Here is a 118,158-nt window from a genome sequence, read left to right on the forward strand (position 1 = left end):
TAATTTGGAATGCTCGTCGAAGTTGTTGTAAAAAAGATATTTTGAAACATGTTATGATAAAATAAATGGAAAAAAAAATGGTTAATTGTCCTTTAATTTTAGGGTCTATTTGGTTGGATGAGTGAAAAAATAGGAGGATAAAAAATTAGTGGGATGATAGAAAAGTAAGATGATAGAAAAATTTTAGTTTTCCTACATGTGGGTTCTAGTTAGCTTAACTGGTAAAGTTTCTGATTGTTGAATAAGAGATCTGGAGTTCAATCCCCGCCTACACCAAAAACTGATTGGTGTCTTGGTCTGATGATAAAGAGCTATCATCAAGAGCGGACGCCATAGATTGAAACTCTCTCTCTACAAAAAATTATATATATATATATATATATATATATATATATATATATAGTTTTCCCACATGTATGTTTGGTTGAAGGGGTGGAAAAGTGAGACTACTGTAAAAGGGTAGAAAATTTTTTTGTTTGGTTACAGAGAAAAGTGGAAGGATAAATGTAGTTTATATAAATTGACTTTTATGTCATTGTTACATAATATATAAGTTGGAGGGGTAAAAAAGTGATTGTAGAAAATTTTTTTTGTTTGGTTGAAGAGAAAAGTAGGAAAATAAATATACTTTATATAAATTGACTTTTATTTCATTGTTACATAATATATAAGAAATTCATTAAATAATATAAAAATTAACACATCATACATATAAATTTATATATTTTTCTTTGTTATTATACATGATATATTGCTGGGAGGATAAATAAATAAAAAACTGGGCAACAAAACACTGTTCAACTAGATTTTAACTAAATGACAGATATGTTAAATCTTGATGATGATCCTTGCTTTAGAATTTTTTTTTTTTTTAAATTCTCATCAATTACCATTTATATTATATTATATTTTGTATGACGATTAATTAATTAGAGTTTTTATTAGTTAATATTTTTTTTCAAATTAACTTTGCTGTCAACGTCATCTTCTAATCTTTCATGTCTTCAAATTCAATGATGAAGGCTATGGCCTTATCTAGTTATCATGTTCTCTCGTGTGGATTCCACACATGACTCATGAAAAAGATAGGGATCAAATTGGTGGTGGTGACATATATTGGTCTAGTTAAATTACAAGAGAGGATGTTTTGATTTTGATTGCCCACCAAATTAAATAGACGCCCTGGCAGCTAGCATATATGCCATACATAAATTTTTGTTACTTTATACCCAAATATGAAATAAGTCCATTGTCTTGTAGTTTTTGACTTTGATTGGCCATCCTTAACTTCATCTTTTCTCTTTTAAGACAAATAAAGATAGAGAAAGCGTAAATTGCTACAACTTTTTGAAATAGAGGACTGCAAGTAGAAGAAGAAAAAAAAAAAAAAAAAAAGTACATTCATCATTCATGTGAAAGTAGGTGGCAAATTGTACATTACTAGTTAATCACTTCAATAAATTGTAAAAAAAGTTATGTCCGTAGAAAAAATGATAAAGATTCCCTGTTTTATAGTTAAGATTTAGATTTCTACTACTTTAAAAATATATATGAGTCTATGCCATTCAAAATAAGTTATCTTGGTAATGAAATTTTAGAAGATGTGGCAGCATGAAATTTTGGTATAGTTTATTGCTTCACGACTCTCACATTCCATACAAAATCCTATGAGATGGATAGCAACACTAACCTGACACGATTTCACCATAAATTCCTAGAGAAAGAGAACAGAAGAGGGGGTGAAAATGAAAAAGAATGTAAACCTTTTCCATTATAGATTATCAATTTGGATAATTAAATTGCATTTTAGAATTTGCAGTCTATCACTCAATATCACAAAAGCACACATGGAGGCTTGCAAGTCAGATCATTGCTCAGCCTTTTGTTGTTAATAAAAATTGCGATTTATCAAAATAAATAAATAAATAAGTAAAGCACACATGTCACGACAAGTACTACACGATGCTTTTGTGTATAACACTTTCCAACTTGATATATAGCAGAATATAGAGCACAATTATTAGTGCTTTATTTTATTTTATTTTTTATACAATTACGTATTTGTAGGAATAAAATTTTAGGTCTAAAATTTTGATTTTTTTTTTCTTGCATGGATAATTTTACACTTGGAAAGGAAATATTTCAACTTTGAACATTTTCGTTGAAAACACTAAAAGATGACAGTTGAGTTACAAAACTTTTTACTAAGATATATGCATAACTTCCACTTAGAACTTCAGATACAATTGATTGGCAGGATTTGTGGCTAGATACTGAAATAACATTTTGCCATAAAATTAATGTACCAACTTTAACAGTTTTTATTAGCTGATACAGGTAAAAAATAACCTAAACGAGAAGGAAAAGGTGAAAGAGTAAAGCTATGATTTTGATTGGACTCATCGACATTGTCTAGTGTTGGCTCATTGTCTTCTTCCTCATCTTTTGTGATGGGAAGAGCATAAGGACATTTGCTTATTACCCTGCAAAACACAAACCATGTAATGAGTAGAGATTAATTAAGTACTTTATGTTAACAAGATCTAGTTGAGTGCTTTCGCTGTGCAAAATGTGTGGTAGTCGGTCTAGCTAAATGCAAACCCTAAAATTCATAGGGGTTGTTTTATAAATTTTCAACCTATTCTTTTTGTAAGTACAAACTCTTAGGCTCCGCTTGGGAGTTCATAAAGGAATGAAATGGAATGGAATGAGATGGTCATAAGGGAATGGAAATGAATGGAATGGAATGAAATGTATATAAGTAAGGGAAAGGAATGGAAAAGAATGGAATGGAATGGAATTAAGTAACATTAATTGGATGTTTTAAAATAAAGGAATGGAAAGGAATGAAAATGAATGGAATATAAGTAATCCTGTTTAGGAGCAACATGGAGAGAATAGAATGGAATCATTTTACGACAATATTACTATTATACCCCTATTTTAAAATAAAGGGTTGAATATATAGGGGTATTTTGGGAGTTTTAGGAAAAAAATCATTAAATCTAATTTCATTCCCTCCCATTCCTCCCAATTTCGGGGGGAATGAAAATTTGAGGTTTTAAGGGAATAGAGAGGAATGAGTGTTCCCTCCTACCCATTCCATTTCCTCTCACTTAAACTCCCAAACAAGGGAATGAATTTTCATTTCCTCCATTAAAACTCCCAAACAAGAGAATGGAAGAATATTTTAAAATTATTCTTTTTATTCATTTTCATTCTATTCCATTCCCTCCTCCCAAGCGGAACCTAAATATATAAGATAACAAAATTCTAATTTTATTGGAAAAGCTCAGAAACATTAAAAAAAAATAAAAATTGTAAATCTTAGAATTTTTGGGCTGGCTATGAACCTTCAGCAAATTAGTTAGAGTCAATCATACGTATTTTTTTTCTATCATTCTATTATATTTTAGGTTTAATTACCTCCTCAATACAAGAACAACATAAAAATATTAAAAATTTATGCTATATTTTTTCCAAAATCATAACAACTAATGATACCCATGCGTGGCAATTTGTGAAGCCATACACATTCCATTTTGTTAATTTCAATATTTAGTAGAAAGAGCTACGTTTAGTTGACAAAGATAGAATAATGGCGAATTTGATAATGGTTGATTCTCTTCTAGGCCTGTACCTCGAATTCTAATTAATATGTATTTTTAATATGATACAGGGAAAATTAAATTATGAGTAATATTAGGATACTATAAATTCTACTTTAGAAATCTTATACTATATGTTAACTCTTAAATACAAAACAAAAAGTATTTAAAAAAAAATTATTTCATATATTGTTGATTTGTTACTAATCACATTCATTACCACCTCAATTTTTAAGCATTTTTTCCCCTTTTTTGCTGTTACCTTTCTCTGCGCTTTTCAAGAAAACATTGGATGGAAAACCTTCTTGCCATTGGAATTCCTGAAAATGGCAATGAAATTTAGGCTTTGTTAGATATATTCTAAGCTGTGACATTGAAATAAAAAATATAAAACGTGTTTTGAATGTAATTTAATGATGCATCCATACACAAAGTACAAGATTAGAAGAAAACTATGTCATTTACATGTGGTTTAATGTCAATAATAATTTTCAAAATCTGCAAATGAAATCGTGAACTATTAAAAAAGCAATAACTTGAAAGTTCAAGCACAACAGTTAAATAAAATATATGCTATTAGCACTGTAGGGAAATAGTTTGGGATTGGTTCATTCTCTTGAGAAATATGTATGGTATGTTCTCTATAAAATTTTTAAGTTTTTAACACAAACTATATGGTTGAACATTTCTTGCATGCTCTAACTTGATCATGTCACTAATTTTTTACTAAACATGACCTAATTAATCATTAATGATTGTGCTACAAATTATGATACCTTTTTCTAACTTGCTATTAATTGATGGTAAGTTGGATGGATGAGATGGTGTTCTCACTTCTGTTTTTGGCATTTCTGTGACAACAGGTTTTGACAAACAGCTTTGATTACCAGCAAGGAGCATAATTGCTTGGGCCTGCAATGAAAATGTGTGAGTAAATAATTTGTGTATAAAGAGAAAAATACTTGTCTTCAAATCAGTGCGTTTGGATTAGTTTTTTACTTATTTATTTTTTTGAAAATAGAAAATATGCACTTGTAAATTAAAAAGAAAAATTTTAATGGGTACCTTTGTGCACTCGTTAAGGATGTTTTAAAAACCAATAAACAAATACTATTTAAATTAAAAGTGACTCGACTTCTTATGGAAAGCTAATTAATTATAATAAAATAAAAAATCAAATATAAAATATGATACTTTAAAAAGAAAACATAAACAAACAAGTTAAATGAACTCCCCAAATTAAAAAGCTAAAACAAACACTTTGATCTAGTGAAATTTTTTTGAAGGACTTGAAAAGTATATATAAGTTGCATACCTTGGCAACAGAAACATTGTCATAGACATTAATAGCTCCATTGTAGAATATAGTGAGTTGTGATGTTGAAGACCTCCCATCCAGAGAATTTGATTGTAATGAATCAGTCCTATAAACATAAGAAGTAACTAAAGAGATCTTTTTTTTTTTTTTTGACAAATGAAATTGTTATACAAATAATTTAACAAATGAAAAAAAAAATGTACCTAAGTACAGGAAGTAATGCTTGTTCTAGTAAAGAAGCAGGTCTATTCAAATTAGAACCAAATTTAGGTGGCAATAAAGGGCGTGAAGTTCTCCTCTTGAAGACTTCTGACTCTTCCATGTTTGATTTTCGTTTGTTCTGTTGAAATCTGGTGAGATATTTTTTAAACAAGCAAATAGTTTGAGACATGTCATATGATGTATCTGGGTTGGTCCTATTTTTTTCAGTGATGAATTCAACATCTGAGTTTGAATCTTCTATTCTCATGAAATCCTTTGTTCTAGGAGTGCTGTAGACATTTTGTCCACCCAAAACAGGGAGAATCCTTTAGTCCTGTTCAGGAATTGAAAAAGATGATTTTCAGTGATGAATTCAACATCTGAGTTTGAATCTTCAATTCTCATGAAATCCTTTGTTCTAGGAGTGCTGCAAGACATTTTGTCCACCCAAAACAAGGAGAATCCTTTAGTCCTGTTCAGGAATTGAAAAAGATGATTTAAAAAATAAATATATATATATATATATATATTTATATACATATATATTTTTATAGTAATCTCTCCAGTTTCTAGATTTTGAAATGTAATATATCTTTTTCCCTCATATGTGCTATCACAGACTAAGGAGATTGTAAGGTTGAATTTATTCAACCATCTAATTGGCTTTATTCCGTGCCAAATTTGCTTGTAATTTAGCATTTAGTAACCCTGTATTTAGGTGGGTTTGATGTAAGGGTAGTGAGTGAGATAGAGTGAAGATTGCTCAAGAGTGTGCAAGAAAACAGAGACTCGCGGCTGGGACTCGCGGGTGACTCGCGGCTGCAAGCCGCCAGACGCAGCACACGTGCCAAGCATGCTGGAAGATGAACAGTCATGCTAGCTAGAGCACTACAGCACAACTGGCCATACGGTTATCTTGCGACTGGATCTCGCGACTTAGTCAAGCCGCGAGCCACCCCTGTTTTGTAAAACCTGACGTTTCACATTCCTCTCCCACTCCAGTATAAATACCCCTTTTACCCACGATTGTAAGAGAGCTTCCAGAGAGAATTTTGAGAGAGAAACTCTAAAGAAAAACCAGATTGATTCACCCACAATCTATACATTAGAGTCTCTTCAAATTCCTTTACTCTCTTCCTCTCCATTGTCAAATCCTTGAGAAGCATTATACCAAACCTGGTTCTCACCATCATCATCACTGTGAGACAGCTGTTTGGATTTCTGGGAAGCAGTTAGGAAGGAACCAATCTTCATTGGTTGATGCTGCGGTCTAGTAACGGAATCCGGGAAGCTAGAAAAGAAAAAGGTTCGGCGCAACCTCGTTGGAGCAAGAAGCTTGGAGGGCTTAGGTGCACTGGGTAGATTAGGCTTGGAGGGTCTATTGCTGTCCATGTATCCCAACTGTATTTTCTAGTGGATTGTTTACCGCTTGGAGGGCGGCGGAGAGGTTTTACGCCGAGGACTTCGGTTTCCTCTTCGATAACACATCGTGTGTTGTCTTTGTGTTTGCATCTTCCTTCCTCTCTATCTTTGCCTTTTTATTATCTGCTGTGGATTATATTTTGTTTTGGCTTAGATAGTTTTTACCAATTCCATATTATAGCATATGTTAAGTTTCCACACACTAGTTGTTTGACATATTGCTTGAATTGGTTAAGTTGTATTTTGGGGGTCTAAACGTTCAAAGGTGTTTATACACGTTTTTGAACTTTCAATTGGTATCAAAGCGGGTACATTTGTTGTGGTTTTATTACCTAAGTGTGATCCTAGACCCCTGTGTTGTGATTGTTGTTATGAAAAATACCATACTGAATTGTAGCTTAAGTATTTGTGAAAATGACTCTATGCATATGTCTGAAAGGTGTTTTACTAATGATCTCGTAGAGTTGTTAAAAACTAAGAAACATGCTAGAGTATTTGTTCACATGCTGGAATATCTTGAAAATCAGAATCATGTCTTACACAGTAGCATATCTGAATCTAAATCATTGATTAAGAAATATAAAAGAAAGTATAGAATGTTGTGTGAGATGATTGAGAATCTGAAAATGAAAAATCAATCTGAAAGAAGCATGAAAACTGATGATGAGTTTGTGTTTGAAGGTCAGGAATGTTTGTCACATGTGAACCTATTTGTGCATACCTCATTGAAGGTGTTTAATGCGTGTTTGTGGTATCTTGACAGTGGGTGTTCTCGCCATATGACAGGGGATAAGTCACTGTTTAAGACACTCAAAGAAAAGGTTGGTGACTATGTGACCTTTGGTGATGGAAGTCATGCTCAAGTCCTAGGCAAAGGAACCATTGAGATACCTGGTCTGCCGCTGTTGAAAGATGTGCTGTACATAAAAGGGCTGAAGGCGAATTTGCTGAGCATCACTCAAATTTGTGATGATGATTTCCTGGTACAATTCTCTAAGAAGGGATGCTTGATCATCAATGAAGAGGGGATTCAGGTTTTGGAGGGAAATCGGACTACAGATAACTGTTATGGAATAGTTCCCACGGCACCAATATCATGTAGAAGTGCTCGTGTGGATATGTTGGAGCTGTGGCATCACAGATTTGGCCATGCCAACTTCAAACAAGTAGCAAAAGTCTCCAAACTTGAAGCAGTCGAGGGACTTCCTAAGTTTGGAAAAGTGAAGAAGACCGTTTGTGGTGCGTGTCAATTGGGGAAGCAAACTAAGGCAAGTCATCACAAGGTGAATGTGATTGCCACTTCTCGATGCTTGGAGTTACTTCATGTTGATCTAATGGGGCCTACCAGAACTGAAAGCCTAGGGGGGAAGAGATACATTATGGTCATTGTGGACGACTACTCAAGATACACTTGGGTTGAATTCCTTAAAGAAAAATCAGAAGCTTGTGAGAGGTTGGAGATTCTGTGCAAGAAACTACAAAACGAAAAAGGGATTCCGATTGCCAAAATTAGAAGTGATCATGGGAGGGAATTTGAGAACGCAAGATTCGAGTCCTTCTGTGAGAAGAGTGGAATTAAAAGAGAATTTTCAGCTCCCAAAACTCCACAACAAAATGGAGTGGTAGAGAGAAAAAATCGTGTGATTCAGGAGATGGCAAGAGTCATGTTGCTTAACAAGCAAATACCTCAAAAATTTTGGGGAGAAGCTGACAACACCTCGTGTCACATTGGCAATAGGATTTTCTTTCGAGTTGGTACAAAGAAGACTGCCTATGAGATATGGAATGGGAAGAAGCCTAAAGTGAAGTATTTCCGGGTGTTTGGAAGTAAATGCTATATCCTAAATGATCGGGAGAATCTTTGGAAGTTTGATGCGCGAAGTGATGAGGGTATTTTTCTTGGGTACTCTACTACAAGTCAAGCGTATAGAGTGTTTAACAAGAGAACAAAGACTGTGATGGAGTCCATAAATGTCAAGATTGATGATGCCTTATCTAAGGTGGAAACGATTGATGATGTAGAAGGGCCGAGCACCAAAGAGCCCGATGTTGAGGTAGAAGCTTTGGATATAGAAGGTGAAGAACCTATACCAGAAGTAGAATCGACTCCCATCAACCCAAGAATGGAAACGAGATCGATGTCTAGAACATCAAGCCCTCTTACTCCTCCGGAAGTTCATCCTCCTATCTCTCGTAGTGATGAAGTTTCCATTTCAAAAAGGCCATCTTCAAGAGTTATCAAGAATCATCCGGAAAGTAACATCATAGGATCTCTTGATGACGATCTTCGCCTCAGGAAAGGAAACATTCTGCTAGCTAATCATGTAACATATCACTGCTATCTTGCACAGTTTGAACCAAAAAGGGTTGAAGAGGCTCTTCAAGATGAGAATTGGGTTGAGTCAATGCATGAAGAGCTGAATCAGTTTGTGAGGAATGATGTGTGGGAACTTGCTCCAAGGCCTGAGAACGTTCATGTTATAGGCACAAAATGGATTTTTAAAAACAAAACTGATGAAGATGGAGAGATAATTCGAAACAAATCTCGATTAGTAGCTCAAGGATACACTCAAGTAGAAGGAGTAGATTTTGATGAATCTTTCGCTCCGGTGGCAAGACTCGAATCCATTCGAATCCTCATGTCCATTGCGTGCACTTTGAATTTCAAACTTTATCAAATGGATGTAAAGTGCGCATTTCTGAATGGATATCTAAATGAAGAAGTATTTGTTGAGCAACCAAAAGGATTTGAGGATCCTCATTTTCCAGATCATGTATTAAGATTGAAGAAAGCCCTTTATGGCTTAAAACAAGTGCCTAGAGCATGGTACGATCGTCTTACACATTATCTTCTAGATAGAGGTTTCAAAAGAGGATATGCCGACAGAACTCTGTTTGTCAAAAATGATGAAGATTATCTCCTTGTGGCACAAGTCTATGTTGATGATATAGTGTTTGGGGCAACCATCGAAGATCGTGCTACTGAATTTTCTGAGGAGATGAAGAAGGAGTTTGAGATGAGTATGGTGGGGGAACTCACATTTTTCTTGGGTCTTCAAGTCAAACAACAGAAGGAGGACATATTTGTATCTCAAGAGAAGTATGCCAGAAACATTGTCAAGAAGTTTGGACTAGACTCCAAAAAACATGCCTCCACTCCCATGAGCTCATCCACTAAACTGAATGTTGATTCATCTGGAGTCGAAGTAAGTCCTACATTGTATAGGAGCATCATAGGGAGTTTGCTCTACCTTACAACTAGTAGACCGGACATTACTTTCAGTGTGGGCGTTTGTGCCAGGTACCAAGCTAATCCGAAGGAATCTCATCTGACTGCTGCTAAGCGAATCATTCGATATGTGAATGGTACTGCAAACTATGGTCTGTGGTATTCAAAAGATTCAAATGCTTGTCTTGCTGGGTATTCAGATGCTGACTGGGCTGGCAGTGTAGACGATCGGAAAAGCACTTCAGGCGGCTGTTTCTATCTTGGTAACAATCTTGTCTCGTGGATGAGCAAGAAGCAAAATTCAGTGTCTCTATCTACTGCAGAAGCAGAATACATCGCTGCTGGAAGTTGCTGCACTCAGCTTCTTTGGATGAAGAAATTACTTCATGACTATGGAATTCTTCAAGAAACGATGTGTGTCTTCTGTGACAACACCAGTGCCATCAATCTTTCCAAGAATCCTGTCCAGCATTCAAAATCTAAACACATAGAGATACGTTACCATTTCATTCGGGATTTGGTAGAGGAAAGAGTTGTGTGTCTTGAGTTCATACACACCGACAATCAAAAGGCGGACATCTTCACCAAGCCTCTCGATGGTCCACGGTTTGAATCACTCCGTAAGACCATTGGTGTTGGTACAATTCCTTGACTCTCTTGTGTGTTGTGTGCTTCACATATTTATAATATGATAAGTTTGTTTGTGTTGGGGCACACACTTCTTTGTTAGCTCTTTGTGCAACATGTTTATTGTTTGTTTGTCCATTTGTGAATTCTCTTGGTTCTTTCTTTGTTTGTTCAAACATTTTCTTCTTATATGTCAAAAATCCAAAAATCACATAAAAAATTAGAAAATCAAAAAGCTTGATTGACATTGTTGAGTTTTTGTCTCAAAACTTGTTTTGCCTTGTACCTTTGTGCTAATGGCTTTGTGCATTTTCGAGCATTGCTTGTTTTCATGCACTCATATCTATGTGGGAGAAATCTTGAAATCTTTGTGATTGTTGTAAATAGATCTTCAAACTTGTCATGAATGATTAGTGAATGGTTTTGTTGATCTAGAGACATGCATAGACTTGTGTCTATATATCTTCCCACTCTTTATTTTTGTTTTGCTAAAAGAGCTCACCAAATGTAAATCTCCAAATGAAAAGAGATATTGAGCTGCAAAAGCCTGTCACACATTCTAGTATTTGACTAGGAAAAAGGGTAAGCGACCTTATATTAAAGTGAATGTTTATTCAAAAAGCCAAAGCCTTGTTCTTTAAAGTGAATTGTCATATATCACTCTCACAATGAGCAATGATTACCTCAAAAGATCAAAAAGATCAAATGTTTTGATTGAAAGTGGAGTCAAATGTTAAGCTCCAAGTTATGTTATCAAGTTGTGTGGGAGGTCATATATACATATTTCTATAATTGAGATGGGTCACGTGATCTAGTACTAATTGTGTATGCCTTGATTGAATTGATCATTGAAGCTTCACATTAGACGATGGACTATCTCATTGTTGATATCCACACACAACACACAAGTTTATGTTCAATAAATGTCATATTCATTTGTGTGATTGTACTTGATGAAATGTGTTTTCACATGCTCAATCTTTGTTAATTCAAGCACAAAAAGATTTTTGAGTGTTTTAGGTGTTTTTGGAAAGTATTTTGTTTGAAAAATCTGAAAATTTCAAAAATCCTGTTTTGCCCTGTTTTGGCGGCTCAGTCGCGGGTATGTCAAGTCGCGTGCCTCAATCGCGTCTTCGCGGGTCATTTTTGGCGGCTTGTTCGCGAGTGGAAGGTCCAGTCGTGCGGTTTACTCAGAGATTTTCGCGGCTCAGCTCGCGACTCACTCGCGGGTAGACCTTCCAGTCGCGAAAAATACTTAGAAAAATTTTTCAAATTTTTGTCCTTGAGTGTTTTGGCGGCTTGATCTGGCGACTTTTTGGCGACTCGTTTCAGTCGCGAAAATCGCGTGTTTTGGAAATACAGGGGCAGTTTTTTTTTAAATTTTTTGTTTTTCCCTCGATCTTTTTGTGACTGTTCATTGTCTTTCTCATCTGCTCTTACCCATTCACACCGTGCCTCCATTTTCGATCTCCATTGTTTGTCTCTTTTCAGCTCAAAATCATCGAGTAACAGGTATAGTTTTCTGCTTTGAAGTCTATTCTACTTGTTGTTATGGTTTTCCCTCTAGATTATTCGCATTTGATTGTGATTTTGAAATGGGTTTTTAGCTCAGCTACTAATCTTTGTCCATGCTTAGCTTATGGAAACTTTTGTTTCTGTTTTGAGCTATTTTATATTGCTGATTTTGTTCTTCATCATGTGCTTAGCTAGGGTTAGCGATTTTTGTCTGATCTGCTGTTGATGTGGTGTTTCGAAATGATCCTGTGTGGTATCCTGCTGATGTGTTGTTGAATGTGGGTTCTTTTTCAGCTGATTGTGTGGTTTCATTTTGTCTACCTCTACTGTGTAGTTCAATTTGGGCCATTTGTGTCCCTTATTGCTATTTTCGGGCTATTTTCATCTAGCTATTAGGGTTTCTTCATTGTCCCTAAATTTCCACTAACCCACTGCTAATAAAGTAAGTTGGATTGTGTTCTGCCATTTCTCTTGTTCATAATACAGACTAGTCATGTCACCATTCAAGAAAGCTGCTGTGAAAGGAGGTAGTTCCAAAGGGAAGGAACCAGTAATTGATGTTGATGATTACCCACCTCAAACAAAAGGGACTCGCTCCTCATCAAAGAGTTTCGATCCCAACAAGTTCAGATCATATGTAGCCTATCAGTCTTATGAGAATTTCTTTCTACATGCCAAACCATTACTAGAAAGAGTTTTGGATCAGTCCTCACTTCATGACACTGACATTCCGAAATGGTTTGCTCACAAGGATTGGAATTACCTTCTCTCTGATCCGGATGATGCGTATGAAGAGTTGGTAAAAGAATTTTATGCTAACGCAATTGTGGAAGGAGATGAACTTAAGTGCTGGGTTCGGAAAAAGAACTTTTCTGTCTCTCCTACATATCTGGCAGAAATTCTTCACATCAACAGACCAATTTTCCGACATTCACCGGTTTATGATGATCTCTGTCCTGATGAGGAGCTTCTCAAAGAAAGTCTTGGTCAAGACTTGGAGTTCTCACCCAATGGAAAATCCATCAGTGTTTCCTCTCTTTCTCCAAAACTGAGAGTGCTTACAATTGTGATGTTTCACAATTTGTACCCTTTATCAAGCACTGGGTATATGAACCTCGGACGTGCTTTGTTTCTTCATGATCTAATCTCTGATGTGGAAATAGACATCTGTGCTCACATCTTTCATGTTCTGCGCAAAACGGTTCTTCGAACTGAGTCTCGGATATGCGTTCCTTTCTGCAGTCTCATTTCACGGATCTTGAAGCTCAAGGGAATTTATCCAACGGCAGACGAATCTCCTATCTCCAAACCAAGTCCAATCAACATGCGTACATTCAATGCAAGCATTGGACATAGTCGGAAGAGAGCCAAACCAGAAACTTCTGCATCTCACAGTGGATCTCAGTTCAGCACTCTCTCCCTAGATGAGAAACTTGATCGCATTGTATCCTCTGTCCACGAGTTGAATACAAAGATGTCTGGACTCACAGCTTCTCTACACCATCAAAGCACTCGATGGGATATGAAGTTTACTTCTCTTCAAACTCAATTGGATCAAATTCAGAGAAAGCTGGAAGAGGATGAATAGCCTATTCCATGACAAAAAGGGGGAGTGATAAGCATGATCAGAGGGGGAGGATATTACCTAAGGGGGAGTGTCTTTACATTCTTCTTCAGTTTAAGTTTTCACTTTAAGTTGATATATTGTGTTTTGTAAACTGTTATTCAGGATGTTTTTGTGTTTTGTACCCATGTGCTTTTGTAAGCTTTTAGGGTTAATGTTTTATGCATAGTTTGTAGGCTTTATGGTATGTACCTTGCTTAATGCAGCCTTTATGCTATGTTGAAATCAGTACTTTAATCTAAATGTTCTGCATTTTGGTTTATGTACTGTCACTCTTGTGCCCTTGTAGGATTGTTCCTAGATGCATATACCTTGTGTGTTATGCATTGGTTGAGTGTTGAGCATACAAGTGACTTGCCTTGTGCTTGTTAACTTGTATGTCCGTGTGTTCATTCCAAGTGTGAATGAGCACTGTGATCACTACCTTGTGGTGTTCACTTGGTTGATCAAGCCATGGTTTGTTTCTTAACTCCATCTTTGCTTGATCACATATTACCTGTTTCATATGCATTTATAATTTTCTGCTTACAATGATCATGGTGTATTGTTGTGTTTCAGGAGTATTTTGTTCATATGATTCAAGTGCTTCACAGCTTCTAGAGTTAGGTGTGAGTGAGTTTTGTTCAACTGTTCCCAACTCACATGTTAAGTCTAGAGTCTGTTTTAGGGTTTTGTCACGGAATAGCCAAAGGGGGAGATTGTAAGGTTGAATTTATTCAACCATCTAATTGGCTTTATTCCGTGCCAAATTTGCTTGTAATTCAGCATTTAGTAACCCTGTATTTAGGTGGGTTTGATGTAAGGGTAGTGAGTGAGATAGAGTGAAGATTGCTCAAGAGTGTGCAAGAAAACAGAGACTCGCGGCTGGGACTTGCGGGTGACTCGCGGCTGCAAGCCGCCAGACGCAGCACACGTGCCAAGCATGCTGGAAGATGAACAGTCATGCTAGCTGGAGCACTACAGGACAAAACAGGACAACTGGCCATACGGTTATCTCGCGACTGGATCTCGCGACTTAGTCAAGCCGCGAGGTCAAGCCGCGAGCCACCCCTGTTTTGTAAAACCTGACGTTTCACATTCCTCTCCCACTTTAGTATAAATACCCCTTTTACCCACGATTGTAAGAGAGCTTCCAGAGAGAATTTTGAGAGAGAAACCCTAAAGAAAAACCAGATTGATTCACCCACAATCTATACATTAGAGTCTTCAAATTCCTCTACTCTCTTCCTCTCCATTGTCAAATCCATGAGAGGCATTATACCAAACCTGGTTCTCACCATCATCATCACTGTGAGACAGCTGTTTGGATTTCTGGGAAGCAGTTAGGAAGGAACCAATCTTCATTGGTTGATGCTACGGTCTAGTAGCGGAATCCGGGAAGCTAGAAAAGAAAAAGGTTCGGCGCAACCTCGTTGGAGCAAGAAGCTTGGAGAGCTTAGGTGCACTGGGTAGATTAGGCTTGGAGGGTCTATTGCTGTCCATGTATCCCAACTGTATTTTCTAGTGGATTGTTTACCGCTTGGAGGGCGGCGGAGAGGTTTTACGCCGAGGACTTTGGTTTCCTCTTCGATAACACATCGCGTGTTGTCTTTGTGTTTGCATCTTCCTTCCTCTCTATCTTTGCCTTTTTATTATCTGCTGTGGATTATATTTTGTTTTGGCTTAGATAGTTTTTACCAATTCCATATTATAGCATATGTTAAGTTTCCGCACACTAGTTGTTTGACATATTGCTTGAATTGGTTAAGTTGTATTTTGGGGGTCTAAACGTTCAAAGGTGTTTATACACGTTTTTGAACTTTCAGAGATCACTTGGGATTAAATTGTAATACCATAGTTCAGCAAGAGAGAGATGTGATGGCTCAAAAATATATGCCAGAGAGAAGTTCTATTATCAAAGACATCTATAAATTGCAGTAAGAGTGAAGAAGACTAGACTTGGTATCATATGCAGTATGCTTAAATTCCTTCACCCCCTTACATAATTGCGTGTATGTAGACAGCTTCTAGTACAACCATTACATCCAACGGATAATTTGAAGACTCAATAAAAGTAATTTTTCTAAAATATTTGAAAGAAAAATTAAGAAAATATATATCTAATTAGATTTGGACTCAAGAGTTACACCACTCCCACCCCACCTCTAAATTAATATTATTTTTTGAAATTCCTTTATTATAAGAAAAATATATAAGACTTATTAGACATATCTCTCTCTCTCTCTCTCTCTCTCTCTCTAAAAAGTTATTAGGTATAACAAAATGAAGTATTATAGAAGCCTACTTCAATTATTATAACATTATTATAAAATATATGCATCTTTCTTGTAAATCTCATAACTGTGTGAGATGTGGGATGGGCCTATAAACATCTCTTCTCTTCCTGATTGGGTCTCTTCTTTGGGCTCTAAAGATGGTTTTGAATCCTCTCTTTTTTTCTTTTTCTTTTTTCTTTTTTTCTTTTTTTCTCTTAGTTAATATAATCCTTATTTATCCAACCAAAAAAAAAAACAAGGTCTATAGTTTTAGAAAAATGGGTTGGGTTAACTAGCCGAAAATACAAAAATCTTGAGGCCTATTGACCAAGCTCATGAGCAGCTAAATTTGCCACCATACATTTTAACATATGTTTGAAACGGAGGAAGATGAGAAAGATCATCCAGCCCCCCTATCCCTTTCCTCTTCTCTCCTTCCATTATCTCCCATCATCCAAACATAAGGTTAGAGAAGTCATAGGAAGCAAAATCCTTCCTAAGCTCCTTGACATTAATGATTGAAAGAATATTCAGCTTTACCAAAAGGCAGTGCAATACAAATTGGACCACATGTTATATAACATTTTCCCTATTGATGCCTACATGTTCCTTTTGCCATGGTTCTCATCGAGCCAGTAAGTATGCAATGGTTCTTATGAAAGGAAATGATAGAGAGTTAGGAGAGACAGAGAGAAATGCACCTGAACAAGTTGGAGGACAAGTTGTCCCAGTGCTAAGAATTCTTGCTCAACTGGAAGAGGATCATGTGAGTGTGTGTCTGTATATTAATACGTGTATGTTGAGGAAGAGAGTAAGCTTAATTGGGAATTCCGTCCAGGAAAAATCAATAATATAGGTTGAGAATGCTTTCGATGTCTTCTAATCAAATTTAACCCATATAGATGTATCAATGTGGAAACTTGGCGTAGTCACTAGTCACCTCTGAGTCCACCCTTTTCCATGTAATTTAAAGGGTAGACAACAAAACAGAAGGGTATATTTACCATAACAATAAGTCTAGTACATGAGGAATGAGCACAAAAAATCTTTTAAAATTAATAAGGTGAGATGTTGTGACTGGTATACATTACAATAAAATTAATTTTTAATATATAAGTTGATGTTTACTCTAAATTGATAATTACGTTTTATCATCAAGTTAAGATAATAATTGGTTTTTGGTGTAAGCAAAATTCCAACCATGGTCATTTATTCAATGATAAGAGACTTTATAATTTTTTTTATAAATATGATAGATTTTTTTACAAACTTTACTAATTGAGTCAATTAAAATCAAATTAAAATGATGTTAGTAGTAGATCATGTAAATGTGATATTGCATCACTAATAATTTACCTCTTCAGGAAAAATTATCTTATGAGACGGTCTTACAAGACATCTCTCTCACAATATATGTAAATTCCACAAATTGTGAGAGATATCTTATTAGACTGTGTAGATCTCACACATATTGTGAAAAAGATGTTTCATAAAACAGTCTAATGAGATATCTTCTCTGCCAATAGGTTGTGAAAAATATTTGTAAATGTTCGCCTTTTTGACATTTCTCTATGTCATTGAAAGCTCCAAAGCACACTAGAAGGTCCAATGCATTTCCTAGTGAGAAAAACAAATTCCTTGTCATGTTTTGCAGCAATTCTAGCTTTTGGGAGGTAATTGTGAGAGAATTTAATATCCATGAACCGTTTTGATTTTGAGGGTATTGAAAAGAACGCGCACGTGAAATTCAAATGTGTTTTTCATGTCCCCATAATCATAGGGCCAACGAGAAAGACACCTCCTAAAATCTATAATAACTTAGTTTGTATAAATTGGCGTATTTTATTGGCTTCATCTATATGAAGACAGCTTCCCAAAAAAATCTATATGAAAAATGACAATGCACAAGGAATTCATGTCGGGCAATTCAAGAATGCCCCTGATATATATAAATTTTAAAATGGAATGAACTTTAAAAATATAATTGTACTTTTACACAATAACTAAATAAGCTGTTATAAACTGATAAAAACAAACCCATTCAAGAGCACACAAGATAACCAAAGTGACAAATGATACCTAGTTAATTCCCTTTTTTTTTTTCTTTTTTGATAGGGCCTAGTTAATTCCATTGAAAATTAAGATTGTTACAATGGCAATTACAGAAATTCTACCTATAGTTGGAATGCCTATTGCATATATTACACTTGCCCAAAAAAATATGGCCTATCATTTTCAATCACCATAAGCAAAAGGTTGAAAATTGACCCAGTGTCTTGAAGGATCACAAGCCAACTTAGCTTGGTCTAAATCAAGCTGAAGAGGGAAAAAAAAAACCATTAACAAATAAATAGTAAATAAATAAATAAATAAAAACTGGTAAGATCATCTAATCATTATGTTCTGTAGCCCACTCTATAACAATACACAATCAGCTAGGAAATTAAGATGCCTCATGAAAGTTTCGTTCCAGTCATGAAAAGGGCATGTGATAGTAGAGATTTAAAAATAAATCCCTACAATCCTATACAAATATGTGGACCATTCATCAAGTTGCTTTCAGGCTGACCTCCCAACTTGAACTTGGATAAATGCTTAGCCAAGAATATGGACTTCAGAAGATCACCTCAAAAAGACGGAATTTTACCAGATGTTTGGATGGAGATAGAGAAAAAGAGCATAGAATGAAAGGAAACCGATATATAGTAATGTTAGTACATTAGTCACTTTTCCCCCGACTCTCCTATCGTCTCCCTCCGCTCTATTCCAAACACACCCTTACGAATTAATCACTTGTTTTTCCTCTGATGAATGGGGAATTAATCCCTTAACCAAGGAATGAGACATTTTGGGTATTTATGAGCTCTCATTGTTTAGCCCTTATGAGAAAAATGGGCTTAGCAATTAGCATTCACTAAGAGGCTCCCAGTATCATCCATGTTTTTATCCAGGCCACAGCCTAGTTTCATAATAAGCCGCTGAAATTTTAAGGAGCACTTCCTACTTTGAGTTGTGGGAGGATTAAGGTAAAATTTTGGAAAAAACTTAGATATAACTCCTTAAGATTGTATGTTAAGTTTCCTAATTAAATTTAACCATGTGTTTTGCTAACAAGCTATGTGGTTAATTGTCCTTGGCAAAAATAACACTATTTGTGTGGCATAAAAGTCAATACAACCACACAGTTAAACTTAATTGGAAACATCTAAGGAATTGTATCAAAGTTTTGCCATCTTGTATACACACTTTTAATTGATGAGTAAACTTAAGCTTTTAACAATTCCAATGGAGTACACTCAAAAGGAGTCTCATAGTCACTTATCATCAATTTTAGGACTACTTTCAGAATCTGAGGGGTTCTTGTATCTCCAAAGGAAACCCAAACTGCTACCCATCACATTCATTATCACAGCAGACACAGCTGGAGGTACCACAACCATTGGCGAGGAAAAATGGGAGGTTGCTAAAACCACACCTAAGGAAGAATTTTGCATGCCAACCTGCAAGGAAGTGTCAATCAATGAAAATTATTGATTGGTATTACCATAAGCTATTGCCATTACAGATACACTGGAGGCATTGCTTAATTACAATTTTTTTCATTAGACTTAGACATTCCATTCTGATCTTTAAAAAAAAAAACTGAAGACTTGAAATGAAGTTTAAAAAATTGTTCCATAAAAGAACACAAGGAAAATATTGTGACATTTAAAATTATAAATCTTGAGCAGGGAACAAAAGCAAGAATTTTAAATGCAACCGGTTTGATATTCTATTGCATATACCTCAATTGATATTGATTGCCGTTGGGGTTCTTTAAACCCACAAATAGCTGCCGATATATACCTGCAGTTAAAAGCCCCATCAATTGTATGCTATCACCATTGAAGCAACCAAAGGTGGTTAACACTAACACAAATTTTACATGATAAATAATAATTTTAAGTTATCTATATTAGCCGAATTTATGAACCTCTATGGTAGTCAAAAACACCATCTATATCTTGCATCATATATTTAATGGCAAATAAGAAATGCACATATGAAGAAAAGGATAGAGATATAACATGAATCTAATTAAACTTTGCATTTTATTGCAATGATGTTGCACTTCACAGGGATATATCGCAAGTCTAGACTATTTGGTTTTAGTAAATTGGAGTACTCAAATTCATTAAATAGTGGGTTTTTTCCTGAGACATTTTTGTACTCAATGAAACTATAGTTAACATGAACATGAAGCAAACCATATGTTATGCCAAGAAAACACACACACACAAAGCTCAAAAAAACTAATCAGACCTGCACTTGTTACTGACTGAAACAAATATATGCATCACTATCATATTGACGAACGAAGTGTACATTAACAGATTAAAGTCACCAAATGAAGGGTAACACTTACCCCACAAAGAAACCAACATAATGTAATAATGCCACAGCAAGCATTACAACCCCCAGTTCACCAGATAATATTGCTTGAGCTTGGCGTAGTGGAGAGAGATCAGATGTCAATGATGCACCAACCATTGAATTGAGCAGAACAATATTTTCTGAAAATACACTGCCCCCCGAAAAAGCATGGTTACATGCATCAGAGGGATCACATCTAAAACGAAGTATTTTCAAGACAACTGGTTAAGTGTAAAAAACCAAAACCTGCATGCGAGTAATGATGAAGCCAAAACAGCAAAAAGTGGGGCGAAAGGTGTCACAATTTTCACAACCGCAGGAAATGCACTCTGTATATAAGCACCTAACAGAATAGGTGCAACCACCACCTAGACAGGATGAATAAAGACCACTATGTCATCCATACATGATTTTATATAATTGAAGCTTATTTAGATTTCAGTTCACCTGCAGGGTGCTGATGGAAAGTTTAATAGCATCTACAGGAACTAAAGTTTCTGATAGTATCTTTGTCAAGAAGGAGTCAGAAGCACTGCTCCAAGAGTAGTGCACGCTGTCACGATAATAGACAATGGAACATCCCCTCGAGCAATCAAGGTCACCTGAAACAATACACAAACAGAAGTAAATTGGAATCTCATAAAAGTGAAGACCTTGCGTTCTAGACGTAATTTATTTAACTTTCCATATCAATTAGAAATAAAATCCCCATCCATTTAACTGAATTACCAAATTATAATGGATTCTCAATTCATTTGGCTTCAACAACACTACAATCAGTTTGTCAAGCTTCTAAGTATCTAGATCTTGAAAGCCGGGGGGGGGGGGGGGGGGGGGGGGGGGCTACTACTAAAATAAAATCAAGTAATGTAGTGGATTTAAGTCTTTTAAAATGAACTTGTATCAATTATAACCATCCCAATGATTGCAAGCTATCAAAGCATCAAACTGAGCTCACCACTCTACTTGTTCGAGAAAATTGTCAGATCTTGCTCTCTAAAAGAAAGAGGTTAATTGTTCAACATAATTCCAATTTAAATTGGGATTCGGACAAATAAGTATGGCAACTCTACCTAAGTTTCCTGCCTGGACCAGATGTTACCTATCAAATATAGACTTTAAGAAATCTATATTTGATACCAGCAAGGAGTGATATGTTTCAGATCGACATCATACTCAAAATATAGGAAGTTCAGAAACAATATAAACTAACTGTGGGAAAGGATATCATATTCCACTACATAACATATGCTCAAGATTGAGCAAAAGGGGGAAAAAGTATTTTAGTTGTTTAGATATAAAAGCCACTTGAAAATACATCTTTAGTTTCCACTCTGCTTCTATTTGTAAGATACCTAGCTAAACATGCACTCCCAAGAAGAATTGACAGAGACGTGTATCCATCAAGTCAGATACATGTAAGCCCACTATAATTTGAGATCCATAATAGAAGCTTTGCTACCCTATGTTTAGAACTGTGAAGAAAAGTATTCATAAATTCAAAAAATTTTAAGATTAATATCAGTTCTATCACAGGAATGCTTTGCCGCTTTATGACATTAATACTCGGTAAACAAATGGGATAACGATAAACATCAATTTTCCTTGTGATGCATGTGTTTGTCACAATATATAGTATTATTTCCCCACCATCCATTGAACTTAACATTGGAAACCTACAGGAAATTAAGGACATAGAAAGGACTAGACGATCCCAAACATTTGGAACAAGCATTAGTTGGGCTAAAAGTTGAAATTGTGGTCCATACCTTAAAAGCATGGGTACAAACATCAGTAAACTTCTTCAAATGGCAAATGTTATTCCCAACGATAAAGTTTACAATCTTGTAGAACTCTAACAGCTTGATTTTATACTCATAATTATACAGATATCTGTATACTTCTATAGTAGCTGAAGGTGACCCTAACACAATGCCTGATGCTATGGTTTAAATTTTATTAAAAGCCCATTTGTAAAAGAATATATCTACTTGAAAATGAGCCATGAAAAATAACAAAAAACAGGTTGGTACTCTTAATATAGATGCAGAAGACTCTTGTTGAATAAGATTATGAGGTGGGGTTAATATAGTAATCATGGAAGTTTGTGATTCTTGTATGAGTTGGAGCATGATCAAGCCTCAGGAGCTTTTGTTAAATGATAGGGAGAGCTTAAAGCCCATAATATGCATGGACAAGGGCTCTTTTGTGCCGAATCGTTTGCTAATACTACTCTCAACCATTTGATTGGGCTATTGGCTAACAATTCACCTCCTGAAGACCTAAATTTTATTATATCTGGTGAGTGTTCTAGAGTTGTGAGACCCAGGCTTTCATTGTAGGGCCCAATGCTCTTTAAAGTACTCCATAAAGAAAATACAGGAAACAGACAACCAGCAGGTACTCAGCCTAACAGTAAATACGTTTTTTATAGTGGAAAATTGCTAATTCCACAACCATGGCAGGCCCTTTTAAAAAAAAAAAAAAAATCAATATAAAAAGACTGGCCAATATCTTTTCATCTCATGACCATTTGCCCTCTATATCTCTATCTGAACGACCAGTCTTGGAGATGTAAAGGATTTGCATTGACTTTCTTAATGAATCTATGGTTAGCTACATAACATTCCTAACTGGGAAGTAAGTCCCATAAGGGCTATCAAGTTTCTCCTGCCTCAAATTCTACCTCTTGGAATGTGCTAGAATCTAAAGAGAATGATCATTAGAAAGTAGTTAAAACACATCTTCCTAATTAGGGCATAAATGACTCTGTAAAACAGCTTTGCATACAAATTTCAGTATATAAGTTGAGAAAAAGAACAATGTAATGGAAATAAAGGTAATCATACCACGTTGGAGGCGGTACCTCCAGGGCAACAACCAAGCAATATTAAACCAACTGAAAGAGAAGGTGAAAGCCCCAAGATTTTACTAATAGCAAATGCAGAGGCTGGCATAATTGTATACTGAGCAACACAACCGAACAATATCTGAACAAAAGGTCAAAGCAACAAACTCAGAAACTGGAAAATCATATTCAAGAACAGACATCAAGCTAGTGCTTCATTAAAATCTTGACACTCCTTAAGAAATCAATGAAAGCCATCAATAAGAATATATGAGCACTTAAAAAAAATTTAATCTGATTATGCAATGATCTAAGGTTTCATTTAGATGGAGGCATTTGAAGTGATCGATTTGCATTTTGATTTTTAGTTTAAATGACAAATTTTTCTGTTGATGAAATTCACGGATGGATTTAAGCTTTACTAATATATGGATTTGAAATTTTTTGGTATAAGATTTTATTCCAAATCTATAACATCACAAGTGTTTTTGTCAGAGCAAATCCTCATAGCTCAAACACATCATATACTGTTAAAATTCATATCAAGCAATTTATACTAGTAACTATTCTTCAAGTCCTTTTTAACTTTTTTAAATGAGTAAATCCTGGGGACAAATATTTTTACAACTTGTTAAGGTGGCAAGTTGGGATTGGTGTGACACCAGTTTCACATGACTCTCCACCACTAATATCACTGTTATTAAGCAACAATCATAACATGTCAGCAGTAGTGGAAAATTTTGTATCACTAGACATATTTCCTTAAATGCAAATGCAGCCTTAAGGAAAACAAGCAAAAGAGTTTAGGCATTAGTATTTATGGAACTATATGCAGAAAATATGTTGGCTGACTTATCTCCCAATTAAATATTCAATTCAATAACGTATTCCCATTTAATTAATTTCCTGAAACTGTTCAGATTAACAAAGGCTTATAGTAACAATTACAATATTCCAAAGAACGGACAGAAGTCCATGCAATGTAATGCAAAATGATACTGCGTACTATGAAATGTTGTAATTAGTTGATAATAAAATGGATTTGGTTAATGTTTACTCCTTACCCTGTTAGAGTATATATTAGTCATTAATTTTATGAATTTATTTATAAAAGATTAAAAAAATTGTTAAAAATTTTAGTTTATTTTTTTTATTTTTTTCATAAAAAGTTTTTAAAAATATTTTATTAATGAATGTTCTAAAATATACGTTAATAAAACCCTAATAAAAATTATATAAATAAGACAAAATGATGATGTGATGTTGCTTAAATCATAATTTATGACTTAATAAATTTTGAAATTTTTTTTTTTAAAAACATTATTTATTTCAAAATTTGAGTTAAAATATTTTGACGAAATGGAGGGGAGAAAGAAAAAAAAAAAAAATTGAAAGAAACGTAGAGTTTAATTTGATTGGTAAAATATAGGGGAAGAGAAAGTAAATGAATGAAAGAGAAGAGAAGATGATGGGAAAATAAGATGTCATGTTTCATAATATTTACTTACAACAAAAAAGGTGGGAGTAAATAATTTCTCTGGTGAATTTATTTTTACGAAAAATAAATTGGAAATTTGAACAATTAATCAAAAACAAATTAAGCACAAAGACCCATAAGCCCACGTGTAAAACTCAACTTATATATGTTATATAAATTACACTTCTTTGGGGGTGGGGTGAGAAGCATGACTCCATGATCAAACCCACGACAAAGGAGAGAAAAAGAAGAGAGGGTGCCATCGGATTGTAACTCCATTGGCTTCATAAATTTAACATTTGGATCTTGAAAAAGAATTGATATATGTATGAGTGTCTATGGGTTGAGTTTGGGCAGGTCTTTGTTCCACTTGTCACTCAATGAAATCAACTCTGACGCCTTGAGTTGGGCCGAGTACAACTATCGGATTGGTACACTTTTGATAACTATGCTATATATATCAATTTGATAAGGGGCTTAATAGGTACAATATGTTCAAACCATTTTAATTGAAATGGACTAAATTTTTTTTAAAAAAAAAATGTTATGATTATAACATTTTTACAACAAATTCTATATGATAAATTGTTATTTGTTATTATTAGTAGGCAAAAAAATAATTCTAATAGCAGATTTAAATTAAAAACCTGTAATAATCTGTTAATTAAAATTTGTTGTAAAAATATTATGAAAATGTTGTGAAATATATTCTCTAAAATTAATAATTTTGATAAGATAAAATAGTCATTCTATGATACTTGTAGGGTCAATTTTTGGGGCCCAGGCCCAGCAGGTCGGTGATTCTGGCCTAAAGAGCCCTAGACAATGAATTTGTAGAGAGCGGGTTATAGAACTAGGCCCTAACGAAGTGAGTGTTAGTTAATTTTGGGCCATGCAACGATTAAACGTAAGAATATCTCCTTCATGTCCACTGGATGCTCGGTCCGAGGAGACGTGTGGGTGCACTTCTGTTCCTGATCAAAGGCTATAGTCTTTCTCTCTCTCTTCTGTTCTTTCTTCCTCTTTTTTTGTCGATCCCTTCTTCATGGGGATTCCCTTCTCTTATATAGCCTCTTTGAGGTCATCAGAACTTTACACTTGTTGATCATCTAGACCTTCACTTGAGTGTCCGTCCCATCGGACATCTCCTCTACCTTTCTGTGAGTTGTAGTGGCCAAGGTAACACTGTTCGCCTGTCCTCTCCACATTAATGTGGCCAGAAAAGTAGCTTCCCTGCATTTAATGCGGCAGCTGTAATCTCTCCCTTGACATCCTATACTCTCTTCCTTTTCCCGGGCTTGTGAGGCTCGTCCTTGCTACCAATATTCGTTGGAGTGATTCCTTATTGCTAGTAGGATGCATCTTTGGTCCATATTTGGCACGTCCGAGGAGACATTCCTCTTGGCACCACCTTTTAAATAAGTTTGGGCTCATAAGAGGTGGGCTGGAAGTCTTTTTGGCGCCCCACTTTCTCCTCGGACGGGGCTGGACTCTGTATGGGGCCCAAGACCCATTGTTTGATTTGGGAACTTTACCCCTACAAGACAGATACACACTTATTTTTAATGTAAAATGACATATGAATATCTTTTTTTTTTTTTTTTTTATAACAATGATATATGAATATCTACCTCATTTTAGTTGGTTACCTATTATATTTACACTTATTTTTAATGTATCATATATATTTTATCTATTATTAAAAAATATATATATATATATAATAAAGTTTTTTATATATATATAATAAAAATTCTACTTTAGAATAATTTTAAAAAAAAAAAATATATATATATATATATATATATATATAACTCATTTTTAAAAACTTCAACCTCGAATTTTGTTCCCCACAATTCACAAGACGTGCGGTGGTTATGTTATATAAAACAAAGTCAATAGAGAAGGACAGAGCATGCCTTAGGCGGGCCCATAGCAAGACAAGTTACACTGAATTTTTTCTCTCTCTTCTTTTGTTTTGTTTTTGTTTTTTTTAATCAATATTTTTTTTCAACCACAAATGGACAATTCGGAGACTATGACTATGGACAATACAGAGGCAGATTTCATAAAATAAAAATAAAATGACTGAAATTTCTTCTAATTTATTATGCTCCCAATTCAAACTTACAATCTTTCAATCCAAAAAAGAAAAAGAAAAAAAAGTTAAAGCAAAATAACAAAGGGAAGGGAGATCATGAAAAATAATGACACCCATGACCCATCAAACAAAAAAAGCAAGCAACAAATGATCAATTTATTTGCCCGGTGTGACGGGGTACCCAATGCCATGCCTTCTAGTTGGGAAAACCACAAACAACATGCTGCAAATTAGGCCAACACCAACAGGCACAATGTCCAAAACCTCCTGAGCCTCATGTCCTGGCGTTGGATAAAAGCACCTCACAACATTCCTATCTCTCAGAGCCACAGCACCAAACACAAGCACAGTTAACGCAGCATGAGCCACATCAATGAACTTTATACTGTACTTACTCAGATCAGGCAAGCCTTGAGTTTCAGTGCCGGGATAGTCAAACAGCCAAAGCCCTTTGAAAGTGGCAAGGCCATGGTAGACTTGTCCATCTGAGGCCTTGATTGTGTCTGTGAAACAAGCAAGAGAGAGCTAGGATGACTAAGAGGACGAGTGTCATGGGGCATGTGGCTGAGTCACATGTGCCGTTTTGTGTGAACACTGGTATGAGGAGTTAGAAAGCCATGAGGGTTCCTGTGGGTAAAAGGTTGGCTAAGGTGGCTGTGGTTGATAAGGTTTGGGAGATTGCTCTTTGTGAGAGAGATTGTTGGCGTTGGAGTTGGGGCTTTGGGGTGTCATCAGGATCTGTATTGGTGGTTGTGTTGGGGGTTTTGGGTGTGGACGGTGGCTTTGTGGTGGGTGTGGATCTTGGCCTAAGATTAGACATTTTTTGGGTTTTGGAAAAAATGGGCGAGGCTGAATGATAAAGTGGGTATTTAAGATTGAAGGTTGGATCTTGATGCGATAACAAGTGTTTTCCGCCAAGAGGAGTTTGCCACGAATGAAGATTGATCCTTACAAAAGTTAAAGCTTTGTGTACTAAATTTTTGGAAAATTTGACTAGAGGTGGTGATTTTTGTGGTGGTGGCAAGGTGGATTGTAGAAGTGAAATGAGAGTTTTTGGTGAATGATGAAGGTGGAGGAAGAGAAATGTGAGATGTGATGAAATGAGAAAGGCTATTTGGCGTTAAGGAATTAGAAGAGTGGTTACTTTCGTGACTTGAAAGGTGGCTTTTTGTGATAAGTAATGTCAGCGTGACGTTTTGTGATAAGTAATATGATAATGATGTACATGTATATAAATTTTGCTTTTTATTTATTTATTTACAAAATTCCTTTTACATTTGAAAAAGGGAATATCCATCCTCTAATATCCCACCAGGTGTATAACCTAAATTTTCAAAAAACCCATGAATTCACAGTTAAATTCACAAGAGGGAGTTGCTGGTTTCAAGCTGATCGAGAATAAAATCACAGAGTCCAATGCGTCATTGTTTTAAAAAATATATACATTCAAGAAAATTTTGGAATCAAACAAAAATTCTAGTTATGAATTTGGATACATCATTTATGAAAGCGTCCATGTATCGTAAGGTTTAGAGATTCGAGATTCTAGAGCTATAGCAAGTCACTAGAGTTTGGGCATAAATGATTTACTAGATTGTAAACTTCTTTCCATATAGTGGATTTCTTTAGTTTAAGTTGTAGTGGTCATTCTTTTGGATATGTGTTTTTTTATTGGTTTTTAACTTTGTTTATTTCCTTCCTTACATGCTTTATAGCTTTGGTGACTTACTAGTTTCATTGCTCCATTGTTTTTAATTGAGATCACATGATTGAATTAATTGGTGAATTGATCCACTGCATAACTGTTTTGGAGTCTAAACCGATTCTTTCAATTGGTATCAAAGTTAAATTCACTTAGTTAAGATTAAAATTCTTGAGTGAGATCCTTGACCTCATTGTTGATGAATCGTGGCCAATCTCAATCCGTTCCGCTGCATTTTGATAGAAATAATTATGTTTATTGGCAGGTATGCATAAGAGCATTCCTAAATCTTTTATGATAGGATATCTATAGCATATAAATTTGACTTTTTTTTCTTTTTCTATACAAAATTCCTTTTACATTTGAGAAAAGGGATACCATCTAATAATATCAGACAAGGTGCGTTAGAATTTAGATGGTGAATTACTATCAAATGAGTCTATTATAACAGGTCACTGTTCAAGATCATTTATACAAGTAGCTCAAGAGAAGCAGTTTATGTCATTCAATCAATATTTGCAAGATCTTCCAATATTTGTTATATGCCTATAGCTGTTCTTAAAGAAATCAAATCCTACCACTTGTGAATGCATTAAATTTAAAAGGCACACCATTATGTTCTACAACTTTAGTATGCACCCTAACATTGTGCCTAATTGAAAATTTGAATTGTTGCAAGAAAGCAACCATTCAAATTTCAAGGCCTAGGGATCTGTATTAAAAAAAATAAAAAATAAAAACTCATTTGTAGGCTAAATAATATTCCCCGTGCTTAATGGCTTGCACATTAAACTCTAGGTCATAGGTCCAATATTCGAGCCATAAGACCATTCAACTTCTCATAGAAATAGGCTAGAGATATACTATCCTGACCTAACATTAACAGTCACCTTATGCCAACTCCACTTGCATCACAGTCAAACTCACAGACCTTTTCAAAACGTGGAACAACCAATATGGGAGCTATAGTCAAGGCTTGTTTTAGGTCCTTGAAACTCTTGCTAGCTACATCAGTCCATTCAGAATAATCTCTTTTAAAACAATCAATCAGGGTTGATGTTATAGTACTAAGCCTTTGATAAATCTTCCATAGAAAATAGCTAAACCATGAAAGCTCCTTACTTCCTGCACACTATGTGGTTTAAGCCATTTAAGGATAGTTTTGGCCTTATCCATATGAATCCATAAATCATAGATCACATAGCCCATGAAGCCTACCCTATTGGTTGCAAGTATACACTTCTACAAATTAGCATAGAATATTTGTTTTCTCAGCACTTCAAAGTTCAAACTAACATTTTTGTCAAATGCAGTATGCAAATGTTCTCTCAGGCTTTACTGTAGATGAGGATATCATCAAAGGATACAACCACACAAACCCCTAGGTGTGGCTGCAACAATTAAGTCATGACCTTCATGAAGGTACTAAGGCTGGGCATTAGTGAGCCAAAAGGCATCACTAACCAGACGCTATGTGCCACGTTGTTGTTTGAATCATCAGTACCACTAGAGCTTGTACTATCGGTTTCTACATCACTAGGATTGTATTGGGAATCAGTAGTACTGCCAAAGCTTGTGCCTTGAGATTCTTTGTCACTAGATTCTGTTGCCATTGAAGCTACAGAAACTGCTTCTTCATGTGGGGTTGGATAAGAATGACCCCTTTCTTGCACTGCTTGATAATGCATCCCTCTTATTAGTCTTCAGCTTCTTCCAATGATTCAAACAAAAATATTTCAAGAAGTTTTGAGGACATCAATTTTATTTTCTTCACGCTTACTGATATAGTCTGATGTAATTGGTGCATAATAAAAGTGATGTCAGAAGTGAATTCAAATGAAAGTGCTGTTACTCCAATCACAAAAAAACTATTTTAATGCTATATCTTTAAACATTGTTAATTGTAGCAAGAAATGCATTAAGAAAGATTTCACTAGTAAAAAATTAACAAGTGGCTCATTAAATAATAAATTGAACCGGCTAGTGGGAACTAATTAATTTATCATTTTAAAAAATGGAAATGTGTGTTGTAGACAACATTTGACCCGATTAATTTGGAGGTGTATCATCTCATTATTTTGATTGATAATTTCCTTGTGGAACAGTTGGCTGATTTTTTATTTGTTACAGGCAAAATGCAATTTAATGATTTCTTTTCCCCCACGTTCCTAGTTGACCATAAACAAAGTAACTCAAAGTCAGCCAAACTTATGAATGACAAATATATATAAAACAAGGACAAGAATACAAAATTCAATTAGTTGAACTAATAATTATTGTTGTTAATGAAACAAAGTAATCGTATCTCTTACACTTTCTTCCAACTAAAGCAAGTATACAAAATTAAAATGGTCAAGAAAATAAAAATAATTATAGAAAAAAAATGAAGAATTATTTGCCAGGTGTAACAGGGTAACCAATGCCATGCCTTGTGGTGGGAATTACTGTAAACAACAAGCTGCAAATGATCCCAATACCAATTGGAACAATGTTTAGAACCTCTTGAGTCTCCTTCCCAGGCGTTGGGTAAAAGCATTGCACAACATTCTTATCTCTCAAAGCCACAGCACCAAACACCAATACAGATAAACAGCATGAAGCCAATCACGAAACTCTCTTTTCTTATTTACATCAGCTGCTGCCGAGGCTTTAAAAGTAAGGCTGGACAATCAAACAGCCACAACCCTTTGGAGGTGGCAAGGCCATAGTAGACTTGTCCATCCGAGGCCTTGACACTGTCAGTGAAGGAAGCGAGGAAGCATGAGAGGGCGAGGAGGGCGAGGAGGACGAGCGTCATGGCGCGTGTGGCGGAGTCACATGATCCATTTTGTGTGAAAACTGGCATGAGAAGTTGAAATGCTAGAAGGGTCCCCGTGGGGAGTAGGTTGGCTACCGTGCTTGTTAGGCTTTGTGTTGCTCGTTGTTGTTTAGATGGTTGGCGTTGTAGTGGGGGGTTTAGGGCGTCTTGGTCAACATTGGGGGTGGCGGCCGCGGTGGCCTTTATTGATGGTTCCTTGGTGGGCACGGTAGTTCTTGATCTAATTGTAGGTGTAGCCATTTTGGGTTTCAAAATAGATAATGGTTATTTTGGTGGCAATGATGATATGAGATTTTCAATTTGATGAGATTGTCACAATTGTTACAAACCTTTTTTTTCCTTATAGCTGATGATGGTGTGGTGGTGGTGCTGATGATGTGACTTCTTGATCAATATCGATCTAGATGTAGTTTGGTGTGTGATGAGAGAAGGTGAATTAAGGAATTTTTTTTGAGAGTTTTGGAGAAGGGGAGTAGCTAGAAATGGTTGTGGGGTTCTTGGGGACACAAATATAGATAGATTTTGAGTTTGATGGATTTGGTAGGGAAGGGTTGGAAACTTGGAATATTCACGTTATCAAGAATGAGTGGCGATGGTTTATTTAAGGTATTCATAAATATGCAGTCATTAATTATTAATTCAATCTCATTTTCCACATCTAAAAAGAGGGATTTTTTTTTTTTTTTTGTTCGGATAATATGATAATTTGAGAAAATCTCTTATTCTTTTTGAGAAAAATATCTATTTAATAAAAGAAATAAAAGTAGAAAGAGAAAATATATGACAAGCTAGAAGATAATTGTTAATCATGACTAGCCTCTGAAAAATTATTTCACCACACATAATACTCTCATTACGCTCTTAGATTTTTTTCGTGATTGGAAAATGTGCTCAAAGGCTAGTATATATGTGTGTGTGAGAGAGGAGTTGCAACATAATTGGTTTGGATATTCTCTTTTTCAACCCATACAATTAATAAAGGTGTAATGTATTCTCCGTCAAAAAAAGGTGTAGGGTGTGTTTGTTTTGGGTGAAAATCACTTCCGGAAATACTTTTCCGGAAATGCGGGTGTTTGGTTGGTCCGGAAAATAGAATTTTCCAGAAATTGATTTCTGTTGATAAAAAAAAAAAAGGCTTTGATTATGGAAATGAATTTTCGTTCCTTTTTCACTTCAAATGAATTCTAGAGAGAGAGAGAGAGAGAGAGAGCGAGCACGCGAGAGGAAGGCGAGCTCCAGTCCAGTCCGACGATCGCCAGCGAACCCCGAGCTCCAGTCCGCGCCAATCGCACGCACCAGTCGATCTCGCGAGCTCCAGTTCGACGACCGCGCCGTCGATCACGATCCGAGATCGCGATCTCGAGAAGCACCGCGCCGATCGTGATCTCGCGAAACGTCGATCGACGCGGTGCTTCGCGAGATCGCGCCATCGATTGCGATCTCGCCTTCACGCCGATCGCGAAGCACCGCGCCGTCGAACCCAGTCGATCGCGATCTCGCCCCTCGTCGAACTAGCCAGTAGAGCATCAATCGTTGATGATTTTTTTTTTTTCTGGGTTTTGTCATTGTTTTTCTAGGTTTGTCTTTTCCTTCTTCTTTTCCAAACACCAGAAAATATTTTTCGGAAAATTTTTTGAAATGCAACCAAACATATGAAAACATTTTCCTTTCCGGAAAATAGCATTTCCAGAAAATGGAATATTTTCCGAAAATGCTTTTACACGAACCAAACACAACCGTAGTGTATACACAAATCACAACTAATACAAAACTTTGGGGAAGCCCAGAATTCTTTTTCGAAGTGATAATTTTTTATTCATCAACATGTCAGAATAATATAATCGGGCTTTCACTTTTTTTTTTCTTTTTCTTTTTTTTTAAAAAAAATTGGTAAACGATTCCAAAGTTGCAGGCTCCATTATATTCGTATGGATATATAAAATTTGTTTTTTCTTGGGGCTGGAGGAATAAAGTAATATACTATACGGTTTAAAAAAAAAGGTATTATACTATACGAAAGATTATCACTTCTCTCAAGTTAAGTCATTCTTAAATCTAGATGAGCTTGAAAAGTTTTAGTTTGTGGTACTAGGATTCGGGTATTCTTAATTAAAGCTGGATGGCACTGGCATGTATATACTATATACAGTTTCGTAATTATATTTTATTTTTTGGCTCAATGCTTACTTGAAGTATCTAAACAACACAAAATCTTTAAATATTGCTGATATATAACAGGTGTATGTATTAATGTATGATACATAAACCTTCTTCCCCTGCCAAATCCAACCCGGTAAGCCAAATATTAGTGTTTCCCTCAGTTTTGTTAATCATAATTCCATATAAAACGAGATTAAACTGTACGTTTAAGATTTCATTTGATCTCTATTTAATGCTTGGATAGGACTCTAATTTGGTTTGTCGGTGTCACTACCCCTTTTACACTCTCTACCTAAAATAATATATTTTTTCTTCGAATAGACAAGAAAATCGAGAAAAATCAAATTTGAGTCGGAAAAACAACTGGTTATAATAGTCAAATTAAGCCAAATCTAGAAGTTTTATAGCAAAATGCAATATCTAGCCAAGTTTGACCCATAAATTCGATGGTCCTATCAAAGTGAATGTTGGTCTGAGTGTAGATATTTCAATTTCCTTTAAAAAGAGTGTTCATTCGTGAATATCAAATGTAAATCGCCAGAGAGATATCACAAAAAAATTACGAAAATTTTCACAACTTGCAACTCGCTTTTTTACACAAGTGTTGGAGAGTTTAACCAAATTGGTTAGATAATATTTTAACGGGAGGGGAAGTTCAAATTATAAATATCTCCATTAATTAGAAACATCAAAATGTTTTTTTTTTTTTTTTTTTTTTTTGGTTTGAGAAGAAGATACTTGCATTTAAAGAAAAAACTTAAAATTGGACAAAATCAGCTACTAAAGATTATTATTATTATTTTTTTTTTTAGAAATCAGTCTGTGAGACAGACCGATGCTTTTATTAAAACATAAGAAAACTATGAACATCAAATAGAACAAGGGGGATAATGTCCCCAGGTAAGTCTTCAACCCAAACCTGAAGTTCTAGCCCAACCCAAGATTTCTTTACCAAAGCATTGGCAACCTTATTACAATTTCGTTTCGCATGGCAGTAGTGATCCAGGCAATCAATGGTGGACTATCGAGCCCTTTAGTGTAAAGATTAATTTGTCAAATATATAAGAATCGAAACTCAAACAAAACAATAATTGCATAAACCCACAAAGTTTAGAGAAATAATATAAACCCAAATCAGCGTTAATCATATGTAAAGAGAGAACCTGAAGATAGTGGATGGTTCCGCTGATTTAGAATGGCAGAAAAGAAGCGCCGTTGAGTCGTACGGGAAGAGTTGAAGCGCCGCCGAGTTGGATTGGATATAAGTGCACTGCCAATTTGAGGATGGATTGGAAGAGACGAAATTAGAGAGCAATGTCAACGAGTTGGATTGGATGAGAAGAAGCGCCGCTGGTTTGAGGTTGTGGGTGTGCGGTTGTTTTGTTCTTGTATGGTTTTAGCTGTGATTTGAGGGTTTTGTTTAGAAAGGCAAACTGAAACAAAGCAAAGGTAGAGAAGCAAACGTGAGAGGAGAAAAGTTTGATAAATGTTTTAATTTTTGGTTTATATATAAAACTTGTTTAGCCGGTAACCAAAACGCATTGAAATTACATCAACGATCAAGATTAAAATAATACTAAATGAAGGGTTCAAATTTAGGGGATACCATACCCCCTCTTTTTTTGAGGGGATACGGTAGAATGACCACTAAACAAAACCCAATACTCACAGACCTTTCAAAAAAAGCTTCCCGCCTTCTCAAAAAAAAAAAAAAAAAAAAAAGAAAGAAAGAAAGAAGAAAGAAGAAGCTCTCAACCTCACGTCAGCGTCTAAACAAAGCTCAATACCCACAAACCTAAATTGAAAAAAACTCTAAATTGAAAAAAACTCTCGCTCTCGATCCATTTCCCTTCTCCATCTCCACTCCACCGGCCACCACCGACCCATTCAAACACACAATCACAAACCCAACCCCAACCCCACTATACCCACTTCTCTCCGTGTCTCTCTTCCTAGCCGCAACTCACCACAACCCCTGCCCTCACTGTCTCGGCAATTTCAGGTTTGTTTCTCTCAACTTCAGGTTTTTGTATTGGTTTTATTTGATTTTTTTATTTGTGGGTTTGTTTCGGTTTCATTTGATTTGTTTGTGGGTTTTGTTTGATTTGTTTGTGCATCTTTTTTCATGGTACTTTCAATGATTTGTTTTGGGTTTTTTCATGGCATTGCAAATCATCCGCCATTCCATTGATTCTCAAACTTTTCTTCCCTTCAACAATTATTCCACTCTTCTAGTGTAGAGAAATTGCCTTCAAGAATTAACAACATTTGGTGGTCTATCCAGAGGGAAGCTCCTTAATCCATTTGACTTCAGCCATTCTTCAGGTAGGTATATATATTTAGTAAACAGTAATACTTATTAGAGTACACACAAAAATAGTAATGCATGCATTCACATCTTTTATTTCTTCTATAGTCTCTCTTCTTACAGATTTTGTTGGACGAAAGTATGTACGGTTTTGTAATTGTAGCATTATTTCAGAAAATTGAACCCTATACTGTTGAGCCCTATACGGTTTTGTAATTGTATCAATAGATTCAATACTGTTGATAAAGGGATGGGACCGAATTAAAATTTTGGGGGCCAAAACTAGGAAAAAGATTAACCACTTAAAAATAAGAAATATATTTCTATCGTTTTGTCAAAAAAAAAAAAAAAAAAAAAAAAAAAAATTAAGCATGTAGAGATTAGACTGCAAAAGATCTTAATTAGCCTTTCACATACGATTAGTAATATTTTTGCTTAGTGTTCATATTTTCTATTTGAATTCTAGTGTTTGTTGCTATAGGGTGTTTGGATTTGTGTTTATAAGATCTCTTATTCATCAAAAGAGTACAGAGGACAGCTACTGTGCAAGTTGCCGCATTTTTGTACTCAATAAGCACCAAAAGGCAAAAATGCTGTTAAAAGATATGGAACGAGCGGTACAGGATATTGTTGAAGAAACCATTATTGATGGGCTGTCAAGTCCATCCAGTCAAGAAGGAACCATTATTGAAGGGCTGTCAATTGCATCCAGTCAAGAAGGAAGTGAAAGTATAACTGAAGCAAGTGTGCAAGATAGCGAAGGAGAAACTCCTACTAATGCAGTGGCCAAAGAGCCTCTTAAATGTTTAATATTCAAGGTTCCTGCACATGTTCGTGAAGTTGACGAAAGAGCTTACAACCCCAAGGTTGTTTCCATTGGTCCATTTCATCATGATGAACCAGGGTTGAGATTCATGGAAGCTCAAAAGTTGCGGTTTTACAATCGCCTCTTACAGAAAATAAGAGGGCTTACTGGTGAACAAAGTCTTGAAAATGCCATGAAAGAATTGGAGGGAAAAACCAGAGAATGCTATTTGGAGGATTTTGAGAATATAAATAGTCATGATTTTGTCAAGATGATGACCCTCGACGGCTGCTTCATTGTAGAGCTCTTGCAGAGTTACCAGGTAATTTTAGGAATGCAGCATCAAGCTATGTTTAGATTTTTTTTTATTCTTTATTTTGATAATCAGCTATGTTTAGATATGGTTTGTCTGTTTTATTATCTTTTAGAACTCAATAGACCCATGCGAAGTTATACTATATGAATTGATTTTTTTTCTTCTCTCTTTTAAGGGAAAAGATATGGAGGAGCCCATTTTTGAAACGCGTTGGATGTTGCCAACAATTGCTCATGATTTGCTTATGCTTGAGAACCAGCTTCCTATGTTCGTGCTGCAGAAAATATTTGAGCTTACTATCATCGAGCGAGAAGCTACTCTGAACATGCTTGCTCTCCAATTTTTTGAACCGTTGAGACCTGGGAAGGACAAATTGAAAACAGATATACTTGAAACAAAAGGCAAGTATCCACATCTTTTGGCTTTGTTTCATTCTACTTTCATTTCTAGGGATCACAAAAAACAACCCTCACCAGTAAAAGGGGTTAAAGAATGGAAAAAATATGATAAACTTCCTGGCAAGGGTTGGGTACATAATGCCACATCACTAAAACATGCTGGTGTTCGTTTCCGCAAAAAATCTGGTAACCCTCTTGGTATGGAGTTTAAAAGTGGAAAGTTGAAGATTCCCACTCTATTCATCGATGATAGTACTGGCCCTTTGTTGAGGAACTTGATAGCTTATGAACAGAGCGACAGATATCCAGCTCCATGTTTTTCCTGTCTTGCAATTCTCTTGGATAGCTTAGTGGACACGATAGAAGATATCGATATTCTTCGTGAGGCTGGGATTATCAAACAAGTGAAGGGTGGCAATGAGGAAGTGGTGAATCTTCTTAATAGTCTCAGTAAACACCTTGAGTTTGACATAGATGACTGCTGCATAACTGAGAAAATTGAAGCTGTCAATCGTTTTTATCGGTCAAAGTGGTTCAGAGTTCTGTTTATCCTTGTTCTCAGCAACATTGGCTACTTAGGTTGGATGATATTAAGCGTTGCCATCATCCAGTTTCTCCGTCAGTTTATCCCTCGTCCAGATTGTAGATAAAGCAGATTTCACAGCTCATAAATCCTCTTCCTCTCCCACCCCATGTCCCTGTACCTCTTGCTGTCCCTCTCTCGCTCCTGCTCCCGCTCCTGCTCCCCTTTAATTAGTGGAAGCAAAAACATCTTTATAATGATTTGAAAGTTTGGTATAGCCATTTTGTATAGCCATTTGATGATTTGCTTTATAATGATCTGAAAATGTGTTCTAGACTTCTAGTTCAATTTGTGACACTGTGAGGAATGAATCAATCTATACATTCTGAAATGTGGCCTCTCATGCCTGTAAATCTGTACCGATTTGCTGATTGTTGACTCAATGATGGGTAGTGTATAGGGACATTATTTTTTTTTAAAGCTTCATACTTTCTTGCATTTTTGCTCAGGTATTCTTAGTGGTTTGATGTATCAATTTCATGAAAGATGTCTAACTGTCTAACATTGTTTATGTTTTGAAGCAATTAAAGATGTGACTTGGTCGTCTACTAACCTGTTTCATTATACATTAGCTTAGCTTTGCTAGTTATTCACATGTGCGGTTATGCCACTAACCAAAATCTTAACTGTACAGATCTTAATTCAGTTTCTTTTACATTCTCATTCTGTTTGCAGGATGAACAGAGTGGCAGTGATGGTTGAAACCAATGGAGCCATTTAGCAGGAACTGTCCTATTGAATTGATTGGAACTTACTGGATTTTGTTGATAATAATGCTTGAGTTGTAAACAAGTTTCATGAATATGGTTTTCTTTTAAGATTATGATCAGAATGTAATGAATAAGGTCTCCATATAAACTTCATAACTGCCAATGCTGCACAGATAATTCATTCGAAATTTTATATATAGTAGCTTTTAATTTTATTCAAGTCTCCTTTGAAATGATATCTTTTTCTCAGATTTTTACAACCGTCATGACAGTATTTATTTATTTTTTTTTCGATTTGCCTTTTTTTTTTTTTAATAACAAAATATTTTTAATCAGACAACTATTTTTAGCAATTCCAACCCTTGTTGAAAAATATTTAAGCAACATCATGTCTAAATAGTTTTACTAAAATATATGAAAATTTAAGAAGCACGATATTATTTGGGAAAAAATAAAAAATATAAAGGGGTGTACATTTTTTTAGTTTCTTTTTCCTATGTTTTTTCTTTTTTCTTAAGTTTTTTATGCTTACTAAGACACGACCACTCTCCAATTTCAACACAAAATTCTATTCCTAATGTTATTAGCAACATTAATTCTTCAAATAATCTAAGAAGAAACATTATCTTAGGTATTCTTCAACAGCCTTTCCCCAACTTTGTGATTAGTTATTGGTTTTTGGGCTTGATGCATCTTAGTTCATGTGTATGGGGTTTATTAATTATGCGTGCAGGCCAAATATTGATTTTTTTTTAGTATGGAATAAGTTTATATCCCTTTATGAGTTAGGGTTTAATGTAAATGTCATAAACATAGGGTTTTTTTTTTTTTTTTTTTTTTTTTTTTTTTTCTCTTCTTTTTTGATAATTGGATAGTTATAAGAGGAGCGGAGGTTTAAACGCCAGATGTTTACATTTGAAACACTAGAAAGTGTCAATTAGTTGAGTTATAAAACTCAACTAATTGACACTTAGTTCATGTGTATGGAGTTTATTAATTATGCGTGCAGGCCAAATATTAATTTTTTGGTATGGAATGAGTTTATATATTTTTAGAGAATTGGCAAAATCAAGCTAAAATATTCCAAAAGAGGTTAAGAAGGATTGAGAATGAAAATGCCATTCTACTTGATAAATGGGTTGAAACAAATCTTTTGGTGGATGAAACAAATCTTTTGGTGGATAGATATAAAGAGGAAAGCATGTCAAGCAAGCACTGTGATCGATGTCACTTCAAAAAATAATTAAATAAATATATGAATTACCTTTTAATGACTAGTAACACGTCATCGGTTTGTAAGTTTAATATAGTAAAAATTTTAGTATCTCTACCATCACTCATATAAATTAAGTAGAATTGAGAGTCTAGCAATGTACCATTTGGCATATTTGGAGCTTCCCGTACTTGACATTGACAAGTAGCAAAATTTTTCAAGAGTGATGCTAATATGATAATATATATACTTTGCCACTTGCCGTATTTGGAGGTTCCAGTGCTTGACAAGTAGCTGCTACTTGTCAAGCATTCGAACCTCCAACTCCAAATATGCAAATCACAAATGGCAACGCCTCAACATTTATTTCTACTTGTATCTGTGTGTATATATAAATATTAGATTTGTCTGTTTCTAAAAAAAAAATATTAAATTTGTCTAATTAGGTAAAATTTATATGAATTACTTATATGATGACATACATTATTAGTTATTACTGCCTTATAAATAGCAAGATTGTTGACCACTGGGCCTTGTAGCCTAGTGATACCCAGTTCCACTTGTAACCGTTAGTGTGGGGTTCTATCCCCCGCAATAAACAATTACCCAAAAAAAAAAAAAAAAAGTAGCAAGATTGCTGAGGTTGATAGTCAGTAAAATACTGAGGTGCATTTTTCTTATTTAAGATGAAGTGTTTTTTTACTTCCCCTTTGCTTATGTTGTTGGTCTTAGTTTTTTAAGTGGAAATTCGTTTCTCACTCATTTTGGTAAGTCAAGTTACTTATGTTTTTGGAGTTTTGGGTGTTAATATATTATAGTCCATATATGATTTTGGATGACTCCATTTTAGAAATAGACCTTCCATTTAACAAACAAGAACCAAAATGCTTATAAAAATAATTAAAAAAAAGAACCAAAATGTTTGGAGTGTAAATATGTTATGGTTCTATATGTTTTTTTTTTTCAAGGCTTTCCATTAGCCTTCTTCTTGCTTATTGGGCATTTTTGTGGAAAGTAGAATCTTAACCTTTGAGCTTAATTTAGTAGTAAAGCTTTTTTGAAATGAAGCTATAACAGAAAAGATATTTGTTTTCCGCATTTAGCAAATTATAATGAATAGTGAATTAAAGTTTGGAATTTATAAATCATGAATAGTGAATCATAAAGTTTCATCCTAAAATCTCTAAATTTCAACTTTAACCTTAGAAGAATTTTCAGCTTTAAGGATCCTCTTAAATCTTCTTAGCGAAATTGTCAAATATTTTTGTAAGCTCAATTAAAAGAGTTTTAACTTTAACCCCACCCTTTTCTTTCTCTCTCGAGTAATTTTTAGGTACTTTCGGAGCATGGAGAATGGCTCTCTCTCTCTCCAAAAGCAAAACCAAATGGGCATTTAAAGTGTTTTTAACACCTTTTTTTTGGGGGGGTCAAACCCATAAAGTTGTGGGATCTCATATAATATAATTCAGAGATTGCAATAAAAAAGAAAGGGGGATTGTTTAAAACAACAAAAACTAAGAAAGTAAATCTTATATTGCACGTACAATGTAAACTAAGAATTTTCCTATCGATTAAGTGTTTGGCAACGGATAGTTAATAGTGCAACAAAGTTTTGGATCTATAAATCATGAACGATAGAAAAACTCATAAAATGCATAATAATAAAAATAAAATATAAATAGTATTTCAAAGCTTAGTTCTAATTTCTTCAATTTTCAACTATAATCTTAAGATTGTTTTCAACTTTTAAAGACCCCCTAAAGCACTTTAGTAAAATTTCCAAACATGTGGTAATTTCAATAAATAAATAAAAAGGCTTTAACCCCCCTTTAAACACTTCATAAGATTAAGACTTTAATTTCCTTTTTCATCTTTAGATTTGTCTACTTTGTCAGTAGATTAGATAAGATTTGTCAACTTTACATATATCATGTTAGATTTAGATTAGATTTGCCTTACCTAATTTGGCAAAATTCATAAGTATTACTTATTTGGCTTAAATTAGCATTGGCTTATAAATAACGAGACTGTTGGTGTTGAAACTTGAAAGTCTGCATAATACCAAGGTGCATTTCTTGCTTAAGATGAAGTGTTTTTCGCCTTTCGCTCTGTTCATGGGTAGTTTTTTAAAGTGGTAAGTCGATTCTTACTCCTCTCGTTTTAACCAACGAAGTTCCTTCTAATTTTGAAGTTTGGGGTGTTAAATATATTTAATCTATATATAATCATTGATAACTCAATTTAAAAAAAAAAAAAAATACCTCCTATTTAAATAGTTAATAATGTTCTAACTGTATACACGTCCTAGTTTTTCTTTTTCTTCAAAGCTATCCAATATTTTTCATTGTGCTTATTTGTCAGTGTGGTAGAAAGTATAATTTGTCATTTGGATACTTGAATTTAGATTTGAATTTTAAAATGAAGGATTTGAAATACCTTAATTCCAAATTATAAATATTCAAGTATGTCATATGGATTTCTAAAATTCTATAGGTTTAGAAGTTGTTTCAAATTCAAGAATTTTAAAATTTAAAATTCTTGGAGGATTTGTCAAATCCAAATCCTCAACCCTTTTTAAATTATGCAAACAAAGTATTTGAATTTTAGTCATCCAAATCCTGCCATTCAAATACACCATAATGGTATAGTACATAGACTGCATAAATTTTCATTGCTATATATTTTTCTGGAATTCTGACCAAATCAACCAAATCTTGCCATTCAAACACACCATAATGGTATAGTACATAGACTACATAAACAGATCCTACGTTTGGAGAGGTCTACTCTCAACAGTGCTTTGGAAAAGTCACTGTTGCTCCTCCCTGTACAACGGATAACTGTATCACAGCCAGCAAAAAAGCACATCAACATATTTTATATCCTAATTGCATTTCCAACACCGCTTGCTGTTGCGGCTATATAAGGAACAAATGAAACTAAGTAGACTTGGAAATGCTACCTTATGAGTTATGTAGTCATGTTGAAATGAATTTCAAGGAATAAAAAACAATTTCAAAAGAAAATTCATATTGAATGAAATGAGGCTCATTTATTCATTAAATTGCTCCCATTTATTTAGGTGTTATTTAATTAATGAGGTTCATTTATTAGGAAATCACATTGATGCATTAAAAGCAAAAAAAAAAAAAAAAAAAAACATATATATATATATATATATATTATATAAGATAGAAATTTTACTCTAGGCTAATCTAAGGGTATGTTTGGTACATTGAACGAGGATTACAACAGGAATTGTAGTAATTTTTATTATTAAGAATATAATGTATTGTAATGTAATAACTAAATCTATTCATAAGTTTTTTTTTTTTTTTTAGAGGAAAATCTATTCATAAATTTGGTTCTGAGTTATAAGATTAAAATAAAATTTAAGATTTATTTTAGGAACTATCTTACTCATACAATTATATTTCCATAAATGGTTATTTTTTAAAATTTGAGACAAATATGTGTTTTTTTTATAATTGTTACATAAATATAGAATTTTTTTTTTTGAAAATATATTAATTTTAGAAATTATTGCACCTACTAAGAAATAACTAATATAACCATTTTAGAGATGACTAGTTTTTTCTCATTTTGAAGAATAGCTATTGATATAGAATGATTATTCCTTATAATAAAAACACTACCAAATTAAAGAATAGCTAAATCTTAAAAATAACTAATACATTACTGTGCCTATTACAAAATTATGATGAGATTATTCGGTGTACTCAATGTACTACTTATTTTTTCTTTTGCATAAAGGTGAATTTTATATGTACGTATCATGTATAAGATTAACATTTGCGTGAAAGGAAGATATAATATACTAGCTAGTATACATAATAATTTAAGTAAATGAGGACAGGAGACCAACCCATTGTCATTAAAAATAATAACAGTACTTAATTTATAGATTTTATTATCATCATCATCATTATTATTATAGAAAAGAAGTCAAAAATGATGGGGTAGAGAGAATCATGACATTTGAAGTGCTTATCTCGTTGAGCCCACACCAATGTTCCAAGTTCCAACTAGTTGAAAAATTACAGTTATGCAAAGGCCACGCAAAGAAAGAAGAAGAATAAAATCGTGGGTCTGAAGGATGAGTGATGACATGGGGCATTGGCACCGATAATGGTAGCGGAAAGAATGTTAGGTTGAGAATGATCAAATTCTAAGGCCCATATTTTCCATGAAGTTGTATTTTTTGAGCAAATAGAAGAGAGAATTGACACATACGTAGTTGCAACTTGCATCAACTATTCTTTATGAAAAAAACATTTGCAACAACTATTTTGAAACAATACCAAAAGGGTAGGAAGTAAATTAACACGTTAGGTAAACATTAAGAATCAAATTTTCCAAGGACATGTTAAACCAACTAATCCACTTGGCTTGAGCCGACCCACTAGGATTCTAGTGGTTTCAATGGCAAGGCAAGTAGCAAGCGATGACAGTTCGAATGTTTCAAAACCCCACTCAAACGAGTCGAGTGTCGGTTTCCCCACTCAGAAACAAGGATGTCAATACCGTACCGGAGGCCGTACCGGTTTGGCCACCGGTACGATATATTTCGGATACCGGTCAATACCGGTGTACCGTTTCGGGTTTACCGCTATTTTTTATATTTATAAATAAATAAATATATATATATATATATATGTATGTATGTGTTTGTGTGTATATATATATATATATATATATATATTATAATAAATATAAAAGTTTACCATAAAACATTTCCTCAATTCAGAACTAATTATTCATGGTTTTAAACTTTAGTATCAATTAAAAGGGAAAAAAAATAAAAAAAATAAAATTGAAAGCTTAAAAGTTACCATTGCATACTAAGAAAACAAATAATACTAATAAGTTAATGCAAATAAGTTACCATTCTTTCCTAACAAAAATTCAAAAATTACAAAACTTAAAAAAAAAAAAAAAAAAAAAAAAAAAAAAAAACTTTTTTCTGTACCGGCCGGTACGCCCAATACCGGCCGATATTGCCCGAAATTGGTCGGTATGAGGCCGGTACGGCCGTTATTTTTTCCGGTACGAAACAGGGGGGTTTAGCGTACCGGATTACTGACCGGTACGGTATATTCCGGCCGTACCGGCCGGTACAGTACAGAATTGACAACATTGCTTAGAAATCTAACAAAATCAAGTCATCCAAACCTAGTTGTGTTTTTCACTATTTCTCTACCCATATATAGCAGAGATATGGTGTTCTCCAACTAGATCTAGCAAAGAATTTAAAATCTCCAACCAAATCTTGTGGAAACCAATCCCTGTCTCTTCCCGTTGCTTCTACTCTTTATTTCCATCATTAATCGGTTTTGACCAAATCTAACTACCATACAAGAAGAATTGCAGGGTCAAGATGTTGTTTCTAATTAATTAATAGTAAGTTTTGTTCCCTTTCACTTGATATGATCAAATTAAACCTACTTTTAATTATTACTATTATTATTATATTTTGGGAGGTTTTATTATTATTATTATTATTTCTCAATTTTGTATTTAAAACGTCACTATAAGTGATTTTTTGTCTCCCGTTCGTGTAAAGTGAAAACTCTCTCTCTAACTCCCGCTCCAAAACATTTATATATAAAAAAAACACTTTTGAAAACACAAACAACGTCGTTTTTTTTTTGGTAAACACAAACAACGTTGTTGCTCAGATTTATCAGAGGTACTCTTACTCTTTTCTCTCTCTCTCTCTCTCTCAATATTGTGTAAATTTTTGTTATATGATAATTGATTAACAAACGCCTGCCATTCTCGTTTTCTGACAGACCAATCGGGTTTTTCAATAACATCTAAGAAAGACTTAAATTTTAGATTTTCTTCACCATTAATAAAAACCCAAATCCCATATTAGTTATGAATCTTATGATAATCATTCTAAATCTAATTCTTTTTTTTTTTTTTTAAATGTTTCAGACTCGTTTTTAGGGTTTCTCTGCTTTCTATTCCGTGTTTGTTCTGACGGAAAATAGTTTCTTGGGAAAAAAAATTTCCACTTCAAGGGTTTATACTTTATAGAAGTTATAATTTTATTGATTTATGAAGTGGGTTCAGCGAAAGTTTATCTCTTTTTAAATTTTCCTTCTTTAAATGAAAAAATTTACACATTGGGTTTTTTTTTTTTTTTTTTTTGGGGGGGGGGGTTGGGGGGGGTTGGGGTTGGGGTTTTGGGGGTTTAAGAATTTGTTCTATATTCTAAATTTGTGGTGTGAAAAGTTTCTTTATTAAATTTTAACTTCTCTTGAAAAAAGAAAAAAGAATCCTGTCAAATATATATATTTTCTTGGAAATTGTTATTTTTTAGAATCTGGGTTTAGTTTTCTTCTGAAGAATCAGTTTTTTGTTCAAATGAATTAAAAGGAGAAGGTTTTTCAATTCAACTCCTTGTTTGGTTGCTTGTAATTTAGAAGATTTTCTTTTCTGTTTCCTTTTTGGGTTATGAAATTGGAGCTGGGGGTTAAATGGTAAATATGCACAATATTTGATTGCAGGTATAATGAATATGTAATCTTTGAGCTTATTTCTTTTTAGAATCTGGGTTTAATTTACTTCAAGAGAATTGGTTTTTGCTCAACTAATCAATAGGACAACTGTAATAATGATGCTCAATGTTTGGTGGCATGTAAGATATAGAAGAAAATAATTTTTCTTTTCCTTTTTTGGGTTATGAAATTGGAGCTAGGAATCCAATGGTAAAATATGCATACTACTTTGATTGCAGGTATAATGAATGTGTATCTTTGGACTTCTTTATATATATAGAATCTGGTTATGCCCTGTTGTAATGTGACATGGAATGCTAGTATTTTTGTAGTGAAACTTATTGTTGGATGATGTTAGTGTAGGAAACAATAAATTACTTTTGGGGTTAGAATATGAAGCGTAAGCGAGGGGCACAAGAAAGGAAAACCAAAAGGGGCTCCTGTGGTGAGTAAGAATGAGGTATCCATAAATTTGGTGAGTGCAAATACAGAAGATAATTCGGGTTTGGATGGTTTTGGGAATGATAACAAATATGAATCTGGAATGGAGGTTGATACACCTTCTTCAACGGGGACTGACCAGCCGTACAATGTTGCAAGTATTAATCCCGATGGTTCCATTGATAAGGCAATGGGAAAGTCAGTTGGGCGTGTGAAAGTGAAACTGAGGACAAGTAAGATGTTGGAATCTCAACATACTTCTTCCGATGCACCCACGCACAGTGACACTGATAAGAGTAGCCAGCAAATGGGTTTTGAAAGGCAAGGTGTAGGTCTGGAGAGAATGGAAGATAGTGCAAACTCATTGCCTATTGGTGTTTCAGGAAATCCAGCTAAGAAAGCTGGGAGTATCAAGATTAAATCGTCGATGATCTTGGGTAATCCAAGTGTTTATCAAAGTGGTGGTAGTGCTGCTGTTGCTCAGGGTGAGAGTCCACACCAGAAAGAGCTAAAGATACCTCATCAGGATGCTCAATTTAGTAAGCAAGAACTTGATGATTGCTTGACGGTATGTTGGATTGTTTAAGATGAATCTTTGTTTAAACTTCTGATTATGCAAACTTTTTAACATCTTGTTGCTATTTTCTTTTTTAAATATCTGCATATGAGCATATTCTTGTCTTCATTTATCCTTCCACAGGTGATAAAGAAGGTAATGAAAATGGATGCAGCAGAACCCTTCAATGTCCCTGTGGATCCTGTAGCTCTGGGAATTCCTGTAAGTATGAATATGCACAAATACGGTATTTAGTTAGGGTCAAACACTAAAATTATTTATAGTCCACAATGGATGGTAATTTCTTAGGTTATACCATCATGTTGTCGTACCCTATCTCTTTTATTTGACTAATAAAATTCTTCCCTTGGGGTGGGTGGTGTTTGTTTGGAACCAGGATTACTTTGATGTCATAGATACACCAATGGATTTTGGAACGATATGTGGCAATCTTGAAAATGGTGTGAAGTATATGAACTCGGAGGATGTTTATAAGGATGTACAGTACATTTGGGAGAACTGCAATAAGTATAACAATAAAGGTGACTATATTTTGGACCTTATGAAGCGGGTGAAGAAGAATTTTATGAAGTATTGGACAGCTGCTGGGTTATACAGTGAACAACAATGGGGAACTAAGGGTGAGACTTCTGTGATTATGCTCTCTTCCGGTTAATTCCTTTCAATTTTCTTCATCAAGCTGAATTTGGTTTGTGCATTTCTTATTCTGTGAGTCTAGTGAATATAGATAAAAATTTGACGAGCAATGCAATTGATGAGTTTTCCTTATCATGTGTGTTATGATTGTGGTCATTGGCAAAAATTCTGCCTTTTTTTTTTTATAAATATCTTTGCCTTCTCTTGGGTATTCAGGAACTAATTACCTTGAAATATGTGTTGAATTATGTGCATCCAAATTTCTTGCATGGTCTATTCCTTAATAGTGATCTTAATGTTGTTGTTCTTAGACTTTTTGGATAAATAGGAGCTTTATTACAAAAAGGGCACACTTAAGTACACAGGAAGCATACTGTTTAAAAATTGTAGTTTAATATTCACACAGTCTAGAAAATCAAGTGAGGAAGAAGAAAAACTGTTGGTGATTAAGGCAAAGTGTTTATGACTAGGTTTGCACACACAGCTGATAGGTACTTTTTTCTTGCAGTAAGCCTCTGCTGATTTTTTTATGCATATATGTTCTTGCTGATGCATATGGTATCCGTTTTTTATACTATGTTGTGATGTAGTTACTTGCTTGCCAAGTTAATATGAACTTTAGAGTTATGTATAATGGTGGGTTCCAATTAGCTCAAATGGTAAAGTCTCTTGTCATTAAATAAGAAATCTGCGGTTTGAACTTTGTCTACTGGTGTTTTGGTGTGATGATAATGAGCAATTATTATAAAGCAGATATCATAGATTGAAATTCTATCTATCAAAAAAAAAGTTATGTATATTGAATAACGGCCCACTATGCAATCATCTTGTCTTATTGCTGGTATAAAGATGCCAGCTCTCATTTTCCTGACAGCAGTCTGAGCATTATTTATTTCCATTGTGATAGGGGCTGAAAGCATTCAAGTGGAGGATGTTTCTGTGTCCAGTGAAAAGTGCATGTAAAAGGCAGTCAACCAAAGCAGAAGACAGGAAAACGTCATGGGTATTTTTATGCCTATAACTTCTTGCATTTAGTTGCTATTATATTCATATGGGAATGCTCCCCAGATACTCCCCCGTCCAAGGGTAAATTTCCATATGGAGTAACTAGTAAAATAGCAGCATAGAAACATCGTAAATGGAAAAATGCAATAAATAATATTTGGGTCTTTTTGACAATTTTGGTTGTAGGGCCTGTCTACAGCCAAATCATCAGCATGGGTATCATATGGTTTATTGAGCGAAAAGCAGAGTTAATGTTAGGATGCACATTTGATAAAGGCTATCATTTCTGGTAGTTTTTAGGTTGTATTTGTGCAAAAGCAAATGAACAGGAATTTCAGATAAGTGATGGAAATTTGAAGGAGTGGAGCACTTTATAATAATTTACAGTCAGCCTAGGTCAAATTGAAAATCAATTGATAACTCATAGCTTTCTACCAAATCATCAACTAACTTAGATACTGAATAACCCAAATAAGACTAAGGAAAATACTCGAATCAGTAAAATTATCAAATGTGCCCCTTATCTTCAGATTTTAATGTTTTTTAGACTGTTAGTACTTTGTTAATTTATAAAAAACCAGAGGAAATTTATTATTGTGTGACGTCTACAATAGGACCCATGGGTTGCCAGCAGGCCCCATATAGGACCTCTTTTTTATGCTTAATGTGGTTTGCACTAGAAGCTTGCCACTTCTTGACAATGGATAGTGTGAGGACAGGAATTTAGTTTTTTTTTTTTTTTTTTTTTTTTTTTTTTTTTTTTGTATTTTCCCTGTAATTACTTTTTCCTAAAAATTACTTGTGTGTGTATATATTTATGTAATTAAAAATGATAATTCAGTAAGGGAACTGGGGATTTACTTCTCTGGATTTTGAGAGTGATTACTTTCATTGTCAAAATACCAAGAAATCCCAATGAGATAACCCCAAAAAGAAGTAAAGGTTTGTGACAAGCACTGTGAAGCATAGCAGGTATCATTGTCATCATTTTTTACAATTGCTTTAAGATGCTTGACAGTGATATCAGGTGCATCTGGATGCTTTCATTTGCTTTTTATAGTGAGTTTATAAAGGAGTGGTTTGAAACTTAAGTAGGAGGTGTGTGTGTGTGTGTCATTGGAATTCTGTGTGGGTGCCTGTGCGCATCATTAGAGTGCTGTGTGTGCTCACATGCACATTGGAGAGTTTTGGCTTATTATTCTAACAAAAATGGTTCAAAATTTTTTCTTATATTGTGAAGTTCTCATTTGCAGAAGGCGCCATAAAAATGATTGTTTATGTGCAATATGTGTTCTAAAGCGTCGTAGGAGGGAGCGTGAGGAGAATGCTCGTCTTGTAAAAGGCCATATAGGAGCTACTGATACTAATTATACTGAGGAGACCCAGCAAGAGGTACAATGAATGAGTTTGACTAATGACTTAATCCAACTTTTTCTTGACTGTGATTGGATTTTCACTTTGTAGTCTTGCAAATGTTATTTGTAGGTGTAGAGAAGTTTTTACTTATTACACATACACGCAGTATAGGTATACATATTTTGAAAGGGATCCCAGGAAATAGCAACTTTTGGGCTATCAAATATTTTTGACAGATCTGATATGCTCTTTTATGACTACTAGGTTTCTGATTTTTGAAAAATTTAACAGAGACGACATATATGAAAGTTTTATGTTTTTCTTTTTCTTTTTTTCAATAGATGTATTATTATTATTATTATTATTTTAGTTATTGTATAACATTATGAACTTTTTTTTGCATTGGCTGTTAAAGGAAGGTCAACATGTGGAAAGTCCTAGTGCTGAAGATCCATCATCAAATGATGAATCACTAGACCCAGATGCAGATGCTGAGATACAACAGAAAGTAGATGAGGTGAAATTGGATGTTCCTGAGGAGCAGCATGGTCCTTCGGAGGAGAAGCAAGGGGAGGAGGAAGAGGAGGAAGAAGACGAAGAAGAAGAGGAGGAGGAGGAAGAGAATGAGTTGGAGACTCAAAAGAAACACGAGAATGAAACTCCAGAGCAGCCACAGTTTGGTGATAGATCAGAGGAGGAGCATGAGAGACAGCCTAAGCTAAGAATTGTGGAGAAGTCAGGAGTTGGAGTCCGAGTTGATACTCAGAAAGAGGATATATTAATGAGGCAGGAAGCCAAAACTGCTGCAGCTCAACAACAGAAACATAAGGTATTTTGAAAAATCGTTTTGGCATCAATTGTGTGATCTTTAATTTAAATATACATAACAACTTGTTCTGCAAATTCATGATGGAGAATGGCATAGCTTTCCTTCATTTTACCACCAATTTACCTTGCCACTAACCTGTTATTTCAAAAGTACAGAATTAAACTATAAGAGGTATCATCATTAAATCATTTCAATGTTGGTGCATATATATCAGAATGTGCCTTATAATTATTGGGTAATCTTCGAGCTTATCAGGCATGCTTAAAAAATAAGGATGTATTTGCTATTAGCCAAATGTACCTTACATTAATGCTAGATCACCCAAATTTCTGTTGTGGGGGGAATCCTTCCTTAGTTATGAAAACAGATATCTTAATGCAGGCATATCTATAAAATATCCTTGTCAAGTGGGCATGTCTGTAAAATATCAATAATCTTACTTTGAATTGGAATTTAAGATTCTATGCATGCAATTTAGCAGGCTCAAAAGTTTTTTTTTCAAAATTAATTGACTTTGACCTAGTAGTGAAAGGAAATATTAAAATATTTGCTTTATATGGGAGGTGTTGTTAAAACACAAAAATTTCACGTAGGATGCAATGGAACTTTCTTCAAGCTATAAACAGACTTGAGCTCAAGATAGACCCAAAGATTTGAATTTTATTTAATTATGTATTTGTTTCATTAACTTACACTGGACTAGAACTTCATAATTAGATGCTGAACCTTTTAAATGCTGGACACTTTTATATGCAAGTTTTACTTACAGTTTGATTTTGTCACAGGAATTACAAGAAAAGCACAAAAAATCTAAAGTGTGTAAGAACCTTGAGCTAGAAAATCCCATGCTTTTGGACTTATGCGGAATTCTCTTCCCTGACAACCATAAGTCTGTCTGGAGTGGACCCCATTCACTGAATCAGCATCATCGTTCTGCTCGTACTAGTTCCATCCATGCAGCTATTGCAACTTTCATGAAATAGGTGCTTGTTCTGATGCATGTACACTGGTTGCATAGATCTGAGGTGTTGTTTTGTTTTCCATTTTACACTCCTAAAAATTTTATTGTATAGTTATTACCTAGTACAGGATCAAAGCAAAATTGAAAAACTGCTGAATGACATGGATGCCCTTTTTGCAGTGTTTGATGCTGAAGTGTACTTCTCCTTGCACTTACTATAGGATGCATGTTGTGTCAAAGGAGAATGAGCATGCACAGCTGGACGCTTGTTTTAGAATTACTTCTCTCACAAAAGCTGCTGCCAAATGATTTCAAAAGTAGTTTCGAGTCATCAATGCAATGGTTTTCAGGAGTTACTTGGAGGAGGGATATAATATTACATGTGAGATTGTACATGATCTAGCAAGATTCAAGAATTTGGTTCTTCACCGTGTATCTGCAAATGACAATTCTAACTTGCAAAAGCACATTTTCAGTTTATGTTTTATGATGAGTTAGATTGCGAATGGTTTATGGCAATGCTTGGATCCTGCGCTTTTTCCATAGTCTGTACTTGACAACCAGGCTAACTAATGTCGCTTTTAGAATAGTGTTGTAGTGAAACAGGAGTCATGCAAACAGCTTGTACCTTAGATCAAGGCAAAACGTATGTCAGCCAATACCTCTATTTAGATGTATGATCTCCCCATGCAAAGAGTTTGTAAGCAGAAGCTCTTTGTGCGTGCTAATTCTTCTAACAGTGTCATGTTCACTTTTCATTATAATCCATTCGGCCCGTATAAAGTAAACTAGCTTGCAATATAGATTTTTATTATATAATCATTTTATAAACTTAGTTTTAAGTGTATTCTTTTTTATTTTTTTAGTTTAACAAAAATAAATAAATAATACAATGCAGAGGTCTACGACCAAAGAAGATTACTTTTCAATCAATGTCATTCATTTTCAAGATCCAACCTTCTATAACAAAAAATGGGCACATCGCAGTTAAAAATTCCAGACAATTACATTGCAGTAAAGTTGCTCTCCTCATGCCTCAGTGACCACCAATCTGTCATAGCATAAGTGCAAATAAATGATTATACATCTGTAAGCTGTCTTCATCCCATGTCAACCACCAATATTGGCAACGTTGCTGATGGAAAATTTGCTGTACTGTATATTCTGGTGACACAGAAGTTCATGGCATGTTTTGATGAAACCAAAAATCCATTATACTATCAGGGCAGATCATATTTCACATGACCAAGGTAGAGACCGCATGCAGGTGCCATGGGACTTGCAGCAGTCACAGTCTTTGCATTTAGGATTCTCTCAACTGAAATTATTCGGTACAAGAAAGAAAAAAAATTCAGTCCAAATGAAGAAAGCAAACAGTTTTCAATCTGTATTAAAATAAACAAAATAAAGAGAGCTATAGAAAGGTAGATCACCATCTGCAATTGTCAACTCTCTAGTTCCAATTCCTCAGGAACGTGCCATGCTCGGTCTCTCTCAAAGGTTGACAAAGATGCTGGCCCAGAGAGCAAACGGTAAAAGTACCTAAACAAGATGTTTAGAAATATTCCAAATAGTTAGTTCAAGTTTTAAAAATAATCAAACACCAAAATATAAAAACATTTATTTAAACAAAGTGAAACCACAGGTGCACTTCTGACAGTACTCCAGAGTTGAATATTAGTATATAAAAAATCCTAATCACAATCAAATAACTGGAACATATACAGCCGAAAAATTCCAACCTAAGCAAGCCCTCTCTGGTTGATACCATTGTCATGTTCAAAATGGCATATAGATGCACTATTCACGGGACCCACAAGTACTTTATTCAGAAAAAAAGACATTAAAAATGAGTTTCACAGCACTATTCACACATTTAAAAATTATTTTGTTATAATATTTTCAGTTTTCAGTTAAATAAGCGGTATCCAAACAGACGTTGAAATTTCAAATGATTGTTCAGACTCACTAAAAGTAAGGAAAATGGTACAATTGCTAAAATGTAAATACTAAAAAGTAAGTCCAAATTCAGCATTGCTATGGAGAGGCAAATAAATGCGCCGATGCTCTAGCTAGACGGGGGTCTTGCTTTCCCAAGATTTTGTTGTTTTCTTAGACCCTCCAGTAGAAGTCTCCTTGTTGCTTAGTCTAGATTATGCTGGGATTTGTTATGATCGTTGTATAGTTTTTAATGATATTTTCCTTCTTACCAAAAAAAAAAAAACTAAAAAGAACCAATTAAGGTACCGCTTGACCAGTTGACTGTGCTCGTCACTCCTAGTCACGTAGTAAAAAATCAAAACAAAAAACCTTAAAGGGTTGAATTGAAATTTGGACAAACTTAGATGGTATGATTTGTAATTTAGTCAAATTTTGACTAGACCAAAATGAAGCTAATCTTAAAGCTAGAGAGCAAAAATATATTTAAGTGCAATTTTTATTATATACTTTATTATTCAATTTAAAATATTTTATTAGTTTGCATTTTTTTTTTTGTGAAACAAACATACACACAAGAGAGAGAAAGAGGTTATAATACAAAGGCACACAACAAACTCCATTTATAAGCTATGGTAAGTTTTAAAAGAATGTATTGCGTGTAGCATATGTTTTGAATGTTGGATTTTATTTAAATTTAGCACTGTGTGTATTAACATAATCGGCAATAACTTTTTTTTTTTGGAGAAGAAGTATCAAAACATACGGCATTCCATAAAAATAAAAATAAAAAATAAAAACCATTTACGGCATACTTCCACCGTGGTAGACTTCTAGACTATGACTAAATTTACATTGTTAACATAAATTTGCTCTAAGTGAAATTCTATAACCAATGTTTCAAGACATCTATCTTTTTTATATATAGAAAAATTAGGGGAAAAAAAAGTATTCGTAGTGTAGGCTACTCCATCAATAATTAAAAACTCAAAACATAGCACACAACATGGTTTCAGTTGAACTAATTTTATTTTTTCATATTCATTTCAACATAACAACATGAGGTAGGATTTTCATCTCATCTTAATAGTTTCATATCCTCTATATATGGTAATGGCAACAACAAGTGTTTTTATCGATGCAATAACCAGAAAAACTTTCACCAATTAGTGCAATGCAGCTAGTGATGCATGCGTCCTCTGACCTTAAACAGTTCACAATCTTGACAATAATATCGGAAGGGCATTCCTGGCTCAGCACCTCTCTCATAGGACCTGTTTTCAAAACCAAGATAAAAGGAAAGCCCATTAAATTGGTACACCCATGTTTTCAAAATCCAGATATATATATATATATATATATATATATATATATATATATATATATATATATATATTTGTTTCTTTGATAGGCCAAATAAAATTTAAGAAAATGAAGTTTTATGTAGGCTTTGTACTAAACCATTAGGTAATTTAACAATCAGCCAAACAGTAGCATATTCTAAGAAAAGAAAAATTAATACTATACATTATAGGTTTGACTTGATGGTAATTTATAAGTTTGAACGGAATCCCATAATTTTATTGTTTAACTCAAAAAGGTGTTCAATTCTATATGGTTTTGTTTTTTAAAGGGAAGCTCTCTTAACTAAAAAAATTTCTCTCAAAAAAAAAAACTTTTATTTAAAATTATCAAATGCAAATTCTTAAAGCTGAATTAATTATTAATGCTTTATAAATCTAAGCCTATAATGCAGTTTTACTATAATTTGTCAAATACTCAAAACTAGGGCTGTCCAAGCAAACTAGTCACCTGACAAAACAGAAAAACTGCCAATAGCCTGATCCGATACATTCGTTGGTCGGCTACGGGTCCAGTCTCTTAAAAACCGACTCTTGCAAGTCAAGTGGCGAGTGTCCTCCACCAAAACTCGAGCTACCCAACCTGACCAAAAAACGAACCCTCATAACTACCGAATTCTACCTAGATCCAGCAACTTTTAAACCTTCACCTTTCAAATCTGACCACGTTTGTCCTTTCTCCGCTTAGATCCACTCAAATTCGGCGATGTTTGCTTAGATATGCTTAGATTTGGCAATGTTTGGCTTAGATCCAGTGAGGTTTAGCTCAAATCCACTTAAAATCTAGCCGAATCTTTCTCTCCTCTACTCAGATCCAGTGAAGATCTACCACCACCATAGCTCCATTGGTTCAACCGAACCAACCGATCATCTACTAGAGCCCGATCCAACTCGACCTGTGGTGGTTGCGAGTCGTCACTTCTTCCACTCGATCTAAGCGGGTCAAGAGGCGGTATGATCTCAAACCTAATCCACCTGACCCATGGATAGTCCTACTCAAAACACTAAATAACTTTTTACATAAAACTCTGTTTCTCAAAAGCTTTATAATAAAATCTCTACTTTTTTACAGAAAAATGTCAAATGGACACGATGAAGACAATGGATTGCCTAGAAAAAAAAAATTATAACATCTTTAACACTCCAAACATTTTCTTTCTTATTATTAAATGTTATACCTGTTTTCTAAATTTTGACCTGTCCACAATCATATATAGACTATAAAATATTACCGCCCAACACTTCAAAAATAGAAAGAACTTCCTTTGCCAAAATGAGAGACTGAGAAATGAATTACCATTTGAACAAAATAAGAAAAACGCCATAAGAAGAGAGAAAACTGAAAACCACTCCATCTTGAAAATTATTATTTTTTTTCAAATGCACCTCAGTGTTTTGCAAGCTTTCAACTTCAACAATCTCATTATTTATAAGTCAATGCTAATTAATTTCATATATGTGGTATTTTTCAATTATGGCATCTTGTTTTAATAAATAAGATATAGAGTAATGCTAGAAATACAAACTTTTTTACAAATTTTTTTATATATTGTTGATGTAGTGAGTGATTATTTATAAATGATAAAGTGATATTTAGGTGTTGGCCTAAATGAAAACCAATAAGAAGTTGGCCATAATAGCATTTTGTAAAAATGCTGTAAAATGGTTTGTAATTAAAAGTGCTACATCCATAACATTTTTACAACAAATCATAGGTGGTTCATTGTTATTGGTTCTAATTTGAACTTGTCATTGAAATTACTATTTTGCCTCACCACTAATAACATGTAACAACCTGTCACTTAGGATTTATTGTGAAAATGTTGCGGTAGGCTTTGTACAAGACCATTTGTTAGTTTAACAATAAGTAGCACATATTCGGAGAAAAACTAATACAATAACTGCATTATAGATTTTACCTGACTTGAGAGAATAATTTAAAACTCTGAAGCCAATCCGCTTTTGGTTTAGTCAATAGTGTGTTAATGTGATTACAGTGCCACTTTTGTATCTCTTATTTTGTATGGGACCTTATGGCATGGGTAGTCTAAACTCTAAGGAACTCCCAGTGGACACTACTATATGTATTTATAAATAAATTAATCTCTTTTTTAATTAATACATATAAAAAAACTATCTCCCTTTCAAGAAAAAAAAATCACCTTCATTAAAAAAAAAAAAAAAAATTGGGGGACGGAAAAAATTCACCAAACCTGACAAATTGTAATCCATTTATATATAAAACTGATCAAAAGTATCAGATAGAATCAAACCTGAATTTTATTTTCTAAATTGAAAAACCAAATTGAAATATTTTTTCTTTGAGAAGAAAACCAAATTGAAATATGTTCAATACATTCCATAGCGTAAATATTTCTCTTTATCCAGGGGCGAAAATTCTTGTGGCATTGGAGGTAACATATGGGCTTTAGCTTTCAAACAACACTCTGTGCATTTATATTTGGACGAGTTTGGCCCATTACATGAGCAACAAATTTCTTTTTTTGATGCTTGCTTTCCCTGTTGTGCTGCCTTCTCTCCTTCCTGCCTTTTTTTGTCCTTGGCTTTGGGCTCAAATTCTTCTTTCTTTTGTTTTGATGAATTGAATGAAGGCTCAAATGATTTTGATGGTTTACCATCATCATGTTTGTTTCTCCAAAATAAAAATAAAAACCAAGAGTCAGACTGACCGCTATTATCGTTCTCGTTGTTGCTGTTGACACTATTCTGCACAAAACCAACAGTAGCATATGGTTAACCAATCAAACAAAGGACATTGGTGGTAGAAAAGAGATTAGATTAACATGGTTGGAGAGGCATTACTTGATCGAGCTCCATGCAAAATTGATTAAAAACTCTTTAAGTTGATATTGTCAATTTCAATAATAAAAAAATTTAGGCCTTTAAATTGAAAACTTTTTTAAGGTTAAAGTTGAAATTTTGGAGCTTTAAAGAAAAGCGATAAGTAATTTATTGTTCGAGTTTTATAAATCCAAATTAAATCTTTAAAACATTATTCACTATAATTTGTTTTTGAAGGGCTCAGAAAGTACTTTAAGGGTTAACTCTCTTGTACTTCAAGGGCTCTTTTGACAATTTTGCTAAAGAGCTTTAAGGAGTTCTTTAAGATTGAAATCAATTTTTAAGTTTAAAGGAAAATTTTGAAACTTTTAAGAAAGTTTCTACAATTTATTGTTCATGTTTTATAAATCCAGAATTTTAATATGCTATATTTACACTATTTTGCCAAATCACTAAAGAACTCCTCAAATTTAAGCTCAATTTAAAAAAAAAAAAAGAAAAAACTCAAACTATAGTGATTTCACATGTGTGTTTTGTTTTCAAAAATAAGGTTAGTGATCAATGTAAATTATGTATACAAATAATAAACATAAACACAAATACTTACCGAGTTTTCGCCACAACAATTCCCTTGATCACCACAAAAACAACAACAACAAGAATCACATGAGCCACCGTCACAACTACAATCACAATTACTAGTACAGTCATCATCACAATTACTAAACTCATCACTCATCTTGAAAGGACCTAGTTAAAGCTTCAAGAAAAATTCACACATAGGAGAGAGACTGAGAGATCAGGGTCTTGAATCTTATATAAATCAACACAACAATGGCTATTTAAGGTTTCTCTTTACGAGTTCTATTTGGAATTGGATTACTTGTTCTATTTCTATGTGGACTACGGCATCTTAAGGTATTTGGTTTTCCTAAATATTAGCACTACGTCGGTGATATTTGAGTTTAACTTCTGTGCGGAGGTGGCGAAAAAGAAGTGATTTACCTCACCCAATTAATGAAAGCCACGTCATCATTTTATAGACAAATCAATACACCCAGCACACACAATCATAGCACCGGAGCTAAACCCCAAATCTTCTCTCCTCCTCTCTTCTTAGCACCGGATCTCTACGCCGCCACATACACCGCCGCACGCGTCGCTTCCTGCGTCTGAAAATTATGTCGGAGCCTTCGCAAGTGTGGTGTCACTACCTCAAGGTGTGTTCTTTGAAGATTTGTTATTTCCCCAAATTTTGGATTTCGAAATATTGATGGGTTTGAGGTATTTTTTGGATATCAATCACTTGATTTGGTATGGGTTTTCCTGGTTTTTGTATTTTCATGGGTTTTGATCGGATTATTAAGTTATAGGTTCAAAGCCTAAAAAAAATCTGATTGGGGTTCTTCATTTTTTTTTTTCCAGCTAGCTTGGGTTCTTACTTATTATGTTTCAGCTCCAAATCATGATTCTTGTGGGCTTCCTTTTTAATTTATGAAAATTTTTTGAGGTTTTCTGTGTATTTGGATCCCCTGTATTGCTTTGTTATTGTTCTTTTGAAAGGATTCATTTAGTTAGTTGAATCGTTCTTTATGTTAATAGTTAATACATACCATTCATGTTCTTATAATATATACCGTGGGAATTTGCTGAGGGAATGTGAGTTAGTGAGATTGATTAAATGCAATGAAGTAAAACCAAGGTAGCACCAGCTTTGGTCTAATTTTGTTTCAGCTCTATAACCACGTTTAAATCGTTGGAGAAAAAGAACAATGAAACAAAATTAGACCACAGGGCAACGAAGGGTATCGAGATTGGTAGAATGCAAATAATGCAGTATATTTAAGGTTGGGTAACTTGCCTGTATTATTGAGCATAACAATCACATTTGATATCTGTCTTGCTAACACAAAATAGTCTTGCATTGAACATACTTTCATAAAAAGGATGTCTTTATCACTTCATTTTAGTTTCTACAAATGCAATTCTAGATTTGTACATAAAGATTTATGAAGGCTAACTTTTGAGTGTGTTAGCTTATCAACGTCCATGAATGATAAATTATAGATTGAACTGCCAAATGGGTGCTATCATATGGCTTTGTATCGGCTAAGTTCACGAGTTAGCCAACAAAGTTTTTGTTGATGGTTACGAGTGTTCTCAAGATGTATATGACTTCTTGTTCTTTTTTTTTTTTTTTTTTTTAAATGACTTCTCAAGATTCAAGTGGGTTTTTAAGTGTTTATATTGTCTAATTTCTTTTGTTAATGTTAGCTGCAACTTATTATGTTTTTCTTTTTTCTGAACTATGATGCAGACAGGTGGTTTTGAATATTTTAAGGAAAATTGCCCTACTATCTTGATTGAAATCTTGGAGTATGAGGCTAGAGTTAGTGAACACTCTGTCATCCAATGCTAGCATGGAAATGAAGCCTAAAAATCATGTATTTTGGAGAACAATTGAATCAGCAAAAGTCACTTCCTAGATTTGGTTTTCTATTTAAATAACTGTGGAGGGGATAAAGCCCTGAAATGAGGAAATTTTATATTTGAACTTTCTCTACTTCTTGCTCTTTTCACAGCAAAACCTTGTATTTTTGAGAACAATTGAATTTATAAATCATGCAATTGGCATATTGCAAGTGGTAATTGACTTATTACAGAAGTTGTGTAAATAGTACCTTTGGCATCGCGATGTAATCTTTTAGAGATCTATCTAGTGGCAAATGGCAATTGTTTCTCTATTAAATCTTTCGACATCACTAAAATAGACTTCCACCAATTATTTCTCCATATTAAATTGTTGAAGGAATCGGCTAGTTTACAAGAAGGTGAATAAAACTTTAAATTTTTATCAACACATCTCAAAAACTTTTAATCATTTCTTTCCAGTAATATAAAACCTGTCACAATTTAATATTTAAAGGATCATGAGATTGATAAGTACTCCATACAATTGTTGAAAAGTTTTTAATTTTATTGTTTAATCTAAAGTATAACCTATCACATAGTTTGAGAATATATTTGAAAATAAAACCTGTCATAATTCTATTTAACTGTCTCTAATTCAAAATACATTCATTTGAAACAAATAAAACATGTCATGATATATTGTACGAAAAGAAGATCACAAGATTGGAAATACATTTGAAATGAAAGCTGTCGTGATATATTGTACAAAAAGAGGATCACAGGATTGCAAATACATTTGCAATAAAACCTGTCGCGGTTTCAGTATACAAAAGAGGATCATACGATTGGAAATATATTTAAATAGAACCTATCACAATTCTTTCTAAAAGTTTCTAATTCACAATACATTAATATGAAAGTTTCAGAAAGTTTTGATGATTCAATTGCTCTCCAAAAAACAGGATTTTTAGGATTCATTTCCATGCCGCCGTTGGATGACAGATTGTGCACTAATCTTAGCCACATACTCCAAGAATTCATTCAAGACAGTAGGGCAGTTTTCCTTTGAAGTATTCAAAACCATCTATCTGCATCACAGCTGGGAAAAAAAATTGAGAATAAGCTGCAGCCAAAATTAGAAGAAAAATCTAGACAATAAAAACACTTAAACACAACTTGAATCTTGAGAAGTCATTACAAAACGAAGGGCATAACTACACAACAAAGCAACAGAAATATCAAACCTAATGGTGAACTTTTAGTCATACTTGCTGTCATCAATCTAGTCTGACAATTTTTTTTAAAATTTTTTTTTATCATCAATCCTAGTTTGACACTCTCACCAATAGATCTGGAACATTTAGAAAGACTAGCAGTTTTTTAAAAGTATGTCATTAGCATCTGCCGATGTACTTCAATTTTAGTTATGACATTCTCGCAATCAGATTTTTAATATTTATTAAAATGTTAATTAACTTTTCCTTCTTGTAACAGAATTTTATCAAACATGATTTCTTTGACATTACTGTATGGGGCATAGTACTAAACCCAGATCAATTGACCCACATTAATGATTTACTAACTTTCAGGATCAGGATCCTTTTTGAGGATATGTTAAAATTTCATTAACTTTTCCTTCTTGTAACACAAGTTCATCAAACATGATTTCTTCTACATTAGTGTATGGGGCACTAGTACTAAAAGTAAAAGCCCACCCAGATCAACTGACCCACGTTAATCAAATCCACAAGGACATCATGTTAAACCGTGAAATTGTTTAATTAAATTAAAAGAGATAGCATGAAAAAGCAAGCAAGTGAAAATTAAGTCTGAATTAGATGGCATGAAAAAACAAAACTATCCGGCCAGGGAGAGGGGAGTGTGGCCGGTAGGTGGGCATATTGAGCGCAATTACTCATTCAGTTATCCTCTCAAATGAGAGTCCCCTGTATTCTCCAGGCCTTTCCAGTAGAATGCAGTTCAAAATGCAACTTGATAGCAAACTACTTAAGGGCCAAATTTACAAAACTCCTATGGGCTCAGGGGATAGTTAAACACTTAATATCACAGGTGTGTAATTGAGAATGAGAGAGAGATGCAAACATATTGACTAATAATTCATATTATTTAAACTGAAGGATGAGTACCATAGCATTCTACCGAATTTTTATTATTTGATCTCGTTTAAGTAAATTTCATATCACATTTTTAAAACATATAAGAATTAAAAAAAAAAAAATCTCATTTCCCACGGTATATATTATAGGAACATGAATGGTATGTATGTAAGCATTAACTATTAACATAAAGAACAACTCAACTAACTAAATGAATCCTTTCATATTTCAAAAAAAAAAAAAATAAATGAATCCTTTCAAAAGAACAATGGCAAAGCGATACAGGGGATCCAAATACATAGAAAACCTCAAAAAAAAATTCATAAATTAAAAAGAAAGCACACAAGAATCATGATTTGGAGCTAAAACATAATAACAAATCAATATTTCGAAATCCAAAATTTGGGGAAATAACAAATCTTCAAAGAACACACCTTGAGGTAGTGACACCACACTTGCGAAGGCTCCGACATAATTTTCAGACGCAGGAAGGACGCGTGCGGCGGTGTATGTGGCGGCGTAGAGCTCCGGTGCTAAGAAGAGAGGAGGAGAGGAGATTTGGGGTTTAGCTCTCCAGATCTGAAACTATCGTGTGTGAGGATGATTGTAGATTTAATGAGTTATGATTGTGTGTGCTGGGGTGTATTGATTTTTCTGTAAAATAATGACGTGGCTTTCATTAATTGGGTGGCGTAAATCACTTTTTTTTCGGCACCTCCGGACAGAAGTTTTTTATTTTATTTTGAAAATAGATAGAAGTATATTAAAAAAACTGAAGGAGTACAAAGTCTGCTGTAGGGGTGGCTCCCACAGACCAGACCCCAACAGTCAATACAATCAAAAGGAAAAGAAAACTATAAATCAAAAGGAAAATAAAACTATAAAGTAAAATGTATGCAAGAATCACAAAAGTGAGGGTAGCACACTCAGGTGCTCAGATGGTAGGCCTGCTACGAGTGAAACGTTGGTATTCGTCCAATAACGTTTCTGCACTCTTGAGTATTGCATGCGGCGGGGTTTGAGACGCTTCAAAGTAAAATCTATTTCACGCGTTCCATATGGACCATGTCACCATGGCCCACAACTCAAATTCTTTGCGGGACAACCTTCCCTTTAAAGATTGGGCTAAGCTGAAGAACGTCCTAGCCGAGGAGTCACTCTTCTGCAATTTTCCTTTGACAAGAGCCCATACATTTCGTGCTAAAGGGCACTGCCACAGGATATGGAGAACCGTCTCATCACTCGAACCACACACCGCACATTTAGGGTCAATGGGTACTCGCCGACGTGCTAAGTTTGCTCGAGTAGGTAGGATATCCGAGCTAGCCCCCCACACGAAGTTTCGTACCTTAGGAGGGATAGGTAACTGCCACAGCCAGTTCCACATGGGCTTGTCTTCTTGCACCCTGGAGTGTTCGTCGTTCCCTGTCCTATTCATCCGGAGTGATACTTGATAAGCAGTTCGAACCGAAAACGTTTGGGCCTTATTTTCATTCCATATTAGTGTATCTCGACCCTCTAAACTCCCCAGGCGAATCCGCAGAACTTCATCTCTCAACGGTGGTTGAAACCAAGCATTGACCTTCCCCCTGTCCCACTGTTTAGTTTGTGGGTTTATAAAGTCCACCACCCTTAACATCAAGTCCACCCCATCATGAAAAGTCGGGGTGTGAGGTAGCCACTTGTGAGACTGAATACCAACCGAGCTCCCATCGCCGATTTTCCATATGGATCCCATCCTAATTAGCTCCCTAGCATTGAGGAGACTACACCACACGTAAGAGGGGTTGCACCCAAGTTTGGCCTCCATGAATGAGCATGTGGGGAAGTACCTTGCTTTGTACACTCGGTAGAACAACGAGTGTGTCCCATGGATGAGTCTCCACGCCTGCTTAGCCAACATCGCAAGGTTAAACGCATGAATATCGCGAAAGCCCACCCCCCCTCTATTCTTAGGAGTGCACAGCTTGCCCCAGTTGATCCAGTGAATTTTCTGCTCATTTCGAGTCTGCCCCCACCAATACTTTGCCAATACTGAGTTCATCCCATCACATACAGCTCTAAGGATTTTGAAGATGCTCATCAAGTACGTAGATATTGCCTAGGCCACCGTCTTAATGAGGACTTCTCTCCCAGCCTTAGAGATTTTTTTTTTCTTCCACCCCATCACCCTTTTAGAGATCCTTTCCTGAAGATCCTTGAAGGTACTGACTTTTGATCTGCCCCCCATTATGGGTAAACTTAGATATTTTTCGCAGCTTGTCATTACCTGCGCCCCAAACATAGATTGAATATTTTCTTGAACCTCTCGACGTGTGTTCCTGCTAAAGAACAATGCAGTCTTTTGGCGATTAATAACCTGCTCCGAAGCCTTTTCGTACTGGGCTAGCATGTCCATCAACCGACAACATTCATCCGTTTTTGCTTCACTAAACAGTAGGCTATCGTCAGCGAAAAGAAGGTGAGAGATACGCACCCCACCCTGACAAGAAGTAAGTCCTTTCAAGTGGCGGGTTTCAGTCGCCTTTCGCAGCAAGGAGGAGAGCCCTTCAGCGCAAAAAAGGAAGAGGTATGGAGACAATGGGTCCCCTTGCTTGATGCCTCTAGAGGGGGAGACATATCCGCAAGGTTCGCCATTAATAATGATGGAGTAAGAGGTTGTACGTACTGTCAGCATTGCGAGGTCCACCCACTGCATTGGAAAACCGATTCTCAACATGATTTTTTCAAGGAATTCCCATTCCACCCTACTGTAAGCCTTGCTAACATCAAGCTCGACTGCCATGTGCCCGACCTTCCCTCTCCGCCTATTCCGCATCCTGTGTATCATTTCATATGCAACAGAAGTATTATCTGTGATAAGCCGTCAGGTACAAATGCACTTTCGGAGTCCGAGATAACATTAGATAATATAGGTTTCACCCGATTCGCAAGTACTTTTGAGATAATCCTTGAGACAACGTTACCCAAACTTATAGGACGGTATTCAGTGATGAGTTGAGGATCCTTCTTTTTAGGAATTAGCATAATATGTGTATAGTTCATTTTATGCAAGTACCTCCCTGAGTGTAAGACAGAAAAAATCGCTGCAGTGACGTCGTGCCCTACAACGTGCCAAAATCTTTGGAAAAAGAAGGGAGACATACCGTCCGGGCCTGGTGACTTAGAGGGGTGCATCTGGAAGAGGGCTGCCCGGACCTCCTCCTCGGTGTATGAACACATCAAGCTCCTTGCCATCTCTTCAATCACTACGTTATCCACAGAGCTTAGCACATCCTCCATGCTAAGTTCCGTTGAAGCAGTGAACAAATCTTTGTAGTATGCTTCTGCTATGGCTGCTATCTCCCCTGTATTTGTGCACTAAACCCCATTTGAATCATGCAGGCCCTCGATGGTATTTTTCCTGCATCGTTGGCTAGCCCGTTGGTGAAAATACTTCGTGTTCTTGTCTCCAGCGGGAAGCCAGATGGACCGAGATCGTTGACGCCAGAACACCTCTTTGTGGTGTAGAAGGTCATTAATCTCTCTTCGAACCTCATTTATTTAGTCCAAATTTTCCCCGAAACCCACTGCCCTTAGCTCCTCCAGCTCACCCTGTTTGGTGTTTAACTTGTCCCGGGTGTTCCCGAAGGTATTCCTACTCCAAGCCACGAGGTCCATCCTGCACCTTTTAATTTTTTCAAACAAACAAAACATAGGACTACCTATAGGTTGATTTTGTGTCCAAGAGGTTCTAATCTGGTCTTCACACTCTGGGTGGGCCACCCACTTCTCCTCGAACCGGTGAAGCTTTGTTTTTCGGTGATGGCGTAAACCAGTGGGCTCAGTGGTTAACAAGATGGGGTCATGGTCAGAATAGACTGCTGTCATGTGAAGGACTTTTGCCTGTGGGTAAAGCTCTCGCCAATCCTACGAAGCACAAACCCGATCAAGTCGTTGTTCCACAAAGTCAACCCCATGTCTTCCGTTTCTCCATGTGTATCTATAGCCTTGAAAGCCCAAGTCCACTAGCCCGCAGTGAAGAAGTGTGGTCTGGAAATCCTGCATGGGTCGTAGCGGTTTGGGGGTTCAGCCATTCCTCTCATCAGAGTTGAGGATTTCGTTAAAATCGCCGAGACACACCCAAGGAAGTGATGCCCGACCCGCTAGATGCCTCATCAAATGCCATGTCTCACACTTTAGCCTTTCTTCAGGGTGCCCATAAACCCCTGTCAGTCGCCAAAGTAATTGCGATGGGGAAGAAATATGGATGTCAATGTGGTTAGGGGAGTAGGTCTGGGTAGAGACCACCACTTTATTCTTCCAAAGCAAAGCAAGCCCACCACTACGGTTCACACTAGGCACAACTAGCATCGAGGGAAACTCCAACTCCGTTTTAATGGACTGCATCTCACTGACTTTCAATTTTGTTTCCATAAGAAACAAAATTGTCGGTCCTTTTTTTCTTACCAAATCGGTAAGTACTTGAACTACCCGGCGGTTCCCAAGCCCCCGGCAATTCCAGCTCATGATGATCACGGTGTTCGGCGGGGCTGAGAGGCAGCCGCCGCCGTTGGAATAGTTGGTTTAGTTTCATCGGCCAAAACCTTTTGCCGCTTATTCTTCTCCTTCTCTGCATTAGAAACTTCTTTGTGCTTGTGGTCTCGTTCAACTCTCTTAGTACCAACCCGAGTGAAAGAGTTGGTGGGTTTGTCTTTCTTTTCATTGCATTGGGTTTGTGAAGTTGTTTTTCACGTAGTTGCTTTTTGTGGAAAATTACTAGTAGACCCCTTCTCCCATGCACGTGAATGTGGTTTCACTTTTGGCACGGATTGGGTCACGTGACCTTCTTTACTTTCTTGTTTATCCATACTATATAATATAGGTACAGTGAAAAGGTCATGTGTTGGAATGTCTGAAACCATAGAGTGTCGGTGTGGGCTGTCATGGGGTTGGCAGGTCTGTTTCGGTGTATGGTCGACTTCTATGGGATTTGGTTTCAAGGTGTTAGGTTCTGGTGGCAACTTTTGCTTGATCTGTGGAGAAAAATTGTCTTTGTCAGTCCCATGAATTCTGGATTTTCCGCCTTCGCAGGTGTCTACGTTTACAGTGCCTCGAAAATCGGTGTTGTCGGTCACATCACTCAGATTCAACCTTGGAGTTTCCGTGACCTGTGCGTCCCTTAGTGGCGTCGAAGTCGCCAGCGTTGGTCTGTGCCGTGGAGGGCTGTCCTCGGTACTTTGTGGACTGCCTGGTTTTGTTCGAATCCTAGCGCGAAGCCATTCTCCGTATGGCCTACTCTCGGTGGTTCCTTCGTACAGATGAGGGCATCAGTTTGCATCGTGACCCACTTTACCACACTGAAAGCACATTCCGACGAGCCTCTCGTACTTGTAAGCAACCTTGACTTGGTCGCCTTCTGGACTTACCACCTGACCGCCTCTCCGTATTGGTTTCTTAAGCGGTATCTCCACTCTAATCCGCAGAAAGCGGGCCTGGTTCGACGCGAGTTCCTTACAGTCTACTTCCATCACTCGCCCGATACCCCGACCGATATCCAGCCCCGCTTCCTCGTTGATGAGGTCGAAAGGCAGACCCCATACCTGGACCCATATTGGCAAACACGTGAACCGAACTGACCTGGCTGTCAAACCCATCTCCCATCTCTGCAACACCAACATATTGTTCTCGAAGCTCCACGGATCGTTGTCCCACACCCATTAGTTGGCTTTCCAATGAGAACCTGAATTGAAACAGTCCTTCCCCAACTTCTACGATTTTGAGGTTGCTACCCATTTTCCACACAGACCATAGGAGGTTTTTTGCAGCTCTTGCATTGAATGGGCAAGTGGTCATGAATTTTCCGATGAGGCTAAGGGAGTATTCCTCAAGAATCCCGTCCCTACCGGCCGCTCATATGGTGATAAGCTCCTCCTCTTCAGATGTTAATGAAATGTTTTGGATCCGTTCAATGAAGTCAGAATCCATTTAGGAAGAAGAGAGGGAGGGGAAAAGAAGTATACTGTATGAGGAGGAAAAGTTACGAATATGTCCGCTCTTACTCTCCACCGGTAGAGCCACGGTCAGAGGATAAGAGAAGGAGGGCTCACCCTTGGTGAGAGGAAACACTCCTACGAGAGGAGAAAAATAGAATTCACCAAAGTTACCTCCGGACAGAAGTTAAACTCATAAAATATTAGCACAATGCGAGTCCATATCAGGTTTAACAAAAGAGAAGAGAGGTTTTACGCCACCAATGAGGAGCTGCCACGTCAGATATTCAATGAGGACTCAATACACTCTATCACAACGAATTGTAGCTCAAATAAAACCAAAATCACCAAACAGAACGTGTTCAGAAGCCTTACCTGGAGAAAACAGCACCAACACCAACGCCTCCTCTCCTCTGACCAACGGAGCTCCTCCTCGCCACTGGAGCCGGTGCCCACGCACCCAAATGCTTCGGTTTGTTCCGATTAACCCTTTATTGTTTGTGAAAGTTCAAAAACGTGTACAAAAACACTTTTGAACGTTTAGACCCCCAAAAACCAATTTAATCAATACAAGCAATATGTTAAACAACTAGTGTGCGGAAACTTAACATATGCTATAACATGGAATTGATTAAACAACTATCTAAGCCACATCAAAATAAACCACAGCAGATTAATGTAAAGGCAGAGATAGAGAGGAAGGAAGATGCAAACACAGCGATAACACCAGATATGTTATCGAAGAGGAAACCGAAGACCTCGGCGAAAAACCTCTCCGCCGCCCTCCAAGCGGTAATCAATCCACTAGAAAATACAGTTGGGATACAAGGACAGCAATAGACCCTCCAAGCCTAATCTACCCAATGCACCTAAGCCCTCCAAGCTTCTTGCTCCAACGAGGTTGCGCCGAACCTTTTTCTTTTCTAGCTTTCCGGATTCCGCTACTACACCGTAGCATCAACCAATAAAGATTGGCTCCTTCCTAACTGCTTCCCAGAACTCCAAACGTCTGTCTCACAGAGATGATAATGGTGAGAACCAGGTTTGGTATAATGGCCTCTCAAGGATTTGACAATGGAGAGGAAGAGAGTGAGGGATTTTGATGAGACTCTAAGGTAGAGATTGTGGGTGAAATAATCTGGTTTTTCTTTAGGGTTTCTCTCTCAAAATTCTCTCTGGAAGCTCTCTTTCAATTGTGGGTTAAAAGGGTATTTATACTGGAGTGAAGAGGAATGCGAAACGTCAGGTTTTTCTCCAAAACAGGGGTGGCTCGCGGCTTGACCTCGCGGCTTGACTAAGTCGCGAGTTCCAGTCGCGAGTTAACCGTATGGCCAGTTGTCCTGTTTTGTCCTGTAGTGCTCCAGCTAGCATGACTGTTCATCTTCCAGCATGCTTGGCACGTGTGCAGATTCTGGCGGGTTGAAGCCGCGAGTCCAGCCGCGAGTTCCAGCCGCGACACTCTGTTTTCTTGCACACTCTTGAGCAATCTTCACACTATCTCACTCACTACCCTTACAACAATCCCACCTAAATACAGGGTTACTAAATGCTGAATTACAAGCAAATTTGGCACGGAATAAAGCCAATTAGATGGTTGAATAAATTCAACCTTACAATCTCCCCCTTTGGCTATTCCGTGACAAAACCCTAAAACAGACTCTAGACTTAACATGTGAGTTGGGAACAGTTGATCAAAACTCACTCACACCTAATTCTAGAAGCTGTGAAGCACTTGAATCATATGAACATAAACTCCTGAAACACAACAATACACCATGATCATTGTAAGCAGAAAATTATTAATGCATATGAAACAGGCAAAAAGAGATCAAGCATAAGATGGAGTTAATGAACAAACCATGGCTTGATCAACCAAGTGAACACCACAAGGTAGTGATCACAGTGTTCATTCACACTTGGAATGAACACAAGGACATACAAGCTAACAAGCACAAAGCAAGACACTTGTATGTTCAACACTCAACCAATGCATAGCTCACATGGCATATGCATCTAGGAACAATCTTACAAGGGCACAAGAGTGACAGTACATAAACCACAATGCAGAACATTTAGATTTAAAATACTGATTTCACATAGCATAAAGGCTGCACTTAAGCATGGTACATACCACAAGGCCTACAAACTATGCATAAAACAATAACCCTAAAAGCTTACATAAGCAAATGGGTACAAACCAACAAATACCTGAATAATCATCATCAAACATATATAAAAGTTTATCCAAGAGTATATGAAGAAAGTTAGAAACAGTTATACACCAAAACACAGTGTATCAAAACCAAAATAACCATAAGTTTTGAAGATAAGACGAAAAACAAAATTATGTGTGTGTGTGTACTCCCCCTATCACTATGCACACTTCCCTTTGAACTTTTCTCCCCCTTACTGAATGCTCTCCCCCTTTTTGTCACGAATAGCTAAAGACTCTCGTCCAACTTTCGTTGAATCTCATCTAGCTGATTCTCCATAGTCTCGAGTCGCATTTGGACATGGTTGTTTGTGGAGTAGAGAAGTGCCACAAGCTCATCAACCCGTTTCTGAATATGCTCAAGAACACTGCCAACTCTGTCAGTAGGAGAAGCAGTTTGTGCTTGCGGAATACCAGCCGGTGAAGCTTCAGGAACATCACGAGATGCAGATGTGGTATGTGCAGGTGTCTCTGAGTCAGGGGCAGATGAAGGACCCGGAGAGATGTGAGCATGTCTTAGTGATTTGGAGGAGTGACTTCTGCTCGCTTGAAGAGTTAACAAAGAAATGGGACGTTGACGAGTCAACATTTTACCATCTGCAGGAGGAATAATGCCAGCACTAAGGATGAGTTTCATGACGAGACTGCAAAATGGAATGATTCCTCGAGCTGTAGATCGACAAGCGGTCTTCCTCAAGTTGTAGTAGATGTGAGCACATATATCAATGGGGGCTCCGGTAATGAGATCACACAGAAATATAGCTCTCCCAAGATTGATGAATGTAGTGTTGGACAATGGGTAGAGATTGGTGAACATGATCAACTTCAGTGTGGTCAACTCAGGTGCAAACTTTGCGGTGCTGATGGAAGTTCCTGCACTAGACACCTCATGATCGTGTCCTAGGATTTGTAGAATTTCCCCAACCTCTGGATTTCGTTCATCATAGGGAGTTAAGTTCACATTCTGAGGTCTGGTGATGCCGAGAAGATCTGCGATGGAGTCTGGGGTAACACTAAACTCTGTTCCTCTGACCCAGAAAATGAGGATAGGTCCAAGATCAGATGCATTGGAGAAGCATTCCTTGACCAGCTCATCCATTGGATCATCAAAGTTTCCGAACAAGTTTGCCCAGTCTCGTTTCTCAAAGATTCGAGGGATGAAAGTAGTCCCTAAGGTGTTGAACTCTACTACCCGCTCCACTATAGTTGTTGACTTGTCAAACACATTTGAGTAGGCGTGTGAGTTCAGGGGAACTCTGAATCTATCCTCATTGGGATCTTGAGATGCTTGAGATGAAAGACGAGTCCTTTTAGCAACTGGGGTTGCTGGTTCGTCAGAAACAATGTCTTTACCCCTGGAAGATCGACGAGACATCTGCAAGAGAACAGGCCAACAGAAAAGAACCAAGCAACAATACCCCACAAAAGATTGTCAACAAGATTCAGTATAAACAATATTTCAATATAAAAACCCAGACTGAATAAAGTGCAGACCCAACCAATCCTTCCAACAAAGGACGCATAAACTAATACGTGCATCAAAGTTGGTGAAAGTGCACCAAGACAAAGAAAGGCAACACAACTGTCATTGAGACACGGTAACATGACCATGATATGCAATAAGAAACAGCATATGAGCATTTAGAACAGATAACATAAATCACTCCATCAGAGACAGGAACATGGGGAAAATATTTCAATCATGAAGAAACCAAACATCCACACTGGAGCACGTGGAAAGACAAACATTATGTTATCATATCAACTCAGAAACCAGAACCAAACACCAACATCAATATTCAGGCAAGTGTAATGAGTAAGTCACATAAACACCAAACCCATTTCAGAAAAGATCCTCAGATTCAATAATCAGCAAAAAAAATCAGAACAATGAAAAACACATAGACTGCTCAGCATGAAAACGGGTGAGAACAATATCAAAACAGGATACGCCATACCCATTACACATAGAGATAAGAATAACAAACACAAAACCAGTCCAAAACAGTAACAGAAATATGCAGGAAACAGAAACTGAGATTTGAGAAAGCAAAACCCATACCTTTTCTTGATGATTTGGAGAAGAAACGAAGCACCAAAAGGATTTGAAAAATGGATTCACGACGAGTTTTGGGAGAAAACAGCAGTTTTAAGAGAAAATGAACAGTTACAAAAGTTCGAGGGAAAACTGAAAGAGGTTTAAAACTGCTCCTGTTTCTGCAAAACACGCGATTTTCGCGACTGGTTCAAGTCGCCACACAGTCGCCAGCTCAAGCCGCCAAAACAGTCGAGGAAAATTTTGAAAAAATTTTTCTAAGTGTTTTTCGCGACTGGAAGGTCTACCCGCGAGTGAGTCGCGAGCCGAGCCGCGAAAATCTCTGAGTGAATCTCGCGACTGGACCTTCCACTCGCGAACAAGTCGCCAAAACTGACCAGCGAAGATGCAACTGAGGCTCGCGACTTGACACACCCGCGACTGAGCCGCCAAAACAGGGCAAAACTGTATTTTTGAAATTTTCAGATTTTTCCAGCAAAATACTTTCCAAAAACACCTAAAACACTCAAAAATCTTTTTGTGCTTGAATTATCAAAGATTGAGCATGTGAAAACACATTTTATCAAGTACAATCACACAAATGAATACGGCATTTATCAAACATAAACTTGTGTGTTGTGTGTGGATATCAACAATGAAATAGTCCTTTGTCTAATGTGAAGCTTCAATGATCAATTCAACCAAGGCATACACAATTAGCACTAGATCATGTGACCAATCTCAATTATAGAAATATGAATATATGACTTCCCACACAACTTGATAACATAACTTCGAGCCTTTCATTTGACTCCACTTTCAGCCATAACATATGATCTTTTGAGGCAATCATCTCTCATTGTGAGAGGTATAGACAACATTTTTCTTTGAAGAACAGGCCTTTGGCCTTTTTGAAAGAAATTTCACTTTTGATATAAGGTCGCTTACCCTTTTTCCTAGTCAAATACTAGAATGTGCGACAGGCTTTTGCAGCTCAATATCTCTTTTCATTTGGAGATTTACATTTAGTGAGCTCTTTTTAGCAAAAAAAATAAAAAATGGGAAGAGATATAGACACAAGTCTATGCATGTTTCAAGATCAACATAACCATTCACTAATCATTCATGACAAGTTCGAAGATCTATTTACAACAATCACATAGAATTCAAGATTTTTCCCATAGTGATATGAGTGCATGAAGACAAGCAATGTTCGACAATGCACAAAGCCATTAGCACAAAGGTACACGGCAAAACGAGTTTTAAGACAAAACTCAACAAAGTCAAACAAGCCTTTTTGATTTTCAAATTTTTATGTAATTTTTGGATTTTTGACTCAAAAAAAAAACAAAAAGATTGATAAAACACAATTAAGAAATATTCGCAAACAAACAACCAAAATCAAAAACAACAAGCATACCAAACAAACATAGTCACAAAGCATAGGAAGTATTAATGCATGGACATGTTGTAATGCTTATGCATGAGTACCCCTTTTCACCCACACGTCACTTGCGTTTGGGGTGATTTCCTTAAAGGATTGGGTACGAGAGTTAGGGCTTTCAAACCTTCGTGAGAAGCTTTCCAAGCAGTTGGTGAATGCACCAATCATCTTCATCACGTTCACCATTCCGGGATCTCCATGTTGCTCTCTAGGTTGATCACCTGCCCAAGTTCTCCTATCAACTCTTGGTCCTCCTGACCTTTGAGGAGTTGCACTGTTCATTGCCCTCAGCTTTTGGCAATTTGGTCGAGTGTGCCCTTGAAGTCCGCAATAATGGCACACATACATTCCTCTAGGACCTCTTTGTGGTCGTGGGCGTGACTTGGCACGAGACTCGGACCTGCCCATAGACTGATTCCGATGATTCAGCATCCGTTGGTCCACCACATTCTTCTTTTTCTCCACCTCGAGGTTCACACTCGTAGAGTCAGCTACAACTGGATCTTTGGACTTCACAAACTTCACTTCTTTAGTGACATTTCCAGTTGAGCTACTTCCTCCGGTATATCCCAGTCCGGATTTGTCTGAGAAGCTCTTTTGAGATGATATAACATCATCAAGCTTCTTGGTGGTGACCCTCTCTATTTTTGCATTTGCTTGAACAACCTCACTTTCAAGAAATCTAACTTTAGTGTAAGCTTCGGAGAGCTCGCCATTCAAAGTTTCAATCTCGTATTTGGCCTCCCTATACTGGATTAGGAGACTTTTGTAGTCCTCCTCAGCCTTCTTCATCTTTCTCACAGCAGCCTTGGCCACCCTTGTGTATTCACCAGATTTCTCCAAAAGTGAGTTGTAATTTTCTTGAAGAGTAGCTGTGCTTTCTTCTTCTTCAGCTTCCGATTCTTCAACAATACCTAGTGAGTCATCCTCACTATGTTCTCCAAGGTCTTGAACAAGCAAATTCAATTCATCCGAAGACTCAACATGAGCAATAGTCATGAAAGCTGAATAGTTCCCTTCTCCATCACAGCTCTCTTCAGATTCTGAGTCGGATGAGTCGGAATCACTTAAGGTCGTGGCATACACCTTGCCTTTTGATTTCAAATAATTAGGACATTCCCTCTTGAAGTGTCCATGCCCGTTGCATTCAAAACAAGTAACACCTTGTGTTGATTGGGATTCTTTTCCATCTTTCCTTTGGAAATCCCTCTTCTCCCTTCCAGAATTTTGGAATTTTCTCTTATCATCAAATTTTCCATTGTTTTTGAATTTCAAAAACTTCTTGAAATTTTTAACAAGATAGGCTACATCCTTGTCCACCATATCTTCTCCCGAAGAGCCTTGATCTTCCACCTTCTCATTGACAGTCTTTAGAGCAAGGGATTTTCCCTTCCGTTGATTTGGCAGTGACATCTCATAGGTCTGTAGAGATCCAACCAGCTCTTGTACCTTGATGTCGTCAAGATCCTTGCTCTCTTCAATGGCTGTCACTTTGGCACGGAAGCTTTCCGGCAATGATCAAAGGATCTTCCTTACAATCTTAGAGTCCTCCATCTTCTCCCCCAAGTTAAACTTGCTGACAACCACTTCATTTAACTTCCCATAGAACGAGTCGAAAGACTCATCCTCACTCATCTTGAGCTCCTCAAACCGAGTGGTCAGCATTTGTAACTTGGTATCTTTCACCTTCTTCGTGCCTTCATAAGTTGTTTCCAGAATCTCCCATGCATCTTTGGCAATAATAATGTGAGAAATCCTGTGAAATTCATCTGGAGACACACCACAGAAAATAGCATTTAGTGCTTTACTGTTAGCATTAGATGCAGTAAGTGCTGCCTTATCCCATGTGGATTTGGCTGCCTCAGGTTTGGCCCAACCAATCTCAACAGCATCCCACACGGATTCATCAATAGAGCATAAAAAGGCTCTCATACGAACCTTCCAAAATGCATAATTACTTCCATCAAAATATGGAGGTGCATTAAGGGATTGAGACCTATCCATCTCAAAAGAAAGGGAGTCAAGGATCACACAATGGTAATGAAACCAAACAGCTGTGTACCCGCTCTGATACCAATTGAAAGTTCAAAAACGTGTACAAAAACACTTTTGAACGTTTAGACCCCCAAAAACCAATTTAATCAATACAAGCAATATGTTAAACAACTAGTGTGCGGAAACTTAACATATGCTATAACATGGAATTGATTAAACAACTATCTAAGCCACATCAAAATAAACCACAGCAGATTAATGTAAAGGCAGAGATAGAGAGGAAGGAAGATGCAAACACAGCGATAACACCAGATATGTTATCGAAGAGGAAACCGAAGACCTCGGCGAAAAACCTCTCCGCCGCCCTCCAAGCGGTAATCAATCCACTAGAAAATACAGTTGGGATACAAGGACAGCAATAGACCCTCCAAGCCTAATCTACCCAATGCACCTAAGCCCTCCAAGCTTCTTGCTCCAACGAGGTTGCGCCGAACCTTTTTCTTTTCTAGCTTTCCGGATTCCGCTACTACACCGTAGCATCAACCAATAAAGATTGGCTCCTTCCTAACTGCTTCCCAGAACTCCAAACGTCTGTCTCACAGAGATGATAATGGTGAGAACTAGGTTTGGTATAATGGCCTCTCAAGGATTTGACAATGGAGAGGAAGAGAGTGAGGGATTTTGATGAGACTCTAAGGTAGAGATTGTGGGTGAAACAATCTGGTTTTTCTTTAGGGTTTCTCTCTCAAAATTCTCTCTGGAAGCTCTCTTTCAATTGTGGGTTAAAAGGGTATTTATACTGGAGTGAAGAGGAATGCGAAACGTCAGGTTTTTCTCCAAAACAGGGGTGGCTCGCGGCTTGACCTCGCGGCTTGACTAAGTCGCGAGTTCCAGTCGCGAGTTAACCGTATGGCCAGTTGTCCTGTTTTGTCCTGTAGTGCTCCAGCTAGCATGACTGTTCATCTTCCAGCATGCTTGGCACGTGTGCAGATTCTGGCGGGTTGAAGCCGCGAGTCCAGCCACGAGTTCCAGCCGCGACACTCTGTTTTCTTGCACACTCTTGAGTAATCTTCACACTATCTCACTCACTACCCTTACAACAATCCCACCTAAATACAGGGTTACTAAATGCTGAATTACAAGCAAATTTGGCACGGAATAAAGCCAATTAGATGGTTGAATAAATTCAACCTTACAGTTTGATTAGTGTTCTCCCCAATATTTAGGTTTCAAAATTTTGATGGGTTTGGTTTTTTGGACGTTAATCACTTGCTTTGGTATGGGTTTTGTTGTATTTTGGTACCTTGGTGCCTTTTGATTGGATTCCAAAGTGGTTAAGTTCAACCCTAAACAAATCTGATTTGTCTATTATGAGAATCTTGTTTTCATTTTCCAGCTAATTTTGTTTGGGTTTCAAATCATGATTTTTTTTAGGAAGAAACATTTTGGGGTTTTTCTTTGTATTTTATCCCCGGTCTTGGCTGCTGTGTTTGTTCTTTTGATTGGATTTATTTAGTTAGTATTTCAAGTTCTTACATGAATAAATCATATATTATGTTTGCATTGAGATCTTTGGTGATATTAACCATCAGAGTGACATACTTATTTTCTACATGTCCCTTAAAGCTTTTGGATTGTCAAGCTTCTATTGCTTCAGAAGAAAATGTCATTGTTATTTGGGTGATTCATAATAAGGGCCAATTTAGATCAAGAAATTATCACAGTTAACTATAAAACCAAAATATTCAAATATAAACAGGAAGATAAATAGTAGAATTGTAGGAAAATTACTATAAGAAAAAACCATTCTTTCATGAAATAATGTGTAGTTCCTGCTGTAATTATCTGTTTATGGAACTCAGCCTATCATAAGTTTGGCTTTACTTAACCATAGTAACACTTTGCTTGAATCTATATCAATTACGCTTTGGCATGTCTTTCAGCTACTCTAAGCTCTGAAGAACTTATGCTATTTCTCTAAGAAAATGTCATTGTTATTCTTCTTTTTGGGGTTTTTCTTTGTATTCTATCCCCAGTCTTGCACTGCTGTGTTTGTTCTTTTGCGCGCTGCTGTGCATTTTCCAGCACTTCCTGCATCAGTTGTTAGGCTCACAGGGGCTGGTGATTGCTTGGTTGGTGGGATGCTTGCTTCCATTTGCGCAGGTTTAAATCTTATGTAGAGTGTGGCAGTTGGAATTGCGGCAACCAAAGCTGCTGTTGAGGCAGAAACCAGTGTGCCTACTGCATTTAGTTTGGCCTCAATTGCAGGTCTGTGTTCACGTATTCCATTTACAACTATTTTGTCTAGATATATAAACTTTGCTTGATAAGTTCTTCTCATAAAGGGTTTTGGGCTTTCCTGGAATCAAATGAATCCATATCATATTCCATAGCATTTGGAGGCACCAGTCCATTATCAAAATAGGAGTAGTAGTCATCACAAAATAATTAATGTTCGCTATCATTTCCATTTCTTGTACCAAATTCTCATTAATTTTGAAATTTATAGTTAATGGTCCTTCCAAATGCTATGAGAAACAAAATGAATGTACTATTGGGGGGGAGGGGTGGGGATGGACTTCGCTATGTTCAATAGAGCAGAGCATTTGAACTCGTTCTAGGGGCTATCCAAATGCCATACTGATGAATTGGGCTTGAGAGAGATGTACTATTTTGAGCAGTAATGTGCACCTCTTTGTACTTTGTGAATTGACAAGGGTCTTGCCTAAAGGATAAATTACAATGACAACCCCTGTGCTTTGTCCCTAAAGCAATGGCATCTGCATTGGCAGATCTATGTTAGGGCCAGGGGGCAAAATTCTAATAAAATCTTGTGTGTGTGTGTGTGTATTGAGTATGTATATATATTTTTTTTTTCGAAATTTTGGTAGACAAATACTTTTAACAGTTACCAAAAATTTATCATATCCAAATTGATGTATTTGCTCTGTTTAACTTTCTTTTCGATCAAATTTTCCAAAGTCTACATACCATATCCTTAGTATCCTATATTATCTTGAATTAACCATTGGTTGATTTCATATGTATGTCACTTTAATTAAGAAAAAGTGGTTCTGGCTTGAGTCAATTTGAATTTGAGTTTTAATTCAATCTAAACTTGATGTTTGTAATTAGATGTAAGTCCATTTCTAGACCTGTTTTTGTTTATTAACTTGTGTTATTTCTTTATGCTGATTTGCAATAGGAAAGACTGAAGTTGGAGCAGTTATTGGTGTTGCTAGAAAGGACTGATGATAGGATGCACAGAAAGCATTGTCATTGATTATGAACAATATACTTCATCCCTTGTAATCAAATTTGTTGGGGTGGACCATGATAAATTTAGTGTGATGTAGTTTGTATTTTTCTTGTGTTTATTGTCAAATGCATGCGAATAATGTAATCACATGAAAGAGTTGTATAATAATATAATCTATCCTGGATAGATATTTCCTACCCTTTACCACCTTGAAGTTATACATGATTGTATAAAAGAGATTAGATTAACATGGTTGGAGAGGCATTACTTGATCGAGCTCCATGCAAAATTGATTTTGGTTTTTTTTATTTAATTTTCTTTTAAGGGGTCCAAAAGTACTTTGACGGGATTAAAAACTCTTTAAGTTGATATTGTCAATTTCAATAATAAAAAAAATTTAGGCCTTTAAATTGAAAACTTTTTTAAGGTTAAAGTTGAAATTTTGGAGCTTTAAAGAAAAGCGATAAGTAATTTATTGTACGAGTTTCATAAATCCAAATTAAATCTTTAAAACATTATTCACTATAATTTGTTTTTGAAGGGCTCAGAAAGTACTTTAAGGGTTAACGCTCTTGTACTTTAAGGGCTCTCTTGACAATTTCGCTAAAGAGCTTTAAGGTGTTCTTTAAGATTGAAATCAAATTTTAAGTTTAAAGGAAAATTTTGAAACTTTTAAGAAAGTTTCTACAATTTATTGTTCATGTTTTATAAATCCAGAATTTTAATATGCTATATTTACACTATTTTGCCAAATCACTAAAGATCTCCTCAAATTTAAGCTCTATTTAAAAAAAAAAAAAAAAAAAAAAAAAAAAAAAAAAAAAAAAACTCAAATTGTAGTGATTTCACATGTGTGCTTAGTTTTCAAAAATAAGGTTAGTGATCAATGTAAATTATGTATACAAATAATAAACAGAAGCACAAATACTTACCGAGTTTTCGCCACAACAATTTCCTTGATCGCCACAAAACAACAACAAGAATCACATGAGCCACCGTCACAACTACAATCACAATTACTAGTACAGTCATCATCACAATTACTAAACTCATCACTCATCTTGAAAGGACCTAGTTAAAGCTTCAAGAAAAATTCATACCTAGGAGAGAGACTGAGAGATCAGGGTCTTCAATCTTATATAAATCAACACAACTATGACTTTTTAAGGTTTCTCTTTACGAGTTCTACTTGGAATTGGATTACTTGTTCTATGTGGACTATGGCATCTTAAGGTATTTGGTTTTCCTAAATATTAGCACCATGTCGGTGATAAAATATTAGCACAATGCGAGTTCATATCAGGTTTAACAAAAATAAAAAATAATTTAAAGAAAAAAAATTGAACTAGAAATCTAATAAATGAGAGACATGTGTATAAAAATAATTACCCCTAAATAAATGAGAGATATTGTTGGATAAAAAATATTGGAATCTAGACCTAATTTTAAAATTTGAATGAAGCAAATGCATTTCTTTAGTATGGTATTTATGTTTATATTTTAATTCTTCTTTATAACCATTAATTTTTAATAATTTGTTATTTTCTTATTATTTTTCTAGAATAATGCTACAATTACAAATTATTTTATAACATTTTTACAAACTGTTGATGTGACCATCTTTTTATTGGTTTTTATCTAAGCCTACCATTAACATCACTTTTTCATTTACCAACAACAACTCACCACATTAGCAGTTTGTAAAATTTTTTGTAAAAAAGTTTGTGTCTCTACTATTATTCATTTTCTATACATCCCCCTTCCAACTTCTATTTAATATTTTTGTTGAAAATGCATTAATTGACTAATAATTAAAAAACAAAACTTCCAAAAGAAGATTAAACTAATGATTTCCTTCAATAATGTCATTTGGTAATTATCATTAAATGCATAATAACTAATAACTACAAAAAAAAAAAAAAAAAAAAAAAAAAACTACCAAAAATATTCCTGTGACAATTCATAAACTACCACCAAATAAAAACTTCCAAAGGGAGAGATGACATATTAAACCAATAATTTAAAAAAAAATCAAATGTATTTATATTTTAGTAATATTTATGTGTTATCTCTTTATTTACACCAAGTTCTTATAGAATTTAATCTCTTGATAATATATAATATATAGGAGATTAAATTTTGTAAGGATGTCTTTCCAATTTTTTTTTTTTTTTTTTTTTGGTAAGGATGTGGTGTAAAATTCATGTTTTACCTCATCCAATCTCAACATACCACATCTTCTTATCACTTATTTAAAAATAGGCACAACTACACTCAATCAATTCTAATAGCCAGAAAAATTCCAACCAAATTAGGAGTTTATTGAGATGTTATTAGGTGTGGTAGGATGTATTGAATTTTAAGTAAAATACTAATGTGGCAATCTCTTATTGTACGATGTAAAACATGGAAAATTATTGAATACTCCTGGATTGCCATAAATGTGTACTCCCTCCTCTCACATGAATTGTGGGTCCCACCATAAATTTAATTAGTGAGACCTACAGTTATGTGAGAGGAGAGAGTACGCATTTATGGTATTTTGGGAGTACCCAATAATTACCTGTAAAACATGAGTTTTACATCTCATCCTTGCTAAATTCGAACTCTATAAATAAATCAATAACACCTTGATGCTTAAAAAAAATAAAAACCTATTTACATTGATAATAATAAAACAATTATTGTGCATAAAAATAATTATAAAAAATGAAAATGTTAACAAATGCTCTAAGAACATTTCTTAGTGAATCATTTTAAGAAATTTGTTATGAGAAAAGAAAAAAAAAATGTTTTGACAACTTTTTCTATTTCACATAAAAGTGGTGTCAGAACTTTCCTAAAATGATTTCTTAACAATTGCTCTAAAGGCACCAATTAACAAGACTCTTATAATAATATCAATATTAAAATTTAAAAAGAATTTGAAATTAGCTTCATTGGTATTAGAGCATTGAAGCTAATTTGGAATTCTTTTTATGTACACAACTGTGCTGATTTTGGCTATTGCTTCTGATGCTCATCCAGCCCCATCCACAATTATCCAACTCCATCCGCGTGGTTTTAGTAGTAAATTTGCGCTTGGTAACATATTGAAAGAAAAAAAGGCAATTAAAAATTTCAAAGAGAAACTTGTAAAGCTTTTGGATGAGCCAGCGGGAATCATTAAAAAAAATAAAATGTAAGCAGGGCCCACTCTCAATATGAGAAGGTTAATTATTGGTAGATGTCACAACTAATTGCAAGTTGTCTTGTAAAATCGTGTTTTGATTTAGTTATAATTTTGAAATGATATTTTGAAAACACGATTTTAGCTTGCATGTATGTACAGACGGTGCGAAAATAATTTCTTATTGAAGATAATATCATAATGTACTTCCTAGTTTTTTTTCTTTCCTTATTATGGAAACCTTCCTAATTCATCTTGATTGAATATTGTTACACAACTCATACTAATGTGCACACCAACCCCTCAATCTACACCGGGAGGACTGCTGATATGATCCTCCCTGACTAATGAAATGATGTCATTTATGCAAATATATGTGTGAACTTCTTAATCAGTACAAGGAATAAAAAATAAAGATTACTACATGATATCACATTTGTATATATATCAGTATTTTATTGGTTGAGAGGTTAGAGAGGACCACTTTATCAGTTCTTTTGGTGGACCTAATAATTTCTTCTCAACCGTATCCTCTAGACTCTTTGCGATTGAATAGTTTATTTATTCACAAATAACCGTGACAAATTCAAATTGATGAGATTTCAAGTCATTGATCCCCCCTAAGTCAGTAGAAATTTGGGCCAAAAGAATTAATACGATATGGCCTAAACTGGGCACAAAGTATTAAAGTGGGCAAGCAAAAGGCAATTATTGTTCAATGCGTTCAACTGGCACATGGGCCTTTCCTAAAACATTACCGGAAGGAAATTTTAGAATGGCCCATGTAGTCAACACTCAATGTTCACTTAGGATTTGGGCCTTGTCATTTATCTAAGGATTCAACCGTGATTTTAAAGTAATATTAGTGACACGTAAAAAAGTACAACTTTATACTACAACTTGTCACATGGCGAGTTATGAGTAGTGAAAGTGTATCCCCATATGGCCCTCCATCACACATCCACCAATCACAACTCGCCACATGATGAGTTGTGGCCCAAAGTTGGGCATTTTTATGTGTTCCTAACATTACTCGTGGTTTAAAGGTCTTCTTAAACCTCTATGGCTCTATCAACCTTTTTTTTTTTTGGTTGTTATGTGGCGAGTTGTGAATAGTGGAAGTGTGTCTTCACATGACTCACTATCACATATCCACCAATCGCAACTCGCCACATGGCGAGTTGTGGCACAAAGTTATGCATTTTTATGTGTCCCTAACATTACTTGTGGTTTAAAGGTCTTCTTAAACCTCTATCAACTCTTCTATAACTAGGACTGATATCAAGTCGGGTTGGGTTGGTTTTATTGCCACCAGCAACCCGACCCGATAAAAATCGAGTTTATCAGGGTGAAACCTGACCCAACCCGAAAAGTACGGGTCTTAGGTTGGGTCGGGTATTAGGTCAGGTCTGTCCTTTTTTTTTCAAATTGTGTGAAGGTGAAACTGTGAAAGGCCTAAAGAAACATTGAAATAGCCACCACTTTAATGAGCTATTAATGAGGAAAAAAATTATTTACTCTATTACTCAAACTTGCCATTTAAAAATTGTCATGGTTTTATTTTTTTTTTTTAAACTTCCATGTATGAAGGATCTCCACTTTTTATGATAATAAATGTTAATTCCTTTTTCTTTATCAAGTTAATGCATGCCTGTTTAGGCAATATTTTTATTGAAATTATTTTACTAATTTAGTGATTTGCATTAATGTGAAAAATTAAATTGAATAATTTATTTATTGTCATATAGGCTTAATGGTCGTGATTTCTTGATTAGGCAACAAAAATCGTGAGTCCAATTATAGGAAACCCAAAAAATTTATTAAACAGAAAAAAACAAGAAGCTTTTGTTCATGTTTTGAATGATTCCTTGATCTAATCAAAATAAAAAATATATATTAGTGCTTGACGGGGGGAAACATTTTTCCGGTAACTGGATTATGGGAAAGCTATAACAACATCACATGCCTATTTAATTACTTCTAACAATATCTATCATCAATTCACCCAACATAGTAGTCTCAAAACTATTGAATTCCTTTTTCAAATATTCGAAGGAACATGAAGCCAAGACATTGACAAACATAACAAAGAGCACCAAAGACTAAATATAACACATGCATTAAGTAATTATACCTAATAGAGGGCTTCTTGATTCTCAAAAAAAAAAAAAAAAAAAAAAAAAAAAATAGAGGGCTTCCCTCTGATGCCTGCTGAAGCTCAGCAATATCTGAGCCCGGATTCGAGTTCCTCATTGAATGAGAAATAAAATTTACCTTTTTTGTTTACATCAGCACTAGCTTAGTTTGGAAATATACTTTCCAATAAGAAACAAGATCCTTGATATAATTAGGACCGAAATAAAATCTTTTTTAAACAAAAATTTGACTTTCACTATGGAAAATATTATTGTTAGAGTTGTTCCTTTTTTGTAAATTCCAATTATTTTATTATCATTTTCACCTTCATTTGGATGGAAAGTATTGTCATTAGAAAATTATGCTAGAATTTAAAAAAAAAAAAAAAAAAAAAAAAAAAAAAAAAAAAAAAAAACAGATTCACAGACGAAAGATGGACAGTGTTTTTTTATTTTTTTTTAAAGATAGGTCGGGTCGGGTCGGACCCGAAACCAACCCGAACCCAAGACAGACCCGAATATTGGACCCGAACCGACCCAAGCATCCATTCAACCGACCCAAGATCCTTCGGGTCGGGTCGGATCGGCCGGGTCTATGCTCAGGACTATAACAATGATTTTTTTTTTTTTTTTTTTGGTTGGTAAATTTCATTTTAAATAATATACTTTACGGGCGATTTCAAATTTAAACGTATAAATTTAAAAGTTTCGATTTAAAACTGTTACAAATTTAGACCTTATAGACTTATGGTCTCCTTGCTTTCAAACTAAATCCTAAAATTTTAAATTATATCAATTTTAACCTTAAATATTTTGATATTGATTTTGGGGTTTGATTTAGGTTGAAATTGGGTTGTGGCCATGTCACTATTTTGCCAAATCACTAAAGATCTCCTCAAATTTAAGCTCTATTTATAAAAAATAAAAATAAAAAATAAAAAATTAAAACTCAAACTGTAGTGATTTCACGTGTGCTTTGTTTTCAAAAATAAGGTTAGTGATCAATGTAAATTATGTATACAAATAATAAACAGAAGCACAAATACTTACCGAGTTTTCGCCACAACAATTTCCTTGATCACCACAAAAACAACAACAAGAATCACATGAGCCACCGTCACAACTACAATCACAATTACTAGTACAGTCATCATCACAGTTACTAAACTCATCACTCATCTTGAAAGGACCTAGTTAAAGCTTCAAGAAAAATTCATACATAGGAGAGAGACTGAGAGATCAGGGTCTTCAATCTTATATAAATCAACACAACTATGGCTTTTTAAGGTTTCTCTTTACCAATTCTATTTGGAATTGGATTACTTGTTCTATGTGGACTACGGCATCTTAAGGTATTTGGTTTTCCTAAATATTAGCACCATGTCGGTGACAAAATATTAGCACAATGCGAGTCCATATCAAGTTTAACAAAAATAAAAATTAATTTGAAGAAAAAAAATTGAACTAGAAATCTAATAAATGAAAGACGTGTATAAAAATAATTACCCCTAAATAAATGAGAGATATTGTTGGATATTTTTATAAAAAATATTATATTTATTTTAATACTCATTTATGTGTATCAATTATCCCTTAATGTCAGATACGTTGATTGCTAAATTTTGAAATTCAAATATAATTCAAAATTTGAATAGTTTTTGTCAATGGTTTTAATCAGGAAATTTATGAACATTAACGTGATATTAATACCATAATTGCCAGCATATTTGGTTTTATTACAAATATATACTTTCCATTCTAAACGTTTTGTATTCAAACGTTCTTATTTGAATATAACATAATAACATCATATATGGAAGATTTTTCAGCACTTAAATGTACAACTATTGCTGAATTATTTTATGTTACCATATATACACAAGTATTTACTATAAACACATTTTTATTTTTGAATTAGAAAGCTCCAGACTTTTCAAAAACAATTTTTTATTCTTTTTATTTTTTATTTTTTTTTATTGTCCAAAACACTTACCATCTATTGCTTCTTACTACTCACAAAAATATTCTATCTTTTACAAAATTTTCTGGAAAAAGAAAGTACTATAGGGAGTTTATATCCTACGAGCAGTGTAGGCTCGCAGTGTAGTATTATTCAGACAGATCTAGTACCTACTCAATGTGGGAATTAACAGTTAACATATGCCCACAAAATGCTTCCAAGTTTCAAATCATTGGCAACTCACATTTCAAATCGTTGTCTTAGGGTGCTACAATCTCCTGCACTCAAATTTCTGATCAGTCCACATTACGTTGCAGTTCTCCTGAGCTACTAGAAGCTACCAAGTTACTTTGTACTATTGATCACAACCCAAAGACAAACTAGCTTCACTCATGTAATAACTTAAAGTGGACTAGTTGTAATTGGAACTTCTAGTAATCACTTGTATATCATACGCAATGTGGAATGCAGTGACGACTCCACAATGCCTTCACATTTTAAATCATTGGCAACGTAATCCTTAGCACAAGGTAGCATGAGAAACAATTTTCATGTGCTTCATATGATATTGCATTGCAAGCGTCAAGGGAAGAAGTTTGACCACCATTAGTTTTGGAAAGTATTAGCAAACTCAACAATGCCTGTATCTGAAAATCCATTTCATTGAGTCTTTTTATGGAGAGACAAATTACTATGTCAACTAATAATGTGTTCTATTCTCAAATTACTCTGAAGGTTGACACTCTGAAATATAGCTATACAAGAAGTATACATCTAATATTATGATTAACCAAACTCCTGCCCTGCTTAAGCATACTGAATATAGGCTTAGTCAACAGCAAGACTGCTAATAAGTATGACAAATTGAAAGAATAGGGATTATGATCACCCATTTTGAATAAGCAAGCCAACTAACTTTTATATGCATCAGCTCATATGGTATCAAAGACTAAAATTCTTACACAAGGACTACTAATGTTCTTATTGTTTAGTCTCTTCTATCTACTGTAATAGAATCTAACAAAGAAATTTGGACTGGGTCATATTACTCTCTTCCTAATTAGATTGCATTAGCACTTCTATTCTATGTCTCCAGAAATGTGAAATTATTTATCAGAAAAGAAGACATTTGTGGACTGATGAATTCCTGGCCATTATCAACAACATTATTGTGTTCATCAAACCAGAAATAAATAAATAAAGGATGGAGCATGAAAGGTACCTTCCCTGCAAACAGCTCCTCAAGAACGCGATTTATTTGCTTGTCTTCAGCCACCATTGCTAGTGCCATACTGACCAGTTCATTTGATAACACATAGTCACTAATTCTGGACACTGACACCAGGTTTCTTGTCCTAGAATCCAGGATTTCACTAAGAATTATTGATTTGTCTGAAGCATTCTGCATTTGACGGATCCAAGAGCTGTGAGAGAACCCAGAGAACCGTAAAGAAGTTGAATTTCTATCTTTGTGTTGAAGACGCTCTGACTGCAATCCATGAGATAACACGCAGATTTTATCAGCAGTCAGAAGTGAGAAATCCGTATGTACAATGACAATGTATGGTGGTTATAAAAGTTTTGGTTGAGCTATAAACAAAAAGGACAATCACAAACTTAAAACACTAGAACACTCAAACAAAATATTGCAATTGTAGCTACCTGTATATCTCGTATAAGAAGAAGAGTGGCAAGAGATCGTGAATCAGCTTGCACAACAGAGTCCTCCAGCAATTCATCTGCAAGAATTAAAATCTGTCCGTTTAGAGTTAGTAAGTTATTAAAGAATTAACAAAAGAAATTTCCAGAAGTTTTTGTTCATACTCAAAAAGGGGAAAATCTGCTTTGTAAATTAACTACCATGCTAATTAGATGTTGTGAATAGCTTATATAAGTTAGTATGTATGGATGTAGCATGTATGGATGCGGCATAGAAGCCCCCGGTTTTAATTTTGGCATAAGTATTTTGTAGCAGATCAATATGTTAGAAAGAGGATTGGTTGTATGATGAAGTTTAGGGAAAAATTCTACATACACTGAAATTCCAAGCAAAATGAGTTGTCTAGTTCTGTTTCCAGAGACATACATTCTACATTTCAGATTTGTTTCCATGATTTTCAACCTAACTGCAGAACGGTTTTGTTCACCTATCTTTTAAAGCCATTAATTCAGTTAACTGTTAGGTCTAGTAAGGCCCTAAATTCATTCAACTTTCAAACATCATCAAGATTCACCAATTTACATTAATTATATTAGAAGCCATCTCTAAAAAGCACACATATATTAGAATCCTAATGTTTTTTCAACTTCCATCAATATCCATCAATCTCATGGTAGTCCAAGAATCCTCACTATAAGCCTAACCTGCAAATCATGATCTTGCACTTTCAAAACCCAATGTTACACACAAACTTCCAATCCATCCAGACTTAACAACAACAAAGCCTAAATCCCAATTTTTTTGGGGTTGGCTATGGATCCTCAACAAGATTAATCAGGATCGGCTATACATATTCTTTTCCTCCATTCTATTCAATCCAAAGTCATAGCTTTCGTTACTTCCTTAATTGACAAGTCCTTATAATTACTTCTACTGATGTTATTTTTAATCTTTCTTTACCTTAAGTCCTCTAATTTTTCTTTTTTCCAATGTTGTTATACTAAAAAAAACACACACACACACACAGGGAATACCAAAGAAGACTTACAGAATCAAATTTCTCTAAAGGAAGATTCTCTAAATGCCGTCTAATGACAGCATTCCCCTCATGATGGACAAGTTCTATGTTCTCTAATCTAGATACATCAAGTCCACCATCAGCCAGCTTCTTCTCTCTTTCTTTTGCTGGAACCTCATTAAACATCCACAGTTGCGAACCTGGAGCCAAACATGCCTCTAGAACCTGAAAAATGGCAAACCACTGATAAAGTTGGAGCTCCATATTGAAGGGTTACAGAGCCAGTTTCCATATTGCTTGATGACTATTTTAATTTTCTTAATTTATTTATTTCTTTAATATTTAACTGGTAACTTGTCTCTGTTTTTGTATATTAGTATGAAAACCTCAGATTTCTTATACTATGTTCACCATGCACAACTTACCTAAAAAAGCTAGGAGGTTATAGTAAAAATGAATTGAATCATGTGACACAAAATTTATTTTATATGTGTAAGCAAGTTACCATAATCATATCATCAATGTCACGACGCCAGCCACAAAACAATATACACTCAGGATATTTTGGAGGGTCGGCTATTTTTGGAAAAAGACCCCTACGTACCTGCAAAAAGGACAGAGCATGAATGAGATAAGGAAAGACAACTGAAATTTTTTTTTCTACAACAAACCATCAAACATGATGAACATAAAAACATAATCATTATTTTTCATATACCTATAGGTGAAAATATGAAAATATAATAAAGATCAGACCCAGTGGTTATCAATAGACCGCTTTCTGTCAATCTATAAATACACATGTCTACAGGTAAACACAACATGGAAAGATCAACTTGTTCACATTGATTTTTTTCACTATATTATAGTGACATATCACCAATAGAAACTCAACATAAAATTTATCTACTACAAATAGATTATACTACATGACATATAAACGTTGGACATCTGTGCTTCTGAGCTTCATATCAAATCCAATAGCAGCTCAAACAAAAGGGGTGGCCCTCTTGACACCAAAAAACCTGCACCCCAATTTCATATCCCAGACCTGCCCACTTTAAAACAGAGTGGTAACACTTGGACAGAAGGCTAATGATGGCTGGATCTTTTCAATTTCCCAAACGAACATCATGAAATTACAAAGCCAAATGTAAGAATTTAGTCAGACATAAAGTTTTGTAACTTCCTAAGCTGCAACTATCAATTTGAAAAAAATACACGTACACGGTTCGCTGCTACATGGATTTAGAAAAGAAAACAAGATGGAAAAATTACCTCTGGAGGGTGATCTGGAGCATAAGTGTCATCATCTTCAGCTATAACAAGGACTTCATCCCCTTCTTTCAAAACATAATCATCATCTGGATTTATGGCTATCTTTCCGCCTTCAGCAGCCACCTTAATTCCACAGGGAACTGCATCAGGAAATGAAATAAGAACATCTTTAAAATGCAGACCATCCAACTCAGGCCACCTTTTGATATAAAATTCAGCATTCTCAAACCCCAATATATCCTCCCATATCTGCCAAAAGAAGGGGAATTGAATAGATCAAAAAAATGTAGTTTAAATTTAGAATTCAAGGGGACCTAAAATTGTAGAAGAGAGGCTGTATAATTCATAGGTTTCATGTCATACAATATGACAAATGTGATATTCATATAATTAGAAACAGAATAGAAAAACATTAGTACTTATGACCACAAGACAGCCATGTTTTCTGTGTGCTTTTCTTTCTGAAGAATTTTTAACCAAAATCTGTTGATGAGACTCATCAATTTAATAATTAGTATTGTTAATTGAGTCTCATTAATTAGCCTCATCACTGTCCTATTAGACATCTCCTCATGATAACTGCCTCTACTTGACTTTTCCAATGAATCATCTCCTTTCTCTCATTAAGGACGTATTTAACTTCTACTGTATTATTTATAAATTACACAAGCACTACGGCTCAGTTATTTACAATTAAGATTACAACCGCTACATGCCTATTTGATTTGCAATTCATACTAAGAATTTTTTTTCATTTTTAAAAGTCATTTAACATTTTAATTTAGTTAACTGAGAACAGAAAATTCAAATAACCTGACCATCTCAACTTAAGATAGTAATTTAACTGAGATTTTTCTAAAAAATCTACCAAGTTGATACCAATCTTTTCACATTTGCTTGTCATCTTTATGTACAGACAATTTGTTTAAAGACATAATGTTATTACCTTGCATAAACTTCACCACTAATTATTTATTATTGTTGGTCTTAAATAACATATACTGTAATTCAACTTTAAATTAAATACATGACTAATAAAATTGATTTAAATAAAAAAAACATGTGTGTCAAACAGGTTTACAAGCTAGTTTGGAATTCAGTATGATGCTACACTGACAGAATAGCAGACAAGGATTTACATGTTAAACCCCCTACAACTACAAGAGACCCACAAAGTGAACACATTCTGCCCAAAATAACAGACCAGAATAATTGGCCCAAGAATGAAATGACAAGATTACTTAAAATTGATTTTGTATCACCACCGCATTCAAGAGAAGTTAAACAGAGAGAACTGAGAAAACATGCTGATGTACACAAAGCAGAATGCTGGATTATAGGTAACTATGGAAAGGCAGAGGTCTCTCATTTTTTTTCCTCATTTGAGTCTGGCTCTAATTAAGAACAATCAATGTCAAATTTATAAGAACTTGAAACTAAGAGTGGAGCTCACTAAAGAAAATTTGTTACACAAGCATGAAAGTAGTTTGATGCAAAACATTTAGAAGAACCTAGGAGTGCAATTAAACACCCCCCCTCCCCCTCCCACATGCACACACCCAGCAAAGATAAGTTAGAAATTAAAAAAAAAAAAAAAAAAAAAAGAGGGGGGGGGGGGGTGGGGGGAGGTTGGCTAAGTCACTGGCTTCAAATTTGTGAGAGAAATGTAACTATAGCATAGCAAGTAACCTGTGCAAGGCCTGGTTGTAGAGCACATTGTATCATCAAGCGCCCAATTACATCACGTGCAACTACTGTTTCAATAAGATCCCCTCCAACAAGTTTCACCAGGGGCTCATTATCAATGTCACTCATCTCCACAACAACATGACCCCTTACACCCTCTTTCACTCCAGTGAGACTGAGCACAACCCTCAAAGCACGTGCATCACTCTGTTAACAAATATATGAACATATAAGTTATTTTGTTTCAAAGAAACAATATAAATCACTGAGAAGCATAAGGACATTGAGAATTGGTAGTAACCAGATCAGAACTTTCATGTGACACTAATACAATGATAGCACGTGCCTTTGAAACTGAGACCTGTGAATATGGAGAGGGAAAAAATCTGAATGAAAGATGTATTTTTTAAAAGATGATGAAAGTAAAAGAGCAATCAACTACAGTGATCAGGGAAAAAAAAAAAAGAGCGGGGGAGAAGGAATCTTAGATACCAAAAAGTACCTTCTTTAAGTCAGCCAGTATAAGAGGACTGCCACTTCGGCATATAACAGATGTCCCCATGAAGTCAAATTCTAGCTTTGCTATGTCTATCTCCATTTCCTCCTTGTCTCGTTCTGCAAGTACCACAACAACTCCACCACCAATGCTCTTGTTTGCTATTGCAAGCTGCTTCAAGAGTGGACCCTATAGCCAACAATCATAAATTAACTTTGAATTGTTTTATCTTAATAAATTTGACACTTTGATCTCAAGATTTATGCAGTTCACCCATTTCATCAAACTAAATATGTTCAGGCTTAGAGAAGCCAGAAACAGAAAGGGTCAAGGGCATATGAGGTTCACTTTGCACTTTCAAAAGGCATAGAGATATACCATTCAATAACTTAAGAACCAAAAATGTTAAGGGGTGCTAGCGGCAAATCTAACTTCGCATGCACCCTGTATATGCTGAAACAAAATTTTGGACAGAAACCTTGCACTTAAAAGGCAACACTCAGTTATTCATATCAACTCATTTTCCTTTTCTAATGGACGTCAAGAACCATAATTAGACATGAAATTCCAGTAACAGTTAAGTTCATGCTTTCTACAACTTCTTAATGGCTGAAAGATGAAATTTTTGGTTATATGTAACTAAAAATTAGCAGCATCTCAAAAGTTCCATAACAACTTCCCAAAGCTAAACCAGTATTTACCAATCACCCCAACACTACAATCTTAACAATATCCAGAAGTTAAAGGAAAATCTAGATATCACTTGAAGATTGCCATTTTATATCCTTTCTCTTTTCATTTACCTAAAATAAAAAAATATATATATATTAATAAACAAAAACCAGTACATCACAGCGCAGCAGCAGCAGCAGCACCAACCTCTGCCGACACAGGTCGTCAGTGCTGCTAATCATGGCGCACTAAACTCACCAATTTTGATCGGCAATCACTTTCATTGCTTAAAACTGCAACACAAATGGTTGTTCTTTACATCCCAATTAGATCAAACCCAATCTACGATTCTTCTCCTCTTGGAATAACCCACAAAAATCAAAGAATGTTCAGCTGCTGCCGTGCTGTGATGTATTGGTTTTTGTTTATTAATTTATTTTTTATTTTAGGTAAATGAAAGGAGAAAAGGCATGAAATTAGGCATTAATGAAATAAGTGGACATGTGGCAAATTTTAATTAGTAGAACATATAGTAGAGCACAAAAGGTGTGGCAGAATTTTAGAATTTTTTTTTAAGAGAATTTCAACTTATGGTGTCTGCTTCTAATGATAGTTCTTTATCATCAAATCAAGACATCAATCAATTTTTAGTGTGGCAGAATATTTCGACTATTAATTTGGAATGCTCGTCGAAGTTGTTGTAAAAAAGATATTTTGAAACATGTTATGATAAAATAAATGGAAAAAAAAATGGTTAATTGTCCTTTAATTTTAGGGTCTATTTGGTTGGATGAGTGAAAAAATAGGAGGATAAAAAATTAGTGGGATGATAGAAAAGTAAGATGATAGAAAAATTTTAGTTTTCCTACATGTGGGTTCTAGTTAGCTTAACTGGTAAAGTTTCTGATTGTTGAATAAGAGATCTGGAGTTCAATCCCCGCCTACACCAAAAACTGATTGGTGTCTTGGTCTGATGATAAAGAGCTATCATCAAGAGCGGACGCCATAGATTGAAACTCTCTCTCTACAAAAAATTATATATATATATATATATATATATATATATATATAGTTTTCCCACATGTATGTTTGGTTGAAGGGGTGGAAAAGTGAGACTACTGTAAAAGGGTAGAAAATTTTTTTGTTTGGTTACAGAGAAAAGTGGAAGGATAAATGTAGTTTATATAAATTGACTTTTATGTCATTGTTACATAATATATAAGTTGGAGGGGTAAAAAAGTGATTGTAGAAAATTTTTTTTGTTTGGTTGAAGAGAAAAGTAGGAAAATAAATATACTTTATATAAATTGACTTTTATTTCATTGTTACATAATATATAAGAAATTCATTAAATAATATAAAAATTAACACATCATACATATAAATTTATATATTTTTCTTTGTTATTATACATGATATATTGCTGGGAGGATAAATAAATAAAAAACTGGGCAACAAAACACTGTTCAACTAGATTTTAACTAAATGACAGATATGTTAAATCTTGATGATGATCCTTGCTTTAGAATTTTTTTTTTTTTTTAATTCTCATCAATTACCATTTATATTATATTATATTTTGTATGACGATTAATTAATTAGAGTTTTTATTAGTTAATATTTTTTTTCAAATTAACTTTGCTGTCAACGTCATCTTCTAATCTTTCATGTCTTCAAATTCAATGATGAAGGCTATGGCCTTATCTAGTTATCATGTTCTCTCGTGTGGATTCCACACATGACTCATGAAAAAGATAGGGATCAAATTGGTGGTGGTGACATATATTGGTCTAGTTAAATTACAAGAGAGGATGTTTTGATTTTGATTGCCCACCAAATTAAATAGACGCCCTGGCAGCTAGCATATATGCCATACATAAATTTTTGTTACTTTATACCCAAATATGAAATAAGTCCATTGTCTTGTAGTTTTTGACTTTGATTGGCCATCCTTAACTTCATCTTTTCTCTTTTAAGACAAATAAAGATAGAGAAAGCGTAAATTGCTACAACTTTTTGAAATAGAGGACTGCAAGTAGAAGAAGAAAAAAAAAAAAAAAAAAAGTACATTCATCATTCATGTGAAAGTAGGTGGCAAATTGTACATTACTAGTTAATCACTTCAATAAATTGTAAAAAAAGTTATGTCCGTAGAAAAAATGATAAAGATTCCCTGTTTTATAGTTAAGATTTAGATTTCTACTACTTTAAAAATATATATGAGTCTATGCCATTCAAAATAAGTTATCTTGGTAATGAAATTTTAGAAGATGTGGCAGCATGAAATTTTGGTATAGTTTATTGCTTCACGACTCTCACATTCCATACAAAATCCTATGAGATGGATAGCAACACTAACCTGACACGATTTCACCATAAATTCCTAGAGAAAGAGAACAGAAGAGGGGGTGAAAATGAAAAAGAATGTAAACCTTTTCCATTATAGATTATCAATTTGGATAATTAAATTGCATTTTAGAATTTGCAGTCTATCACTCAATATCACAAAAGCACACATGGAGGCTTGCAAGTCAGATCATTGCTCAGCCTTTTGTTGTTAATAAAAATTGCGATTTATCAAAATAAATAAATAAATAAGTAAAGCACACATGTCACGACAAGTACTACACGATGCTTTTGTGTATAACACTTTCCAACTTGATATATAGCAGAATATAGAGCACAATTATTAGTGCTTTATTTTATTTTATTTTTTATACAATTACGTATTTGTAGGAATAAAATTTTAGGTCTAAAATTTTGATTTTTTTTTTTCTTGCATGGATAATTTTACACTTGGAAAGGAAATATTTCAACTTTGAACATTTTCGTTGAAAACACTAAAAGATGACAGTTGAGTTACAAAACTTTTTACTAAGATATATGCATAACTTCCACTTAGAACTTCAGATACAATTGATTGGCAGGATTTGTGGCTAGATACTGAAATAACATTTTGCCATAAAATTAATGTACCAACTTTAACAGTTTTTATTAGCTGATACAGGTAAAAAATAACCTAAACGAGAAGGAAAAGGTGAAAGAGTAAAGCTATGATTTTGATTGGACTCATCGACATTGTCTAGTGTTGGCTCATTGTCTTCTTCCTCATCTTTTGTGATGGGAAGAGCATAAGGACATTTGCTTATTACCCTGCAAAACACAAACCATGTAATGAGTAGAGATTAATTAAGTACTTTATGTTAACAAGATCTAGTTGAGTGCTTTCGCTGTGCAAAATGTGTGGTAGTCGGTCTAGCTAAATGCAAACCCTAAAATTCATAGGGGTTGTTTTATAAATTTTCAACCTATTCTTTTTGTAAGTACAAACTCTTAGGCTCCGCTTGGGAGTTCATAAAGGAATGAAATGGAATGGAATGAGATGGTCATAAGGGAATGGAAATGAATGGAATGGAATGAAATGTATATAAGTAAGGGAAAGGAATGGAAAAGAATGGAATGGAATGGAATTAAGTAACATTAATTGGATGTTTTAAAATAAAGGAATGGAAAGGAATGAAAATGAATGGAATATAAGTAATCCTGTTTAGGAGCAACATGGAGAGAATAGAATGGAATCATTTTACGACAATATTACTATTATACCCCTATTTTAAAATAAAGGGTTGAATATATAGGGGTATTTTGGGAGTTTTAGGAAAAAAATCATTAAATCTAATTTCATTCCCTCCCATTCCTCCCAATTTCGGGGGGAATGAAAATTTGAGGTTTTAAGGGAATAGAGAGGAATGAGTGTTCCCTCCTACCCATTCCATTTCCTCTCACTTAAACTCCCAAACAAGGGAATGAATTTTCATTTCCTCCATTAAAACTCCCAAACAAGAGAATGGAAGAATATTTTAAAATTATTCTTTTTATTCATTTTCATTCTATTCCATTCCCTCCTCCCAAGCGGAACCTAAATATATAAGATAACAAAATTCTAATTTTATTGGAAAAGCTCAGAAACATTAAAAAAAAATAAAAATTGTAAATCTTAGAATTTTTGGGCTGGCTATGAACCTTCAGCAAATTAGTTAGAGTCAATCATACGTATTTTTTTTCTATCATTCTATTATATTTTAGGTTTAATTACCTCCTCAATACAAGAACAACATAAAAATATTAAAAATTTATGCTATATTTTTTCCAAAATCATAACAACTAATGATACCCATGCGTGGCAATTTGTGAAGCCATACACATTCCATTTTGTTAATTTCAATATTTAGTAGAAAGAGCTACGTTTAGTTGACAAAGATAGAATAATGGCGAATTTGATAATGGTTGATTCTCTTCTAGGCCTGTACCTCGAATTCTAATTAATATGTATTTTTAATATGATACAGGGAAAATTAAATTATGAGTAATATTAGGATACTATAAATTCTACTTTAGAAATCTTATACTATATGTTAACTCTTAAATACAAAACAAAAAGTATTTAAAAAAAAATTATTTCATATATTGTTGATTTGTTACTAATCACATTCATTACCACCTCAATTTTTAAGCATTTTTTCCCCTTTTTTGCTGTTACCTTTCTCTGCGCTTTTCAAGAAAACATTGGATGGAAAACCTTCTTGCCATTGGAATTCCTGAAAATGGCAATGAAATTTAGGCTTTGTTAGATATATTCTAAGCTGTGACATTGAAATAAAAAATATAAAACGTGTTTTGAATGTAATTTAATGATGCATCCATACACAAAGTACAAGATTAGAAGAAAACTATGTCATTTACATGTGGTTTAATGTCAATAATAATTTTCAAAATCTGCAAATGAAATCGTGAACTATTAAAAAAGCAATAACTTGAAAGTTCAAGCACAACAGTTAAATAAAATATATGCTATTAGCACTGTAGGGAAATAGTTTGGGATTGGTTCATTCTCTTGAGAAATATGTATGGTATGTTCTCTATAAAATTTTTAAGTTTTTAACACAAACTATATGGTTGAACATTTCTTGCATGCTCTAACTTGATCATGTCACTAATTTTTTACTAAACATGACCTAATTAATCATTAATGATTGTGCTACAAATTATGATACCTTTTTCTAACTTGCTATTAATTGATGGTAAGTTGGATGGATGAGATGGTGTTCTCACTTCTGTTTTTGGCATTTCTGTGACAACAGGTTTTGACAAACAGCTTTGATTACCAGCAAGGAGCATAATTGCTTGGGCCTGCAATGAAAATGTGTGAGTAAATAATTTGTGTATAAAGAGAAAAATACTTGTCTTCAAATCAGTGCGTTTGGATTAGTTTTTTACTTATTTATTTTTTTGAAAATAGAAAATATGCACTTGTAAATTAAAGAGAAAAATTTTAATGGGTACCTTTGTGCACTCGTTAAGGATGTTTTAAAAACCAATAAACAAATACTATTTAAATTAAAAGTGACTCGACTTCTTATGGAAAGCTAATTAATTATAATAAAATAAAAAATCAAATATAAAATATGATACTTTAAAAAGAAAACATAAACAAACAAGTTAAATGAACTCCCCAAATTAAAAAGCTAAAACAAACACTTTGATCTAGTGAAATTTTTTTGAAGGACTTGAAAAGTATATATAAGTTGCATACCTTGGCAACAGAAACATTGTCATAGACATTAATAGCTCCATTGTAGAATATAGTGAGTTGTGATGTTGAAGACCTCCCATCCAGAGAATTTGATTGTAATGAATCAGTCCTATAAACATAAGAAGTAACTAAAGAGATCTTTTTTTTTTTTTTTTGACAAATGAAATTGTTATACAAATAATTTAACAAATGAAAAAAAAAATGTACCTAAGTACAGGAAGTAATGCTTGTTCTAGTAAAGAAGCAGGTCTATTCAAATTAGAACCAAATTTAGGTGGCAATAAAGGGCGTGAAGTTCTCCTCTTGAAGACTTCTGACTCTTCCATGTTTGATTTTCGTTTGTTCTGTTGAAATCTGGTGAGATATTTTTTAAACAAGCAAATAGTTTGAGACATGTCATATGATGTATCTGGGTTGGTCCTATTTTTTTCAGTGATGAATTCAACATCTGAGTTTGAATCTTCTATTCTCATGAAATCCTTTGTTCTAGGAGTGCTGTAGACATTTTGTCCACCCAAAACAGGGAGAATCCTTTAGTCCTGTTCAGGAATTGAAAAAGATGATTTTCAGTGATGAATTCAACATCTGAGTTTGAATCTTCAATTCTCATGAAATCCTTTGTTCTAGGAGTGCTGCAAGACATTTTGTCCACCCAAAACAAGGAGAATCCTTTAGTCCTGTTCAGGAATTGAAAAAGATGATTTAAAAAATAAATATATATATATATATATATATATATTTATATACATATATATTTTTATAGTAATCTCTCCAGTTTCTAGATTTTGAAATGTAATATATCTTTTTCCCTCATATGTGCTATCACAGACTAAGGAGATTGTAAGGTTGAATTTATTCAACCATCTAATTGGCTTTATTCCGTGCCAAATTTGCTTGTAATTCAGCATTTAGTAACCCTGTATTTAGGTGGGTTTGATGTAAGGGTAGTGAGTGAGATAGAGTGAAGATTGCTCAAGAGTGTGCAAGAAAACAGAGACTCGCGGCTGGGACTCGCGGGTGACTCGCGGCTGCAAGCCGCCAGACGCAGCACACGTGCCAAGCATGCTGGAAGATGAACAGTCATGCTAGCTAGAGCACTACAGCACAACTGGCCATACGGTTATCTTGCGACTGGATCTCGCGACTTAGTCAAGTCACGAGCCACCCCTGTTTTGTAAAACCTGACGTTTCACATTCCTCTCCCACTCCAGTATAAATACCCCTTTTACCCACGATTGTAAGAGAGCTTCCAGAGAGAATTTTGAGAGAGAAACCCTAAAGAAAAACCAGATTGATTCACCCACAATCTATACATTAGAGTCTCTTCAAATTCCTCTACTCTCTTCCTCTCCATTGTCAAATCCTTGAGAAGCATTATACCAAACCTGGTTCTCACCATCATCATCACTGTGAGACAGCTGTTTGGATTTCTGGGAAGCAGTTAGGAAGGAACCAATCTTCATTGGTTGATGCTGCGGTCTAGTAACAGAATCCGGGAAGCTAGAAAAGAAAAAGGTTCGGCGCAACCTCGTTGGAGCAAGAAGCTTGGAGGGCTTAGGTGCACTGGGTAGATTAGGCTTGGAGGGTCTATTGCTGTCCATGTATCCCAACTGTATTTTCTAGTGGATTGTTTACCGCTTGGAGGGCGGCGGAGAGGTTTTACGCCGAGGACTTCGGTTTCCTCTTCGATAACACATCGTGTGTTGTCTTTGTGTTTGCATCTTCCTTCCTCTCTATCTTTGCCTTTTTATTATCTGCTGTGGATTATATTTTGTTTTGGCTTAGATAGTTTTTACCAATTCCATATTATAGCATATGTTAAGTTTCCACACACTAGTTGTTTGACATATTGCTTGAATTGGTTAAGTTGTATTTTGGGGGTCTAAACGTTCAAAGGTGTTTATACACGTTTTTGAACTTTCAATTGGTATCAAAGCGGGTACATTTGTTGTGGTTTTATTACCTAAGTGTGATCCTAGACCCCTGTGTTGTGATTGTTGTTATGAAAAATACCATACTGAATTGTAGCTTAAGTATTTGTGAAAATGACTCTATGCATATGTCTGAAAGGTGTTTTACTAATGATCTCGTAGAGTTGTTAAAAACTAAGAAACATGCTAGAGTATTTGTTCACATGCTGGAATATCTTGAAAATCAGAATCATGTCTTACACAGTAGCATATCTGAATCTAAATCATTGATTAAGAAATATAAAAGAAAGTATAGAATGTTGTGTGAGATGATTGAGAATCTGAAAATGAAAAATCAATCTGAAAGAAGCATGAAAACTGATGATGAGTTTGTGTTTGAAGGTCAAGAATGTTTGTCACATGTGAACCTATTTGTGCATACCTCATTGAAGGTGTTTAATGCGTGTTTGTGGTATCTTGACAGTGGGTGTTCTCGCCATATGACAGGGGATAAGTCACTGTTTAAGACACTCAAAGAAAAGGTTGGTGACTATGTGACCTTTGGTGATGGAAGTCATGCTCAAGTCCTAGGCAAAGGAACCATTGAGATACCTGGTCTGCCGCTGTTGAAAGATGTGCTGTACATAAAAGGGCTGAAGGCGAATTTGCTGAGCATCACTCAAATTTGTGATGATGATTTCCTGGTACAATTCTCTAAGAAGGGATGCTTGATCATCAATGAAGAGGGGATTCAGGTTTTGGAGGGAAATCGGACTACAGATAACTGTTATGGAATAGTTCCCACGGCACCAATATCATGTAGAAGTGCTCGTGTGGATATGTTGGAGCTGTGGCATCACAAATTTGGCCATGCCAACTTCAAACAAGTAGCAAAAGTCTCCAAACTTGAAGCAGTCGAGGGACTTCCTAAGTTTGGAAAAGTGAAGAAGACCGTTTGTGGTGCGTGTCAATTGGGGAAGCAAACTAAGGCAAGTCATCACAAGGTGAATGTGATTGCCACTTCTCGATGCTTGGAGTTACTTCATGTTGATCTAATGGGGCCTACCAGAACTGAAAGCCTAGGGGGGAAGAGATACATTATGGTCATTGTGGACGACTACTCAAGATACACTTGGGTTGAATTCCTTAAAGAAAAATCAGAAGCTTGTGAGAGGTTGGAGATTCTGTGCAAGAAACTACAAAACGAAAAAGGGATTCCGATTGCCAAAATTAGAAGTGATCATGGGAGGGAATTTGAGAACGCAAGATTCGAGTCCTTCTGTGAGAAGAGTGGAATTAAAAGAGAATTTTCAGCTCCCAAAACTCCACAACAAAATGGAGTGGTAGAGAGAAAAAATCGTGTGATTCAGGAGATGGCAAGAGTCATGTTGCTTAACAAGCAAATACCTCAAAAATTTTGGGGAGAAGCTGACAACACCTCGTGTCACATTGGCAATAGGATTTTCTTTCGAGTTGGTACAAAGAAGACTGCCTATGAGATATGGAATGGGAAGAAGCCTAAAGTGAAGTATTTCCGGGTGTTTGGAAGTAAATGCTATATCCTAAATGATCGGGAGAATCTTGGGAAGTTTGATGCGCGAAGTGATGAGGGTATTTTTCTTGGGTACTCTACTACAAGTCAAGCGTATAGAGTGTTTAACAAGAGAACAAAGACTGTGATGGAGTCCATAAATGTCAAGATTGATGATGCCTTATCTAAGGTGGAAACGATTGATGATGTAGAAGGGCCGAGCACCAAAGAGCCCGATGTTGAGGTAGAAGCTTTGGATATAGAAGGTGAAGAACCTATACCAGAAGTAGAATCGACTCCCATCAACCCAAGAATGGAAACGAGATCGATGTCTAGAACATCAAGCCCTCTTACTCCTCCGGAAGTTCATCCTCCTATCTCTCGTAGTGATGAAGTTTCCATTTCAAAAAGGCCATCTTCAAGAGTTATCAAGAATCATCCGGAAAGTAACATCATAGGATCTCTTGATGACGATCTTCGCCTCAGGAAAGGAAACATTCTGCTAGCTAATCATGTAACATATCACTGCTATCTTGCACAGTTTGAACCAAAAAGGGTTGAAGAGGCTCTTCAAGATGAGAATTGGGTTGAGTCAATGCATGAAGAGCTGAATCAGTTTGTGAGGAATGATGTGTGGGAACTTGCTCCAAGGCCTGAGAACGTTCATGTTATAGGCACAAAATGGATTTTTAAAAACAAAACTGATGAAGATGGAGAGATAATTCGAAACAAATCTCGGTTAGTAGCTCAAGGATACACTCAAGTAGAAGGAGTAGATTTTGATGAATCTTTCACTCCGGTGGCAAGACTCGAATCCATTCGAATCCTCATGTCCATTGCGTGCACTTTGAATTTCAAACTTTATCAAATGGATGTAAAGTGCGCATTTCTGAATGGATATCTAAATGAAGAAGTATTTGTTGAGCAACCAAAAGGATTTGAGGATCCTCATTTTCCAGATCATGTATTAAGATTGAAGAAAGCCCTTTATGGCTTAAAACAAGCGCCTAGAGCATGGTACGATCGTCTTACACATTATCTTCTAGATAGAGGTTTCAAAAGAGGATATGCCGACAGAACTCTGTTTGTCAAAAATGATGAAGATTATCTCCTTGTGGCACAAGTCTATGTTGATGATATAGTGTTTGGGGCAACCATCGAAGATCGTGCTACTGAATTTTCTGAGGAGATGAAGAAGGAGTTTGAGATGAGTATGGTGGGGGAACTCACATTTTTCTTGGGTCTTCAAGTCAAACAACAAAAGGAGGACATATTTGTATCTCAAGAGAAGTATGCCAGAAACATTGTCAAGAAGTTTGGACTAGACTCCAAAAAACATGCCTCCACTCCCATGAGCTCATCCACTAAACTGAATGTTGATTCATCTGGAGTCGAAGTAAGTCCTACATTGTATAGGAGCATCATAGGGAGTTTGCTCTACCTTACAGCTAGTAGACCGGACATTACTTTCAGTGTGGGCGTTTGTGCCAGGTACCAAGCTAATCCGAAGGAATCTCATCTGACTGCTGCTAAGCGAATCATTCGATATGTGAATGGTACTGCAAACTATGGTCTGTGGTATTCAAAAGATTCAAATGCTTGTCTTGCTGGGTATTCAGATGCTGACTGGGCTGGCAGTGTAGACGATCGGAAAAGCACTTCAGGCGGCTGTTTCTATCTTGGTAACAATCTTGTCTCGTGGATGAGCAAGAAGCAAAATTCAGTGTCTCTATCTACTGCAGAAGCAGAATACATCGCTGCTGGAAGTTGCTGCACTCAGCTTCTTTGGATGAAGAAATTACTTCATGACTATGGAATTCTTCAAGAAACGATGTGTGTCTTCTGTGACAACACCAGTGCCATCAATCTTTCCAAGAATCCTGTCCAGCATTCAAAATCTAAACACATAGAGATACGTTACCATTTCATTCGGGATTTGGTAGAGGAAAGAGTTGTGTGTCTTGAGTTCATACACACCGACAATCAAAAGGCGGACATCTTCACCAAGCCTCTCGATGGTCCACGGTTTGAATCACTCCGTAAGACCATTGGTGTTGGTACAATTCCTTGACTCTCTTGTGTGTTGTGTGCTTCACATATTTATAATATGATAAGTTTGTTTGTGTTGGGGCACACACTTCTTTGTTAGCTCTTTGTGCAACATGTTTATTGTTTGTTTGTCCATTTGTGAATTCTGTTGGTTCTTTCTTTGTTTGTTCAAACATTTTCTTCTTATATGTCAAAAATCCAAAAATCACATAAAAAATTAGAAAATCAAAAAGCTTGATTGACATTGTTGAGTTTTTGTCTCAAAACTTGTTTTGCCTTGTACCTTTGTGCTAATGGCTTTGTGCATTTTCGAGCATTGCTTGTTTTCATGCACTCATATCTATGTGGGAGAAATCTTGAAATCTTTGTGATTGTTGTAAATAGATCTTCAAACTTGTCATGAATGATTAGTGAATGGTTTTGTTGATCTAGAGACATGCATAGACTTGTGTCTATATATCTTCCCACTCTTTATTTTTGTTTTGCTAAAAGAGCTCACCAAATGTAAATCTCCAAATGAAAAGAGATATTGAGTTGCAAAAGCCTGTCACACATTCTAGTATTTGACTAGGAAAAAGGGTAAGCGACCTTATATTAAAGTGAATGTTTATTCAAAAAGCCAAAGCCTTGTTCTTTAAAGTGAATTGTCATATATCACTCTCACAATGAGAAATGATTACCTCAAAAGATCAAAAAGATCAAATGTTTTGATTGAAAGTGGAGTCAAATGTTAAGCTCCAAGTTATGTTATCAAGTTGTGTGGGAGGTCATATATACATATTTCTATAATTGAGATGGGTCACGTGATCTAGTACTAATTGTGTATGCCTTGATTGAATTGATCATTGAAGCTTCACATTAGACGATGGACTATCTCATTGTTGATATCCACACACAACACACAAGTTTATGTTCAATAAATGTCATATTCATTTGTGTGATTGTACTTGATGAAATGTGTTTTCACATGCTCAATCTTTGTTAATTCAAGCACAAAAAGATTTTTGAGTGTTTTAGGTGTTTTTGGAAAGTATTTTGTTTGAAAAATCTGAAAATTTCAAAAATCCTGTTTTGCCCTGTTTTGGCGGCTCAGTCGCGGGTATGTCAAGTCGCGTGCCTCAATCGCGTCTTCGCGGGTCATTTTTGGCGGCTTGTTCGCGAGTGGAAGGTCCAGTCGTGCGGTTTACTCAGAGATTTTCGCGGCTCAGCTCGCGACTCACTCGCGGGTAGACCTTCCAGTCGCGAAAAATACTTAGAAAAATTTTTCAAATTTTTGTCCTTGAGTGTTTTGGCGGCTTGATCTGGCGACTTTTTGGCGACTCGTTTCAGTCGCGAAAATCGCGTGTTTTGGAAATACAGGGGCAGTTTTTTTTTAAATTTTTTGTTTTTCCCTCGATCTTTTTGTGACTGTTCATTGTCTTTCTCATCTGCTCTTACCCATTCACACCGTGCCTCCATTTTCGATCTCCATTGTTTGTCTCTTTTCAGCTCAAAATCATCGAGTAACAGGTATAGTTTTCTGCTTTGAAGTCTATTCTACTTGTTGTTATGGTTTTCCCTCTAGATTATTCGCATTTGATTGTGATTTTGAAATGGGTTTTTAGCTCAGCTACTAATCTTTGTCCATGCTTAGCTTATGGAAACTTTTGTTTCTGTTTTGAGCTATTTTATATTGCTGATTTTGTTCTTCATCATGTGCTTAGCTAGGGTTAGCGATTTTTGTCTGATCTGCTGTTGATGTGGTGTTTCGAAATGATCCTGTGTGGTATCCTGCTGATGTGTTGTTGAATGTGGGTTCTTTTTCAGCTGATTGTGTGGTTTTATTTTGTCTACCTCTACTGTGTTGTTCAATTTGGGCCATTTGTGTCCTTCATTGCTATTTTTGGGCTATTTTCATCTAGCTATTAGGGTTTCTTCATTGTCCCTAAATTTCCACTAACCCACTGCTAATAAAGTCTGTTGGATTGTGTTCTGCCATTTCTCTTGTTCATAATACAGACTAGTCATGTCACCATTCAAGAAAGCTGCTGTGAAAGGAGGTAGTTCCAAAGGGAAGGAACCAGTAATTGATGTTGATGATTACCCACCTCAAACAAAAGGGACTCGCTCCTCATCAAAGAGTTTCGATCCCAACAAGTTCAGATCATATGTAGCCTATCAGTCTTATGAGAATTTCTTTCTACATGCCAAACCATTACTAGAAAGAGTTTTGGATCAGTCCTCACTTCATGACACTGACATTCCGAAATGGTTTGCTCACAAGGATTGGAATTACCTTCTCTCTGATCCGGATGATGCGTATGAAGAGTTGGTAAAAGAATTTTATGCTAACGCAATTGTGGAAGGAGATGAACTTAAGTGCTGGGTTCGGAAAAAGAACTTTTCTGTCTCTCCTACATATCTGGCAGAAATTCTTCACATCAACAGACCAATTTTCCGACATTCACCGGTTTATGATGATCTCTGTCCTGATGAGGAGCTTCTCAAAGAAAGTCTTGGTCAAGACTTGGAGTTCTCACCCAATGGAAAATCCATCAGTGTTTCCTCTCTTTCTCCAAAACTGAGAGTGCTTACAATTGTGATGTTTCACAATTTGTACCCTTTATCAAGCACTGGGTATATGAACCTCGGACGTGCTTTGTTTCTTCATGATCTAATCTCTGATGTGGAAATAGACATCTGTGCTCACATCTTTCATGTTCTGCGCAAAACGGTTCTTCGAACTGAGTCTCGGATATGCGTTCCTTTCTGCAGTCTCATTTCACGGATCTTGAAGCTCAAGGGAATTTATCCAACGGCAGACGAATCTCCTATCTCCAAACCAAGTCCAATCAACATGCGTACATTCAATGTAAGCATTGGACATAGTCGGAAGAGAGCCAAACCAGAAACTTCTGCATCTCACAGTGGCTCTCAGTTCAGCACTCTCTCCCTAGATGAGAAACTTGATCGCATTGTATCCTCTGTCCACGAGTTGAATACAAAGATGTCTGGACTCACAGCTTCTCTACACCATCAAAGCACTCGATGGGATATGAAGTTTACTTCTCTTCAAACTCAATTGGATCAAATTCAGAGAAAGCTGGAAGAGGATGAATAGCCTATTCCATGACAAAAAGGGGGAGTGATAAGCATGATCAGAGGGGGAGGATATTACCTAAGGGGGAGTGTCTTTACATTCTTCTTCAGTTTAAGTTTTCACTTTAAGTTGATATATTGTGTTTTGTAAACTGTTATTCAGGATGTTTTTGTGTTTTGTACCCATGTGCTTTTGTAAGCTTTTAGGGTTAATGTTTTATGCATAGTTTGTAGGCTTTATGGTATGTACCTTGCTTAATGCAGCCTTTATGCTATGTTGAAATCAGTACTTTAATCTAAATGTTCTGCATTTTGGTTTATGTACTGTCACTCTTGTGCCCTTGTAGGATTGTTCCTAGATGCATATACCTTGTGTGTTATGCATTGGTTGAGTGTTGAGCATACAAGTGACTTGCCTTGTGCTTGTTAACTTGTATGTCCGTGTGTTCATTCCAAGTGTGAATGAGCACTGTGATCACTACCTTGTGGTGTTCACTTGGTTGATCAAGCCATGGTTTGTTTCTTAACTCCATCTTTGCTTGATCACATATTACCTGTTTCATATGCATTTATAATTTTCTGCTTACAATGATCATGGTGTATTGTTGTGTTTCAGGAGTATTTTGTTCATATGATTCAAGTGCTTCACAGCTTCTAGAGTTAGGTGTGAGTGAGTTTTGTTCAACTGTTCCCAACTCACATGTTAAGTCTAGAGTCTGTTTTAGGGTTTTGTCACGGAATAGCCAAAGGGGGAGATTGTAAGGTTGAATTTATTCAACCATCTAATTGGCTTTATTCCGTGCCAAATTTGCTTGTAATTCAGCATTTAGTAACCCTGTATTTAGGTGGGTTTGATGTAAGGGTAGTGAGTGAGATAGAGTGAAGATTGCTCAAGAGTGTGCAAGAAAACAGAGACTCGCGGCTGGGACTTGCGGGTGACTCGCGGCTGCAAGCCGCCAGACGCAGCACACGTGCCAAGCATGCTGGAAGATGAACAGTCATGCTAGCTGGAGCACTACAGGACAAAACAGGACAACTAGCCATACGGTTATCTCGCGACTGGATCTCGCGACTTAGTCAAGCCGCGAGGTCAAGCCGCGAGCCACCCCTGTTTTGTAAAACCTGACGTTTCACATTCCTCTCCCACTTTAGTATAAATACCCCTTTTACCCACGATTGTAAGAGAGCTTCCAGAGAGAATTTTGAGAGAGAAACCCTAAAGAAAAACCAGATTGATTCACCCACAATCTATACATTAGAGTCTTCAAATTCCTCTACTCTCTTCCTCTCCATTGTCAAATCCATGAGAGGCATTATACCAAACCTGGTTCTCACCATCATCATCACTGTGAGACAGCTGTTTGGATTTCTGGGAAGCAGTTAGGAAGGAACCAATCTTCATTGGTTGATGCTACGGTCTAGTAGCGGAATCCGGGAAGCTAGAAAAGAAAAAGGTTCGGCGCAACCTCGTTGGAGCAAGAAGCTTGGAGAGCTTAGGTGCACTGGGTAGATTAGGCTTGGAGGGTCTATTGCTGTCCATGTATCCCAACTGTATTTTCTAGTGGATTGTTTACCGCTTGGAGGGCGGCGGAGAGGTTTTACGCCGAGGACTTTGGTTTCCTCTTCGATAACACATCGCGTGTTGTCTTTGTGTTTGCATCTTCCTTCCTCTCTATCTTTGCCTTTTTATTATCTGCTGTGGATTATATTTTGTTTTGGCTTAGATAGTTTTTACCAATTCCATATTATAGCATATGTTAAGTTTCCGCACACTAGTTGTTTGACATATTGCTTGAATTGGTTAAGTTGTATTTTGGGGGTCTAAACGTTCAAAGGTGTTTATACACGTTTTTGAACTTTCAGAGATCACTTGGGATTAAATTGTAATACCATAGTTCAGCAAGAGAGAGATGTGATGGCTCAAAAATATATGCCAGAGAGAAGTTCTATTATCAAAGACATCTATAAATTGCAGTAAGAGTGAAGAAGACTAGACTTGGTATCATATGCAGTATGCTTAAATTCCTTCACCCCCTTACATAATTGCGTGTATGTAGACAGCTTCTAGTACAACCATTACATCCAACGGATAATTTGAAGACTCAATAAAAGTAATTTTTCTAAAATATTTGAAAGAAAAATTAAGAAAATATATATCTAATTAGATTTGGACTCAAGAGTTACACCACTCCCACCCCACCTCTAAATTAATATTATTTTTTGAAATTCCTTTATTATAAGAAAAATATATAAGACTTATTAGACATATCTCTCTCTCTCTCTCTCTCTCTCTCTCTCTCTCTCTCTCTAAAAAGTTATTAGGTATAACAAAATGAAGTATTATAGAAGCCTACTTCAATTATTATAACATTATTATAAAATATATGCATCTTTCTTGTAAATCTCATAACTGTGTGAGATGTGGGATGGGCCTATAAACATCTCTTCTCTTCCTGATTGGGTCTCTTCTTTGGGCTCTAAAGATGGTTTTGAATCCTCTCTTTTTTTCTTTTTCTTTTTTCTTTTTTTCTTTTTTTCTCTTAGTTAATATAATCCTTATTTATCCAACCAAAAAAAAAAACAAGGTCTATAGTTTTAGAAAAATGGGTTGGGTTAACTAGCCGAAAATACAAAAATCTTGAGGCCTATTGACCAAGCTCATGAGCAGCTAAATTTGCCACCATACATTTTAACATATGTTTGAAACGGAGGAAGATGAGAAAGATCATCCAGCCCCCCTATCCCTTTCCTCTTCTCTCCTTCCATTATCTCCCATCATCCAAACATAAGGTTAGAGAAGTCATAGGAAGCAAAATCCTTCCTAAGCTCCTTGACATTAATGATTGAAAGAATATTCAGCTTTACCAAAAGGCAGTGCAATACAAATTGGACCACATGTTATATAACATTTTCCCTATTGATGCCTACATGTTCCTTTTGCCATGGTTCTCATCGAGCCAGTAAGTATGCAATGGTTCTTATGAAAGGAAATGATAGAGAGTTAGGAGAGACAGAGAGAAATGCACCTGAACAAGTTGGAGGACAAGTTGTCCCAGTGCTAAGAATTCTTGCTCAACTGGAAGAGGATCATGTGAGTGTGTGTCTGTATATTAATACGTGTATGTTGAGGAAGAGAGTAAGCTTAATTGGGAATTCCGTCCAGGAAAAATCAATAATATAGGTTGAGAATGCTTTCGATGTCTTCTAATCAAATTTAACCCATATAGATGTATCAATGTGGAAACTTGGCGTAGTCACTAGTCACCTCTGAGTCCACCCTTTTCCATGTAATTTAAAGGGTAGACAACAAAACAGAAGGGTATATTTACCATAACAATAAGTCTAGTACATGAGGAATGAGCACAAAAAATCTTTTAAAATTAATAAGGTGAGATGTTGTGACTGGTATACATTACAATAAAATTAATTTTTAATATATAAGTTGATGTTTACTCTAAATTGATAATTACGTTTTATCATCAAGTTAAGATAATAATTGGTTTTTGGTGTAAGCAAAATTCCAACCATGGTCATTTATTCAATGATAAGAGACTTTATAATTTTTTTTATAAATATGATAGATTTTTTTACAAACTTTACTAATTGAGTCAATTAAAATCAAATTAAAATGATGTTAGTAGTAGATCATGTAAATGTGATATTGCATCACTAATAATTTACCTCTTCAGGAAAAATTATCTTATGAGACGGTCTTACAAGACATCTCTCTCACAATATATGTAAATTCCACAAATTGTGAGAGATATCTTATTAGACTGTGTAGATCTCACACATATTGTGAAAAAGATGTTTCATAAAACAGTCTAATGAGATATCTTCTCTGCCAATAGGTTGTGAAAAATATTTGTAAATGTTCGCCTTTTTGACATTTCTCTATGTCATTGAAAGCTCCAAAGCACACTAGAAGGTCCAATGCATTTCCTAGTGAGAAAAACAAATTCCTTGTCATGTTTTGCAGCAATTCTAGCTTTTGGGAGGTAATTGTGAGAGAATTTAATATCCATGAACCGTTTTGATTTTGAGGGTATTGAAAAGAACGCGCACGTGAAATTCAAATGTGTTTTTCATGTCCCCATAATCATAGGGCCAACGAGAAAGACACCTCCTAAAATCTATAATAACTTAGTTTGTATAAATTGGCGTATTTTATTGGCTTCATCTATATGAAGACAGCTTCCCAAAAAAATCTATATGAAAAATGACAATGCACAAGGAATTCATGTCGGGCAATTCAAGAATGCCCCTGATATATATAAATTTTAAAATGGAATGAACTTTAAAAATATAATTGTACTTTTACACAATAACTAAATAAGCTGTTATAAACTGATAAAAACAAACCCATTCAAGAGCACACAAGATAACCAAAGTGACAAATGATACCTAGTTAATTCCCTTTTTTTTTTTCTTTTTTGATAGGGCCTAGTTAATTCCATTGAAAATTAAGATTGTTACAATGGCAATTACAGAAATTCTACCTATAGTTGGAATGCCTATTGCATATATTACACTTGCCCAAAAAAATATGGCCTATCATTTTCAATCACCATAAGCAAAAGGTTGAAAATTGACCCAGTGTCTTGAAGGATCACAAGCCAACTTAGCTTGGTCTAAATCAAGCTGAAGAGGGAAAAAAAAAACCATTAACAAATAAATAGTAAATAAATAAATAAATAAAAACTGGTAAGATCATCTAATCATTATGTTCTGTAGCCCACTCTATAACAATACACAATCAGCTAGGAAATTAAGATGCCTCATGAAAGTTTCGTTCCAGTCATGAAAAGGGCATGTGATAGTAGAGATTTAAAAATAAATCCCTACAATCCTATACAAATATGTGGACCATTCATCAAGTTGCTTTCAGGCTGACCTCCCAACTTGAACTTGGATAAATGCTTAGCCAAGAATATGGACTTCAGAAGATCACCTCAAAAAGACGGAATTTTACCAGATGTTTGGATGGAGATAGAGAAAAAGAGCATAGAATGAAAGGAAACCGATATATAGTAATGTTAGTACATTAGTCACTTTTCCCCCGACTCTCCTATCGTCTCCCTCCGCTCTATTCCAAACACACCCTTACGAATTAATCACTTGTTTTTCCTCTGATGAATGGGGAATTAATCCCTTAACCAAGGAATGAGACATTTTGGGTATTTATGAGCTCTCATTGTTTAGCCCTTATGAGAAAAATGGGCTTAGCAATTAGCATTCACTAAGAGGCTCCCAGTATCATCCATGTTTTTATCCAGGCCACAGCCTAGTTTCATAATAAGCCGCTGAAATTTTAAGGAGCACTTCCTACTTTGAGTTGTGGGAGGATTAAGGTAAAATTTTGGAAAAAACTTAGATATAACTCCTTAAGATTGTATGTTAAGTTTCCTAATTAAATTTAACCATGTGTTTTGCTAACAAGCTATGTGGTTAATTGTCCTTGGCAAAAATAACACTATTTGTGTGGCATAAAAGTCAATACAACCACACAGTTAAACTTAATTGGAAACATCTAAGGAATTGTATCAAAGTTTTGCCATCTTGTATACACACTTTTAATTGATGAGTAAACTTAAGCTTTTAACAATTCCAATGGAGTACACTCAAAAGGAGTCTCATAGTCACTTATCATCAATTTTAGGACTACTTTCAGAATCTGAGGGGTTCTTGTATCTCCAAAGGAAACCCAAACTGCTACCCATCACATTCATTATCACAGCAGACACAGCTGGAGGTACCACAACCATTGGCGAGGAAAAATGGGAGGTTGCTAAAACCACACCTAAGGAAGAATTTTGCATGCCAACCTGCAAGGAAGTGTCAATCAATGAAAATTATTGATTGGTATTACCATAAGCTATTGCCATTACAGATACACTGGAGGCATTGCTTAATTACAATTTTTTTCATTAGACTTAGACATTCCATTCTGATCTTTAAAAAAAAAAACTGAAGACTTGAAATGAAGTTTAAAAAATTGTTCCATAAAAGAACACAAGGAAAATATTGTGACATTTAAAATTATAAATCTTGAGCAGGGAACAAAAGCAAGAATTTTAAATGCAACCGGTTTGATATTCTATTGCATATACCTCAATTGATATTGATTGCCGTTGGGGTTCTTTAAACCCACAAATAGCTGCCGATATATACCTGCAGTTAAAAGCCCCATCAATTGTATGCTATCACCATTGAAGCAACCAAAGGTGGTTAACACTAACACAAATTTTACATGATAAATAATAATTTTAAGTTATCTATATTAGCCGAATTTATGAACCTCTATGGTAGTCAAAAACACCATCTATATCTTGCATCATATATTTAATGGCAAATAAGAAATGCACATATGAAGAAAAGGATAGAGATATAACATGAATCTAATTAAACTTTGCATTTTATTGCAATGATGTTGCACTTCACAGGGATATATCGCAAGTCTAGACTATTTGGTTTTAGTAAATTGGAGTACTCAAATTCATTAAATAGTGGGTTTTTTCCTGAGACATTTTTGTACTCAATGAAACTATAGTTAACATGAACATGAAGCAAACCATATGTTATGCCAAGAAAACACACACACACAAAGCTCAAAAAAACTAATCAGACCTGCACTTGTTACTGACTGAAACAAATATATGCATCACTATCATATTGACGAACGAAGTGTACATTAACAGATTAAAGTCACCAAATGAAGGGTAACACTTACCCCACAAAGAAACCAACATAATGTAATAATGCCACAGCAAGCATTACAACCCCCAGTTCACCAGATAATATTGCTTGAGCTTGGCGTAGTGGAGAGAGATCAGATGTCAATGATGCACCAACCATTGAATTGAGCAGAACAATATTTTCTGAAAATACACTGCCCCCCGAAAAAGCATGGTTACATGCATCAGAGGGATCACATCTAAAACGAAGTATTTTCAAGACAACTGGTTAAGTGTAAAAAACCAAAACCTGCATGCGAGTAATGATGAAGCCAAAACAGCAAAAAGTGGGGCGAAAGGTGTCACAATTTTCACAACCGCAGGAAATGCACTCTGTATATAAGCACCTAACAGAATAGGTGCAACCACCACCTAGACAGGATGAATAAAGACCACTATGTCATCCATACATGATTTTATATAATTGAAGCTTATTTAGATTTCAGTTCACCTGCAGGGTGCTGATGGAAAGTTTAATAGCATCTACAGGAACTAAAGTTTCTGATAGTATCTTTGTCAAGAAGGAGTCAGAAGCACTGCTCCAAGAGTAGTGCACGCTGTCACGATAATAGACAATGGAACATCCCCTCGAGCAATCAAGGTCACCTGAAACAATACACAAACAGAAGTAAATTGGAATCTCATAAAAGTGAAGACCTTGCGTTCTAGACGTAATTTATTTAACTTTCCATATCAATTAGAAATAAAATCCCCATCCATTTAACTGAATTACCAAATTATAATGGATTCTCAATTCATTTGGCTTCAACAACACTACAATCAGTTTGTCAAGCTTCTAAGTATCTAGATCTTGAAAGCCGGGGGGGGGGGGGGGGGGGGGGGGGGCTACTACTAAAATAAAATCAAGTAATGTAGTGGATTTAAGTCTTTTAAAATGAACTTGTATCAATTATAACCATCCCAATGATTGCAAGCTATCAAAGCATCAAACTGAGCTCACCACTCTACTTGTTCGAGAAAATTGTCAGATCTTGCTCTCTAAAAGAAAGAGGTTAATTGTTCAACATAATTCCAATTTAAATTGGGATTCGGACAAATAAGTATGGCAACTCTACCTAAGTTTCCTGCCTGGACCAGATGTTACCTATCAAATATAGACTTTAAGAAATCTATATTTGATACCAGCAAGGAGTGATATGTTTCAGATCGACATCATACTCAAAATATAGGAAGTTCAGAAACAATATAAACTAACTGTGGGAAAGGATATCATATTCCACTACATAACATATGCTCAAGATTGAGCAAAAGGGGGAAAAAGTATTTTAGTTGTTTAGATATAAAAGCCACTTGAAAATACATCTTTAGTTTCCACTCTGCTTCTATTTGTAAGATACCTAGCTAAACATGCACTCCCAAGAAGAATTGACAGAGACGTGTATCCATCAAGTCAGATACATGTAAGCCCACTATAATTTGAGATCCATAATAGAAGCTTTGCTACCCTATGTTTAGAACTGTGAAGAAAAGTATTCATAAATTCAAAAAATTTTAAGATTAATATCAGTTCTATCACAGGAATGCTTTGCCGCTTTATGACATTAATACTCGGTAAACAAATGGGATAACGATAAACATCAATTTTCCTTGTGATGCATGTGTTTGTCACAATATATAGTATTATTTCCCCACCATCCATTGAACTTAACATTGGAAACCTACAGGAAATTAAGGACATAGAAAGGACTAGACGATCCCAAACATTTGGAACAAGCATTAGTTGGGCTAAAAGTTGAAATTGTGGTCCATACCTTAAAAGCATGGGTACAAACATCAGTAAACTTCTTCAAATGGCAAATGTTATTCCCAACGATAAAGTTTACAATCTTGTAGAACTCTAACAGCTTGATTTTATACTCATAATTATACAGATATCTGTATACTTCTATAGTAGCTGAAGGTGACCCTAACACAATGCCTGATGCTATGGTTTAAATTTTATTAAAAGCCCATTTGTAAAAGAATATATCTACTTGAAAATGAGCCATGAAAAATAACAAAAAACAGGTTGGTACTCTTAATATAGATGCAGAAGACTCTTGTTGAATAAGATTATGAGGTGGGGTTAATATAGTAATCATGGAAGTTTGTGATTCTTGTATGAGTTGGAGCATGATCAAGCCTCAGGAGCTTTTGTTAAATGATAGGGAGAGCTTAAAGCCCATAATATGCATGGACAAGGGCTCTTTTGTGCCGAATCGTTTGCTAATACTACTCTCAACCATTTGATTGGGCTATTGGCTAACAATTCACCTCCTGAAGACCTAAATTTTATTATATCTGGTGAGTGTTCTAGAGTTGTGAGACCCAGGCTTTCATTGTAGGGCCCAATGCTCTTTAAAGTACTCCATAAAGAAAATACAGGAAACAGACAACCAGCAGGTACTCAGCCTAACAGTAAATACGTTTTTTATAGTGGAAAATTGCTAATTCCACAACCATGGCAGGCCCTTTTAAAAAAAAAAAAAAAATCAATATAAAAAGACTGGCCAATATCTTTTCATCTCATGACCATTTGCCCTCTATATCTCTATCTGAACGACCAGTCTTGGAGATGTAAAGGATTTGCATTGACTTTCTTAATGAATCTATGGTTAGCTACATAACATTCCTAACTGGGAAGTAAGTCCCATAAGGGCTATCAAGTTTCTCCTGCCTCAAATTCTACCTCTTGGAATGTGCTAGAATCTAAAGAGAATGATCATTAGAAAGTAGTTAAAACACATCTTCCTAATTAGGGCATAAATGACTCTGTAAAACAGCTTTGCATACAAATTTCAGTATATAAGTTGAGAAAAAGAACAATGTAATGGAAATAAAGGTAATCATACCACGTTGGAGGCGGTACCTCCAGGGCAACAACCAAGCAATATTAAACCAACTGAAAGAGAAGGTGAAAGCCCCAAGATTTTACTAATAGCAAATGCAGAGGCTGGCATAATTGTATACTGAGCAACACAACCGAACAATATCTGAACAAAAGGTCAAAGCAACAAACTCAGAAACTGGAAAATCATATTCAAGAACAGACATCAAGCTAGTGCTTCATTAAAATCTTGACACTCCTTAAGAAATCAATGAAAGCCATCAATAAGAATATATGAGCACTTAAAAAAAATTTAATCTGATTATGCAATGATCTAAGGTTTCATTTAGATGGAGGCATTTGAAGTGATCGATTTGCATTTTGATTTTTAGTTTAAATGACAAATTTTTCTGTTGATGAAATTCACGGATGGATTTAAGCTTTACTAATATATGGATTTGAAATTTTTTGGTATAAGATTTTATTCCAAATCTATAACATCACAAGTGTTTTTGTCAGAGCAAATCCTCATAGCTCAAACACATCATATACTGTTAAAATTCATATCAAGCAATTTATACTAGTAACTATTCTTCAAGTCCTTTTTAACTTTTTTAAATGAGTAAATCCTGGGGACAAATATTTTTACAACTTGTTAAGGTGGCAAGTTGGGATTGGTGTGACACCAGTTTCACATGACTCTCCACCACTAATATCACTGTTATTAAGCAACAATCATAACATGTCAGCAGTAGTGGAAAATTTTGTATCACTAGACATATTTCCTTAAATGCAAATGCAGCCTTAAGGAAAACAAGCAAAAGAGTTTAGG

General features: G+C 35.4%; 4 protein-coding genes, 2 long non-coding RNA genes and 5 pseudogenes across 17 annotated transcripts; 3 read left to right on the forward strand and 8 right to left on the reverse strand.

Annotated features, from left to right (window-relative positions):
- Nucleotides 1-2,223: 2,223 nt before the first annotated feature.
- LOC126715984 (protein TIFY 7-like) lies at nt 2,224-5,399 on the reverse strand. 2 transcript variants are annotated; one of them, XM_050416898.1, is made up of 5 exons: nt 5,130-5,399; nt 4,924-5,032; nt 4,443-4,520; nt 3,871-3,928; nt 2,224-2,483 (listed from the first exon to the last, which is right to left on the reverse strand). In XM_050416898.1, exons 1-5 carry the CDS (start codon nt 5,393-5,395, stop codon nt 2,479-2,481), a joined length of 516 nt encoding a protein of 171 aa, XP_050272855.1. In that variant the 5' UTR covers nt 5,396-5,399; the 3' UTR covers nt 2,224-2,478. The 2 variants fall into 2 exon arrangements, with proteins under 2 accessions (XP_050272855.1, XP_050272854.1); XM_050416897.1 differs by having other exon boundaries at nt 4,385-4,520.
- A 13,668-nt stretch (nt 5,400-19,067) lies between these two features.
- Nucleotides 19,068-23,211, reverse strand: LOC126705720 (probable sodium/metabolite cotransporter BASS1, chloroplastic; annotated as a pseudogene).
- A 3,411-nt stretch (nt 23,212-26,622) lies between these two features.
- Nucleotides 26,623-27,775, reverse strand: LOC126715987 (protein DMP3-like; annotated as a pseudogene).
- Nucleotides 27,776-30,548: 2,773 nt separating this feature from the next.
- LOC126715991 (protein DMP3-like) lies at nt 30,549-31,657 on the reverse strand (annotated as a pseudogene).
- A 3,372-nt stretch (nt 31,658-35,029) lies between these two features.
- Nucleotides 35,030-38,653, forward strand: LOC126715978 (UPF0481 protein At3g47200-like). 7 transcript variants are annotated; one of them, XM_050416869.1, is made up of 5 exons: nt 35,030-35,320; nt 35,554-35,643; nt 36,093-36,753; nt 36,923-37,148; nt 38,404-38,653. In XM_050416869.1, the coding sequence occupies exons 3-5, from the start codon at nt 36,217-36,219 to the stop codon at nt 38,406-38,408; spliced, it is 768 nt and encodes a 255-aa protein (XP_050272826.1). In that variant the 5' UTR covers nt 35,030-35,320; nt 35,554-35,643; nt 36,093-36,216; the 3' UTR covers nt 38,409-38,653. The 7 variants fall into 7 exon arrangements, with proteins under 7 accessions (XP_050272826.1, XP_050272824.1, XP_050272825.1 ...); XM_050416867.1 differs by having other exon boundaries at nt 36,108-36,753; XM_050416868.1 differs by having other exon boundaries at nt 36,151-36,753.
- Nucleotides 38,654-46,385: 7,732 nt separating this feature from the next.
- On the forward strand, nt 46,386-52,489 carry LOC126705724 (uncharacterized; annotated as a pseudogene).
- A 5,120-nt stretch (nt 52,490-57,609) lies between these two features.
- On the reverse strand, nt 57,610-94,022 carry LOC126715973 (probable ion channel SYM8). 4 transcript variants are annotated; one of them, XM_050416853.1, is made up of 10 exons: nt 93,863-94,022; nt 92,939-93,121; nt 92,738-92,797; nt 92,440-92,643; nt 90,751-90,999; nt 89,978-90,076; nt 89,503-89,697; nt 88,457-88,549; nt 88,017-88,283; nt 57,610-58,009 (listed from the first exon to the last, which is right to left on the reverse strand). In XM_050416853.1, exons 2-10 carry the CDS (start codon nt 93,032-93,034, stop codon nt 57,632-57,634), a joined length of 1,641 nt encoding a protein of 546 aa, XP_050272810.1. In that variant the 5' UTR covers nt 93,035-93,121; nt 93,863-94,022; the 3' UTR covers nt 57,610-57,631. The 4 variants fall into 4 exon arrangements, with proteins under 4 accessions (XP_050272810.1, XP_050272812.1, XP_050272811.1 ...); XM_050416855.1 differs by having other exon boundaries at nt 57,842-57,935; XM_050416854.1 differs by lacking the exon at nt 57,610-58,009 and adding an exon at nt 87,015-87,441.
- LOC126715998 (uncharacterized) lies at nt 58,927-60,741 on the forward strand. The gene is made up of 2 exons (XR_007651989.1): nt 58,927-59,304; nt 60,402-60,741. It is a non-coding gene; the product is annotated as an uncharacterized LOC126715998 (long non-coding RNA).
- Nucleotides 61,208-63,860, reverse strand: LOC126715993 (uncharacterized). Its single transcript, XR_007651983.1, has 2 exons — nt 63,048-63,860; nt 61,208-61,595 (listed from the first exon to the last, which is right to left on the reverse strand). It is a non-coding gene; the product is annotated as an uncharacterized LOC126715993 (long non-coding RNA).
- Nucleotides 94,023-96,497: 2,475 nt separating the features above from the next.
- On the reverse strand, nt 96,498-99,686 carry LOC126715983 (protein TIFY 7-like). Of its 2 annotated transcripts, none has more exons than XM_050416896.1 (5): nt 99,405-99,686; nt 99,198-99,306; nt 98,717-98,794; nt 98,145-98,202; nt 96,498-96,757 (listed from the first exon to the last, which is right to left on the reverse strand). In XM_050416896.1, exons 1-5 carry the CDS (start codon nt 99,668-99,670, stop codon nt 96,753-96,755), a joined length of 516 nt encoding a protein of 171 aa, XP_050272853.1. In that variant the 5' UTR covers nt 99,671-99,686; the 3' UTR covers nt 96,498-96,752. The 2 variants fall into 2 exon arrangements, with proteins under 2 accessions (XP_050272853.1, XP_050272852.1); XM_050416895.1 differs by having other exon boundaries at nt 98,659-98,794.
- A 13,675-nt stretch (nt 99,687-113,361) lies between these two features.
- LOC126705733 (probable sodium/metabolite cotransporter BASS1, chloroplastic) lies at nt 113,362-117,501 on the reverse strand (annotated as a pseudogene).
- Nucleotides 117,502-118,158: the final 657 nt, after the last annotated feature.

The sequence above is a fragment of the Quercus robur genome, chromosome 2 (assembly GCF_932294415.1).
Source record: "Quercus robur chromosome 2, dhQueRobu3.1, whole genome shotgun sequence".
In the NCBI taxonomy this organism is placed as follows: Eukaryota; Viridiplantae; Streptophyta; class Magnoliopsida; order Fagales; family Fagaceae; genus Quercus; species Quercus robur.

What these genes read in the sequence shown, in the direction of transcription:
- LOC126715984 (XM_050416897.1), bottom strand. Translation starts at nt 5,395, where the DNA reads ATGAGAATAGAAGATTCAAACTCAGATGTTGAATTCATCACTGAAAAA. An exon ending in GCATTACTTCCTGTACTTAG is followed by an intron (nt 5,033 to 5,129) that starts GTACATTTTTTT and finishes TTATGTTTATAG; the next exon opens with GACTGATTCATTACAATCAA. An exon ending in CTTGAAAAGCGCAGAGAAAG is followed by an intron (nt 2,484 to 3,870) that starts GTAACAGCAAAA and finishes TGTGTTTTGCAG; the next exon opens with GGTAATAAGCAAATGTCCTT.
- LOC126715978 (XM_050416869.1), top strand. Translation starts at nt 36,217, where the DNA reads ATGCTGTTAAAAGATATGGAACGAGCGGTACAGGATATTGTTGAAGAA. An exon ending in AGCTCTTGCAGAGTTACCAG is followed by an intron (nt 36,754 to 36,922) that starts GTAATTTTAGGA and finishes CTCTCTTTTAAG; the next exon opens with GGAAAAGATATGGAGGAGCC.
- LOC126715973 (XM_050416853.1), bottom strand. Translation starts at nt 93,034, where the DNA reads ATGGAGATAGACATAGCAAAGCTAGAATTTGACTTCATGGGGACATCT. An exon ending in CTCCAGATCACCCTCCAGAG is followed by an intron (nt 90,077 to 90,750) that starts GTAATTTTTCCA and finishes TCCTTTTTGCAG; the next exon opens with GTACGTAGGGGTCTTTTTCC. An exon ending in AGGAGCTGTTTGCAGGGAAG is followed by an intron (nt 58,010 to 88,016) that starts GTACCTTTCATG and finishes GGTTTTGTGCAG; the next exon opens with AATAGTGTCAACAGCAACAA.
- LOC126715983 (XM_050416895.1), bottom strand. Translation starts at nt 99,670, where the DNA reads ATGAGAATAGAAGATTCAAACTCAGATGTTGAATTCATCACTGAAAAA. An exon ending in GCATTACTTCCTGTACTTAG is followed by an intron (nt 99,307 to 99,404) that starts GTACATTTTTTT and finishes TTATGTTTATAG; the next exon opens with GACTGATTCATTACAATCAA. An exon ending in TAATAGCAAGTTAGAAAAAG is followed by an intron (nt 98,203 to 98,658) that starts GTATCATAATTT and finishes TGCCATTTTCAG; the next exon opens with GAATTCCAATGGCAAGAAGG.